At 56.5% G+C, this 122,915-nt stretch overlaps 3 protein-coding genes and 2 long non-coding RNA genes across 20 annotated transcripts; 2 read left to right on the top strand and 3 right to left on the bottom strand.

The window, feature by feature from the left end:
* Positions 1-20,380: 20,380 nt before the first annotated feature.
* Positions 20,381-26,854, bottom strand: LOC103795508 (uncharacterized). Its single transcript, XR_013519922.1, has 4 exons — positions 26,633-26,854; positions 25,612-25,719; positions 22,320-22,692; positions 20,381-21,935 (listed from the first exon to the last, which is right to left on the bottom strand). It is a non-coding gene; the product is annotated as an uncharacterized LOC103795508 (long non-coding RNA).
* An 83-nt stretch (positions 26,855-26,937) lies between these two features.
* FAM163B (family with sequence similarity 163 member B) lies at positions 26,938-59,169 on the top strand. Of its 2 annotated transcripts, XM_078331168.1 has the most exons (4): positions 26,938-27,225; positions 51,943-52,082; positions 55,714-55,829; positions 56,523-59,169. In XM_078331168.1, exons 3-4 carry the CDS (start codon positions 55,737-55,739, stop codon positions 56,928-56,930), a joined length of 501 nt encoding a protein of 166 aa, XP_078187294.1. In that variant the 5' UTR covers positions 26,938-27,225; positions 51,943-52,082; positions 55,714-55,736; the 3' UTR covers positions 56,931-59,169. The 2 variants fall into 2 exon arrangements, with proteins under 2 accessions (XP_078187294.1, XP_009003236.1); XM_009004988.6 differs by lacking the exon at positions 51,943-52,082.
* On the bottom strand, positions 51,344-60,357 carry LOC118145117 (uncharacterized). The gene is made up of 4 exons (XR_013519923.1): positions 60,253-60,357; positions 56,120-56,269; positions 53,859-54,203; positions 51,344-53,758 (listed from the first exon to the last, which is right to left on the bottom strand). It is a non-coding gene; the product is annotated as an uncharacterized LOC118145117 (long non-coding RNA).
* Positions 60,358-60,926: 569 nt separating this feature from the next.
* Positions 60,927-101,429, bottom strand: ADAMTSL2 (ADAMTS like 2). Of its 15 annotated transcripts, none has more exons than XM_035262160.3 (19): positions 101,218-101,429; positions 99,373-99,463; positions 98,628-98,770; positions 97,757-97,832; positions 96,352-96,454; positions 95,460-95,605; positions 95,203-95,326; positions 91,676-91,756; positions 88,949-89,124; positions 82,388-82,736; positions 81,185-81,557; positions 73,664-73,761; positions 69,103-69,229; positions 67,720-67,933; positions 67,448-67,603; positions 66,662-66,832; positions 65,750-65,926; positions 62,501-62,645; positions 60,927-61,714 (listed from the first exon to the last, which is right to left on the bottom strand). In XM_035262160.3, the coding sequence occupies exons 2-19, from the start codon at positions 99,460-99,462 to the stop codon at positions 61,596-61,598; spliced, it is 2,868 nt and encodes a 955-aa protein (XP_035118051.2). In that variant the 5' UTR covers position 99,463; positions 101,218-101,429; the 3' UTR covers positions 60,927-61,595. The 15 variants fall into 15 exon arrangements, with proteins under 15 accessions (XP_035118051.2, XP_078187273.1, XP_078187238.1 ...); XM_078331147.1 differs by having other exon boundaries at positions 95,465-95,605; XM_078331112.1 differs by lacking the exon at positions 96,352-96,454 and having other exon boundaries at positions 97,757-97,863.
* Positions 101,430-111,893: 10,464 nt separating this feature from the next.
* Positions 111,894-122,364, top strand: MYMK (myomaker, myoblast fusion factor). Its single transcript, XM_002743454.6, has 5 exons — positions 111,894-112,192; positions 116,537-116,651; positions 117,786-117,934; positions 120,842-120,958; positions 121,665-122,364. Exons 1-5 carry the CDS (start codon positions 112,058-112,060, stop codon positions 121,812-121,814), a joined length of 666 nt encoding a protein of 221 aa, XP_002743500.1. The 5' UTR covers positions 111,894-112,057; the 3' UTR covers positions 121,815-122,364.
* Positions 122,365-122,915: the final 551 nt, after the last annotated feature.

Below are 122,915 nucleotides of genomic sequence, written 5' to 3'. Positions count from 1 at the left end.
CGTAGCCACTGCAGGCCTGGCCCAGCGAGCAGAGCCGTTTGTACAATACTAGCGGGTGGGCCCATTTCAAACCAAAAATAAGACAATCTCCAAATAGTCCCTGTGTTTAGACACTCTCTCCACGGCCTGCTGTTCCCACTTTTGTCTCCTCTCAATTTTCCCACAGTCTCCAGCTGGCACCACGGCTGCTCCAGAAGGCATGAGAGCATTGCAGGGGGTGGGGGACATGGGTGTGGGGTGCATCGCTGGGGACAGATGGAACCGGAGGTGCACAGGGGATAGGCAGGCTGCTGGTTGCACTGCTGGGGGTGACAGCCTTGAAGGAAAAGGGTGAGTGACAGGCCTGCTCCCCTGTCTCTGAAGCTCCCAAACCCACAGCTTCCTCTTGTCCAGAGCAGATCTGGCCTGAATCTGAACCCTCTCAGGGAAGCCGGCCCCAGCACTGCTTCTCCCACACCTGCCGCAGGACCTTTGCCATTACCCACCCATGGGCCCGAGGGCCAGTCTCACTGCAGCGCCACGCCCTCCTGTCCTCTCCTGCAGCAGACTGGCTGCCTCTAGGACATTCTGCTTGATCCTCCCAGCTCCCCCCACCAGGCTGGACTGATAGACCTCTCCAGCTGAACCAGAAGCCTTCTCCCTTCCCTCCTCCCTCCCTTCCTTCCCTTTTTCTCCTCATGTTTCTCCCCTTTAGAGAAACCCAGAGTCTAGCCTTAGGGGCACATTAATGTTATAGGCTGACGTCGACATTTCAGCCCTCAAATATCCATGACGGCAGATCCGGAGGTCAGTTCAGCTCTGAGCTCTGTGCTGTGGAAAGGAATGACTGTGTCTTTGCATGAGCGTGAAATTTCGAGAAAGTGCCAACCTTCCCCTGGCCCTGGCAGGTGGTGCCTCTCTGCCCCACAGTGGCCAGGCCATCCTGCAAAGCAAGTGCAGGCCATGAGCCCTCCCCACTGACTGCACCCAGAGGGCACCATTCACCCCCATCCGCAGCCCAGGCAGGTGAGGACCAAGTGCCTGAGCACCTCTGAGATGGAGTGTGGCACTGGCTTGAAACTGACTCCCAGACCAGGGGAAAGACACTCTTGGGAGTTCTCTGCCGAGCCTCTCTGAAGGCCTGGCTTTCCCATCAGGTCGTGCCACTTCCCTTGCCTGAGAGCACCTCACCTCCATGACTCAGATTATTTCCAAAACCTCTTCGCCTGTGCCACATAAGCAGGTGTCTGGCATTGAGATAATAGCGCATCCTGGACATTGACTTCTGGGATCGGAGAGTGGCCACAGCCAGCCAGTGACATGAAGAGCCTCCAGGGTGGGCAGGCACTGTGTTTCTAGCACGGGATGACTAAAGCCAGCAGAGGCGGAGGTAGGGGCCGGGGGCTCGACGGCACACCCACCTCAGGGGTGAGTCCTCCCAAGTGGCCTGCTGGCCACCCAGGTGGCTCCAGCTAGACAGGCTAAGAGAGCACCAGCTGGGGCCTGAGCTGTGGGGAGGGGATACCTCTCTCCCCTCTGGAGTAGTGAGGCCCCCGGTGCTCCTCCTGCTCCTCCAGGGCTCTGGGGTCACATCCTGCTCTGCCCTCCTGAATACGAAGCTGGAGTTCTCAGAGAAGCACTTTCCAGCCCAGTGCCTCCTCCCCATCTGCAGACGGAGGAAGTTGGATGACAAGGACAATTGATCCCTCCATCTTCCTTCAACACAGCAGTTCTGGGGAGTGAGAGGCAGCTAGGCCTGGGAGCCAGAGCCCCCGAAGCTGCCAGCCCTCAAGCGGCTCACCACACCTCCCAGCCTCGCTCCTCTCCTGGATACGCGAGAGACTCACAGCCGCTGGGAGCTCCAGGGAGGGACAGCAGGTGCAGTCTTGTCCACAGCAGTGTTATGCACACATGTTTATTTTTAACAGGAATCAAAAGATATTTTCTTTATCCAACTCAAAACCAGCTTTCCTCTCGCATTTGATGGAAATGATTCAGCTGATTCTGAAATAATGATGACCAAGCCCGAGGGAGGAGCAGGAAACACAAGTCAGGCTGCCCCAGGGCTTGCCCTGCTTTGCCCCCTCCATCCTGGCCGGCCTTGGGTGGCTGGGTGTTCGATCATCCATCTCAGACACAGGAGAGGCAGCCTCAGAGAGGCCAGACAACAAACATGCCTGAGCTCATACAGCCCCCAGCGGCACAGGGCAGGCCAGTGCCCGGGTCAGGGACCCCAAAGAGTATGCCCTGAGCTGGAGGGGGCTGCACACCTTGGCAGCCAAGGTCAGAAAAATTCCACTGGAGTCAGGAAGAAGGGATGCTCTGATGAGAAATGCAACCACAGAGAAAATCTGCGGAGGCTGGGGCCGGGCGGGAGGGAGCAGATCCAATCGGATGGCCTGTGGCTGTGCCCTTCCTTGCATTAATGGATTTTAAAAGGGAGCAATCTGACCCCAGGGTAAGGAAGCAGCGGTCAGCTCTCCTCCTGCCCTCACATTCCTTGGAGGTGACACCTGCCTGCCAGGTGCTCTCTCGGGTGGGCACAGGCCTCCCTGTGGTGCCCTAAGGGGGCCTTCCTCCCTGCTCCCACCCGGCTGGCCCTGCTCTGGTGTCTGGGTGCAACTTGCCCTCCAGAGGCGTGGGTGGGGGTGGGGGAGGCTGGGGCGGCCCAGGGTGTCACGGCCACCATGTCAGGAAATAAGCCACATTCCTGCTACTCAGCGCCTGGCTTCCCTCCAAGGTGCATCGACGGCTGACCTCATTTAGAACCAATTTCAGCGTTTCAATAAGCCCTTTGGTTTCCTGCATCTCTGATGCCATCGGCTTTGCAGGCTGTAATTCCCCATCGCCTCTGCCACGCGAGGCTGGCTCCTGCTGACGTCCTAACCTGGGGCAGTGAGAGCCCTGAGTGAAGCGACTGGGGTGCAGACTGGAGCTGGGTGGGTGAACAGGCCAGGCCACTCCCCAGCGACAATGGGGCCTGGCCATGGGACAGTACTAACCTTCACCTGTGACTCAGGCTCTTAGGGATCTCCTGTTGGCAGGAAAAATTAAACTATCAAGCTGATGGCGGTGCCTAGACCTGGCATGTGATGGGACGGATTGGGAGCTGTGGGGAGATGGTGACTCTGTCCACCATAGAGGCCACTCTAGGGTGGCACTGTCCCCTTGGGGAACTTGGGGCTGCTGACCTACGTCCCTCCTCTTCCTGAGCATAGGGGCTGTGGTATGAAGGTTAAGAAGCGCATTCTGGGCTGGACACGGTGGTTTATACTTATAATCCCAGGACTTTGGGAGGCAGAGAGGGGAGGATGGCTTGAACCCAGGAGTTCGGGACCAACCTGGGCAACATAGCATGAACCAGTCTCTACCAAAATAAAAATAAAAACAAATTAGTCAGGCTTGGTGGGGCAAGGCTGTAGTCAAAGCTACTCAGGAGGCTGAGGCAGGATGATGTCTTGAGCCCGGGAGTTCGAGGCTGCAGTGAGCCATGATTGCACCACTGTACTCCAGTGATAGAGCTTGAATGACAGAGCGTGACCCTGTCTCTCAACAAACAAAAAGCATATCCTGCCTGAGGAGGCAGAGGTGACACCACACCCCTCATCTGCTCAGCAGTGTAGAGGGCTGTGAGAGTGTGAATGCATGGGGCACCCCACGGCTCCAGATGTCCAGGGCTGGGGGCACCCAGCAGGGTGGCTGCAGTGGGATCAGCATGAGGGCTGGGCTCGGGGCAGGTCGCAGAGGTGCCCAGAGCACCACGGAAAGACTTCCTGGCTACTGGACCAGAGGTACCCACTGGCCCTGAAGCTCTGTGCCGAAACCAAGGGGTCACTGATCCCAGAAGGGGTCCGTATTGTGGGCCCCAGTGATGTGCCCGTAGAAGCTCCCAGGGAAGTGGAATCCAGGAGTCCCTGGCTGGCTCCAGGGCCGGGGCTTCCAGGCCTGCCAGGCCACCCCTGTTTGCCCATAACAGCCCTTCTGGGAGCAAGGCCTCCACTCTGTCACTGGCGGGCAGCTGGCATGGGCAGGGCACAGCCTCCCTGGCCTCCATCTTTCCTGTGTACACAGGGGTCAGCGAGAGGGATGACGGGGAGGTCCTCACAACAGCATGGCCTGCACCCCCAGCTCTGGGCTCATGCTCACACACAATTTTACACACGCATGCATGCATGTGCGTGCGCACACACACACACACGCACCCCTCCAGTAAGTTGGTCTCAATCTTGGAGCTGAGGCATGCAGGGCCCTGAGGCATCTTGCAGGGAAGCCACTTCTGGGTCCTGCTTCTTTTCTCTGAGGATGCGTGACTGCTCCTCTCTCTGAGCAGCTCGGGGAGGTACAAGTGCCTGATTTTCACAACTGTAGCTTTTCTGAAGGCACCACACTGCCAGAACAGTCGGGGGTCCTCAGGCAGTAGCTACAGACCACTCCCAAGCCACAGGGTAGCTGTGGGCACCAGATGGACAGACAGGCCCTGAAACCTGCCAACCCTGTGACCCACCAGGACAGTCCCCAAGGCCCCAAGCCTTCTTTCCTCATCTGTTAATGGCCGTCTTGCCTGGGACCGGCCCTGGTGCCAACCTCTGGCTGCAGAGGCTGGGCCCTGCCCGGCTGGCACCAGCACTCGGGGCTGCTGGTCTTGCCCTCTTCTGGCTCCCACCAGTCATGCCACCTCTTCCTGAGGCTGCAGCTTATCTGTCGGTGAGCTCAGTCACCTCAGAGATCCACAGGTTGACCCAGAATGGACCGACGCAGTGAAGGATTGAGAGACAGCCCCGCTTGCCCTCACCCGCATCCATCTCAGGGGCTGCTGCACCCACTGACATCACAGGGGCTGACAGGCAGGGCTCTGGCCTGCGGGGCTCTGGGAGAGCATGAGAATCCACTTACCTCCCCGGAATCTCGCCAAGCCTCCGGCACATGGTGCGATAGACAGAGGGATGCCTCCCAATGGCCGTGTCCAAATCCCTGCGAATCGGGTAGGCTGCCTGGGGAAGAGACTTTCTGTGTCATTAGGTTAAGACCTGGAGGTGGGAGGTGGGAGGTGGCAGGTGGGCCTGGATGGACCGGGTGGACCCCATGTCATCACAAAAGTCCTATGTATGAAAGGGAGAAGGAGATGCAAGGGTGGGGTCCGAGGAGAGGAGGCTGCTTCTGAGATGGAGCAGAAACCCTGAGCCAAGGGATGTGGAGGCCTCTGGGAGCTAGAAACGGTGGAAACAGATTCCCCCCAGAGCCCCCAGAAGGAGCCAGCCCTGCGAACACCTTGATTTTAGAGCTTCTGACCTCCAGAACAATAAAATTAAAAATCATGTAACTTTAAGCTGCAGTTTTTGGTCATTTGTTACAGTGGCCACAGGACATGCGAGCACAGGGTGAGCAACCTCCTCTCCTGCCCTCTGCTGGCGCCATCACGCTCTGGCGGCACCCTCAATGCAGCAGCTCAGCTCCTTTAGGTCGGAGGCCGTGTTCCCTTCTTTTCGTCCTGTACCCTAAGTTATGGTTTCCGTTGCCCCAAAAACAGACGCTGAGGCAAGGGTCTGGATGTGAGCAGGTTGCGTGGAAGGAGAGCTCAGAGCGTGCAGAGAGGGGTGAGCAGGGGAGCAAGAACCCTCATGAACCATACCTTCACAATCAGTTTCCACCAAGGGCAGTGGGGACTCAGTCCCAAGCGGACTCTGGAGAGACCACAGAACACCCCAAAACTGTCACATCGAAGGGTGAAGAAGCCGGGCTCTCACCTCCCACTCCTGCCCCTCACTGAGAGAAGGACACTCCTGGGACATCAGAGCCCAGCATGGGAGCTGCCCACTGGTGGGCCAGGCCCACTCTCACAGCCAAGCCCACCCCAGGGAGTGGGGGGCAGAGACGCAGGAAATTGTGGGGTACCTGTTGCTTTGGGCGGGCCCAGGAGATGGGGTCTGTGGTGAGGATTGAGGGGCAATGCCCTTTGCATGGTGCCAGTGTGCAACGGGAGCCCCATGTGGGACAGCTGTCACCAGGCTGTGGTTTGGGCTCCCGAGTCCCGAGACGCCCTCTGTGTCCACAGTCTCATAGGAACCATGTCCACAGCCCACCTGCCTCTTCCCTAGACGAGGATGCTGGTACTGGGCGTTCTTGTGAGTGAGGGCACCCAGCCCTTCCAGGTCCCACGGAGACCCTGACTGTCACCATTTTACAACTGAGGATGCCAAGGCCTAGAGACAAGTACTGGCCGGGGCTCCATGGTCAATAGGTGGTGACTGCAGAGTGGCAAGCCTAGAAGGGCATGGCATTTGGCATCCATGGAGTCTGGAGAGGAGGGTTGGCCTGGGCAGCTCCATGCAGGCTCTGCCGACTCTCAAGATGGGGGCTGTGGCAGTCTTGGAGTGGGTGGGCAGGGGTCGAGTGAGCTGCCTGGCAAAGGCTGCAATGCCAGCGACCCACCCTCAGACCCCCCACTCAGGGCTCATGGGCACTTCACCACCAGCCCCTGGAGCATGGGGCTGCCACACCACATGGGACACGGACAGGCCCTATGCGGCTGAGGCCGGTGCCACCCAGACCAGGACCCTCAGACCTGCCCTGACTCCCTGGGCCTCAGCTGAGAATGGGACTTGGGCTTCAAGGTCTGAGCAGTCAGTCAGCCCTCATCCCACCCCCCATGCCTGTTTCGGGGCTAGGTGTTCTTGGAAACCTGATCCCAGAGACGCTGAAGGGCAGCGCCTTGCAGGCTCAGCAGGGCTTCTACCTGCCTCCATGCCCAGGGCCGAGGGGGGCATCCGAGGTCCCGCCCAGGGGCAGGTGATGTGGAGGCTTAGGCTCGGGAGCACTGTCCCTTGATGTTTAGGTGAGTGTCAGTGGGAGGGATGTGGTCCTTGCCCCAGAGAAGTAATCACGACAAAGACAGAGGCAGGTGCATATTCCTTCACCTCTGTACCTCATTTCCTGGGCTTATGGGGACAGTGACAGAACCACATATACATGTCCTGGGGCTGGGGGCTCCCCGAATCAGTGCAGGCCAGGGCTGGACCATCTGCGCTTAGTAAGGGCTCCCTCCATGGTGGTAAGCTCTATTAGCCAGGCATTGTGGGCCAAGACTGTAGTCCCAGCTACTCAGGAGGCTGAGGCAGGAGGATCACTTGAGCCTGGGAGTTCGAGGCTGCAGTGAGCCATGACTGCACCACTGCACTTCAGGCTGAATGACAGAGCGTGACCCTGTCTCTCAACAAACAAAAAGCATATCCTGCCTGAGGAGGCAGAGGTGGCACCACACCCCTCATCTGCTCAGAAGTGTAGGGGGCTGTGAGAGTGAATGCATGGGGCACCCCACGGCTCGAGATGTCCAGGGCTGGGGGCACCCAGCAGGGTGGCTTCAGTGGGATCAGCATGAGGGCTGGGCTTGGGACAGGTGGCAGAGGTGCCCAGAGCACCACAGAAAGCCTTCCTGGCTACTGGACCAGAGGCACCCACTGGCCCTGAAGCTCTGTGCCAAAACCAAGGGGTCACTGATCCCAGAAGGGGTTTTAAACATCCAGATGTGCCTGAAAAACGCAGCACAGAATCACTTCCTCAAATATGGCTACCGTTAACAGCTGATACATCATTTTTCAGAACAGCTTTTCGTTATCCGAAAATTTTTACTTGTTTATCATATATTTATCACATTGTGTAAAATGTCCCGTCTTGACCACTGTAAGCGTACAGTTCAGTGGTGTCAAGTGCATTCCTATTGCTGTGCAATCATCACCACCGTCTGTCTCCAGAACGCCTCATCTTGCCAAACTGAAGTTCTGTCCCCATGAAACCAACAGTTCCTTAATCCCCCTCCCCCAGCCCAGGCACCTGCCATTCTACTTTCTGTCTCTAGGATTTTGATGACTCTGAGACCACATACACATAGCATCATACAGGATTCGTCCTTTGTGTCTGGTCTGTTTCACTGAGCCTACTGCCCTCAAGGTTCATCCGGGTTGCAGCGTGTGTCAGTGCTTCCTTGCCTTTTAAGGCTAGAGAGGAGTCCGTTGTATGAATGATCACACTAGGTTTGTTCATCAGGAGATGGACGGTTGGGTTGCTTCCATCTTTCAGCTGTTGTGAATCATGCTGGTGGGTGTGCAAATGCCTCTTTGAATCGTGCTGTCAGTTCCTTTGGGAGTGTCCCCAGAAATGGCATGGATGCACCCTGTGAGAATTCTACTTTTAATTTTGAGGAGCCATCACCATTTGCACACACTGTCCTGTCCACACTGTCCTGCCCCTGGAGTTTTCCACATGCAGGTTGGACATGTCTCGAGTACACGTGCTCAGTGCTGCCCCCCACTTGACAGCTCTCAAGTGCCCTACTCTGTGCATGGTCTCTGACTGATTGATCCAGCTCCTTGTTGATAAATATGTGGGTTGTTAGCTTCTTAAACTATGAGTGACGGTGTGACTCTCGCTCTTGTCTGCCAACCCCCATGCACTTGCATCCACGGTTCTTTAGGATCAGTCCCTGGAGCTGGGGCTGTGCAGCCAGGAGCATCGGCCTCCCTAATTGAAATCAACCCCCAGGTTCAAAAGGCCTTGGTCAAGGGGGCTGCTCAGATGCTGGCTGTTATCCACCAACCAAAGGCACAACTGCTGTGTGGAACAAATAGTTTCTAACAGGTGAGTAGGTTCAAACCCTGTTGATGGGCCAAATTAGCTATTGGATGAGGCAGGCTCCCTCCAGCTACAATCAAATGCATCACATACATAAAAACAAATTCAATCAAACCTAAGCCTTGCCATCTGCTTTTCAAAGATGAGACTTTGGAAATGAGCAGGTCTCTGTGCCCGGGGGCCTCTGACATTCACAAAGTAAGAAGCGGGCAGCGATCTGCACACCCTGATCCAATTTTCCCTCTGCTGATCAAGTTATGCAGAGACTTGGCCCCATACGGCCCTGGGGAAAGGGCGAATTAAAATGACCAGGACAGAGATGGTCTGTGTCACGTAGGAGGTGAGGAGGTAGCATGAGCTACAGTGCTGATGAGGATATCTTTCTAGGTGGCACTGGTCAATATGTGGAGTGACAGGATGTCTTGGAAGGGCTGGCATTTCCAAAGGAGAATGCCAGCCTGTTTGGTCCCAGGAGAACAGGTCTGGGATTGAAGTGTCATCAGCAAGGTCACTGATGTGGTTTGGATCTGTGTCCCTACCCAAATCTCATGTTAAATTATAATTCCCAATATTGGGGAAGGGACCAGTGGGAGGTAATTGAATCATGGGGGCATGTCTTTCCTCTGCTGTTCTTGTGATATTGAATAAGTCTTGTGAGATTTGATGGTTTTATATAAAAGGGAGTTCCCGTTCACATGCTCTCTTGCCTGCAACCATGTAAGATGTGACTTTGCTCCCCCTTCGCCTTCTGCCATGATTCTGAGGCCTCCCCAGCTAAGTGGAACTGTGAGCCCATTAAACCTCTTTTTTTAAAATAAATTACCCAGTGTTGGGTATGTCTTTATTAGCAGCGTGAGAGCAGACTAATACACTGTCCTTGTGATAGTGAGTGAGTTCTCATAAGATCTGGTTGTTCAAAAGTGTGTAGCACTTCCCTCCTCTCTCTCTCTCCTGCCACCGTGTGAAGATATGCTTGCCTCCCTTTCACCTTCCACCATGATTGTAACTTTCCTGAGGCCTCCCCAACCATGCTTTCTGTACAGCCTACAGAACTGTGAGTCAATTAAACCTCTTTTCTTTATAAATGACCCAGTTTCAGGTAGTTCTTTATAGCAGTGTGAGAATGAACTAATATGAAAAATTGGTACCAGAGAAGTGGGGCATTGCCATAAAGAAAACTAAAAATGTGGAAGTGACTTTGGAACTGGGTAATGGGCAAGAAGTTGGAACAGCTTGGAGGGCTCAGAAGAAGGCAAGAAGATAAGGGAAAGTTTAGAATTTCCTAGAGACTTGTTGAATGGTTTTGACCGAAATATTGATGATATCGATATGGACAGAGATGGCCGGACTGATGAGGTCTCAAATGGAGATGAGGAACTTATTGGGAACTAAAGTAAAGGTCACTCCTGCTATGCTTTAGCAAAGAGACTGGTGGCACTGTGCCCCTGCTCTAGAATTCTGTTGAACTTTAAACTTGAAATAGATGATTGAGTGTATCTGGTGGAAGAAATTTCTAAGCAGCAAAGCATCCAAGACATAGCTTGGCTGCCTCTAACAGCATATGCTGATATGTATTCACAAAGAGATGGTCTGAAATTGGAACTTACATTTAAAAGGAAAGCAAAGCATAAAAGGTTGGGAAATTTGCAGCCTAACTATGTGGCAGAAAAGCAAAATCCATTTTCTGGGGAGGAATTCAAGGTTGGAGAAATTCACATAAGAGAAGCCAAATGTTAATAGCCAAGACTATGGGGGAAAATGCCTCCAGGGCATTTCAGAGACCTTTGAGGCAGCCCCTCCCATCACAGGCCTGGAGGCCTAGGAGAGAAACACAGTGGGTAACGCCCAGGGCTCTGCTGCTCTGTGCAGCCTCTGGACATGGTGCCCTGCAACCTAGCTACTCCAGCTCCAGGTGTGGCTAAAAGGGGTCAAGGTATAGCTTGGCCATTGCTTCTGAGGGTGCAAGCCCCAAGTCTTGGTGGCTTCCATGTGGTGTTAGGCCTGTGGGTGCACAGAAGGCAAGAATTGGGGCTTAGGAACCTTTGCCTAGATTTCAGAGGATGTAGGGAAATGTCTGGATGTCCAGGCAGAAGTCTGCTGCAAAAGTGGAGCCCTCATGGAGATGCTCTACTAGGGCAGCATGAAGGGGAAATGTGGGGTTGAAGGCCTCACACAGCGTTCCCACCAGGGTATTGCCTAGTGGAGCTGTGAGAGGAGGTCCACCATTCTCCAGACCCCAGAATGGTAGATTCACTGACAGCTTGCACCATACACCTGGAAAAGCTGCAGGTACTCAATGCCAGCCTGTGAAAGCAGCTGCAGGGACTTTGCCCTGCAGAACCACAGGGATGGAACTGTCCAAAGCCTTGAGAACCCACTCCTTGCATCAGGGTTGTATGGACATGAGACATGGAGCCAAAGGAGATTATTTTGGAGCCTTAAGATTTAATGACTGCCATGTTAGGTTTTGGACTTGAATGGGGCCTGTAGCCCCTTTGTTTTGGCCAATTTCTCCCCTTTGCAATGGGAGAACTTATCCAATGCCTGTACCCCCTTGTATCATGGATGTAACTAGCTTGTTTTTATTTTGCAGGCTCATAGGAAGAGGGACTTGCCTTGTCTCAGATGAGACTTTGGACTTGAACTTTTGAGTTAATGCTGAAATGAGTTAAGACTTTGGGGAGGCTGGGTGTGGTGGCTCAAGCCTGTAATCCCAGCACTTTGGGAGGCCAAGGTGGGTGGATCACGAGGTCAAGAGATCGAGACCATCCTGGTCAACATGGTGAAACCCCGTCTCTACTAAAAATACAAAAATTAGCTGGGCATGGTTGCACGTGCCTGTAATCCCAGCTACTCAGGAGGCTGAGGCAGGAGAATTGCTTGAACCTAAGAGGTGGAGGTTGCAGTGAGCCAAGATCGTGCCATTGCACTCTAGCCTGGGTAACAAGAGCGAAACTCTGTCTCAAAAAAAGAAAAAAAAAGACTTTGGGGGACTGTTAGGAAAGCATGATTGGCTTTGAAATGTGAGAAAGATATGAGACTTTGGATAGGGACCAGGGGTGGAATTATATGGGTTGGCTTTATGCTCCCATTCAAATCTCATGTTGAATTATAATCCTCAGTGTTGGTAGAGGGACCTGGTGGGAGGTGACTGAATCATGGGGGTGGATTTCCCCCTTGCTGTTCTCATGATAGTGAGTGCTTATGCGATCTGGTTGTTTCAAAGTGTGTATCACTAACCCCCTTCACTCTCTCTCTCCTGTTGCCATATGAATATGTGCCTGCTTCCCATTCACCTTCCACCGTAATTGTAAGTTTCCCAAGGCCTCCCCACCCCATGCCTCTTGTACAGCCTATGGAACTGTGAGTCAATTAAACCTCTATTATTTATAAACTGCTCAGTCCCAGGTAGTGAGAATAGACTAATACAGTCACTCTGTGGCATTGCTAAGGGTTCTTGTTCCATTCCAAGTTCTTGTAGATAGTCACCTTTTGCAGAATCCCTAGTGCCAATCTCTTTGTCTAGTCTGGTTGATGTTGTCACCCCTTTGGCATAAATTATCTGTTGCCATTAACACTACATTAATATGGAATAGGAGGGAGTCTGTTGACTAATTGATTGAAACAAAAACAAAGTATTTCTCCATTGTCCAGGCTGGAGTACAATGGTGCAATCATAGCTCACTGCAGCCTTGACCTCCTGGACTCAAGCAATTCTACTGCTTCTGCCTCCCAAGTAGCTGGGATGACAGATGTGAGCCACTGTGCCTGGCCAATTTTCCAAAATTTTTTGTAGAGATGGGGATCTCACTATGTTCCTCAGGCTGATCTCAAACTCCCAGCTCCTCCCACCTCAGCCTCCCAAAGCACTGGGATGTCAGGTGTGAGCCACCATGCCCAGCCTAACCAAAATATCAACCAGCCTTTCCCACATTTGTACAGATAGGAGCTACAGGGCCAGCATCTTGAGGAGCAAAAGGGGAGCTCTGGGCAAACTGTAGGCTCCAGTCAGAGAGAAAATGTCACATCCCAGCTCAGAGAAAGGCCCAGGAGTTGTCTGCTATGTTTGTGGCCTAAGCATTGTGTTAGTCCACTCTCACGCTGCTATAAAGACATACCTGAGACTGATAACTAATAAAAGAAAGAGGTTTACTTGACTCACAGTTTCACATGGCTGAAGAGACCTCAGGAAACTTACAATCACACTGGGAAGTGAGAGTGAGGCAAAGGCACATCTTACATGCTGGCAGATGAGAGACAGTGAACAAGTGAAGGGGAAAGAGCCCCTTATAAAACCATCAGATCTCATGAGAACTTGCTCACTATCACAAGAACAGCATGGAGGAACCGTCCCTATGATCCAGTCACCTCCCACCGAGTCCGGACCTCAACACATGGGGATTATGGGGGTTACAATTAGAGATGAGATTTGGGTGGGGCTGCAGAGCCAAACCATATCAAGCATCTTGAGTATCTTGTGTTGTGTGGTCTCAGAATGTCAAGCAGATCCAAGTTTTAGTCTCAACCCAAAAGCCTCATTCAAATGAAAGAATGCTGCATCTTGGTGGTGGCTGCTCCATCCAGAGGACCTGCCAGTGCCTCACCTGTCCTGAAGAAGTGTCCCTTGGGCATCCAGGTGAATGCCCTTCAGGGTGTGTTCAATGTTATTCTTGGGCTTCAGTCAAATGGCAAATGAAGCATATCCCCAACTCCCATCAAAATCTCAGTGTCAGAAAAAGATTGTTAAAAGAAAAAAATTATAAAAAGATTGATTGTAAAAAAACAAGATCCACTAAAAGACTTTTTAGTGGATCAGACTTATGTACAATCACAGAAAAATGCAAAGAAACAACGTTGGAGGAAACCACACCCCAGAAGGTGTTCTAAGATGGCGGCAGAGGCAGCCTGCGGCTCCAGAGTAATGGCCAGGGTGGGTGCACGACAGTCAGGGTGATAGGTTGAGTTGTTGCGTTGGGATCAGCAACTTGAACATCTGATCCTGCCTGCCATGATGGGCAGCAGGGAGCCTCTGAGCCCTTAGGCCGAGCAGAGTGGTCACCATAGCAGGGCAGTGACCAGAGGGCTACTGACCTCAATGAAAGACAGGACTCACAACCCAAGGAGAGTAACTTCCTGCTGCTCAGCTGGTTGCATATTCTGCCCCATCTTCCATCAGAGGCACAGGAGCAGATACAGCAGTGGCAGACAAACAGGGACTCGTAAGTACAGACAGACATAGGCATGCTGCCCACAGGTCCAGGCATGTAGGAAAAATAACCCCACAAAAGAGAGACATCATCTCAGAGACAGAAACTCTGATGCCCAGGGAAGCAGCATTGGTTGAGTCAACAGAAGACTTTTAAAAATAAGTATAATTACTATCCTCAGAGAGATAAGAGAGGTTATCTATTCATGAAGCAAGAATGGGCTTTTATTTAAAAGAACTAATTAGAGATCATGGAAATTTAAAATAGATGGGCTGAAAAGCAGAAAGAGACAGATGAGGAGCAGGAAGCAGGAAGATCAGGCTGGCGCTGCTCGAGGAATTCAGCTTAAAGGGCAAAGTGGAGGAAATGAGAGGGAAAAGGTGGGAGATCTGGGGAAGGTTTGGTTGCTCCTGACTGGAGAGTGGACATCTTCAAAGCATGGAGCAGCCAAGAGAAACAAAGAAACTGGCCAGACATTCCAGAGCCAGAGAAAGACATTGGTCTTCAGTCAATGAACTCACCAGGTGCTGCACAGAGCAAATGCAAACAGGCCCACAACAGACAGTGCGGCTGTTTCCTGTTAACTGAAAACAGAGGGAGGACTCTGATGCTTCCAGAGAGTGAGAGAGCAAGAGCCTCGATGGCTAAAGTGGGAGTGAGGTGAGCAGAGAGGGTTCCCATGGAAGAGGAGGAACTAGACCCATGTCAGCCTTCTTAGCAGCAACATCGGGTGACAGGAGACCACGGATCCCTCATGCAAAGTTGTGAGAGGAAATGCTGTGGAATGTTCCAAACCCAGCATTCTAGCTTGAGAGCAAAAGGAAACACTCAAACATGCAAGGGCTTCGCAATTTTATCACTATCTTCCTTTCTGAGAGAATTACTCAAGGGTATACTCTAGGAAAACAAAAATCTTGACCCAAGGAAGAGGAAGCCCAGGGACAGAGAAAATAAGGGAGAGAAAAAAAAAAAAAACAGAACAAAACCAAACAAAAAACCTTTAAAACGTAGAGTTAAGTCTAATTTTGTTACTCTCATGGTAGACTCTCTTATCCACAGTTTCACTTTCTGAGGTTTCAGTTACCGTATGTCAACGGGGGTCCAAAAACATTACATGGAAAATTCTAGAAATAAGCAATTCATAAGTTTTAGACTGTGTGTTGTTCTGTGTGGCATGATGAAATCTTGCACTGTCCTTCTCTGTTACATCCTGGACATGTCCAGCATCTCCACGCTTGTCTGTGCTGCTGGCCTGTTAGCTGCTTAATAGCTGTCTTTGTGATGAGAACGACCACCCGTGGTGCAGTGCTCATGTTCACATAACCCTTATTTTACTCAGTAATGATCCCAATGAACAAGAGCAGTGAGGCTGGCCATTTGCATGCCAAAAAGAAGCTGTAAATTTCCGTCATTAAGTGAAAAGGTGAAAGTTCTTAATAAGGAAAGAAAAGAATCATATGCTGAGGTTGCTAAAATGTACAGTAAGAACAAATCTGTCAGCTATGAAATAGTGAAGGAGGGCCAGGCGCAGTGGCTCATGCCTGTAATCCCAGCACTTTGGAAGGCTGAGGCAGTGGATCACTTGAGGCCAGGAGTTCAAGACCAGCCTGGCCATCATGGTGAAACCCCATCTCTACTAAAAATACAAAAAATTAGCCAGGTGTGGTGGCATGTGCCTGAAGCCTCAGCTACTAAGGAGGCTGAGGCAGGAGAATCACTTGAACCAAGGAGGTGGAGGTTGGAGTGAGCTGAGATCATACCACTGCATGTCAGCCTGGGTGACAGAGTGAGACTCCATCTTTTAAAATAAAAACAGTGAAGGAGGAAAAACCCTATAGATACTCCATGCTAAGTATCTATAGGGTTCAGCCCTATCTGAGGTTCTAGGCATCCAATGGGGTGAGAGGAATTACCCTATTGCCTTCTTTGTTTTATGAAATTTTTCAAACTCAAGAAAGATATAGAGAATGTTGAGCAATGTTCATCTGCTCACCTCCCGATCTGCAGTGTGTTTATTTGCCTAATTTTTTCTTAATCACAGATTCCATTAAGCCCCTTCTGTGCTTCTCAAACAGAACCATGTTTTCATCAGTTGTCTAATTGGGTTATGGTAATGGGAGCAAAAACTTTTATTTTAAAATAATGTTTATTGTGTATCTGGCCAACTTGCTAAACTTGTAATTGTGCTAATAAGTTTTCATTGGGTTTGCTTGAGTTTACCGAGTGGAATTTTCCAAGTGTCAGTGAGCAATCACAGAACTGCCTCCTCTGGTTCAATATTCGTGTCTTTAATTTCCACTTCGGTCTCATGGGTTCGTCTGCCCTCCTCCCTTGCTGTGGCTGATACACTGGCTGGGAGGCAGGGCTCAGCTGCTGCTGCTGCCTCCTGGAGTTTCCCACGTGCGGGATGCGGTAGGTGCTCTTCAATCCCCATCAGCCAGCTAGTGAGTTTCTCCTCATGTCTTTAAATCATCAATGGTGCTGACTTTAATTAGCTGTTTTCCCAGCATCTGTCAAGATGCTTCTCAGCCTTTCTGCTAATATAGACCTGTGGTTCTCAAATTTTGTGGCTTTAAGACTCTTTTGCCTTCCTAAAAATTATTAAAGACACTAAAAAGTTTATACAAACTCTACAAAGTTTGCATAAACTTTTGTTTATATAACAAACTTTTGTTTGTATAAACTTTTGTTTGATTATACAAACTCTACAAAGTTTTGTTGAGGGCTAACAAAAATAGAAATCCTAAATAAATAAAGATAAAAATCCCAGCCAGGCATGGTGGCTCATGCCTGTAATCCCAGCACTTTGGGAGGCTGAGGCAGGTGGATTGCCTGAGCTCAGAAGATCACGACCAGCCTGGGCAACATGGTGAAACCTCGTCTCTACTAAAAAAAAAAAATACAAAAAATTAGCCGGGTACGGCGGCATGCACCTGTAGTCCCAACTACTCGGGAGGCTAACACAAGAGAATTGCTTGAACCCAGGAGGCAGAGGTTGCAGTTAGCCAAGATCATGCCACTGCACTCCAGCCTGAGCAACAGAGTGAGACCTTGTGTCAAAAAAAAAAAAAAAAAAAATCCGAATCCTTAATGGGAAGACCCTGTAATGTGGTAAAAGTCAGATCCTGCTGCGTGGATTCTAAGGTCTACGCCTTCTGCATTGAAACATCCCTGAAACAGACACATTTGACAGTCAAGGGCATATCTCAGCTTCACTGGCAGCATGTTTTTCCTGCCCAGTAGTAAATATAATAATAATTTATATTAAAAGAAATGATGTCTGATTTAATATGCACTTTATACCCCTTAGCTTATTCATTCTGTACACCAACCCTGCAAGTCGTATCAGGTGTAATTATTGCTCCATGTTACAGGGAACGAAGCTGAGAGAGAAGTTAAGCAGCTATCGCACAGCGAGGGAGTGGCAGAGCCGGGATTCAAACCCAGGTGGTCTGGTCCCAGGGTTTGCTCCAACTCTGGTCCCAGGTGGTCTGCTCCACCTCTCAAAGGGTCGAATTTCTTCAAAGTCATCAGAATTCAATCCAATGTCAATTAAAGCCCCCAAAGGTGAAAGAACATGGACTGGGATCTCGACCTTCTAGATAACAAGCGCTGTAGTAGCTGCATCAGTCATGCGCCGTGAAGGGACAGATGAGTTGATGTATAGGGTGGCCTGGGCCAGACGCGGAGCCTGTGGGCAGGAATGAAGTGTGTGGTTGAATGCAGGTTGCACCTCAAATTAGGAAGGGGGTGATAATGAGTTATTCGTGTGTCAAAACAAAATAAAGACAAAAGAAGTTAAACCTCTAGTTCACATCATACCCGCAAAAATTCTAGATGGGTTAAAAACCAAACATAAAAATCAGAGTGTTTGGCTGGGTGAGGTGGCTCACGCCTGTAATCCCCAGCACTTTGGGAGGCCAAGGCAGGTGGATTGCCTGAGGTCAGGTGTTTGAGACCAGCCTGGCCAACATGATGAAATACTTTCTCTACTAAAAAAATACAAAAAATTAGCTGGGCATGGTGGCAGGTGCCTGTAATCCCAGCTATTCAGGAGGCTGAGGCAAAGAATCTCTTGAACCTGGGAGGTGGAGGTTGCAATGAGCTGAGACTGCACCATTGCACTCCAGCCTGAGTGACAAGAGCAAAACTCTGTCTAAAAAAATAAAAATCAGAGCATCTACAGATGACTCTGAAGATGCAGAGACACAGGAATGGGGAAAAGCAGGCAAACGGAGGTATGTGAAAGCACTCTCACTAGCAGGCAGCAAATGCCAAGTCTACCCACGAGAGGTCATTTTCTACCCAGTGGGTTGGAGGGAACTGTACAGATTGGGAGCATCTGGGATGGTGAGGATGCAGGGAGATGGTCCCTGTCCTGCGTGGCTGGGAGGAGGGTCTCATGAGGAAACTAATGGGTCATTCAAACTAAGACACCCAAGAGAATTTCATAAGTAGGTGGTTTACAAGGAGGGGACCGGGAAAGAAAGCCACAGGTAAAGGTTGATAACTGATGTTGTTATCACACTCCTGAGTCTGAAGGGACGAGGGAGGAGAAGTTTCTGACCCAGAAGGAGAGACCTGGATCAAGAGATCCAACCCTACTACACATGACCCCACAGAGAGGGAGCCAGGAGTGAGATGGCCCCATCCCCTCCCTCCCTCCCTCCCTCCCATTGGCCACACCTAGGAGTAGGCTGGAAGTCTCAGGAGCCAGTCAGTGACATCCTCATGGGACAGGTGCCTGGGCAAAAAACAGCCATTATTTGTTTATTACCTAAGTGGCTCAGGAACCCATTTCCACAGCTTTCCACCCACTCTTGTGAGCTACAAGCCACCACAGGGAAAGGAGGCAGGCCGTGTTTTGGGGGAGGGGAGGCTATTCAACACCAGGAATAGCCTCCATGCTGGCCCAAGCCCCTGAAACCCTTGCCCATGCTGGTCCAAGACCCTAAAACCCTTGACCACGCTGGCCCAAGCCCCTGAAACCCAGCCCTGCCCACCACACAGAGATACAAGGCTCTCTAGACAGAGGGCCTCCAATGGAGGGGCATGGGGCAGTGGGGAGCCCTCCCCAGCTACTCCAAGGGAAGAACTATAGCTCCAAAATGTGACAGAGCACACAGGACACGCACTGTTTGTTTGGTGGTGGTATACCGACCCCGACTTCTCACCTAAGCAAAACAAAGCAAATGCGAGCCGGGAGAGGCCAGCATTGGGAAGGGCAGGGTGCCTCATGTGTGACTGTGGCTTTCCTAACGAGAACAGTGCCCCAGGGCCATTTCCCCACACAAAGCCACCTCAGGCTTTCAGAAGGGGGCCCATGAGGGGTACCAGAAGCTCTACTAGAGAGTGTTCACCCACCTCTGTAACCTGCTGAGCTCTGACCCCATTTCGGGGCAACGGTGATCAATGATGAAACCAAGGAAGGCAGTGGAGGGAAGGGGCTGGGAGGCTCTGTGGTGAGGGCTGGGCGTTTCCTGGCTGGTTCTCCCGGTCCCTGCTACCCTGCCTGCTGTGACACTGGAAGTGGCAGGGATAGGCATCAGCTGGCTTGCTTTGGAGGCACTTGACCACCCTGCTTGGCAGCCTCCCTGTGACTTGCACTTGCTCATTTCCCTCCAGATGTTCTCCCCAAAGCCTCAGGCACCCACTGCTTTCGCCCTCAGCCCCCAAAGCCAAGGAAAAGACCAAGAAGGCAGAGGCCTTCCTAGCCAGGCAAGGAGGGATGTCCTGCAGGGTAGATCCTCAGAGGGGCTCCCCAGAGGGTCTACCGGGCCGTTGGGGGGCAGGCACCACAGCAGGGGCCGAGGCTGGAAGGCCAGCTTGCACCGCTGTGGACAGCTCAGCCTCCTGGCTCCATCAGGGCTATGGAGACTGTCTGGCCAAGGCCCCTCCCATGTCTCCCACCCACCCACCTAAGCTCTTCTGGATGAAGCTGGCAAGATGGGGACTCCTGAGACCAGTACCTGGTGGCAGGAGGTGGGAGCATCAGGAGGAAGAGGTGGGATTTGGGGTACAAAAACAGAGGGCAGCCCCTGCTGCTGGGACAGGCACAGGCTTTTCCTCCAGCTCCTGCCTGCAGAGCTTCATGCTGGGTCAAGATGCCAGAGAGTCACCCTAGCCACCACCCTGCATGGTTCCACACCACACATGGAGAAACTGAGGCTTGGGGAGGCTGAGAGAAGGGCCGTGTTCACCTACCCAGAAATCAGGGGGCCAGGATGGAGCCCCATTCTGCCGGACTCCAAGCCCATATGTTACCGCTGTGCTGCCATGGGGCAGAGGAGCTGTGCTGTGTGGGCACTCCCAGATCTACAATCCCAGGCCCCATATCTGGATGCCCCCAATTGTGGGCCTGACCCTGGGTGGGCCCAGAGGAGATGGTGGCAGCTCCACTAGGCTATCTACCCTGAGAGGGCAAGACAGTTACTGCCCTGTTCATTACTGCATCCCAGCACCCAATGCTCTGCCTGCGGACAGGAGGTGCTAAATAAATGTGTGAGTCAGTCTGACTTAGCCCTTCGGGTTAAGGGGTTTATGTTCAAATAGATTTAAATAAACAGTTGCAGAAAAAGCAGCGTTAGAACTTTAATCAACACATTATATGCTGCCTTTGACTCTCCCTGTCTCCCAGAGGCTGCAACATTCTAGCTGTGCCTTGCAGGGTGTGTAGGAGTTTGTGGGGTGGGGATGGGTAGGAAGGGCACCTCTGGCAGAGGGAGTAGTCTGCCACAGGCAGTGAGGAGTGAGCATTTGGAAATGGCTGGTCTGGGCATGGCTGGAGTAACAAGCCTGGGGGCGGCTGTGGGGACTCAAATGGTGGCCACCGGGCAGACACCGTCCTGGGAGTCAAGAGGAACAGCCAAAGGGCTCGTGCAGGGGAAGCTACCCTGGGTGAGGGCGCTTGAGACAAGGGTTGATGCCCTGGGGTGGGGTATGGGGAGGGTGCAGAGAGGGAGGCTGGGGGTTAGAGGCCGCCCTCTTCAGCCTAGGGCCTCGTGCCATGGTCCAAGCGTCCTCAGGGCAGATTTGCTGCGTCGGGCTCTGCCCCTTCTCTAGGGAGCCAGTGGTACAGGGAAGGAGGGTCTGGGCCAGTGCTCACCACTGAGCTGTTTATTATCTCTACACCCCAGACTCCCCCTCAGCCCAATCACCACAGCCAGTGGTCTCAGTGTGGGGTTTCCAGAGCAGGGGGTGGCCCTGCTGCCTGCCACGTCTTGTCTGGGTGGCTGCCAATCTCGGGCCAGCTGTGTTTGCAGGGGACCCTGCATCTGACTCCACAGAGCCTCAGGCAGACACTTTCTCACACCAGCATCTTTCATTCATTCAACGAACAGCTGCTGTGGTTGGTTCTGGGAGACAGCAGAGAGGCACGAAGACAACAAGAGGCACGAAGCCCCTGCCCTCGTGGATGTGCCATTCCAGGACAGAGAGGCAGAGAACGAGGGGCCAAACAGACGAGGCTGTGCCCCCTCCCCTTCCCGGATTGTACTGGGGCCAGGCCTCTCTGCTATTTCACAGCGTGAGGCTAGCCCGGCAGCAGGGCTCATCTGCTCGTGTACAGACCCGTAGCTGATGCTCTTTCTGATTCCTCAAGCCAGCCAGGCGGTGAGGGAGGCGGCATCCAGGCCAGGACAGAAGGGGCCTGGGCCTCCCATGGCTCCCACCATCCCTGGGTGTCACAGCACTGGCCTTATGTCCTCGCTCTGCCCCGACCACCTGCTTCCCCATAATTACCCCTGCCGTTCTTCTTTCTCTCCTCCCACGCCCTCCTCCTCCTCACCCCCATCCGAATCTGCCATTGTTAGGCAGGCTCTGGGGCTGGAGGCTTGGATAGATTCTGAAGGGAGAGCAATGGGCAAGTCCTTGGTTTCATTCTTTGTGCCCAAGGGGAGACTGTGTCTGTAAGGTGAGTCTTCGGTGGCAGAGCTGCCCCATGGGTGCTCTAGAGACTCTGTCCTGAGGGGAGGAACTGCGCTGCACAGCTGAAGTGAAAGTCTGGCATGTCAGTCCGGCATGACATTTCCTCGTTATGTCCTGACGCTGGCCTGTGTCAGTCACAGTGGGTGCTCTCTTTCATCTTTTTATTAAAGCGAACAGCATTCAGCAGCGTCTGCAATCCTGTGCTCATAGAAGCAGAAAGGTTATAGGAAGATTACTTCAATATTAGGTTCCCCTAGTCCAGACAGGCAATCTCAGACTTATTTCTTATTTTCTAGTGAAACAGACTGAGGGTCACACCCCAGGCATAGGACAGGTCAGGGTGGACTTTGGATTCAGATGGGTCCTGGCCTCAGGCAGCCTGGCGCAGGCCATTCACTCTCTCTAAGTCTCAGTTTCTTTACTGTAAATCTGGTAAAATGAATGAATCTTTCCTGTCCCCAGGGCCCCCAGGACAGTTCAATGGGAATAAGCACAAGACAAATGCTAGCTCTCAGCCCGGGCGGTCCCCATCCCTCTCCGCCCGCCTCAGGAGGCCGTCCCGTCAACCTTTAAAACACTCACCTCCCTCTGAGCTCGTGATGACGACGACTCTTGCCTCTGTCTCTGCGCCCACAGTATGTGAGGGAATGAATGAGCGAATGTAGGCATGGCCTGCATTTGCTCGAGCTGTGAAGAAGTGCTTTGGCTGAGAAAGTAAAACCCAGATTAGGAGTACTCTCTGTTAATGCTTCTCTGGAGTAAAAAAATCCCTGCAATGGAGGAAGGCTCTGAAACAATAAATCCTCCATCTCTCCCGTCTCACTTCTCCTCCGCTCTGCGGCAGGATTTGTCAGGATGATCTGTGACTCACAGACGAAGCTGGGAGAGACCCCTTGACGGGTCCCCGAGCGCCTCTCAGCACCATCTCCTCCTCATCCATCATCCGGGACGATTCCTAAAGAATGAACACATCAAGCTTGCTGTCACAACATTTTAAAATGTTGCAGTAATTAGCAACCACCAGTAACTTCTTTTCAAACAGATGAGGCTGTCTTTTCAAACCAGGGCAATGGAAACACCCCCCACGCCGCACACCTGAGCCCGCGCACGCCCTCCCACTCTGTCCGCCGGCGCACTCGCTTGCCTCATCCTCTCACTCTTGCACACTTTGGTACCTCATCATTCTCCTGGGCCCGGCTGAAGGACATCCAGCCTAACAGCCCCAGGATGCGGGGCGCACTCTGCCTATTCAACATCACAGAGTAATCACAGCGACTGGCAGCTGCCCAGCCCTCAATCGTTTCATCTCTTCTCCAAAAGGGCTTGACTTTGACCTGCACAGATCATCTGGAGTTGAGTGGAAACAGGTTCCGTGACACAAACGGATCAAAGGGGCTGTCGCTGGGTCCAATCAACTGCAGAACCTCCCACAGCTGCAGGCTAGGAAGACGAAAGAATTCAACCACCACCAAAGGTCAATCTGGTGCAACCACTTCAATAGTTTGGCCTGGCACTGATATGAGGAAGAGGACCCTCTTTCAGTGTGCTGAGATCCACCGAGCAGCTGAATGGAGGTCGGTGCTGGGGGCTGGGGGCACCCACACAGACCAGCGAGCAGCTGCCCTTCTGGAATCTCAGACTTCCAACGCCGAGGGGTCCTGGGTGCCAGCTGTGCTGCAAGTGGACAGCCAGCCTCTTCCCAGACGTGACTGGACATGGTGTGCTCACTCCTTCCAGAGGGTTCCCAGAAAGGGAACAGGAGGAGCTCCTGGCCATCGTTCTCATCACTCTCCACAGCCTGGCAGAAACCTTATTCCTCGAGCGCTTTCTTCTTTCTGCCTCTGCAGAATGAGACTCAGCCATCAACAGCAGCTGCTCACATCCTGTTCCCAAGAACCTCGTTCCCTCCATGCGAGTGTGCAGGGGACTGCACATGGGTGCAGTGTGATTGGAATGTCAGGGGTTCCCCACCACCGCCGGTTTTGTGTTTTCCTCTGCCTCCAGCCAGTGAGCACCTCTTGCCCACATACACATCCCCAGAGAGAAAGAAATGCTGATGCCTCTTCTTCAGGAGGCTGTAAGTCTTTGAGCAATAAGGCTATCCGCCGTCGACTCCAAGAAACCGATGGGCACAGAGGTCCTGCTTGTATAGCGTCAGGCTGATCTTACGAAAGCCCCGTTTGCCCCAAATGGAAAACGAACCTTTGTAAACTGCCACCCATAAACCAATGTGTTGGGGGTTGTTCAACCAGCGAGGCCATCTGTTGGATTTGACTTACATCCACAAAGCTCTGTGTTATGGGACGATGCGGCTGGTGGGGACAGAGTAGCTGCCGTTGGCTGAGATTGCCATATGACTAAACAGCATATTGTAGTGGAAGAAGCACCAGTCCGGTGGCGGAATGCCGCTCCTCCCACCTCCAGGCCTGTTTTTGGCCAACCTAAAAGAACTGTGTGTAACTAGGATCCTTTTTTTGAACGCACCAGGAGAACTTGCTGTTTAGGGAATCCTGATGATGAATTGTTTTTATAAAGTCAGGCCAGAGACTCTTCCTTATCTTCATCTCCCCCCAACCCATTTTTATTTTCTGAAATTGAGTTTTGCTTAAAATCAGGGCACACTTTTGCACATAAATAATGAGTTTGGTGGTGATCATCCGGCCACTCAATCCAAATGAAATCTGTTCGGTGTAGCCGCCTCTGCTGGCTGTGTGACCCTGGGTGAGTCACTTCACCCCTGTGTTACTGTCCGTAAAGTGAGGGCAATCCAGGCATCTATTGTACATGTCGTGGCTAGTATTCAGTACTCTTTTAAATAAAATGGGCTCAGTTTTAAATATGGCTTCGTCATCACAGGCATCAGGAACACATCTCTCCACACTGCACAGGAAAGAAACCAGCACATCAAGAGGCCAAGAGCTACAGAGTCTGAGCTGGTTCCGTAGAGGTTTCCAGCTGCTCAGATCCACAGCTGCAGGATTCTGCAGAGTTTGAGTGAAAAGTCAGCACGGAAAGATGTGGAAGGGCATTGAGGTAGTTGGTAAAGACAGGGTTTGTCAGTGATGTTGCTTTTAAAATTCTTGGCACACACTTGCAACTCTCAAATAAAAAACAAGTTGCTCAGTTGTCATAATAGGGATTTTGACTAAAAATGATGATTTAAAGGATTCCTATGTCAACTCCTAGAACATCGATTGGCTGGCTGCTTTGCCTCTTCCTCCTGGCTCTCTTTCTCTCTCTCTCTTTCTGTTTTTCTCTTTCTCTCCTTATATGGAATTTCTATCCGTGTTTACCATCCTTTTTTCTAGGTGGAGCTGGTTGGGAAGAATGTGGAAGTTCTAGAAGAAGGGGGTTAGGAGCAATGCCTTGCGAACAGGCAGATCCGCCTCAGGTCTGCTGCTGTTGAGCCTAAAGTGCTCACCTGCAAAGTCAGGGTAATGACAGTATCTGTATCTCATCAGATAGCTGAGAAGACTAAATGAGACAATGCTCGCAGGGCGTTTAGCCTTGTGTCTGGCACGAGTTAAGCACATAATGAGTGATGTTTATCATGAGACAAGTGCCTGGTGGGAGCAGGTACTGCTCGCAGTTAATTAATGAATCAAACACAGCCCCTGGTCCCTTGGGAAATGAAGCAGGTGATGTTTAATTAACCTGCTTAGAAGAGAACGAGAAACTCATGGGGGTGGGGACCAGCTTTTCCTATTAGTTAAGAGAAATGCAAGACTCGCCTGGTTTGTTATAAGAAAAGTCATTATGGTTAAAGTGACCTGACCAGCCCTGAGAAACTCAGCAGGGGCCCTTGCCAGGGGCCCCAGCCAGGGCGGCAGCGGGCTGGACATTGGGAGCCTGTGTGTTTGGCCTGAGTACTCACGCTCTTGCCTGTGGGAGAGTTGCTCACCCATCTGTGTTCAGCCCATCTGTAAAAGGGAAATGGACTCCCAGCACTTCATTCTTCTGTCTGTCATCAGAATTCTCGCCTCTAGAATAGGAGTGAAGAGAGGTTATGGTTACTACCAGGATGGAGCTTTTTACAGAAAACTTAATGGTAGATCATAATGAAAGCAGACATTTAAGGCCAGGTGTGGTGGCTCACACCTGTAATCCTAGCACTTTGGGAGGCTGAGGCAGGAAGATCACTTGATGTCAAGAGTTCAAGACCAGCTTGGCCAACATGGTGAAACCCTGACTTTGCTAAAAATACAAAAAGAATTAGCTGGGTGTCATGGCACATGCCTGTACTCAGGAGGCTGAGGCAGGAGAATCACTTAAACCCAGGAAGTGGAGGTTTTGTGAGCTGAAATTGTGCCACTGCACTACAGCCTGGGCAACAAAGTGATACGCCAAAAAAAAAAAAAAAAAAAAAAAAGCACACATTTATATGGTGCATTTCTACCAGGCACAGCTCTGAGTGCTGTACATGTTCTAACACAAACCCCTTCTTAGCACAGCTTTCTCTCCATTCAGGGTCCCTGCAGAAACCTCCTGGGGCACTCCTCTCAGGCGCAGGAACCTTAGGTCAGACAGGTCCCCTCCTACCCAGCCCAAATCTGCCTTGCTTTAAGTTGGTTCTAGCTCCGCGCTTTGGGGACAGGGAAAAGGGATCTGCTCCACTTCATCGTGGATGTGGGAGAGATCCAAAGGCAGCCGCCAGGCCCCAAACACCCTCCCACGGGGAGCAGAGTGAGCCCTGCCCCTCCTCTCAATTGCTCCGAGGTTGCTAACCCAGAGAAGGGAAACAAGCGATAACCAGGCGAGCATTTATTAAGCACTTATGGTGTGCAGGGCCTCCACACAGCATCGGATTTCATTATCAGACCAATCCTCAAGGTGCTGGTGTTAACTCCCCATTTTAAAGATAAGAACCAGCCGCTCAACCAGGGTAAGGGACTTGCCCCACTGTGGATAAGCAGCAGCTTCGACCTGACTCCAGATCCCAACGCTGTGGAAGCCGGAACGCCCCAAGAACAGGCGGAGAGCAGAGGGGCACCGCAGGGCGCGGGCCGGGGTGGGGGCGCCCCCAGGCTTCGCCCGAGGTCGCTTGGACCCGGCGACAGAGGACAAGCCGTCAGCACCAGGGACAGCTCCCCGGGCCGCTCCCGGCATCCCCGACGACTGCGCGCGCGAGCCGGCGACGCGCGCTCCCCGCCAGGCTCGGCCGCGCGCCCTCCCCACCAGCGCGCGCCCTGCGCTCGGGACTGGGCTGGAACCGCGCGTGCCGCTCGCAGGGAGCCAGCCCGGGCGTCCGGAGCCGCGGCCGCAGCGCGGAGCTGGCAGGGACGCTCGCCCGGGCACTCAGTCGCCTCCCCGGGGGCCTCCCGGGCCTCGGCGCCCGCCTCGTCCCCCCAAGTCCCACCAGGCGTCACCGCCGTGGCCTGGGCTTGAGCGGACGCCGCTAGCTGCGTCCTGCCCGGGACGGACGCCCGCCCGCCCCGTCACGTGCGCCCAAGTCCTCGCGGCCGGGGCAGCGCCGTTCCCATGGTTCAAGGTAAGGGCTGAGCGGGCCGCGGGTCACGGGATGTGGGGCAGAAGACGCAGGCTGGGAAGCTCCAGCTAGGTGTCCACTCGTCCGGAGTGCCCACGGCAGCCTGCCCCGGCTGCCTCGCACCGGCTCCCCTGACCCAGCTAGCGTCACCCATCCCAGGGCATCCACCCTGAAAGCGCACCCCTGTGGAGGAAGCTGAGACCCAGGTGGGCACAAGGGCCTAAGGGAGAGGTGGGGGACCCACTTTAGGAAGCAGCGCTTCTTTCCCTCGGAACAGTGGCCTGGGGGTGGGGGGCAGAGGGGAGGGAAAGTTTCCTGGAAGAACCCACTGGAAACCTGGCCCCACTCTCTCTCTGCCAGGAGCTAAGATTTTTCTTTTGCTGAGCTTTGCCTTCTGCTAGGGCTGGTGCCACATTGTCATCCCATCCCATTTACCCAACACCTGCGAGAAAGGGGCATTGGCCCCATTTCACAGATGTAGAAACTGAGTCTCAGAGAAGTTTGGTCTCTTGCCCAAGGTCACACAGTGGGGAAGTGGTGGAGCTGGCCTCAAACACCAGCCTCTGTCAGCACCACCTCACACCTATGTCTGCTGGAAATCTCTGCTTCAGTGACATGTTGGGGGGCACCTGATTGCACTGGGTTTCCCCAGCCAGAAAGGCTCAGATTCTAAACACCAAAACCCAAGAGATATTTGACATGGGTCCTCAGGGCTCCATTGTCTCACCCCACTCATGTCCTGTCCTTCCACTGCCAGGGGCTGCCTGGGCACAAGTGGTCCTGCCAGTGTGTGTCCTGCAGCAGCCCTGATGGCTCTGAGACAAGAAACTCGAGGCCCAAATTCATGGACCCTTCTGCAGGGTAAGGGGAGTATCCTTGAGGCCTGAGCCCCAGCATTCATCCTGGCACCTTCCCCAGAAAGTAGGAGCGCAGGCAAGCCAGCGGGCCACCCTGCCAGCCTTCTCCCTACATTTCCCTCAGCCCTGCCAGCCCCAGCTCTTCGTGGCTTCTGGGGAGAGCAGTAACTGCCAACCCCCAAAAAGTTCCAGGTTGCTGGAAAAGCACCCTTGCCCATCTTCCCACCTTCTCCCTCCTTATAGAATTGAGAGTGGAGTAGAGGTGACCAGGGCTCACCCACCTGAGCAGGTGAGAACCAGCACTTCCTGGGCTGGGCAAGGACTGCGTTTAACTCTTGGTGCACTGGCTGCAAGCTTCCTAAACAGCTTAGGTGCTGGCGGCTTTTGAAAAAAATCTCACCCTAAGGCTCGGGGGCCCAGGAAATGTGGGGTTTTGTTCATTCGGTCTTGCACTTGCTGGCAGTTTGTTGAGTATCTGCACGATGCTATGAAAAAGACCCACAGGGCAGACTTTGTACCCTGGATCCGGCTGGGTTTTGGTTTCCCTGTCAGCCGAGTTTCCAATGGGGCTGGCTGGTCTGGACTCGCTTGGAAAGCTTGGAAATGGCTCCTGAAGGATATGGGGGTCTGGGAAGGATCCACAGGCTCTCCCAGCCTCTGTGCCCCAGTGCATGGGAAGGGAGTGGGAGCTCTGGGGTGCATTGCTGGATTCTCAGGACGTGCCAGCACCGCTCAGAATGCTGGCACACAGAGGCAGTGTCTCCAGCCTCGCCTCTCCAGCAGGTAAGGGAAGGAACCCCACAGAGCTCCTCCTAGCCTTGAGGCTGGAGTCCCCAGCACACATCTGTCGTGCCAGTTCCGTCAGCAAACATGAACAAGGGTGCCTGGGGAAAGGTGGGCACAGATGGAGAAGTCAGGACTCATCTGCCAAGTTCTGTCCACCTTTCTGGGTGACCTTGGGCAAGTCACTTTCCTCTCTAATCCTCAGTTTCCCATGTACAAAATTATGGGGGGATCATTTAATGTCCCCTCTGAGCCATTGCAGCTCTGTTCATCGAAGTCCCGGATGGAGTACGGAGGCTGGCAGGAGTGCAGCCCCTTCCTTCCTGCCATGGTATTGAGGGAGCACAGAGTAGTTGTGAGATCTTCGGACTGACCTGAGTCCAAGCCCCCGATCCCTGCCAACACTATTCCCTACTCACACATGATCACCCCAGTTTTGTATATTTAGGGGCTGACTCTATATTCCTGACTCTTCTGGTGCTGGTTCTGGGTGAGGCTTCACAGCATGGGGACCCACCCCTGCAGTGAGACCTCTGGCTCCTGCCACGTGGTCCTGCCTCTGCAGCCTCATGGCAGCGAGCTCCAGGGAGAAATAATTACAGCACTCGGGAGGGGAGAGATTTATTACATCTCTGTCAATTATCTCTGACTCTAAAGTCTCAGGGCAGGAGGGGAGGCTGAGTAGCAGCCAGGCCCTTGTCCTGTCCTCCACTCAGCTCCTGGCCCCACTTCCCTCTCCAGAGTAGCAAGTCCTGATCTATGTGTCAGTAAAATGGCAATTTGTGTGGCAAGGAGAGTGGGTTCCAGGCCAGACCACAGGCACATCACTCGGCACCCCCATCTGCAAAACCGAGGGTGCTTCTGCCTTCCCTGCTGGCACATGTGGCACTGGGACAACTGTGAGCCTGGGTGAGAGGCTTTTCGACCCTGAGAGCATGTGGTCCCTGGGCCACCCTGCAGAGCTCACGGTGGGGCTGGGGGCTTCCCAGCCGCTGCTGCCACACTTGGTGCCAGTGTTCCTTGTAGTGTCTCTCCCTTTGGATTTGCTCCAGAGGGGATTTGAGAGTTCTGAGGCTTCAGTGTTTGCCAGCTCCTTCCCTCCACTGCAGAATCCTCCCGCAGCCCTTGGCCTCAGCCCCGTTTGCTGGGGGCTGCTCCGGAGGGGAAGGACTCCTGTGGCCCATAGGGTGAAGTGAGCTGGTGGAGGCAGAGTTCGAGGCCCGGCTTTGCTGCTTTCTGGTTATGGGACCCTGGGCCAGAAGGTCTTGGGCTGGGAAATGGAGACTGTGCCTCCTTCCCTGGGGCCTCATCAGTGAAGGAAGGGGCTGGAGAGGCAGGTGGGGTCCAATTTGGCCAGGCTTCTAAGCCCTGCTCAGTAGTCAGGCTTTATGCCACAGTCCACAGGAACCAGGCCTTGTGAGCCTGAGGGACATGGTCAGCTCTGGCCTTTAGGGGACACTCTCTGGCCACACCATGGGAAATGACTTGGAGAGGGGCACTGCAGACAGGAGGCTGGGGAGAAGGGAAACAGTGGGGGCCTGGACCAGGGTGGTAAGGAGAGGGCAGGTGACAGGCATGTGGGGGGCTGGATGTTTGTGTGGGGGTGGTGGGAGACAGCCTAGGACTGCGCCAATATCACACCTATACCACTCTCAGGCAGCGCTGGGCACTTGGGATGGGCCGCCCGCAGGCAGTGAGGATGCAGCCCCAGGGCCAGGGAGGACCGTTGTTTCAGCAGGAGCTCAGCATCAGTGTCAGAGCCGGCATCCCACTGGGCTGGGCGTTGCGCCTGTGCTCTGGGTGCTCCCGGCCCTCAGGTAGGCATGCCTGTGGGAGTGGGTCCCTGCCAGACCAAGCTATCACCTCCGCCCTTGTGCTCAGTGTTCCCAAGTGGCAGAGGTGGAAGAAGGTGGCAGCAGCTGGGAGGCTCAGGTGGAGGCCGGGCAAGGACAGGGACAGAGGACCCCAAACAATCCAGGCTCCCAGGGCCACCAGCTCATCCACCACGTTCCCTGGCTACTGAGGGTGGAGGTATGGCTGACTGGACAAGAGCACAGCTGCTGGAGCCGAGCAGAGCCGTGTTCTATCCAAGCTGTGTGTCCCTCGTGAGGTTTCTCAGCCACTCTGGGCCCCAGGTTCTTCATTCATAAAACAGCAATCATTACATCTGTCACGCAGGATGTGTCAGCTTACCTCCCAGCCAGCAGACCGGGAGAAGAGCCCATGCCCGGCTGAGCCCTAGCAAAAACCTCCTCCAGGCCAGGTCCCCCCCAGGCAGCCCAGGCCTGTGCTCACTTCCTGGCTCTGCCGTAAGGTGGCGTCAGGGCCAGCGGGCCTCAGACTGCACCTGGCAGGCAGGCAAACCCCACACCGTGGGGCGGCTTTAGCTCCTGACCTCAGTGTTCACAAACAGAACCATCGCCACCTCCACCTCTGTTCCTCATGAGCAGGTCCACAGTCTCTGTGTGCAACAGGCTGGCCCTGTCTGGGAGCCGGGCCTGCTGGCAGGTCCCAGATCCCTGGAGAATCATCCTCTCTTTTGTAATCATCCTCATTTGCATTTGCTGTATTTGGCTGCACTAACTTATAGACATGCATCTGAAATCACGCTACTCCAGATGGGGGTTGAGGACCAGCAGCAGCAGCAGCCCTGGGAACCCGTGAGAAACGCAGGTTCCCAGGCCCCCAGACCTGTTGTAACCTGCCCCCAGATGATTCCTGTGTTCGTGGAGTTTGAGACTCACCGTCTACCATGGCAGAAAAGAGATTCTACTCGCATAAAGCAAGGGGGACTGTCTCCCTCATGCTCCTTACATATTTAACTAACGTATATTAAGTTTGAACATCTATTAAAGGGTGTTTGAATAAAAGAAGCACATGCTTTCAGTAAGAAAAACCAGGCAACTCAGCTGTTGTTGGTTGGCTGTTTTTTTACCAAGTAGAAGTCCCCGGTTTCCTGGGTGTGGCCTGCCCCCCAGTGCTCTGCTGTGTCAGCCACACGGGCACCCCCAGGGGACCAGTCTGTGTGTGTCCCCCCGTCCTTTGACTTAACAGGTCTTGGTTATGTCTGTGTGTCGACACCCCGGTCTGTCATGGATTTAACTGGACTCATCAGTAAACAGGGATGTAGGTCACGGGCAGGTTTTGTTTTCTGTGTGTGTTCATTCTATATACTTGTTCACTGAAGTGATCACCCAGGGAAGGATTTCATAGTTGGGTGAGGGATGGGCAGTGGGAATAGAAATAAATAGGCTGGGCGTGGTGGCTCACATCTGTAATCCCAGCACTTTGGGAGGCCGAGGTGGGTGATCACTTGAGATCAGGAGTTCGAGACCAGCCTGGCCAACATAGCAAAACCCTGTCTCTAATAAAAACAAGCAACAAAAAAATTATCTGGGCATGGTGGTGTGTGCCTGTAATCCCAGCTACTCAGGAGGCTGAGGCATGAGAGCTGCTTGAACCTGGGAGGTGGAGGTTACAGTGAGCCGAGATCACACCACTGCACTCCTGCCTGGAAGACAGAGTGAGACTCCATCTCAAAAAGAAAGAAAGAAAGAAAGAAAGGAAAGGAAAGGAAAGGAAGGAAGGAAGGAAGGAAGGAAGGAAGGAAGGAAGGAAGGAAGGAAGGAAGGAAGGAAAGCAAGCAAAAGAGCAATATAAGAGCAGCTGTCCATGGTCTGGAAGATGGGTGCAAGGTAGCAGATGCCCCAGATTCAAAGGAATGTATGTACACTCTGGGCTGGAGCAGGCAGGGAAGACTTCCTGGAGGTGGGGCTTGAGCTAAGCTGGGAAAGATGAGTGTGGAGCAGGGAAGGAGCTGGTGTGGCATAGACAGGGGCTCCCATCATCACTGGGAGTGGGGAGGACTACTCCGTCAACTTTGGCTAATGATCAGTGGCCCTGCTAAAGATGCCCCTGGATTTCCTCTACTCCCTTTGAGGATAGGTGAGAACAGGCTGGGCCTCTTCCCCATCATCTCATTGCCTTTTAACTTTCCAAGCTGCATTATGGCTGGGGTGGGTTTTCCCACCTGCTGTCCCCCGACTCCCATCCCCTGGTCTCCATCCCGCTCACCAGCCATGCAGACCCTCTGCAGTTCCTGCCAATGCATCCCCCTAGCGTTAGCTCTGATTATTTTGCCAAGAGTGATCTGAGGCATGGGCGGAAAAGGCTGGCTTAAGTGGGACGTGCTGGGGACGTGCTGGACCCGCAGCAGTAGGAGAGGAGGCACCTGGGAGCATCAGAGGTTTCTCTGTAGCATTTGTCAAGGGCCTCACCTTTGTGTTTGAAATGTCATGTTTACATCCTGTTTTCCAGTCCTCCAGTTGGCGTTTGCAAATGCAGTCTCACTTGATACATTAAGGAGCTTTGCTAAAACAAAATAAAGATGTTCATTTTCCCAATCCGAAGGCGAGCACCTGCCCAGCCCAGGCGCCCTTTCTCCCTGGGCCCACCTCCCGGGCTGGCCCCTCCTCCGCCCCCGGATCCCAGCAATCTTGGCTGGAAGGAGGACCACATTTAGGGTCTGAAATCCCTAATACAAGTCTTGCCTCTGTGTGTTTCAAAACCAGCCACTGCTTTAAGAGGGCTGATTCTGGGATATAATGATTCGATTCTGGTTCAAAGGCAGACAGGAAAAAAGGTCCAATATTTTACCAGAAAAATATCAGCTTCTCTGCAACATTATCAACTGTGAGCTTCTGGTGTTTACCTGTGTTTAGAGTTTGTTTGGTTAAATACTCATTATGCAGAAGCCTCCTGCCTCCGTGTGAACCCATTTACAAAATTAAAATAGAGTCAACTTTAATTTTGCGTTCATGGAACTTCCCACATGAGAGTTCCCTCTAATTACTGAACAGATCTCTATTTCAAAAAAAACTGTTTTCCAGCCCAGAGTCTTCAGCGATCACTCGTGTGGTCTTTCTTGTCCTCTCTGGGCTGTGCTGTCCTGTTTACTGCTGGCCCTTCTCTTCCTTGGAACGCCCATCACTGCCCAGGCGCCCAAGGGGGAGGGAGGAGCATTGGGGGAGGGAAGCAGGAGGACAGAGGAGCAGGGAGGGCATGGGGGGACGGGGCGGGGGTGAGGGCAGGTCCGCAGAACCAGCCAGATGCTCTGAACAGTCACAGCGTGGGACCCCACAGCTCAACCCCACCTGGATTTGAACTCTTCCATCTGGTGAGCGTAGGCACAGTACTAACCCTTTCGGTGCCCTAGTTTCCTGGTCTATGGGAACAGGCCCAGCTCTTTCCCACTTGCAGGGTGATGAGGACTCTCTGTCATCACCCCTGGGACATGCTGGGCTCAGGTAGAAGTGTGGCAGATGGCACTTGATGTTATGCTGGGGGTCTCTGGGCATGGCTGGAGACAGGCCCTGCCAAGTGGCCCCTGTGGCAGTGCCAAAGCTCCCTGTGTGGCAGTGTTCAAACCCTGCTTAAAACCATTCCCAGATGAGGATAGAACCCAGCCCCGTGTGGCCTGTAGAGCCCCGCCCAGGAGAGACCTTGCCAGTCCCCAGCTTCTCTGCTGGTCCTCCCTGTGGCACTCCTGTGTGCCAGCTACTGCCTGTTTCTGGAAGCCTCAGAGCCCCTTCCTCCCTGAGGTTCCTCCCAGCTACTCCCCTCTCTGCCTGAAGGACCTCCTGGCCAGTGCCAGGTCCCAGCTTTCATCAGCCTGATGCCATGGTGGTCAGATGGCTGGGTGTTTTCTTTGGCTGTGGTTCCTCCAGACCAAGACACCCCATCATTAGAAACAGAGATGGCGTCTGTTTTCCCATCAGGGTCTTCCTTCACAGCATTCAAATCCAGCAAAACATCCTCAGGGAAGAAGGATGTTTCTTCTAAAAAACCCTCTCAAATGCAAGACAGATCCTTTCAACAGCATACCTCCACTCATTTAAAAATGGCTCAGCCCAATTTATTTAAAAAGGAAAATTAATCTTAAAAAATTGCTCCAGGCAGGGACTTTGCTGAAGCCTTGGTCAAAGACTGCCCAGGGCAGCGGAGTTACCTGCATAAGTTATCGTAGAATTGCTGAGTCGGCTCCAAAGGTGTGCCCTGCCCAGAGAGCTCAGAGGCTCAGGAAGGGAGCCCAGTGGGTCTTTGTAAGCCCTGTGCCCAGGATGGGGTGGTGGTCAGGGCTCCGGGAGGAGTGCATGAGTGAGGGATGGGTGACAGGTCATCAGCTCACACGCTCTGCTGCCCTCTGGGGCTCTGCTTCCAGACAGCCTGCAGGCAGGTAGTGCCCTCCCGGGGGTCCTCATAGCTGGCACTTGGGAGAGAACTTGGGGTGACCTCAGGAAGGAGCAAAATGTCTAAAGTTCAGCCAGGAGCTCAAGGCAATGAAGCGGCCCCCTACCCCTCACCAAGGGAGAGTTGAGTCAACGGCCTTGGATGAATTGTTATTTGCTAGGGGAAGAGGGATAGGGAGCATCCGTAGCTGTTCACTGAGCATGCGATCACACCAGGTGTCTTCCAAAGTCCCTTCCGAATCTAAGAGGAAAGGAGTCTCAGATTCTGAGCAGCCATTGGTTCCGTGTTCTGATTTTATAAGACTCTAAAATGTGGCTTTCAGACTCTGGGAGTCTGTGATTCCAGGAGCTTAGCCAGCCTCTCCTCAAATCCCATGAGTCCTTGGGCTTCCACCCATCCTTTTACCCTTTGGTTTCATTCACGCTCCCACCCCATCCTACTGCAGACCCCCTCTAAAGCTCCAGGGAACAAGCTGGGCCCAGCTTTAAATGAGCTGCAGGAATCTAGAGGCCCAGCTGCAGGGGCCATCTAGGGCTTCCCTCATAAGTGCCCGGTGCCCTGGGTGCCACTGAACTGAGAGTGGGTGGCATCACAGGGAAACAGGGGCACCGTGGCATATGCCCCTGCCCTGGCTGCCATGTGGGCCAGTCTCTTTGGGACTGGCCAGGCTGCTGGACTCTACCTTTGCCCCTGCATGCTGCTCTTCTTCCACTCTCAGCACTACACACACACACACATAAGCACATAGATACACACAAACTCGCACGCAGACATACCTGCACACGGACCACACCCACACATGCACATAGACACATACACATATGCACGCAGCCCATATTCACACACACATGCATACACAGATGCACACATGTACACACTCAACACTCGCATGCACACACGCCACACCCCTTACACATTGACACACAAAGGCACACATTCACAATCACACACAGATGCAAACACAGACACAGGCTTCACTCATGCACACAGACCACATGCATGCACACAATGCACATGCACACACATGCACACACAAACTCACACTTGCACATGCACACAGGCCATGCCCATGTACAGAAACACATTCACACACATGCACACAGACAACACACATGCACACATGCACACATATGTACACAAACACCACACACATGCAAACAGACATACACAGGCACACAGACCACACTCACACTTATGTATGCACATACACACTGACACACTAGCACACACATGCATACACACAGACCACACAAATGCACACACACTCATACTTGTACACAGACATGTATTCATGCACATACACACATATGCACACAGATGACATGCACACACGCACAGACAAAAACACACTTGTACATGCATACAGACCACACACAAGCACACAGACACATGCACATGCTCACACATGCACACACTTACATGAACACATGCACAGACACATGCACAGTAACACATGCACATAGACACATAGACACAACTTGCATACACACACATGCATGCAGGTACATGCGGACACACATTCACATACATGTACACAGACACATGCATACACAGATGCACACATGTACACACTCAACACTCGCATGCACACACGCCACACCCCTTACACATTGACACACATACATAGGCACACATTCACAATCACACACAGATGCAAACACAGACACAGGCTTCAGCTGCTGTCAGGCTTGCAGTGGGGTCCCATGGCCCAGGTTCCCTTTGTGGCCGATGCAGCACTGTGTGCTGGGATGGGGAGCCCAGTGGAGGCCTGGGCGGGCAGGAAAGCTTCCCAGACTAAGTCACGTCTGAGCTGAGAACTGAGCAGGAGCCTGAGGTGACCATGTGAGGGTTGGATGGCAGTTCCAGGTCAATGGAGCAGTGTGTGCAAAGGCCAGGAGGCAGAGGTGGGCTCTGTACAGGTGAAGCATTTAAAGGCCAGAGTGGCTGCAGCCCAATCGGGTCAGGAGGAGGGTGGGAGACTCAGCTGAAGGTGTTGGGCTCAGGCCAGGTAGACGGTGCCCCCAGGACAGGGATTTGAGGACCACTCACTGGGAGATGGCTGAAGGACCCTGGGGGGCCACTGCCTGCATCCAACAGTGGCAGGCTGGCACCCTTCCCCTCCATCTGCCCTAGGCTCTCCCTGACCGGCAGGGATCTCAGGGTACCTCTGTTCTGAGCAGCCTGGGAGGGGCCACTGAAAGGAGCCCTGGGAATCAGGCACATGAACCAGCAGCCCAGGTGTTCATTTGCCACCTGTTTGCTGGTGCCTTGAGTCCTTGTCCCCAGTGCCCCACCTGTGAAATAAGATGAGGACTTCTGTCTCTAGCTCTCAGGATGCTCTCTGGGGAGATACAGACCCAAAAACTCAGCTGAAACTGCAGTGTGCTGAGGAGCACGAGTGCGTGATTCTAATTCACCACGGACATGACAGTCCTGGGAGAGCAGTACCCCCGCTCCCTGCCTCCCTCCCTCCCTTGATCCCTCGCTCCCTCCTTTCTGCCAGCAGTGGGTGCCTGGCTCCTGGGCAGAAATTGTCCAAGTGCCCCAATTGTTGGGTTGAGAGCCCCACCTCCTCACCTCAGCACAAGCAGCACACAGCTGTAGCCATGGAAACTGCCTGTAACCTTGTGAACAGCTAAAATAGACATTATATATTTTTTGGTTTGTTGTTTTTTGTAATACACACACACACACACACACACACACACGTATGCACTCCTCTCATTTTCACACTCCCATGGTGATGGGTAAGGATGCATAAGGTCCAGGGTTGCCATGCAGAACGTGCCTTGCACCCCACCCTGTGCCTTGTTCCATCCCCTGCCTGCTCTGAAGGGACTGGGGTCTCCAGGGGGAGAGCCTCTTAGGAGATGCTGTCTCCTCCATCCCGCCTCTTACAAGATAAGCCTGGCTTCACCCAGTCCCCACCTGGCTTCTGGGGTGGCCTCAAAGCTGGATTTTGTGGGGTTGAAGGCCCAGCAGGGAGCCCCAGACTGGCCACTTAGATGTTGTCACTGTGGCTCAGGTTGGGACCCAAACCCAGTGAGAAAGTCAGAATCCACAGTGGCAGGTCCAGACCTGTGTGTCTCAGGAGCTGCACTGCGGGCCCTTCCCCTTGGACTAGTCAGGAAGAGGAGACGGTGGAAATGCTGCTCTTTATCTCCCTTTCATTTTGGAAGTTTGAAGATCGCACATTCCAGGTTGATGGCCTTTCTTTTTTTTAGCACTCGGAAGGCACCACTTCACCGTCTCCAGCAAGGAGTCTGCCGTCGTCCTCACCTTCGGCGGGTAGCGGGGCCTGTAGGTCATGCGGCCCTTTTCTCTGTGTTTGGATTTCTCTCTTCAGTGCTGGTTTTAAGCAATTTGACTGTAATGTTCCATGGCGTTATTTTCTTCCTGTTTCTTGTGTTTGTGTTTTGTTGAGCTTTATGGGCCTGTGGGTTTATAATATCATCCAATTTAGAAATCGTTTCAGCCAATATTTCTTCTGATTGTTTTTTGCACCAGCCCCAACTTCTTTGGAGACTCCAGTTACACCTCTATTAGACGGCTTAAAGATCGCCGCCCCATTGCCATTCTGCTTGTGCTTTTGTTTGTTGATGCTTTTCTCTCTGCTTCATTTTGGATGGTCGCGGTTGCCCTCTGCAAGTTCACTGATCTTTTCTTCTGCAGTATCTAGTCCGAGGTTAATTCCATCCACTGCGTTTTCACCTGAGGCATTGTTGTGTTTTCATCTCTAGAAGTTTAGCTGGTTCTTCTTCATATCTCCTGTGTCTCTGCCTGATGTACTCAAGCCTTCCTGTGGCATTTTGAATGTATGAGCTACAGTTAATAACTAGTTTAATGCTCCTGTCTCCTAATTCCATCACCTGTGCCACTTCCGGGTTAGTTCCAGTGAGTCGATTTTCCATTCATTATGGTTTGTATTTTTCTGCTTCTTCCCATGCTGGGTAACTTTTTACTGGATGCCAGACGTTGTGAGTTCCACCTCACTGTCATGTTGCAATACTTATCTGTGAGGCCTGTTCTGGGATGCAGCTCAGTTATTGGGAAACAGTTTGATCCTTACAGGCCTTGCTTTTAAGCTGTGTTAGGCAAGACTAGAGCAGCTGTTAGTCCAAACCCTCCTGAGTGCTTTTACTCAGCGCTTCATGAATGAGAAGCTTTTCCTGATAGGTGGGAAGAGAAACTATTTCTGGACCTGTAAGAGCTTCAGATATTATTCCCTGGAATCCTATCAACTGGTTCTTTCTCTGGCCTCAGGTAGTTTTGCTCACATTTGAGTCACTGTTTAGCCAGCTACTCATGGGGGACCATCTGCAGAGCCCCATGGCTATGTGGTCCCTGCAAGACAGCACACGCCTCCTCAGTCTGTGTCCTGTGACCTCTGTCCACTTTGGCCTCCTTGGGCTGTCAGCTCTTTCCACAACTCAGGGAGACCAGCAGGCTGCACCTGTGCTCCCTGCACATAGCTGGAGGGAGCTGGGGTCACCGCAGGGCCCTCCTTGTCTCTCCCCCATGGCTTGAGGGGTGCTTTCCTTTGTCACCTGATGTCACCTTCAGGCGAGAAGGCAAGCCTGTAACCCCATCTTGGCTGAAACTCTGGTTAATGCTGCTTTTCGTAAGAGTCACCCCACACACACCAACTATGGGGTGACTTCTACTGTCATCTCCATTTTATCAAACCTAAACATGGAGGGATCAAGAAACTTAGCCAAGGTGATATACATTCTGGATTCAAGTGGCCTCCACCACCTGCTCCTAGACAGGAGCGTGGCAAACTCAGCCTCTGGTTCCCCAGGACTTCTCCCTGTTCCCCATCAAACCACCACCGAGCGCTGTTAGTGCTCCCTCCCACTCATCCTCCCACCCCTTTCTCCCCAGCCCACCACCTCCTCTCGCCTGATGACCATGACAGCCTCTGAATGGTTTCCTCCCACTCTGCCTCCACGCCCACCCTGCCATGCCCGCCTTGCACTTGCAGCCACAGAGCCACTCTCGAAAGCAAAACTGGTCCAATTACTCTCCTGGCCAGCCCCCTTCTGAGCCTTACCCTGGACGCGTTCACCCCTCATTCAGCTGAGAGTCACCAGGTACCCACCATGGGCCCAGGACACCATTCCAGGCACCAGAATAAAGAGACCGAGCCCCCTTCCTCAGCAACTCAAATTCCAGAGGGAAGAAACAGACAGTAAATGAACGTATAATATGTCAAGTATGGGGTAAAGGCACAAACAAGCAGGTTAAGGGGACAGAGAACAACCATGGGGCGGGGGATATTTTTGATACATGGCCTGGAAGCTGTAAAGTAGGGGGAAGCCACTGTGGGAAGGGTGGATATGGGGAAGAAAGGTGAGCCTGAGGCCTGACCCTGGGCCCCTTCACACTTAGAGGTCAGGAGAGGAGGAGGAGCCAGCCAAGCGGGGAGGGGAAATCGGGGAGTGCACGATGCCCCAGAAGCCAAGGGCTGTGGCCCCTTGTCCTCAAAGCGTTGTCTGAGGTTGGGCACCAGCAGCACCAGGTGCTTGTTAGAAATGCACAGTCCTGGCCAGATGCGGTGGCTCATGCCTAGAATCCCAGCGCTTTGGAAGGCTGAGGTGGGAGCATCGCTTGGGGTCAGAAGTTCGACAGCCTGGCCAACACGGCAAAACCCTGTCCTCCTAAAACTACAAAACTTAGCCAGGCACGGTGGCACGCACCTGTAGTCACAACTATTCTGGAGGCTGAGGCAGGAGAATCACTTGAACCTGGGAGGTGGAGGTTGCAATGAGCCGAAATCGCACCACTGCACTCCAGCCTGGGCAACAGAAGGAGACTTTGTCTCAAAAACGAAAACAAAACAAACGCAGCCCCGCTCCCCAGGCAGCTCGGTGACATTCAGATGTGGGGAAGACTGGCCTGGAAAGAGTTTCAGAGAGGAAGGAGCACCGGGCTGTGGCAGGGGAGACAGGGACACGGCTCCAGGAAGGCTGGCTTAGGCACTGCCGCCCTGCTGCCCACCGGGTCTCTGCTGACCTTGCCCTTCTTGTTTCTTCCTGCGCTTACGCGCCAAGCAGGATGAGCTTCTCCAGGTCCTGCCTCGCTCCGCCTGCCTCTGGGCCTTTGCACGTGCCATTTCCTACATGGGGGGCACTTTCCCATCTTCTCACTACTCATCCTCAGGTCTCAGCATCTGAGCCACTCACTCAGAGCCACCTCTCCTGGCTGCTGCCCCTGTTAGCACTCCCCATTCTCCCTCCCTATACCCCTGCAATCACCAGTGCACATTCATGTCCCCCGGCAAGACTCAAAACTCCACAAAGTCAGGGACCCAGAGCTGGGCCCAGGATGCAGTAAGAGCTCAAGGAATATTTGTTGCTGAATGGTTGATATATACTATAAATGCCAACCATGTGGTGCAGGCAATGGATGCTACTAGAGCCCAGAAGAGAGAGCCATCTCCAGGGGTGGGAATCAGGAAGGGCTTGCTCAATGAGCATGGGGACAGATGGCCAGGAATCTCAGTACACAGAGCTGGAGGGGAGTTCGAGGTCCTGGGACTGGCACTAGCAAAGGCCCCGATGCAAGAAAATGCTACGGTGGTGGCTGGGAGGCCAGAGGAACAACATTTACCAGACAAGTCTAAAGGGCATTGGGGCAGTGTCAGAAGTCTAAATCAGGGGCAACCTTGGAGGACCCAGGACATCAGGTGTTTGGGGACTAGATCAGGGTCTGTGTTCCAGAGATTCCTTGGATGGACTAATGGGGACGTCATAGGGGATAGAAATGAACTGCAAAGATAACCTTGCCGCTGTTCAAGGGTGCAGCTCTGGATATGGCTGCTGGTGTGGGAATCCAAACCGCAGTTCGGTTTGTGGCTGCTGGGATGAGACGCCAAACCACAGAGCGGTCTGCACAAGCTGCTCTTGTTTTGTTCAAACATCGTTGAGGTCCTACCAGTTGGCACAGTCACAGAAATGTCCCTGCAGGCCCAGAGCCTGTCCCACATGGGCCACTTCTGTCATCTCCTCTCACTGGGAGCCTGTGCCGTCCCATGGATCTCGGGGTGGCAGAGGGGGAGTGGCTGTGGCTGAGATAGGCCTACACTGGAGCTCACAGCCCAGTCTTAGAAGGGAAATTCCAAGGAGAGGTCAGTGAGGCACCATCAAAGCCACCAGCACTGCCAGCCCATGGGTGGTGTCTGAGGTCCGGGGCTGGGGTGCACATCCAGCCTGCCAACAGCCCATCTCCCTAGGCCAGGATGAGGCAGGGACCCTGGTCCCAGCAGTGCACTGTGCTTGGCACACAGCTGGCTCTCAGCATCAGAGAGGAGGGAGGCAGGAGGGAGGAAGGCTGGAGATTGTCATAATTCTCCTGTTTTAGAGACAAGACTGAAGCCATGTTTGCTCTGATGCTCATCAGGAGAGTATGGATTCCTGCCCAAGTCTTTCTGCCTCCTGGGCACATGTGGACACAGTGTCAGAGGCGTTCGGGCCTGGGAGGGAGAGGGGGCACCAACAGGCATAAGCACAGGCTGGCTGGAGCAGGGGCACAAAGGCAAGAGCCTGGGAGCAGGGGCGTGACCGCAGCTGGCAGAGGAGGCAGTGACGGTGGCTAGGCAGGGGGTGGCAGAGGGCATGGATGGCAGTGGACAGATTCTGAACTCTGGAGCTACTCAGGAAACTAAATGGGCGGAATTGCTGGAGATGAGATACAGGAGGAAACAGCCGACTCCAGGCGTCACCTTGCTTGGTTGGCTGAGCGAGAAGAGATGCCGAGATGGGGGAGTCCGCCTCCTGCTGGCTGCGTTTCCTTGGCAAATCACTTCCCTGCTGTTCGCTCATCTGCAAAATGGGCACCTCAACATGGGGAAAACCTTCATCAGGTCCCAGCATGACCCAGGTCCCTGTAAAGACCCACGAGGGGCGGCTCTGCTTCCTGGTGACCTGCACCGCGCAGGCGCACAGCACTCACACTCCCTGTCCTAACTCAGAGGGCCTCGGCCTGGGCTGCACCCATAAAGCTAAGCAAGTATTGATTCCTGGGCCACCCCGGAGCTTGTCCTGTCAGTGCCTGGGATGCTGCCGGGTCTGGGGCAGACGTAACTGCCTGAGGTAATTTGAGTGTGCAGCCAGGGGTCACTCAATTCTCCTGCCTCAGCCTCCTGAGTAGCTGAGATTATAGGCATGAGCCACCACACCCAGCTAATTTTTTTTTTAGTAGAGATGGGGGTTTCACCATGTTGGCCAGGTTGGTCTTGAACTCCTGACCTCAGGTGATCTACCTGCCTCAGCCCCGCAAAGTGCCACGATTACAGCCCCATGCCCAGCCCCCTTCACCCTTCTTCTGTGAGGCCCTCAGCACAGCCATCGTGGGTGTCTTCATGGAAGAGGGAAGGCACTCGTCTATGCCTCCAGGCTGCCCATCCGCCTGACCAGTGGGGTGGACATTAGTGGCTGCTAGACACACCCTTGGTCTCCCTCTCAGACTGCCCAGGAGTGAGCTCAATTCCGAGTCCAGGTTGACTTTCCCAGGGCGTCCGAGACGGCAGAGGGGGGTACATCGCCGCTCCCTGGAGTGGCAGTCGTGACTCCCTTACATAAGAAGTCCTGCAGGGGCAAGCACCTTGCCCCTCTCAGGGTGCTTGGCTCCAAGGAGCTCCACCTCCGCCAGTGATTCAACTCACAGGCATTTATGAAGCACCTGTTGTTTACCAGGCCCATGCATCAAGGTGAGGCCAAGAGCCCACCCTCATGGAGCTGGACTTAAGGTCACAGTGTCCTGGCCAAGGGAGCAGCTCCAGAAAAACAAGGAAAATGAAGCAGGTGGGCCAGGCTGGGAGCAGTGGGCATCCATGCAGGCTTCCTGGAGGAGGCGAGGCCTGTCTTAAAGAGCCAGGAGTCAGTCACCTGGAAGGGAGAGGGCAATACCAGGGGTGCCAGGGGTATCCTGGGCCAAGGGATGGTCCCTGAGGACAGTGGGCTCATCCTCAGAGCGGTCCCTGTCCTCACACAGACAGGATGAGGTGAGGGTCAGGTTGGACCCACTCAGAGGAGCCAGACTTGCTTCGGGCCACCCTTCAGGACTGTGGTTCTCCCATGTGCTCCTGCGCCCGCAACATCGGCATTCCCCAGGCACTGGGGAGAAAGGCATCTTCTCCACACATCTGAGTCCGAAGCCGCAGGGTGGAGCCCGCAGTCAGGTTTCAGTGCATTCAGGGGATGCTAGTGCAAGTTTGAGGGACAGGCCCCTAGGGCGGCACGGGGAGGACTAGATGACCTCTGCTGTGGAGAGCTCACACCAGCTGTGGAAACAGCTTGGCAGGGTCCCCTGCAGGGAGACAAGCCAGGAGGAGGGGGCAGGACGAGCTGGTGTGTGCGTGGCCCCAACAGGAGCAATGTGGGTGTCATTTCAGCCGCAGTTACTGCCCCCTCCCCAGACACCCAGGCGGGCAGGGCCCTGAGGCTGGGCCTAGGTGTCTCCGGCATCCAGAACAGCACCTGGTTCCTGGCGTACATAAATACCAAGCCTGCTGTGGTGGTCCCAGGATGGAGAGAATTGGGAGGCAGGGGCCCAGTGCCAGGGGATGGCAGGCACCTGCCACCACAGAAGAGGCTGCCCCAGCCCTAGTAGGCCAGCCGCTTGGCAGAGGGTGGTCATGGCAGGGCAAGGTAGACCCAGAAGGGAGGCAGCCATTCATGAGTGGGGTGGGCTAGGCTTGGACCTTGGAAGATAGACCAGGATGTCCCAGTCGCTGGGCCCTACCCTGTCCAGAGCCTGCCTGCCTGCTGAGGAGCCCAAGGAGAAAGCCTTTCTGCCAACGCAGGGGACAGAGCCAGTGACTTCAGAGCTGGTGCCTTTCTCAGTATCCCAGGAAGCTTCCTTCACAAAAGGCAATGGGAGTATCCAGGTTTCTTTCTCAACCTGGCCCCTTGTGTTCCATGTCCTGACTGAGAATGCTGTTCTCTGGGCCTCTGGACACCCAGCAGCCCCTCAGGCAGAGGAGACCTTGGTAAGGGCTGGATTTCTTGGCTGGGGGCAGAGTTTACTGGCCGCACTGCTGGCTGGGGTCTGGGGTGCCTTCCATGTGTCTGCTAGTTCTCAGGCCTCTCTAGGGACTCCAGGCATGTTCCTGCTGAGCAGATTCTGTCTGCTCCTCTCTGTGAGGCTGAGTCAGAAAGGGCCTTACTGAGCATCTACGAGTTTTACTGAACATGAACTCGAGGTGCTGGGCCACTCTGGAGGGTAGAGGCCTGGAATCGCATCCAGGCCGTGCTTCCTCCTTCTTCATGCCTCAGTTTCCTCATCTTTGCATGAGGATGCTCATAGCGCCCGTGCTGGCCATGCCTATGGGGTTCGTTGAAGCACTGGGGAGCCCCCAGCCTGGCACAGGGCTTAGTTATGTGTTTAATAAAGAAGAGTTCTGGTGGTTCCAGCAAGTCCTGGCCTGGCCCTCCATCCTATCTGCCTTCCAGGCCCTGAACTGGGACCAGGAGCTACAGTCAGTTCTTGGAAGAGGAAGTTAAAAAAAAAGAAAAGCAGCAGAAAGGGTTTTAAGAACCCAGCTTCTGCACATTGTTATTTTTAAGAGAGAGAAAATGCCAGCTTTGTCGGCAGCTGAGCTGGGACTTGCCCAGGGTTCTCAAGCCCCACCCTCCCACCCCACATTTCCTGATTCATGGCTGGGGGATCAGGAAACCACAGCCCAGAAAGTTCTTGATGCATCTCATCTGCCTTCTCCTGGCGGTCCGGAGCCCTGGCCTGGCCTGCAGCAATGTGCTGCTATTCCCGCCTCCCCCAGGAAACAATGGGGACCAGGCAGGTGAGGGTGGAGGCCATGGGGACAAGACTCCAGCTCACTCAGGGCCTGCAGTGCAAGTGTGCCCAGTGGCCCCCACTGCATTGAAATCAGTGCCAATGCAGCCCTACTGTGTGCATGAACTGTGCCACCCCATGGTGGCCGGAGAACTGCAGTGGGAAGCCAGGCTCTTGCCTTCATGGAGCTTAGGTCTGATGCAGGGAAGATGGCGAGTTTACTCTGTCCCTACAGGCAAGCTGAGGTAGGGGACAGAGGGAAAAGGAGAGACATTCGATTTGAAGTGGCACACCATGTTCACCCTGGAGCCCTCACCCCTGACCATTTGACCCTGTGCTTTTCTCTCCCTGTGCCAGGCTCCTTGGCTCTCTGTTCTTGTCTGTAAAATAGGTGTAATAATAAACCTTGCCTGGGCTGTCCAAACAATGAAAGGAGACATTGGTGAAGGGTGCCATGCCCTCCTGGCACAGAGGTAATGGTGCTTGGCACAGGATCCTGTGCTTATTATTAGGAGACATGGGGAGCCATGCAGGGTGTTTGAGTGAGGCAGCAACCTGTTTAGACTTACAGTTCAGGAACTCCAGTGGGGCAATACAGGATGGCATGGGCAGAAGCCCCAGGTCATGGAATTTCCTAGGTCCTTGGGAGATTGCTGAGCATTCTACTTTTTGAGCAACTTTCTCTGCTGTGTTGAAATCACCAATGCCAACAGTTGCAGGGCCTGCCAGAGAGATCGGCCTGAACCATAGGCTTCTTTAGGGATGTGCATAAATATTTCAGACCATGTGGTATTTGGAGCAGGAGAGGTCTGGGGGTTTCTGGGAGAAGCTGCTGAGCTCAGTACCCAGAAACCCAGTCCTTTTCCCTTCTCCTATCCCCTCTACCAACAACTTGGTGCCCACAGCCATTCAGGGTACCTAGCCTGTGTCTCACTCTGCAGCAGATGTGTCAGTTGACCCTGGGCAAGTCCCCCTCTCTGGGGGGCACAGACACCCATCTGCACAATGAGTGGATCAGCAACATGCTAGATCTGTCAACACGCTAGATCCCTCAACATGCCAGATTCTCCAATAAGCTAGATCCCTCAACATGCCAGATCCCTCAACATGCCAGATCCTCCAACAAGTTAAATCCCTCAACATGCCAGATCCTCCAACATGCTAGATCCCTCAACATGCCAGATTCTCCAACACACTAGATCCCTCAACATGCCAGACCCTCCAACATGCTAGATCCCTCAATATGCCAGATTCTCCAACATGCTAGATCCCTCAATATGCCAGATTCTCCAACATGCTAGATCCCTCAACATGCCAGATTCACCAACATGCTGGATCCTCCCACATGCCTGATCCCTCAACATGCCAGATCCTCCAACATGTTAGATCCCTCAACATGCCAGATCCTCCAACATGCCAGATCCTTCAACATGCTAGATCCTCCAACACGCCAGATCCCTCAACATGCCAGATTCCCCAACATGCCAGATTCTCCAACATGCTAGATCCTCCAACATGCCAGATCCTTCAACAGGCTGGATCCTCCAACATGCTGGATCCTCCAACACGCCGCATCCCTCAACATGCTAGATCTTCCAACACACTAGATCCCTCAATATGCTAGATCCCTTAACATGCTAGATCATCCAACACACCAGATCCTCCAACACTCCAGATCCCCCAACACGCCAGATCCCCCAACATGCTGGATCCCCCAGCACACCGGATCCCCCAGCATGCCGGATCCTCCAGCATGCTGGATTCTCCAACATGCCAGATCCCTCAACATGCCAGATCCTCCAACATGCCAGATCCCTCAACATGCCAGATCCTCCAACATGCTAGATCCCTCAACACGCTAGATCCTCCAACACACTAGATCCCTCAGCATGCCAGATCCTCAAACACGCCTGATCCTCCAGCATGCTAGATCCTCCAACACGTTGGATCCCCCAACATGCTAGATTCCCTGACATGCTAGATCCCTCAACACTCTAGATCCTTCAGCGTGCTAGATCCCTCAACACATTAGATCCTTCAGCATGCTAGATCCTTCAGCACACTAGATCCCTCAACATGCTAGATCCTTAAGCATGCGAAACCCCTCACACGCTACGTTCCCTCAACACGCCAGATCCCTCACCCACTACATTCCCTCAACACAGTAAGTAGATCCCTCAGCACACTAGATCCCTCAACATGCTAAATCCTTTAGCATGCTAGATCCCTCACATGCTACATTCCTTCAACATGCCAGATCCCTCACATGCCACATTCCCTCAACACAGTAAGTAGATCCTTCAGCCTGCTAGATCCCTCAGCATGCTAGATCCTTTTGCAGCACTGAGCCCACCCCCCCCCAGAGTCTGGATTTCACCTCCTTGGATCACGCAGTCCAGGTATACCCTCCTCTGGGCAAGCAGGACTTGGAGCCAGAGGCAACAGCTACAGGCCTGACAGCAGCGGCCACAGTTCAAGCTATATTTTTCCAAGTTCTTCTCCAGATCTTTCTGTTCAAGGGCCTGGAGTAGCACAGCAGCCTGCCTGACAGAAGGGCCCTGCAGGCTGGGCCTTCCACCAGCATGATCTATTTGAGCGCCTCATGGCACTGCCTGCTGCTCTGCCCCTGACAGGGCCAGTGGTGCCCCCATCTCCTACCATCCTCGACTCGCTAGATCCTCCAACACACTAGATCTCAGCAGAAAGGGGCTGGTACCAGCTAGTGGTTCTCGAGCAGGGTCTGAGGTTCCCTGGCGCCAAAGCAGGGAGTACCACCATCTCCCCCATCACCTCACAGCTCAGGGTGTGGGGGCTTCTCACTTTCCTCCGTGGCCACTCCTGGCCTCCTGCCTCACTGAAGATGGCAGCAGTGAGGTCCTGGCAAGCACTGGGCTCCCACCCTTCCCTCCTTGCCCCTCATTCCTCCATCACCTTTTTTTCTTTTCTCTCTCCCTTTCTTCTCTCTGTTCCCAGGAAAGGGCCTCAGGGATGCCATTCTGAGAAAGTGGGGTTAGTTGGATTGGGCAGAAGCTGGGGTTTGAGGAAGGCCTGACTCTTAGGGTGATGGTCTGAATGCCCACCTCCCTCAGACCACCCAAAGCTCCAGCTGGGAGTCCCAGCCATGTACGTGGGAGACACAAGCTCCAGCTCCTCTCCTCTTGGTCCACAGCACCCCTCGACTCCCCTTCCCAGCTCCACACCATGCCTGTGGTGGGTCAGGCTGGGCTCCAGCCTTGGGTCGCCCTGGTCTCAGGCCAGCTGAAGCTGTCTTCAGTGTGGTCTCTATGGCTTGGACTCCAGACAGGCATGGGCTTTGAGCTCCAACCAGACTCCTTAAGGAGCAAGGACAGGTCTGTTGGGTTGGATTTTCTGTTGCTCAGTGGATCATCTCACTCTTTTGGCCTCAGTTTACTCCCTAGAAAATATGGGTCAGGCTATCTCCTTGCAGAGATATGTCGGAGCCCCTGCTTCCCCAACAGCCTGGGGAGTGGGCTCTTGCCGCAGTTCACACCACCCCCTGGGGAAAGCCGCCTACGCTGAGGGGTCCCGGGGTGAAATGAGATGAATGCTCAGAGTTCCATGAAGCCTGGCTGTGGTCACAGTGGTTCTTACAACCCCTGATATGGTTGAATGACAGCTCTGAGAAAGGCAAGGACCCGCTACTCCCAGTCACACCCCACCCCTGCCTCACTCCGACCCAACTGCCCAGTTCCGCCTAGCCCAACGTGGAAATGGCTTCCGTTCTTCAAGAGCACAGAGGCCCTGGGCATCACCATTCCCTCTTTTGTGCCATGCACACACTATGCACCCTGCTCCCACTGGGCCATGAACCACAGACTCTAAGAGCCTGTCCATGGTACTGACCCCAGGGTGCCCTTCAGCTGGGGTCTGGGGAGAGCTTCTAGAAATCTGTGGAACCCAAGAAATGACCAGCAAAAAGCCATTGTCCCTGTGCTCTTTCTGGGGACCCCTCAAGGAATCCAGGCAACCAAAGGGGCAAACCCTGGGCACGGAAGAGTTTCCCAAACACAGAGCTCCCCACTCTGTGCTAAGCCCGGCAGCATCAGTCCCCCTGCTGGGGGGGTGGGCAGGGGGGCCTGACTCACTGCCCTCTCCCCCCGCAGCTGAGCTGGGGCTAGAGCTGGGAAGGCAGACATTCCAGGTGCTGTTAGGAACTGCCTTCCAGGCCCCCCCAGGCCCCATCCTGCCAGCCCAGCCCCAGCTGGGCTCTGGATAACGTCTTGGAGACCAACCTCAGCAGTGCAGGGCAGCCGAGCACTTCCTCGTCTGTTTATTACTGAAGCCGGCATCTGGGAACCCGCGGAGCATGAAATTAGGAACAAATGTGCAGGAGGTCTAGACAGGAACTCTGCGGGCTGCGCTCCGATCGAGGACGCCGGGGCCCTTGGGCTTCCAGGTAGTGGGAGCGCCTCTGTAACCAGACAGATGTGTTTGTGGAGGAAAAGGCATTCTGAGTCTCCGTAAGCCCTCGACGAGACGCCAGTGTGGGGAGGAGTCTGACCGTGCAGCCACAAGCTTGGGTTCCAGGCCCAGCTCTGCCCTGGGCCCCCAGGGCGGCCCACTCTACCCTGGCCTTGGTTTCCCTATCTGGAAGTGATGGGCACCCGCCTCACCTGGTTGGAGGGGCTGCCTGTGAAGCCGTCAGATTGCAGGGCCCCTGCAGCCTCTCTGCAGTCAGGGACTCCGTGTGTTCTCCAGGCTCCCCGTCCTGCGGCCCAGTGGGTTTGGAAGGGACAGGGCTGGATGAGCCAGAGGGCACGGCCAGTGCCGAGGATGCCGGTCTTGGCTTCTCCCTGGCTTCTACGAGGAGCGCTGGGCATCTCAGGTGAACAAGGCAGACAGAAGCTTTCCTTAAGCATAGCACCGGCCCTGCACCATGCAAGGCAGTGGCGGGGGTGGGGCTGGGGCACAAACTCCACAGGCACTAGAGGCTCCATCCCCTCAGGCTTTACAGCAAGTGAGGGGGATGCGGCAAGAGGGACAGAAAACTAGCAGAATCTGAAATTCGGCACAGGACATGTGGCCCAGATGGCAGTGAGCAGGGGTCTCCTGCCAGGGAAAGGCGGGTGTGAGGAGGGGGCTCCTGGGGGAGGCAGGTGGAGGCCAGTGTCTGGCTCTGCTGCCAGGTGTTTCCTGCCCATCCCCTTCCCCTCAGTTCCACACCATTCGGTCCTCGATGCCGTAGGAGACAACTGAAACTTTTGAGTGCAGCTGGCTCTCCCTGCCGGCTGCTGAGATGAGACAGAGCCCTCAGAAGGGGACTGTTGCCTGCGGCCCTCAGAAGGGGACTGTTGCCTGCCCGGGCCCCTTCACCACAAACTCTGTGAATGGGGGCAGGGGACGCACGGGGAGGCCCCATCTCACAACCTGTCCCTGTAAAAACCCGGGGTGGGAACAAGGAGGCAAAGCCATTTATAAAGCTTTAAAACCATTTATGGTCCCAGGGGGCAGTTAAACAGTTCAGCACTATTCTTGCCAAATTGTCTCGGCTGGCAGTGTGGAGGCTTCAAGGGAGCTGGAGGAGGGGTGCTGCCCAAGTCACAAGCAGGGGCAGAGTGGCCTCCGCCAGGCAGTCACTGGGCCTGCCCGGCATGGCTCTGCCTCCGAGGCTTGGCCTCTGCTGTTCCCAGCACCCATAGGCCCTTTCCTTCTTCTCCCAGCCCATCCTTCAAGGCCTAGCTCAGAAGCTTCCTCCTCCAGGAAGTTCCCCTTGGTTCCTCCCCGATCCATTACCACCCTGAGCACCCAGGTCCTCCCCAGTTCTCTCAGGCGCTCAGCTTCCTCAGAGCTCAAGTGTCCTTGGGAGCCAAAGTGTCTGTAGCCCTTCCCTTCTCTGCCCACCCTTGGAGGGTGTCATCTGGCTTTATCACTTTATCACTTGATGCTTTTTTACCTTTGTGATCCTGACTTTGTTGTTGTCTGAATCATCTGGATTCCTGGCAGGGCTGATTAAAAATCCAAGTCCCCCAGAGTTGGGAGGAATCAGTGTCTAAGCCCTGCCACACCCATCTTACAGATAAGAAAACTGAACCCAGAGACAGGCCTCTGACCCAAGGTCACCAGCAAGAGTAGAGCTGGATGGAGGCCCCTCAGACGTGTGTCACCTGGGCCACAGCTAAGCAGAGTCCTCGGGTCCATGCAGGGAGGAGGCTGAAGGTGAGCACTCAACGGAGGGTAGCAGGCGGTCCGTATTCTTACCCCATTAAATGAAAACGTGGGACATGGTCCCTCTTAGCTCTGGAATTTGAAGTTTTGTAGTTCTGTGGTGTGCGTTAAAAGTTCAGGAAGTCTTCCTGGAGGAGTAGGGCACATGCTTGCCTTTGATGGTGGGGTAGGTCTAGGAGTATGGGCATTCTAGAGGGTAGGGTGCAGCAAGAGCAGAGGGGCAGCAGGACGGTGGGGGCCCGGGGAGGCCCCATTGCTCCTGGGAGCTGCTCAGAGTGAACTGGGGGCTGATGTAAGGCCGGGCGCCGGCGGAGCGTGTGTCTGTCGGCTGTGCCTGGCCCTGGGACCTGGCGCCGTCTCGGGCGTTGCTGCTCCTCGGCGGGCGTGTATCTGCAGAGCGAGGCTGAGAAGGTCCAGCTGGACCAGCCCGGGTGTCGGAGGGAGGCTGCTGACAGCCCTGGGCACCTGGCCTGAGCCGGCACCCTTCCCGTCACACTGCCAGGCCGCTCACTGCTGGAGGAGACCTGGGCCCGGAGGAGCTGCAGCCGGCAGAGCCAGGGACCAGCTGCATCTCAGACCTGAAAGAGAGCTTTACAGCAAGCGGTCTTTTTCTGAGACCTGAGGAAGGACTTAGACCCAGAGAGGGAAGAGGTCCTAATAACATCAGCACGGCCCTGAGCACGTGCACCTCCGTCCCACAGAACCCCTGGGTTCTCCCGCTTTGTAGAGGAGGGAACTAAGGCAGAGGAATGGAGGCATTGGTGGCGCATTCTTGCAGCTTACAAGAGGCAGAGCCAGGCTGGCGCTTGGGAGTCCAGCCTGGGTGTGTTGTATGGCTCCCCCCATCACTGAGCTCCTCAGCCCACCCACAGCTACCTGCAGTCTCCATCCTCCCTGCAGTCTCAGCCTGACAGCAGTGGGAGCTCTTGACCCAGGCACGTGCTTCCCTATGGGAACGCCGTGGCCCCCACTATCAGTCAGTGGGCCCCAGCCATGGGCCCTGGTGGAGGGTGGTGCCGAATTATAATCCCTGCATGACCACAGACAACACTACCTCCCAGAACCCCTCCCAAGCTGTGCGAGTGCCCTCATTGATGAAGTGGAGCCATAGTTACGGGGTGCAAATAGCTCAAATGCACTCCAGGTGACACACACTGCAGGAGTCACTGCAGGTGCCGGGAGGGACCCAGAGCAGAGCGGGGACCACTGCAGCAATCTCTCCTGCGGCTGTGGCCTTCCCCGCTCCCTCCGGGGACCGGCACCTTCTGTCTCTCCAACATGTGCACATCCACCCCAAACCAATAAGCTATGGCCCAAAGGTCAGGAGTAGATGGCTCAGATGTGGCCACCAGCCTCCTGGCTCAGGGCACAAAGAAGAGGGCCACAACTGGGCCAGCGCCCCAAAACCTGATATCAGCACAGTGTGTGCTCCCCCAAAGATGCTGTGGCATTCAGGCCATTCGTGTGGGGGAGACATGGGATTCAGCAGTCAGGGGAGGGTGGCAGGGGCCCCAGGGTGGATGGGAGCAGTGGATCCAGCCCTGACCCGACCCAGACCCTTCATCTTACTGGGGTGCTGGGCAGCTTACTTCTCTCCAGGCCTCAGTTTACTCATCTTCAAAAGTAAGCGCCACACCCCCTGGTGCCACACGGTCCCAGTGGGATCACTGGAACATCAAAAAGAATACCACTGAAGTGGATTGAAACACATTAAATCTATTTTCAAAAAGCAGTGAAATTGCATCGATACTGTAAACATCCACAAACCTCACAGGCACCAGCTCATTCTGATCCCAGATAAAGGCAGGAACAGAAGCTCCGAGCCTTCCCTCTGCGGGCTGCACGCTAGGGTAACCACACAGATGAGAAGGGAATGTGCTTTGGAGCTTTTTCAGGGGAACTGGAGCCCATCAGCGTGGAAGAAAGGATGACGTTGGGAAAGTCTCGCTGCTTTGTAACTCCCGGTGAAGCGGCGGAGCCAGGTGAACGCACAGCCCTGCTGCAGCAGTGCTTGGAGCCCACAGGACCTGACAGTGGAGGAACTGGCCAAGGGCAGCTGCGGCCATTAGCGAATGGTGACATCAAGATGAGGGGGCGGCAGACACCGGGCCCCTGGAAGAGATGCAGCAGGAAGCCAGTTGAGAGAACACCGATAAAGGAGCACGTTCAACGCCAGGCAAGGAATCCCGGCCAGCTCCGGGGTGTGGAAAATTCTGTCAGATAAACAACCCAGTTTCTCCAATAAACAGCGTGGGGGTGAGGGGCGTGAATGAGTTTCGAGCTGTTCTAGAGCAAAATGAGCCAATATCCTGATCTGAACTAACCACCTGTAAAAAAGGCATTTCAGAGATGACAGGAGATTGCTGAACGTAGGCTGGGTAATTTTTTTAAATCCTCATCCGTCAGATTCTGCACTGAAGTAGTTATGGGTAAACGGATATGCTCTGTGATTTCCTTTAAATACTCCAATCTCTTCCTCCACCCCATCCCCCAGCAAGGAAAAAAAAATGAGGCTTGGGACATTGAGGAAGGGATGTGATGGCGCCGGCTCCGACTGGTTTGTGAGAGGTGACAGTGAAACGTGCAGGAATTTTGTAAGCCGGCTGTCAAACCTTGCTTTAACTGAAACTGGCCATGGCAAGAAAATCTACAGCACAAAAATCAGCAAATGCTCCCAGCCGGGTGCTTTGAGAGCTGGCTTATCAGCTCACCGCAGGACAGGGAAGAGCCGAATGCCAGCAGCCACGGATAGACCACGTCACTGCAGGCTCTCTGCGCTGTGTTTGGCAGACGTTTTCCATAATAAGGAGTTTGCAAAGGGCACGTCCCTGGGCCTGGAAATCCCACGTCTAAGAATGTGTCCTGAAAGCCACCGAAGTAGGTTCAGGTGGTTCCCATGACTTAGCTACAAAGACGCTTATTAAAACATTGATAAAAATATTTCCTTAATGTGAGAAACCCACACATCTGAAAGGAATTGGTTTTCAGTTTTGCAAGATGAACAATTCTGGAGATGAGTCGCCCAACAGTGTGAAACATACTTCATGCTCCTGATCTGCACACTTAAAAATGGCTAAGATGGTGAATTTCATGTGTGTTTCACCACAATTAAACATTGTAAAGGAAAGGGGTTGGCTGCATTAAACAAGGGAATCTGCTTTGAGATTATGTTGCAGAAGAAGATGTGAGGATCTAGAAGAATAATGGTGACCCTGTCAGACACAAATGCAGGGAAGCAGGTTACAAAACCGGCTGTTGAGCGAGTGACTGCATTTGCGCACGAGCTTGTAGAGCCAGGCTGGAAGGGCGCCATCCATTGAGAGCGTGCTACACTGAGCATGGAGGGACATGCTCGTAAAAGTGTCATAAAACCCCGTGCTATTAGTGTCTACCTTCTACGGATGTGGAAACTGAGGCTGGGGCAGGGACAGAGGCCAGGAGAGGCAGAGCAGGGCCTCGGCCCCTCCTGTGGCCTGTCGCTGGCAGAGCTCCTGCCTCTCACAGGCACATCCTGGGGTGCTTTATTTCCCCCAAGGCTTGTCTTCTCAGTTGTCTAGAATAGCACGGGTGACTTTTGCGGTAGGGAAGCGTGATGCTGTAAAGCTGGCGGCGTGTGTTGCAGGCTGTTGATGGAGAAGGGGGCGGATGACAGCCGGGACCGTGGTCATCACTGGGGGCATCTTGGCGACTGTGATTCTGCTCTGCATCATTGCTGTTCTGTGCTACTGCCGGCTCCAGGTACTCCCGGAGGATGGGGAAAGGGACAGGGCAGGGCAGCCCAGAGGGTGCCCCTCCCTCGGGAGGGAGCCCTGCATGAAGGCCCCAAGGGTCAAGGCCCAAGAAGTAGGGAAGAGCCTTGTGGCAGAGGAGACGTTCAGCAGAGGGCAGCCAGGACCCCACTGTGGGGCTCAGTGAGATGTGCCTGACTCCCCTCACCTGGGGCTTTTAATGAGGCTCAGAGAGGGGAAGGGACTTAGCTGAGGGCACCGGCTGCCCAAGGGAGTGCCGCAGGGACCCTCCCTTCCCACCTGCACTCCAGGACAGTCCAGGGTCCCTGTGTCTCCCTGAGAGATGAGGGGGAGTCATCAATGTAGGGCGAGGCAACAGAGCTGCCCGTGCCGGTGACCCCAGCTCTGCTGATATGGGCTGCAGACCCTTCCATGCCTCAGCATCCCCACCTGCAAAATGGAAATAACAGTCACAACTGTGCATTGCTGGGTGGAAGAGATGAGTGGATCATTGCGAAGCACCCCGCACTGTGCCTGGCCTGAGTGAGGCCCACAGTGCCCGTTAAACAGCTGAGGTATCAGGCCTGGGCCACCCCATGCCCACTGTGCCTGTCTCCCCTACCCAGTTGGGGCTAGCCCTTCCTGCATGCAGGTTCCGGGGTGGGAGCAGGCTGCCACAGGGTTACCATCCCTCTGCCCGCAGTACTACTGCTGCAAGAAGGACGAGCCGGAGGAGGACGAGGAGGAGCCAGACTTCGCCGTCCACTCGCACCTGCCCCCGCTGCACTCCAACCGCAACCTGGTGCTAACCAACGGGCCGGCGCTCTACCCCACCGCTTCCACCTCCTTCAGCCAGAAGTCCCCGCAGGCCCGAGCCCTCTGCCGAAGCTGCTCCCACTGTGAGCCCCCGGCCTTCTTCCTGCAGGAGCCGCCAGAGGAGGAAGAGGATGTGCTGAACGGCGGGGAGCGCGTGCTCTACAAGAGTGTCAGCCAGGAGGACGTGGAGCTGTCCCCGGGGGGCTTCCAGGGGCTGCAGGCGCTCAACCCCAACCGCCTCTCTGCCATGCGGGAGGCCTTCGCCCGCAGCCGCAGCATCAGCACTGACGTGTGACCTGGGCCTGCCACCAAGTCCCTGGCCTGGAAGATCCTGAGACCATGGCAGGGTTCCCGTGGCACACCCACCTGGTCCCAGGTCCCAAGTGGGGCTTGGCTGAGCCCTCCTCGAATCTCTGTCCTCAGGGGAGGCCCAGGCTTGAGGAGCCCCCAGGCTCGAGGCAGGGATAAGGCTCATTGAACGCAAACGTGTCCAGGGGGAGGCACAGCTGGGATCTGGGCTGGAAGGACCAGGTGACCATACAGTGGGCCGGGCAGGATGGTTGCTCCTGACGCTTCTGTCTCAGCCCCAGCGACTTGGCCAACCCGAGGGGTCTCCATGGTCACCCCATCCCTGGCCCTCGGCCTTCTCACCTGCTCAAGGAAGGGGTGACCTCAGGGAGGCTCGGGGCCCCGCAGCAAGGCACCCCCACCCTGGCGATTGCAGACCAAGGATTCCGCGCCTCCACCCTGAACTTGGGCCTCTCTCTCTGCCTCTTTCCCCTCCCTCCCCCGACTCCTCCCTCCCTCTCTCTCACACACACTCCCGGTTTCAAGTGCCAAGCATCTGCCCAGGCTGAGACACAAGGTGCTGAGCTCCCTGCAGATGGACAGGTTGCCCGTAGATGGGAGACTGTCGGGGGCGGCAGGGCCCTTGGGATGCTCAGTCCAGACAGGTGTGTTGGTGGGAGGGAGAGAGGCCATGTCGCAGCCCACCTGCCTTGGGAGCAGTAGCGTGGAAATGCTCAGACGCAGTGCTCAGCCAGAAACAGGCTGGCAGGAGGCAGCCCGGGGCCAGTTAGGGTGGGCAGAGCCGAGGCCTAGGGTTTGACAACCCCCTAGTCCCTGTGAGACTTGGATGCCCCTTCCCACTCCTGGGCCTTGGTCTCCCCATCTTGTGTGATGAGGGGCTGGTCCCAGAGGGACCCTGAGGATGGAGGTCTTCAGGCTCTGGGTCTCAACAGGAACTGAGGTCCCCAAGGAGACAGAGCTGCAGGTCACCTCCCCCACCTGCTTCTCAGCAGGACCCAGGAGGCCCAGCCCAGCCCCACCCTGCTCCCGATGGACCCCAAGCAGCCGGAACCTCCTGCTGCTGTGTGAAGGCCTCCTCTGAGCCCACTCTCCACCAAGCACCCACCCAGGCTGAGGTTTCCTGGGAATTCCCACCCGCTGTCCTGCTGCTAAGGAAATGACGTCAATGGCTACCCCAGAGAAATCCCCCAAACCCTGGGTCACCAGCCATCAGGAAAGCAGCTCTTCCTCACCCAGGAAGAGGCACTCAGCAACCTGGCCCCAGGATCCCCCTTCCCTCTCTGGGGCTCTCCCTCTCCTTCTGGGCCCTGCCATGGAGCCCCAGGGCCAGGGCAGCCCATCTCTGCCCAGGGAAGGCACTCCCCTAAAGGACAAGGCTGGCCAGTCACGGTGGCTTATGCCTATAATCCCAGCACTTTGGAAGGGCAAGGCAAGTGGATCACAAGGTCAGGAGTTCAAGACCAGCCTGGCCAAGATGGTGAAACCCCATCTCTACTAAAAACTACAAAAATTAACTGGGCGTGGCGGCAGGCACCTGTAAACCCAGCTACTCAGGAGGCTGAGGTAGGGGAATCGCTTGAACCCAGGAGGCGGAGGTTGCAGTGAGCCGAGATCATGCCACTGCACTCTAGCCTGGGTGACAGAGTGAGACTCTGTCTCAAAAAAATAAAAATTAAAAAAAGACAAAGCTTTGCAGGCCAGTGGCCTTCCTGAGCTGCGGGGGTTGGGGGTGCAAGGGGTGGAGGTGGCCTGAGCAGGACACTTGCTCTTACTCAAAAACAAAGTCCCCCGTTTCCGGAGGCGCTAGAAGTGCTGGTGGAGACACAGTCGTTACTGTTCTGTTGTTCTCCTCCTACTACTTTCTCCCTGCCTGGTTGGGACAGTCCAGTGGCATTCACCCTTGAGGTCCCTCGAAGCCCCGGCCCCTGGCCCACCCACACCTCCGGCTTCCTCTGTGCATCTGTGAAGTCTGTTTCTGATGCGTTAGCGTGGGGGGTGGGCTGGGTGGGTCGGGGTGAGGGCCCAGAGCTGGCCCGTGCTGTGGCTGTTCTGATTCCATTTCCCACTTCCTTTCTGGTCTCTGTCCCCTCTGTAGATATGTAGATCTCTTTGAACTGAAGTAAGCACCCATCCCCCCGCCCAGCCTACTCAGCTCCCCTGTGGGGACCTGCTGGGGAGCTGCTGGCTCCCTGAGGAAAGTGAAAGCCAATAAAACATCTCCCACACTCCTGCGCAGCGTCTTCAGTCTACCCAGGCATCCAGGCCGTCCACACTCTCCAGCCTTCTGGGAGGGACTTTCTTCTACCCAGCAGGAGGCAGAGTCAGCTTCTCCCCGGGATGCAGCCAGCGGGGCCAGTACTCTGCAGGTGGGGCCGAGAGCTGTTCTCGGGCTTGGGGGCAAGGCAGTGGGCCACAGGTGAGTTTCCCAGGTGGCTCCCCACCTTCCAGCATTGAGGACCATGCTGTGGCGAGATTCCTATGGTGGGATTGCCATGGCAGGATTCCCGTGGCACACCCATGTGGCCCCAGGCCCCAAGGGGGACTTGGCTGAACCCTCCTCGAATCCCTGTCCTCAGGGGCGGCCCAGGCTGGGGGAGACTCAGGCTTGTGGCAGGGCTAAGGCTCATTGAACACAAATGTGTCCTGGGCAGAGGCATGGCTGGGGCCTGGGGCTGAAAGGACCAGGGTGGACTCTGAGCCCCTGGACGGAGGGTTGTGGGGGGACAGTGACTGAGCATCTCTGGGCCTCAGTTTTATCCTCCACACAATGTGGTGATCATGATACCTGTGTCGTGGGGACCTGTGGAAGATAAACCCAGGCAACGCCTGTGCCAGCCACAGAACCCGGCATACAGGAAGTGTACAATAAGTGTTGGTAGAAAGGAGGCACCGGGGAGGAAAAAAGTAAGACAGGAAGAAGATGTGGGTTGGGGGAGAGAGGAGAGAAGAGCAGCGAGGTGAGGGCGGGCACAGGGGGAGGTGGGCAGAGAAGCCTCAGACTCCCGATCTCAGCAACTCGATTCTGACTGGCCCAAGCTGGTGACTTTGAGCCGAAGTCCATCCCGGGGCCTCTAACTCCTGGGCTTCAGGGATTGAAAGGTCCATCCCGATTGCAGCCCCTCAACGCACATGCATGCGGTCACACTCAGAGGCAAGAACACACTTTGGGGTTGGGGGGGTACTGCCTCAGTTTTCCCAGAGCCCCAAGTCGTTCAGAAGCTGTCCTGAGGCTGCAATGGACCCTGCTCTGGCTCCCAGTCTGAGGACAAGCTGGCCTCACATCAAGGAAGCAGCTGGCACCCGCTTACCTCCCGGGTGCCTGTGTGCACCGAGACACCTCCTGGGGTCCTCTCCGGCGGTGCAGCCCGTCCTTCCTCCCATGCAGCATCCTCCGGCTGTGTCGCTTTTCCTCTGCTGGGTGCTCTTTCCCACCCTCTCGTCTGGGAAAAGCCACTCCCGCTGCTGGTCAGCTGACAGCCCCTCCCCAGAGGCCCCTGTGTCCCTGCACCCACACGTCCAGGTCAGGAAGCCCCCCTTGAGGTCCAGGAATGGCAGTGACGGTGCTGTTTCCTGAGGCTCAAAGTGGGCCCAGCCCCATGCCCCCAACACCTGCCTGGTCTCCTCTTCTTCCCAACGCGCTTGCCAGTGGGTGCCCCACACCTTAGCCAAGGTCCCCAGCCCCTGCCCCACAGCTCCTGTACCAGTTGCTGATGGACTCGAGATGTCAACTCCACTCCTACTCCAGCGCCTGTCCTGGTGCCCCCAAACGCCCTCCCCACATGCTCCCGGGCCTCTGGTCGCCTCGCTCTGCACCTGACTATCTTTCTCCTTGGAGTAGGTGCTGTGGCCTCCACCTGCACCCTCCTCGCCCCACACCTGAGACCTCAGTGAACTGGAGAGACCCCACATGGCCATGCCTGGGCCCTCCAAGCCCCGAGGCTGCCCACTCCTCCAGCCAGAAGCAACTGAGACCCCACGATGCTGCCATAAATAGGACCTTTTTATTAACATAGATGAGCACTGACCCAACTGCAGGGGCGGGGCCTGAGGTCCATCCCAAACGCCCCGTGGGCAAGCGCCTCTGCCCGGGGGTAGAAAGTGCAGCAGGAGGAGAGCTCCATGGGAGGGGCTCCATAGGAGGGGGTACACCTGGGCCTCCTTGCTGCCTGCACCCCTCCTCACCCCCCGGCCTCTGAGGGAGGGAGGCTCCCCATGTTGGCCTTGCCTGCTAGTCTCCTTCAGAAGGCCGTGTCACCCAGAGAGGGCATGGGCTTCAGGCCAGGGGTAAGATACGACCACCACTTGGCTGTGGGCCCTGGGCCGCTTGGCTGTGGGCCCTGGGCCCCTCGGCTAGGGGCTGCTGGGGGCCGGGGAGTGAGAGCCACGAACACAGGATCCACGCAGGAACATGGATGGGCTCCCACGGCAGGGTGGCTCTGTCTGGGTGGAGGCCAGTGAGTGCTGGAGGACAGTGCCCACTTTTCTGCCCCAGGAGCACAAAAGTCCATGGGCCATGGGAAGCCCCTCTCGACAGCCGAGGCTCAGTGCCACGTCCCTCAGGCCGGCATGCCCTGCGGGAGGGGTGTCTGTGGAGGGCCCCAGAAGCTGCAGCAGCTTGGTCTTTGTCTGGAAGGGGCTGCAGCTGCTGCACCTAGGAGTGGGGGGGCCTGCAGGAGCGGCAGCACGCCTTGCTGTAGTACCAGTGCCCACAGAGGTTCACCTTGATGGCCAGGGCACAGTTGGTGCCCGGCTGGTCCTGACAGCTGTCATCTAGAGAAGGAACACAGGGCGAAGCGGGGCAGTTTCAGGAGGTGGCCAAGGGGCGAAAACCCCAAGGACCCTCACATGTCTTTTTCCAGGGGTAGGGGCAGCGGGCCTCCTACCCCACACAGACCTCCCATCTCTAGCTCTCTGCCACCTCTTTCCTAGCCCCTATCTGTCCCCAAGTGGTCACCTTCCCCAGTCATGCCAGGTGATTTGATCTGTGTCCCAAGAGGGGTGAGGCCTGGGGCTGGGGTCTAGAAGAGCTACAGAAGTCGCACCCGAGGGCTAAGCATCCCCAAGGGGTCCCCAGGGACTGCCCCATCCACCACTCAGTGTATCCAAAGCAGAACTCATCACACACCCTGTACCTGGCACCTCTTGGAGCCTGTCCCCTGTCCCGCCTTCAGGTGCCCAGGCCCTGCTTCAGTTGCTCCCCTTCCTGCCCCATGTCCCAGCCCCTGGCCGTTCCAGCTGAATCATCCTGGATTCAGCTCGGCCCCACAGTGACCCTGCCATCTGAAGCTGACACTTTCCCCAAAGTATGAGTCTCCGCATGGCTCCTTGGAGCTGTGGAGCCCCAGTCCGGCCTCCCCCATCCCCCTTCCCACTCTCCCCTCTCAGTGGGGCTCAGCCATGCCGGGAGGAGCCTCCACTCCTAGCACACCTTGGTCTCTCAAGCTGGTTCCCAGGCTCACCATCCAGGTGAGCGATGGCTGCTCATCCTTCAGTCCCTGGCTCCGCCCTCACCTCCCTGAGAAGCCCCAGGCCCACCTCTGCCTCCCCGACCCTCACCTGGGGGCTCCGTGGGGCAGGGCTGCAGATCACAGGCCTGTCTGCCAACGGGCTTCACCAGCGGGTCGCAGCCACGGACAATGTCAGTCCCCTGGTAGCACTTGACGTCTCGCATCCTCACACCCACCCCGCAGGTCTTGGTGCACTGGTGTGGGAGACAGTGGGTGTGGGGAAAGCCCCCTGATGGGGCCGCGGCTTGGGCAGGAGGTGGGGAACCTGCACATTCACACTTCCCCATCCCACCCTTCCCAGGCAGCTGTGGGCCAAGCTGACACGGAACCCAGGGAAGCACATTGGAAACCAGACCTGCAGCCCCAGGCTGAGCTGAGGTGGAGACCAAAGGACACTGGCTGGTGGTCAGGGGGCTCTGATTCTCTCCCACCTAGGGCTGCCTCAGTCTCCCCAGGTGCACAGTGAGGGATGGTCCCTCCTCTCTCATCTCCCAGAGGGTCCTCTGGGCCCAGCTCTCCTGGGCCTGTGGTGTAGACCGTTTGTCATAAGCCGATAGAATGCATCTCGAGAAGCCACCCACCCCTCCAGTGGCTCTCCGTCCAGATGTTCCCCTTGGAAAACCCCGCTGAGCTCCCCAGAATACCAGAGACATCTGCTGGCTGCAGTCACCCTGCTGTCCTTCTGCCAAGATCCCACAGGCAGTGGCTCCCTCACACTCCCCCAACGTGGGTGACCCCACATCACCCAGGCACGTCTGGGACCCCAACCCTCGGTTCTCTGAGGTGGGCGGGGTGGAAGGCCCCAGCCCTGGAGCTCACTCTCCACTTCTGTTTGCAAAGGAGCGGGGAGGACTGATTAAGACTTGGCAGAAAGACGGCCGCCCGCCTGCCTGTTCCGAGCCAGGGGGTGGGGGCTGGCACGGTCTGCGGGCAAGGAGAGGCTGGCTTGGCACTGACGGCGTGAGGACAGTCAGCCTTTGGCAGTGTCCTGAGGAGCCTCTGGACGTGCCTCTGGAGAGCAGCACGTTCCCAGCCAGCCCTGGTGCCAGCTCCTCTACCCCTGGGGTGTGGATGGGACTGGGCAGCTAGGGGAACAAACACTGACTGAGCCACCACTATGCAGCAGCACTGGGGCAACCACCAGTAAGGAGGTGGTTGTGTGTGCTCACTGGCTGTCTCTGCCAGCCATACCTCGTCCGGCCTTGCCACCTCCTCATCGGGGCTGGGGGTTCCCCTCCCCAGCACTCCAGGGTGTTCTTCTGGGGTCTTCCTTGCATGGCTCCCCCATGCCATGCTCATCACCCAGCAAGGTACCTGCACCTAGAGAGTCCCTATTTCCTGGTTCCACAGTGGCCCCCATCTGAAGCCAGCCCTCTTCCTAAACTACAGGCCTCAGCTGGCTCCCTAGGGCCTTGGAACCCCACTCAGCCTCCCCGCCCCTTCCCACTCTCCCCTCCCACCAGGTTTGGCCTTTCCAGAAGGAGCCATCCTGCCCCAGCACACTGTGGTCTCTCCAGTTGACTCCTGACTAAAGCCTGCCCCGCCTTCTGGCCCTGGCTCAGCCCCTGTCTCCCCTGGGAAGCCCCAGGCCTGCCCTCAGCCTTTCCCCTCCTTGCCTGGGGGGTCCTTCAGCAGGCAACAGGGAATCAGCGAGTGTTTGTCCTTCCTCCTGCACAAGCGTATGTGCTGTAGGGCAGGCAGAGGCCCTGGGCAGGGGCAGGATAAAGGCCACACGCCACGCAGAGTACACGCAGAGCCCAGGGCCAGGGCCCCACTCTGAGCAGGGCTGCGCTGGGGTCCCCAGCTCAGTCCTCACAGACCCTCGGACTCTGTGCCTTGAACTCATAAGGTTTAGGATCTGGCACCCACCCATCACAGCAACCAAGATGTGGAGCCCTCGGGCACCAGGGCCTGAGACACAAGAACACTTCAGGCTCTGAGTCCCATCTGACACCCCTATTTTGTTGCCTGGGTATTCAGAGTTGGCCCATGAGGAAACAGAGGCCAGAGGTAGCTGGAGAGCCCAGGTACACAGCCTGGCTATGGCAGTCCCCACCCAGTCATTCCCAGAGACCCTGTGGATGCCCCAGGTGCCCCTCTCAGAAGCTGATGGCATCGCTAGGTGGGAGGGGGCTGGGGCCAAGGCTGGCGATGCTGTGAAAGGGGCACAGAGGCGGATGTGAGTTACTCAAGCTGGAGTCTCGACAGATCGGCCTCCAGGGGCCCAGAAGGTGGAGGGGCGCCCACTGGCTCAGGGCGGGGCCCTGGAGTCACCTGGAGGTCCCATGGGAAGTGGAGGGGAAGGAAAACACAGCAGGGAAGGTGAAAGCAATCTCTTTGCTCTTCGAGACAACTGGGGCAAGGGGATGCTCAGCCTGTCACCCGCTCTGTGAAACCAGGGCTGCCCACCCACCTCAGGGCTCCCTGCTCTGGGCCCCTCAGGATGAGCTGGTTCACGCCTCTCTTCCCTTACAGATGCCACACCCCACCTGAGGTTCACTCTAGGGCCGGACAGGCCTGAGCAACAGTGTCTGCTACAGCCCCCAGTAACTGTGGGACCCCAAGTGGGCCAGAGAGCTCTCTGAATGTCAGTTTCTTCCTCTGAGGAATGGGGAAAAGGGCCCCTCCTCATGGCACTATTGGGGGAGAGGAGACTCTTCAGGCCAAGAGCTGGGCCAGAGCTACCACACGAGCCTCAAGGTCCTGGGATGGGAAGGCTCTGCTCCCCTCCACAGAGAGCCGAGACCTCAGCTCTGTCCTGCCTGACATCCTGGAGCTGGGCATTCTGGAGGCTCAATCGTCTAGGAAACTCAAAGGGGTGGGACCCACGTAGGAGATTTGCTGCCTTTCTTCTGGCCTGCCCATGTCCTGACCTGGGGCACATGTCTGTTACCATCTCCCTAAATCCCAAGCTCCTGCCTTGGATCCTGAAGGGTCAGGCCCGTGTCTGACTCAGCCCAGTCTGCCCGCTGTGCCCACCTGGGGTCTGTCTATCCCATGGTGTCAGGCACATGGGCTGCCAAACACGCAACTCATAGGCCAGAGTTCCTGGGCCCAAAAAGGCCCAGGACCAGTGCTGTAGGGATCCCAGGGACAAGAGCAGAGAAGGCTTCCTGGAGGCGGTGGCTCTCACACCAGCTGATGTGGTGGAGTTGAGAAGCTTTCCTGGGATGGAAAGCTCCGACAGAGGCTGTTGGGGAGGAGGGTGGGAAGCACTTAAGGAAGTTGGAGGCAGGAGGGGCAGGATCAAAAATCAGGCCTGGCCTCAGGCAGCCTCAGAGGGGTGGCGGGAACAAACCTCGGACCAAGGGCTGGTGTACCACTTGAAGCAGGGCCTTTCGAAGCACGTGCTCTCCTCCGGAGGCTTCTTGGCGAGCCCACACTCGGGGCTGCTGCGTGTCTGCGGCTTCCCGTTGGCCAGCTCCATGCAAAGCACCAGCCGCTTCTTGACTCCGCGCCCGCAGGTGGTGTTGCACTGAGGCCAGGGCAGAGGGAGCTGGTGAGCGCCAGGGCCCAGCAGGACCCGACACGGGGCCCATGGCAACTCTGCTGATAAGGGTCTGGTCAACAGCAATTGGGTGACAATGATCCAGTGCGTAACAGACTGGCCGAGAACTCTTTGTTCGATAACCATTTGGCCCCAAATGGATTTGATAAAAAGCAATTTAGCACAAAACCATCTGTTTTGAAACAAATTGGCTAATGACAATTTGGCCAAAATCAATTTAGCAGAAAACAATTTGGCTGGAGATTATCTGGTTTAGGGATCTGCCTGAGGCTGCTGGTTGAAAGCAATTTGCAGAGAGCAAGGCGTCTGAAACGGCAAGTTGGTGACGATGCCGGGTGGGTGGGAAGACACAATGGTCACCATCAAAGGTTGTGCAGGCCGCTGTGCCAGCAGCAGGAAGCCCAAACAATCCCTGTCCCTAGCCTTCCACATTCCAGGGACTTGGGGGCCCAGGCTGGGGGTGATGCCAATTCTGCACGAATCACTGAGTACATGCAAAATTGGGATTTGGGAACCTATCAAGTGTTTTCCTACCCTTTAAGCCTTTTGTATTCTAGAATGATTTTTAGGAAATTGTGCCTTCATAATGTGCGGTGAATTCCTCTTTTTCACCCATCTGTTGTCCCAGCCACTTGGCTCTCCTCTCTAGCCAAATGCTCTCCGGGCACAGGGAGGCCCTCCAGTGGGCTCTGCGGTACTCACCCGCTCCCAGTCCTGGGCCAGCCAGTGGGCAGGACAGTTTTTGTCCCCACAGGGGTGGATGGCCAGAGGCTTGGTCTCCATCTGGCACTGAGATTCGGGTACCACCCGTCCGTCACTGGTCTTGCAGTACACGTGCCTGATGGTTCGGCCTTGCCCGCAGCTTCCACTGCACTGCAGGGGGGAAGGGCAGGCAGGGGACACCGGGTGAGAGGCAGCCATGCCAGGAGGGGCCCTGGATGTCAGTCCCAAAGGAGAGGAGTGGCTCCCAGGCAGTGTCGAAGCGGTTGCCATGGTAACCACTTTTTAAATAACATTTTCTGTTCTAATTACAGAAATAATGCATGCTTGATGAATAGCACATAGAGAAAAAAGCACACTTAAAAAGATCATCTGTGCACCCACCACCCAGAGGGGACCCCAGCTAGCATCTGAGCAGCTCTCTCTCAATGAGAGAGACAGAGACAGGGAAAGATAGAGACAGACAGAGAGACAGAGACAGACATACAGAGGAACAGAGACACAGACACAGTCAGGGAGATAAAGACAGACAGAGACACTGAGAGACAAACAGGTTACAGAGGGAGGGTGATGCTGGCCACTTGTTTGGGGAGAGGTTTTGATTCCTGTAATTACGGGGGAGAAGGCTGGTTGGGCATTCTTCACCTCATGCTTGCCTTGGAAAAAATGAAAACTGAGGCACATTGAGACAAGTCTCTGGGTCCCCTCTCACCAGCCGCACACCCCAGCCACCCCTGGGTGCAGGCCTCCCTGCAGCCCGGCCCTCACCGGTCCCCAGTCAGAGACGGTCCACTGCCGATCGCATGGGGGGCCCGTGCAGTTCTTCTCCCCAACAGGCCTGGTGTTGGGGTCACACAGCTTCTCATCCTCCGAGCAGCGGATGTCCCTGGTCACCACACTGCGCTCCCCACACTTGGCAGGGCACTGCAGCGGCAGGGGGCAGGGGGGTGGGGAGGCGTGACACAGGTGCGGCCATCTCCAGCTCCCAAGCCCAGCTCCCCGGCCCTTCCAGCCCCCAGCTTGCTCCCGCATATGCTCACCTCCGACCACTCTGACATCTCCCACTGGGGCCCGCAGGCGGGGTTGCGGCAGGTCTTGCGCTCCTCGGGCCGCACAGCCTCGGCTGCCTCGCACAGGTCGCTGTACACGGAGCTGTCGAAGCCGGGCGAGAGCATCTTCCAGCAGCGAACAACGCGGAACTGGTAGCCCTCTCCACATGTGCGCGAACACTCACTCCAGCTGCTCGTCTCCCATCTGCCCCGGGAGCAGATGGCCTTCAGCGACCCCGAAGTGACAGCAGGACCCCATGCAACCCACACTCCCAGAGACAATGCAGATCCTCCCTCCCTCCCCCATGTGGTCCAAAACCGCAACAAGCTGAGCCGGACAGGAGGCTGGCAAGGGTGCGGGCTGAGCCATGATGGCCCTGGTGGTCTTCAGGGAGCACCCTGGCAGGGTAGTCGGCAGGTGCCCTGAGCATGTGCTCAGCCTTCCTGCCGCTTCGTGCCCTGCTGTGTCACACAGGTGGCTGTGCCCCCATGGGACTCTGGCGAGGGTGGAAGTGAGCAGAAGGCACATTTCTGGATGTGTGTCCAGAAAGGGGGCCTGGCCAGCATGCTGGGGGAGAGACCTCTCGTTCTCCTCAGCCTAAGCTGGGTGGGTTACGATGAGACCCTGAAGCCTTCCAGGCAGACAGACTTGGAATAAGAGGTCCAAAGCTGATGGGCTCTGAGAGGAAGGACAGGTCCTGCTGGACCACCCGGGGCCGGCTTTAGCAGCATTCTAGGGACCCTAAGCATTCTGCCCATCCCAGAAGGGAGCGAAAGTGCAGGAAGTGGGAGGCCTGGGATGGAGCAGGCCAGAAAAGAGGCAGCGTGTCTGTGCTTAGGCAGCAGGAGGGCTCGGCCTCTGAGGAGCACATGAGCCTTGGTGGGGGAGGCCGGCACTCTTAGGCTCGTCTAGGGACCCCACTTGTCTCTAGGGGTGCTCAGTCTGACTGCCTCCACAAGGCAGGAGGCGAGGCCCAAAGGCCAAGAAAACAAGCCTTCACCCACATCCAAGGGACAGCCAGCAGGCATGGAATCTCAGCAATAATCCCTTCGGGCTTATAAAAAGCATGCGCCAAGTAGGCCTGGTGGGGCAAAGATAGCTAGAGTAATGTTGAGAATGGTTTCTAAATCTATGGTAAGCATTTATTGAGCACCTACTGTGTACAAGGCACAGTGACAGACTAAACTGCAACTCCTGGGAAGACTCAGAAGGTCTCTGAGGGGCGAGGTCTCTATGCCCCTCCTCGAGGGGCCCCCACGACCCTGCACACAAAGTACCTCTAAGGGGCAGGGGGGTAAGTCTGACTGCTCCTGTGGGCAGAGCCCGGCATGCCCCCTGCCAGTACCCCACCCAGGGCCAACCATGGCAGGTACCTGGGCTGGCACTCCCTCCCGGCGCAGAACTCGTGGACAGGCTCAGGGCGAGTGAGAGCATCACAGTAGCTGTCGTCCACCTCGACGCCATCGTAGCGGACACACATGGCGTACGTGGACATGACCCCTGGGTTCAGGACAGGGGAGGGTCTGTGAGCCATGCCGGCACCTTGGAGGCCAGCAGACAGGCCACAGGATTGGAGCAAGTCACCTGACCTCTCGGCCCAGCTTTCTGGCTTAGGGATCAGTCACAGCTTGTGGAACTGCCGCATGAGGGCAACATTGTGGGTCTGAGCTGTGTGGGTCTGAGCTCTTCCCTTTGCACCCCCGCCCCACCCAACCCAGGCTGGGCTCCCAGTTCCCATGTCACAGAGTCCGGGCTTTGAGTTGGCTCAACTGGCCCCCATGGAGGTGCAGAGGCAAACACAGCCAGGTGGCCCCCATCACCAGGCGTTCAACAACCACCCAGCAACGGGCAGGCGGGAGTGAAACCTGACCGCTCCCGCACCGCTAGCCTCCTCAGAGGTCATGGTGGGTGTCTGGGCCCTCCCTCCCCTCTGTGGTATGCCCCAGTACTCAGCAAGCATCATCTCGAACTTACTTTTTTTGAAACAGAGCCTCATTCTGTGGTCCTGGCTAGAATGCAATGGTGCAATCATCTCGGCTCACTGCAACCTCCCCCTCCCAGGTTCAAGCAATTCTCCTGCCTCAGCTTCCCAAGTTGCTGAGATTACAGACACCTGCCATTATGCCCCGCTAATTTTTGTATTTTTGTAGAGATTGGGTTTCACCACGTTGGCCAGGCTGGTCTAGAACTCCTGGCCTCAAGTCATCCGCCCTCCTCGGCCTCCCAAAATGCTGGTGTGACAGTGAGCGACCGTGCCCGGCCTGAACTGTCTTCAGTCATCGCTGTGTGGCTGTCCTTGTTGGTGCCCCGTTCTCTACAGTGGGTGACAGGCAGCCCTCACCTAGCAGTGCCACTTCCCTGACCACACCTCCCCCTTTCTGCTTCTATCCTCCCCTCTGCACCCCTCCCTGGCACCGAGCTGCCACACAGACCCAGCTCCCTGCCCAGAAGAAGGGTGATTCTGGGAGAGCCGGCAGCAGCGGGAACAGGCTTGGGGTGGGGTTAGGGTTTGCTGCTTACGCTGTGCGTGTGTGTGTGTGTGTGTGTGTGTGGCCTCGGGAGACAGACCCAGGCTTCTGGGATGATGGGCATCATGGAACGGTCTTGGCTGCGGCTGCCAGTTCCCCCAGAAGGAAATCGGTTTCCCCATCCCAGAGAGCCCAGCCACCCAGTGGCGCGTGTCTGTGGCCAACGGCTCCTGCCTCTCCAGGCCCCAGCCCTGGATGGAACGAGACAGCCTGGGAAGCAGCCGACAAGGGGATTTTTTCTTTTTTCCGTAAAGGACGAGCCAGGCTGCGATCATGGTTCCTCTCCCGCCAGAGCTGGGCCGTGCAGCCTTTGGCCTTCTCTGAGCGGGAGGCTGGCTTCCTGGCCAGGTCTGCTTGGAATGTTCCAGGCCTCAGAGACACGCGCTCTGGGGCCCAGGGAGGTGCGGGGCTGGGGACTCGCCATTGCCAAGAGCCTGGTTATTCATTTGCTCCCCATCACGGAGAGCAGGCCTTGGTCAAGAGAGACCGGAATTCAAGTCCCAGCTCAGTGCCTCCCTGGGGTGATATGACCATAACCAGACTCCAGCCTCAGCTTGCTCCTTCCTGAAATGGGAACCTTCCAGAGAGCCTGTGAGAATCAAATGCCAGGACATTTTTTCTGGGCACCCTCTTCATGACACCCATCTCGAAAACGGTGCTTTTCAAACCCCCTGAGCCACAGAGCCCCTCCTGGAAACAAAAGAAAGGGGAGAATGAAGCCGGGGGCGCTGCGAGATCACGGTCCTCACCCCAGCGCCCTGGAGCCCTGAAGGGCAGCAGAAACCTCCGCCTGTGACCCAACCCAAGGCTGAAATCATGCTCCTCTGTTGCTGTGGCTGCCAAAGATCGTCTTCAAAGAAAAATAGAAAAACAAGCTTTCCCACCATGGCTGGAGCTCGGGGCAGGCTGACCCGCCCCACCGATGGAAGTGTCCCTCGCCTGGATTCTTGCGAGGCACAGGATGGGGAGCAGAGACTCCACATGGGACATCTGCACAGACATAGCCTATGCAGACCCTGATTCTGTCACCATGGGAGGTGCTGAATGGCACTGGGCAGAAATAACAGAATCAGGGTCTGCATAGGCTGTGTCTGTGTAGATGTCCCATGCGGAGTCTCTGCTCCCCATCCTGTGCCTCGCAAGAATCCAGGCGAGGGACACTTCCAACGGTGGGGCGGGTCAGCCTGCCCCGAGCTCCAGCCATGGTGGGAAAGCTCCCTCTCCCTCCTGGCCTCCCTTTCTCTGTCTGTCTCTGTCTCTCTCACACACACTTACACAGGGTGTCTCATTTCCATTCCTGAACAGCCTCCTCTAAAGCAGAGCTTCCTTCTTCCCGAGCCAAACCCTGGCTTTTTGATTTCCTGTTGTCCTCTGCCCTGGGTCACCCTGCACAGACCCAGACCAACCCCCTTCCCACCAGTCTCTGTGTTCTCCCTGGGGACATCCTCCATACAGGGCTGCCCATCAGGCCCCTCGCCACTGAGGCTGCCTCAGCCTGCAGACGTCTTGCGCAGCGTCCCGTCCCCAGCCAGCGATGTGTCTGGGAGGAATCACAGATGCTTGCAGACACTTAGTGACAACGCCCACATGCTTGGAGTCCCCAGGCCAGGATGTGTGGAGGAACTCAGGCGAGGTCTGCCATGGACTTGGCAAAGCAGACCCCCCTGCAGACACCCCACCACCATACTCAGCTCCCCTTGGGGCCTGCCCGGAAGGCAGGCCACATAGCTCACATCTGAGGCCAGCTGCTCCTAGGTGCGCTGGAAGCCATAGCCTGCGTCAGGTGGTGGTAGCCACCTCCACCACGGCAGCACCCATCAAGCTCTGATCATGAGAGGCTATTTCTTTTTTTTTTCAGACAGAGTCTTGCTCTGTCACCCAGGAGGGAGTGCAGTGGTGTGATCTTGGCTCACTGCAGCCTCCACCTCCCGGGTTCAAGCAGTTCTCTGCCTCAGCCTCACGACTGGCTGGGATTATAGGTGCCTGCCACCACGCACAGCTAATTTTTGTATTTTTAGTAGAGACGGGGTTTCACCATCTTGGCCAGGTTGGTCTTGAACTCCTGATCTTGTGATCCACTTGCCTCAGCCTCCCAAAGTGCTAGGATTATAGGCATGAGCCCCTGAGCCCAGCCCAAGAGAATATTCCTTATTTTATGTTGATTCCCACAACCCACCTGTGAGATAAGTATACGTCCCAGTTCACCTGTGGAAACTGAGGTTTTGGGGGGGAAGATTCGATGATTTGCCTGTGGTGTGGTCAACCAGGTGGTGCAAGCCTGGCCAACCTGGGTGCCCACAGCACTTGCTTTTCCCTCCAGAATGCCAGGCACAGGGGCAAACACAGCGTGCCCCATGGCTATGCCCTGCTTGGGGGCCCTTATAACAGGAGACAGAGCCCTTTCTTCAGCCCCAGAGAGCCAAGGCCAGTGTCGGCAGCGCCTGCAGAGCCACTCCACCCTCCCTCTCTCGGGCCTACCTCCTGAGATGCCAGCAGGGCTGCACAGGGTGCAGCCAAGCTCAGACTACCCAGCTGCCTGGCATCCTCACTGGCCAGAGACTGCAAGGGCATCGAAAGCCCTGGCAAATGGGGGACACTGGGGTGGGGCCAGGAGCATCAAACCTCTTGAGGGGCCACTGGGTGTCATCTACATGCAAACATGAAGCCCAAGAATAGATAAGATGTAGCCTCCGAGCGGGCACAAGGGCTCTGCCTTCCACATCTTCTCCCAGCAACACCCCTGCAGCCTGGTCCTGGTTTGACATCTGACCTTGCAGCATCCCCCAGGGGAAGGAACCAGAGCGGGCAGAGGCAGCCCCAGCTCCCAGCAGCTATGGCCAGCATCTCAGGGCAACGTGGCTGTGCAACCAGACAGCTGTGGGTTCAAATCCCAGCTCGACACTTACTAACCACACGCATCTGTCTGTCCAGGCACCACCTAGGAGGGTCTTTTTTCCCCTCCTAACTCCTCCCCTGCTGGTGAGGTTCTAGAATTTGGCCACTTCCCTTTGTCATAGATCACAGGAGCCTATGACTCTCCTCCTATGTTTGCTGGAAACAAAAGTAAAATCCCCACTACCTGACATTTCTTACTTTTAACCCAAAGGATGTTTGCCCTAACAAAACATGGTATCACTGGCAACAGCAAGGGACCATTGGTGGTGGCCTGGATGACCCCCGGGGGCCTGGGCCTGACCGTGATCTAGCCCACTGTGAGAATGAGGATGGCTTCACCAGGAACCCAAACTCCTATCACGCCACACGGCCCCTAAGTCAGGAGGCCACCAGACAAGCACCCCGAGAGCAGTTTGGGGCTGCAAGCTAATGGGTGGGCCCCACAGCCCTGGCCCACATGGACTCAGAGCAGTCACTGCCCCTTGGCACCCGTGGCACCCGGGACCGGTACCTGTGGTGCAGGTGGCACTGCAGGGCTCGTGGGACGAGAGCTTCCACCGGTACATGTCCGCGGGACTCACGCCTTGCTTGCGCGCCTTGGGCCTGGTCCTGAAAGCAAGATCAAGCAGAGAGGGTGACGAGAAGCTCCAGGCCTCACTGGTGGGCACCGGTGTTTCAGGCCAGTGAGTTTTCACTGGAGGGTATGTTCGCCTGAAGCACACACCTGTCCACCTGCGATGGTCAGAGTCCCCACTGTCTGAAGTGGAATGGGTGACGCACCCACGGAGAGACAAGTTTTAGGATTGAACACACACTGGGATTTTTCCATGTCAGTAACTGCATGGGAGCTGCCCAAGCTCCTTCCGGCGGGCGGCCTGAGAATGTGGGGCCCCCAGCACTGTAGCTGCTCCCCACACACACACAGGCTTCTCGTTATCACCTTCTCACGTCGGCTAGTGGGTTCCTTCTTCCCACCTGGGACGGGACCTCAGAAGGTGTCTTATGTGCTAAGAATGTTCCAGAATTCTCTTCTACCCCCTCCTCCAGCTGGGACTCCGATGGAATGGGGGACACAAGGCATCCAGCCTCCAATTATCAAAATTTAAAACCTCAGCTGCTGGCAGGGGTGTGGCCACAGCCTACAGAGCAATTTGGGTTGGCGACGGCTGCACAGACCTGCTGGGGTTGGGGGAGGCCCGCTGGGTCCCAGCCAGCCACCAGCTATGATTCTTGGCTGGAGCCTACGCAGCCAAAGCCAACTATTGTTAGGACTGTTTGCTTCTTTGAACCAGTAGGTGTGCCTGGGCCCAACCTCCACATCCAACGTGCAGGCTCATTCTGGACTTGGCAGGGGAGGAGGGAAGCAGAGGCAGCTGCTCCATAGCTCAGCATCTGTTCCCGGACGCCGCCATGGAGTCCTGCTGCCCTGCAGCCAGAGAAGGGGCGATGGCAAGCTGGCCCTGTGGACAGCAGGTCCTTTGGGCCTTGACTTCCTTTTTAAACTGGACAGTGCAGCAGGTGGCACTGCCCCACTCCACTTTCCTGTGGGCCCAGAGGGGCTGACTAGAGATGATCCTGAGCCGCCACACGTCACTGGGCTGAAATGTGGGCCAGGTCACAGGTCCTTCTTCTGGACCTTCAGTCCCCTGGGGGTGGCCAGGTTTAGAGCATTATATTCGGAAAGGCTTTCTGATGACTCCATGATAGAACATGGGTTTGGATTGAACGGGGAGTTTACAGGTTGTTAGGCAAGTGGGTGAGGATCACTCTTCTGTTTTGCTTGGGCTGGAATGGGAGGATGCCAAGGCCAAGCAGAACTTTTAGGATGGACGTTGCCTTGACCGCACATCTGAGACTCCAGAAATCATCTACCCACAGGAGCTTCAGCAGTGAATTCACCAGTGTGGCTCCCTAAACTGAGGGAGGGAGCGGAGGAGTGACAGGAGAGGGATGGGGACCAAAGCCAGGGGGCCAAAGCCTCCCTCACCTGGGAGCTTCAAGCCAGGAGTCTGTTCCAACCCATCACAGGTTTCAAGGGGAAGGTTCTGGAAAAAGCTTTCTCCTCCCTCTTTAAAAATTAGAGGAAACGTTAAAATGGGGGTGGGTGGGGGGTTTCCCAAGACCCTGTCATCTCAGAACAAAAGTTCCCTGGAAACCTGGAAAGCTGCCCCAATGGGGGCCACTCACAGCACCCAGACGGGGATGAGTAAGTCCTTTTATGGAAGGGAGAACCCGGAAGACCGACCCCTAATGCTTGATTCAGAAAAACGCTGAACTGTGCTGACCAGGTCCCCAACAACTTTCAACAGCTTTAAATTCTCCCCAAGAACAAAAAGAGACAGAAAGATCCAGTCCATGCCCCTCCACCCCCACCCCGGGAGACACTCTGCCATCTTTATCTCATTACACGCTCTGAGCCAGCAGGCAGCATGACTCATGCCTGACTCAAGAAAGAGCGGGCCTGGTTCAAAATAACCCTTTGGATTTTAAGCACCAAAGGTATTTCTGGAGGAGCTGCCCACATACTTCGCAGCAGCACGTGTAGGGCAGAGCAGATGCAACTCTTGAACACAACCCTGCATATATTTGCACAACAATGCAACGCCTAGCGGGTTCCGTTCTTGGAAGTAGCACCAAGGAAGCGGAACACCCAGGAAATCGCTGAACCACCAACCCTTCACTTGCCTCCATCTGGAAGGAAGACACTGCCCCTCTCAACTGTGAAAGTCGGAGCTGCTAGACTGGGGCTGGTGACGGCTGTGGAGTTGCCGCCAGGGTGCTCCAGACCGCCTGTCGCTCCTCGGGGTCCTCGGCCCAGCTGCCTGGCCAGACACAGGCTCCTGGGCTCCCCAGGCAGAAGCTCTCAAGCCACTGTGTTTGTTTATAAATGAGCCAGAAAGTGCTCTGTTCTCTCCCCTACTAGGCTGCGGAGAGGGACTCCAGTCTCTGTGTCTCAGACGCCTGTTCCCAAAGTTGGAGTCTGGTGACAGGGGCCCCTCCCTTGATTGTTTGAAGCTTTTCTGGAAAGATGAAAATAGCCTTTCCTTTCTGGGCTGCCCCTTTGATTTTGCCTTCTCTGAGCAGACACAACTTCCTGTGTTTGGACAACTCAGCCGCGACGTGGCTATTCTGGCCTGGTGGCTTCCCCGCCGCCTCCCCCGGCCTTTATGTCTCCCGACCATCTCTAGTCCCGGGCGGCAGCATCCTTTGATAGTAGGCCCCGGGGAGCAGCGGTTTCTCAGCAGCCGGGGCCTTTCTCAGTGATGACAACCTAGCTGATCGATTCCTGAGGCCCCGACAGGCACTGAAATTCAATACATCCCAGCGTGGGGGACTGGGAGGGGAGGGTAAGAGTCAACCAAGGTGGGGCAGGGGAGATACTTCACAAAGCGACCTGATGATCTGAAAGCTTGTGCCATGACCCTGGCCTGAGGATCACTGACTATCTGAGCTGGTGGGCCCTGAGGATACCCCCTGACAAGCCCCTCAATGAGAGATGGGAAAACAGGCCCAGAGGAAGGCAGAGATGCTCAGCTCACACAGTGCGCATGCCGTAAGCCAAATCTCAGCCTCGGTGCCACTCAGATAAACTTATTCAGAGGGCTCTGACCATCAGAGAGCTGGCCTCCCCCACCCAGGCAAGGGGTCCTGAAAGGTGCCCCCCACTTGGAGCCTCAATTTTCTACGGAGAGCTTCTACTTACAGGAGGCCTTACCGTGTGCCTCACACACCGGACACCAGGTAATGCCCTGGACTGCCCTGGGAGGTGAGGAGGGCCCACACTGAAGATGCAGAAACAAGACAGCCAGTCTTGAGAAGCCCTGTTCCCATGGGAAGGCACTTTGCTCAGGACCCCCTCTTAGACTCAGACACTGCACCCAAAGCAAGGCCCAGCCCTCCCCACCCAAGTCCCAAGAACCAGCCAGAGGCCCACCCACCCAAGGCTTTGAGCATGCCAGGGTCAGGGTGAGCAGACAGCCCTGTGCCACCCCTGTGGGAAGAGGGGCAGCCGGAGGAGGCTCAAGGCCACGCTCTGTCCACATCTGCAAAGCAGGGTTTCCGCCCAGAGCCTGCTGGACATGCCCAGGACATCCTCCCTACACCCTGCAGCCCCCTGCATTTCAGGGGCCTCAGAGAACAGTTTGAACAAAGGGGCAGGCACCCCTGGGCACTCCTAGCTCACCAGGGAGGCTGGCTTTCTTGCTCTGGTCCCAGGAGCTGGATGGGTGGGAGGGTGGCCCCAAGCCATGTCACCTTCAGAGTGACCCCTGAATCTCCCATCAAACCCAGTCCCTAAGCCCCAAGGAGACGCACTCAGCACTCCTGGCCCAGGCTGGTTCAGTCCTGCTTGGGTCTGAAGTCAAGGGGCTTGGATTGCACCTCAGAATATAAAGCCCAACAAAGGCCAGTGGGCCCGTGCCTGCCTCCAGCCCCCATGACCACCTGTTTAAAATAGCCCCCAGGCACATGCGAGTTGCTGAAAGTATGGGGACCTGCAAGGGTGGCCACACTCTATCTGGGGGCGTTGGCACCAGGGACTGAGCTCCAGCAGGGACACGGCAGGTCTGGAGTCACCTTGCTCACAGCCAGTCCCTGACCTAGTGAAGCTCCCAACCTCAGTCTCCTCTAGGTCAAGCTACAACTGCTCAGGCATCCCCAGCTGTGACTATCCAGGTGTTCCTGGCTTAGACTATCTAGGTGTCCCCAGCTGTGACTGTCCAGGTATCCCCGGCTGTGACTGTCCAGGTGTTCCTGGCTATGACTATCTAGATTATCTAGGTGTCCCCGGCTGTGACTGTCCAGGTGTCCTGGCTGTGACTGTCCAGGTGTTCCTGGCTATGACTCTCTAGATTATCTAGGTGTCCCCGGCTGTGACTGTCCAGGTGTCCTGGCTGTGACTGTCCAGGTATTCCTGGCTATGACTGTCCAGGCGTCCCCGGCTCTGACTGTCCAGGTGTTCCTGGCTATGACTATCTAGACTATCTAGGTGTCCCCAGCTGTGACTGTCCAGGCGTCCCCAGCTGTGACTGTCCAGGTGTTCCTGGCTATGACTATCTAGACTATCTAGGTGTCCCCAGCTGTGACTGTCCAGGTATCCCCAGCTGTGACTGTCCAGGTGTTCCTGGCTATGACTATCTAGACTATCTAGGTGTCCCCAGCTGTGACTGTCCAGGTATCCCCGGCTGTGACTGTCCAGGTGTTCCTGGCTATGACTATCTAGACTATCTAGGTGTCCCCAGCTGTGACTGTCCAGGTATCCCCGGCTGTGACTGTCCAGGTGTTCCTGGCTATGACTATCTAGACTATCTAGGTGTCCCCAGCTGTGACTGTCCAGGTATCCCCGGCTGTGACTGTCCAGGTGTTCCTGGCTATGACTATCTAGACTATCTAGGTGTCCCCAGCTGTGACTGTCCAGGTATCCCCGGCTGTGACTGTCCAGGTGTTCCTGGCTATGACTATCTAGACTATCTAGGTGTCCCCAGCTGTGACTGTCCAGGTATCCCCGGCTGTGACTGTCCAGGTGTTCCTGGCTATGACTATCTAGACTATCTAGGTGTCCCCAGCTGTGACTGTCCAGGTATCCCCGGCTGTGACTGTCCAGGTGTTCCTGGCTATGACTATCTAGACTATCCAGGTGTCCCCGGCTGTGACTGTCCAGGTGTCCTGGCTGTGACTGTCCAGGTATTCCTGGCTATGACTGTCCAGGCGTCCCCGGCTCTGACTGTCCAGGTGTTCCTGGCTATGACTATCTAGACTATCTAGGTGTCCCCAGCTGTGACTGTCCAGGCGTCCCCAGCTGTGACTGTCCAGGTGTTCCTGGCTATGACTATCTAGACTATCTAGGTGTCCCCAGCTGTGACTGTCCAGGTATCCCCGGCTGTGACTGTCCAGGTGTTCCTGGCTATGACTATCTAGACTATCTAGGTGTCCCCAGCTGTGACTGTCCAGGTATCCCCGGCTGTGACTGTCCAGGTGTTCCTGGCTATGACTATCTAGACTATCCAGGTGTCCCCGGCTGTGACTGTCCAGGTATCCCCGGCTGTGACTGTCCAGGTGTTCCTGGCTATGACTATCTAGACTATCTAGGTGTCCCCAGCTGTGACTGTCCAGGTATCCCCGGCTGTGACTGTCCAGGTGTTCCTGGCTATGACTATCTAGACTATCCAGGTGTCCCCGGCTGTGACTGTCCAGGTGTCCTGGCTGTGACTGTCCAGGTATTCCTGGCTATGACTGTCCAGGCGTCCCCGGCTCTGACTGTCCAGGTGTTCCTGGCTATGACTATCTAGACTATCTAGGTGTCCCCAGCTGTGACTGTCCAGGCGTCCCCAGCTGTGACTGTCCAGGTGTTCCTGGCTATGACTATCTAGACTATCTAGGTGTCCCCAGCTGTGACTGTCCAGGTGTCCCCGGCTGTGACTGTCCAGGTGTTCCTGGCTATGACTATCTAGACTATCTAGGTGTCCCCGGCTGTGACTGTCCAGGTGTCCTGGCTATGACTATCTAGATTATCTAGGTGTCCCCGGCTGTGACTGTCCAGGTGTCCTGGCTGTGACTGTCCAGGTATTCCTGGCTATGACTGTCCAGGCGTCCCCAGCTCTGACTGTCCAGGTGTTCCTGGCTATGACTATCTAGACTATCTAGGTGTCCCCAGCTGTGACTGTCCAGGTGTCCCTGGCTGTGACTGTCCAGGCGTCCCCAGCTGTGACTGTCCAGGTGTCCCCGGCTGTGACTGTCCAGGTGTCCCCGGCTGTGACTGTCCAGGTGTCCCCGGCTGTGACTGTCCAGGTGTTCCTGGCTATGACTATCTAGACTATCTAGGTGTCCCCAGCTGTGACTGTCCAGGCGTCCCTGGCTGTGACTGTTCAGGTGTCCCTGGCTGTGACTGTCCAGGTGTCCCTGGCTGTGACTGTTCAGGTGTTCCTGGCTGTGACTATCTAGGCATCCCTGGCTGTGACTATCCAGGTGTCCCTGGCTGTGACTGTCCAGGTGTTCCTGGCTATGACTATCTAGACTATCTAGGTGTCCCCGGCTGTGACTGTCCAGGTGTCCTGGCTATGACTATCTAGATTATCTAGGTGTCCCCGGCTGTGACTGTCCAGGTGTCCTGGCTGTGACTGTCCAGGTATTCCTGGCTATGACTGTCCAGGCGTCCCCAGCTGTGACTGTCCAGGTGTTCCTGGCTATGACTGTCTAGGCATCCCTGGCTGTGACTGTCCAGTTGTCCCCGGCTGTGACTGTCCAGGTGTTCCTGGCTATGATTATCTAGACATCCCCGGCTGTGACTGAGCAGGCGTCCCCAGACATGGCTGCCCATGTAGCCCCAGCTGTGGCCTTGGCTCTGGAGGCCTGGCCCCGGGTGGACTCTCTCGTGGCCCTTGCCAGCTGCAATGCCAGCCTTGCTCTTCATCCCTGGTTTCAGGGTCTTTCCGCTCATGGAGGAACCCACTAGATCCTCTCCAGCCTCTGCTGAAGCCTGGGGCTGAGCGCGCCGCACTTGGGGAGCTGTCTAGAGGCCTGCCTCCTCCTAAAGGTGTGTGTGCCATGACTGTCCAGGCTTAGGACTCAGGGTCCCCAGGTCCTCGGGCTCTGTAACCTTGACCTCAAGTACACCACACCGCTCACCCTGTCCAAGCCCACAGTGGCAACCCCACCACTACTGGTGGATGTGGTGATGACGTTTCCATGCATAAAAAATGCCAAGCTCTGTCCCTGGCTTACAAGGCATGCTCAGAGCTGTTAGCTTCCTGCCTCCCTTCCCCACATCAGTTGCACACACAGGGCTCAGCCCTGACCCTAATCCACCAACATAACCTTTGGGGAAAGCTCACTCCAGCCCAGGCCTCTGACTTTGTGCTCAGATCCATAGGGCGGTGAGTGGAGGATCCCAGAAAGATGGGACCCTCTCTCCTCTACCTCTAGGTCCCCAGCTCTTCTGGCCAGAACCCCTGTAGTAGGGCCTCACCTTCTACCTGGCCTTGGCCCCATCCTGTCCCCGAGGGCCCTGGACAGGGCTCAAGGAAGTACCTCCTACCTGGCCTTGTGAGTCCTGTTCCCGGCCGAGGTGGGCAGACTGCTGCTGACGTTGGGGAACGGGGCTTCGGAGGAGCTGTTAGCAATCCTGTCACTGCTCAGCTCCAGGTAGGACCCGTTGAGCAGGTAAGTGCCAGCCCCCTCATTCTCCTCATAATCCACGAAGAAGCTCTCAGCCAGGGAACTCCTCGAGGCACCCTGAGCAAAGATGCTGTTCACGGTCTCGTTGAGGGTGAAGTCCTTCGAGTCAGCGCTTGCGCCCAGCAGCTGGTCAGAGATGGCGTTCGCCGAGAAGAACTCCTGGGAGACGAAGTGGGTGTCGACCTCTTGTTCATCCTTGTCCCCGGTGAGAGTCATCCCCGTGGTGTTGCGGTCTAGAGAGGAGACAGGTGGTCCAACCATGAGTGCCCCAGCCCTGGGGGCAAGGCCTGGGGAGGGGACCTGGATGAGGGGGCTGGAGACACCAGGATGAACCAAGAAGCTCCCAGAAGAGAGCTTCTGCCCAGTTAGAGGACACAGTTTGGCCAAGATAGAGGCATGAGGCCCGCTTTGACCATCTCTTGCCAACGGGAGTTCAACCATCTTCTGCAGTGGACTGAACAGCATCCCCCCGAAACTCATACACCCCCTGGAACCTCGGAGCGTGGGCTTATCTGGAAATGAGGTCACCATAGATGTGATTAGTTAAGACTCTCGAGATGACATCATCGTGGACTAGAAATATCCCTATTGGAAGAGTACACAGAGACACGGTCACAGAGGAGGAGGCCTGTGAGGACAGAGGCAGAGGCTAAAGTGACATGGCCACAACTAAGGGCTGTCTGGGGCCCCCGAAGCTTTTGCTCCCTGTGTTTTCCAAGCCAAGGTGAGACCAGGTGCTGGCTGAGTGAGTGACGGGGTGGGCGAGAGGTCAGACCATCCCAGGGTTGACTCCCAGCTCCTCCACAGTGGACTGTGTGACCTGGCCAAGCCACTCCCTCTCTCTAAGCCTCAGTTTCCCCATCCATCAAATGGGAGTAACCACATCTACCTCAAAGAATGCATGGACTCAAGATCCTATCCCAAGTCCTTAACTCTGCGCCTACCCAGAGGACATCTGCCGGCAGCTGGCAGCTGTTAGGAACCTCCTCTTGCAAAGGGCCTGAGACCCCTTCCCCAAGACCCCTTCCCCGGGCAGCCTCCCAGGCCCCCTCCTCCTGGTTACCTCGGAAGCTCTTGCCCCTGGGGGGCTCCTCGCAGGTCCTGCCGCCGGCCTGCTGGCACACCTCGTTGGTCTCCTGGCCCTGGCTCGGGCCCAGCTCCATCTCCAGGCCGGGGTGGCCGAACAGCCGGTTGTCCAGGCCCAGCTGCTCTGAGGAGGCTAGGCCGTACAGGGAGCCGTTGTGTGGCACGAAGCCCATGAGCCTGGCCCTGTCCAGGCCCTGGCTCTCAGCACTCTCGGAGGCAGGCTCGGAGAAGCCGTAGTAGATAGGCTGAGGGCGGTGCTCGTGCGGAGGCTGCAGCAGCGTGTACTCAAAGGTGATGGAGGGGCTTTTGCCGTTCTGGTTCCACACCTAGGGACAGAGATGTGGGACCCCAGCCCCTCCTTACTGTGTCCAGCCCCTTCCCCACAATCCCCTTCCACCAGAGCTATAGAGAGTATCCCGTCTGGGACTCAGTTGAGCCCCCCAGGGAACCACACTGCCTCTCCCAGCCCAGTGCAGTGTCCCTGCCCCAGAAGCATCCAAGTCAAAGCTTGGGAACAGGGCGGGGGCTGGGCGAGTGTGGTGTGGGGAATGGCCCACCCTGGGTACAGGCAGCAAGGGGCACGCTATATGCGGAGAATGTAAGTAATGAAGCCAACTAAAGCCCTCACCACGTGCCAGAATCCTGAGTAATCACAGCAACCCTCTCCCACCACCCTCCAACCCAGAGCCCCTCCGTGCAGGTCGATGTGGGAATACAAAGACCCAGGCTCTGCCTCAGTTCAAGACAGCACTGAAGGCTCATCCACGCTGCAGAGCTCCCTGAGGGATGGGCTGAGGCCGATGTCAAGACCTCGGGGCAGCCTGGCTTCTCCCTCCGCAGACCCCTACTGCCCCTCTAGGAGTTGCTGTTTCCAGAGATTTCAACCAAAACCAGCTGGTGTCAGGAGCAGGCAGGCCTAGGAAGCTGACTCTAGAATGGGATGTTGGAGCAGGATCACCTGCTGGCAGAGGTGATGAGGGCCCACCCGGGCGTGCCTGGAGCATAGAGACCCCCAGAAGACGGTAATGCCGTTGTGAAAAGGTTCACCGCCAGGGAACCGGGAGGAGATGCCAGGGGAAGGAAAGGCACTGTTGGTGCAATAGCTCAAGTGTCTGAGAGCTGGCTGGGGCAGGGGTAGGAGTTAAAAAGTTACAAAGGATTGTGGAAGTAAAGGACCCCAAGAATGGAAGAATGGCACGGAAAGGCTGAGGCTGAGGGTCCATGCAGCAGCAGAGAAAGACACCCCTGTGTCCTGCAATCGGAAGGCAGGATAGGGAGAGGCACCTGCAAGGAGCAGGGAGCACGCTTCTCCCAACTCTGCTGGGCCTGCTATGCTCAGGACAGAGTCCAGCCAGAAGCAGGGAACCTTGAGACTTGGGGTGTGAGGAAATCTTCAAATCTCAGACGTCCCAAGCCTTCAGGGCCTGAAAAATGGGCCTGTCCCATTCCTCCCTGTTAAAGCCAGCACTACCCCAGCCTGAAGATGACACAGAAACCTCTGCCTTCACAGCCAGGCGGGCCTCCCACAGGACCTGGCCTGGCCTCCTCTCCTGGCCACCAGATCGGTAGCTTGGCCCAAGTCACATTCTCACCCAGTCAGGGGAGTCCTGGGAGAAGGGCTGGACACCAATGGACGGCAGGACCAGCCTTCAGGAACTGCAGGCCCATCCTCTCACAACAAAGAATTTAGCACAGTGGTGAGAACTTTGGAAGGTACTGCCACGCTACTAGGTGGCACTTGGAAGCATAGAGAAGGCGCGGGCTGGCCTAAAGGATGCAAGCAGAGCCATCCCACCACACCCACACTTAACTATCATTTAGTCCCTGCAATAACCAGAGAGACCCTGGAGGACCTGCCACCCAAGCCTGGATGAGCGCTGCACCCTCCGCCAAGCGGCGGCCTCCACTGCCGGGGCGTGACCACTGAATGGTCTCTCCTAGAGCAGTTCAACTTGGCCTCAGACTGATCCTAAGCAGCCACCGACCTGGAAAATATGTTCTTTTCTATCCCTGTCAAGAAGGTGGACCAGATACTGTTTCATTCACCTGGGCCGGACAACCGTATACATTTACAGTCTTGACCTGGGCTGCACTTACGCTCCCGCTCCCAATTACAATACACAAGAAAAGCATCTGGACTACTCCAAGCACTGGACATTGGTCCTCCGCACTGCTGGCACCATGCGTATCAGATCAGATGAGGTCTTGGTAAAGTGCCTGTCTTCCAGAGGAGCAGAGATTCAACCCTGTGAAGATTCAGCAGCCCCTGACATTAGCAGAAATTTCAGGGTTCAGTGGCCAGACATCTCTTTGAGAGGAAAGGAGAAATGATGGTGTCTCATACCCTCCCCATGGAGAATAATTCTGGAGCCAGCAGACTCCATCTCCAAGAATATCTGTTTAATTCCTGTGCTGGGTTTCATTAAAAGCTGATGCTCTGGGTAGAATCCTGCATGAAGGGGGCCCTGTGGCAGGTCCAGACTGTGAGATAAGCAGCCTGCCACGTGGGTGGTATGACGTGGCAGATACTATAGGAATAGAGATATCTGTGGTGGGGAAAGACGTCAGATGGAATTTCTGGAAAGCTCGTAGGGAAAGCATAACATAGAACCCTTTGGTTCTGGAGCAAGGCCATCTGCAGCAAATAAATATACATCATTTGCAAAAACTTCTGGCATGCTGTGAGGCCCTGCTAGAGATGGAACACTTGAGCTACGGGACATCAGGCGACCCACGCAGCCAGAGCTGCCTCCGATCTGAGTTCCCTCAGCTCTGCCAGCAGCAATCCATCGTAAGATGGAAGTGTTACACCAGGACAAGGCACAGCCAGGACCAGAGGGCACGAGACAGCTGTCAGCAAGGGGCCCAAACTCCCCATCCAAGACTCTGGCTCCCACATCCCCTTTTTAGCTCACAGCTATGGCTGTGTGGGGCTGCTCTTACACGGCGAAGTGAGATCAGAGAAAAATGGCCAAACTTGATTCAGAGCTGGGCCGGCTTGGTATGAGGGTGCAAGCCAGAAGTGGGAATGACTTAACTAAAGCTCCATCCAGGGCAGGCCTGGAAAAAGTGCAGTGAAGGAAATCCCCCGATGGGCTTCAGGCAGTGCATGTGATGTCAGCATCCATGCAATGGAGGCAGAGCAGCCCAAAATGACAATATTAACTGAATCATGGGTGGTGGCAAATTGCTTGGCTGGCTGGTCAAGAGCCTGGATGGGACAGATCAAAGACGGGACCAGGAGGTCTGGAGGAGGTACCTGTGGCTGAATCTGAGGACTGGGCATGAAGGACGGAGGCCTTCATTTGTTAATTTGTGCCGGGAAGTATCACCATGCGAGAGGTGCTCAACACCCCAGTGGAAGACAGAATGGCCTTGCCTCCAGGCACAGCTAGTCTCTGGCATCAGTCACCCTGCTGCAGGCACAATGGGCGAATGAATCAGTGTGGTGGAAGGGAGGGAAACTACGTGTGGCCCCAGCGCACTGCTTCTCCCTCGCCACAGCCACCATAGCTCCTTCCACTCTGGAGCGTCCAATCTCTGGCACCCACACTAAGCCTGTAAACAGCATCACCTCTCAAGGAGGCCACTCAGCTACTGGGTGACAAGCTAATCACATCAGACCCCATCCATCCCAGAAGGGGAAGTGCTGAATCTGGTCCTACACACAAGTTGCCTGTCCTGCCCAGAGAACCTCAGCCAGCCCCGATGCCCTCACCGAGCATTTGATTGACCCAGACAGGGTACCGACAACATGGCATTGGACAGGGACCTACTTGATAGCAGATGGGGTGCCACAGTGGGTACATGACTGTGAGAGCCTCGGGGCCTGCCGTATACTGCAACACCCTGAAACACTGGGCCTGATGGAGCCATGGAGGGGAGGAGACCACAGTGCGTGCTGAGAGGCAACACACCTGTGAGGATGGGGCATCCCCTCTGAGGCACTACCCACATAAATCAAAGGATTTTCCTTTACTGTGGTTTTTCCGGGCCAGCCCTGGATGGAGCTTTAGTCAAATAGATCCCACTTCCAGTTTGCACCCTCATACCAAGCCGGCTCAGCTCTGGATCAAGTTGTGAGCTAGAAAGGGATGTGGGCACCAGAGTCTTGGATGGGGAGTTTGGGCCCCTTGCTGACAGCTGTCTCATACCCTCTGGCCCTGACCATGCCTAGTCCTGGTGCTGTGTGCCCAGTACGTGGACGACATGGGTCTGGGAAGCAGGAGGGGAAGTACGGTAGCTATCATCCCTAGCCACCACTTGGGGCTCTTGTGTTCCCCATCCCTGCGGCTCTGGGATCTGTGGTCTAGAGGCCTCAGTTTGCATAGCAGGGATGTTTCCAACAAAAGACACAGCAACAGTTTCATGATGCCTTAGGCTGCGGCTACACGTGGTAGCCAGGGCTGGCCCAGATGGAGCTTTAACTCAAGCACTTTGAGAGGCCAAGGTAGGAGGGTCACTTGAGGCTGGGAGTTCAAGACCAGCCTGAGCAACATAGCAAGACCCTGTCACTATCTAAAAAAAAAAAAAAAAAAAAAACAGAGTCGGAAAGGTGTTGTCTGACCCTGGGGCCAAAGAATCTGTGTGGCACCTACTGATGCCCTGGGCATCTCTTGGTATCTCTTGGGCAGAGGCCCCTTGTGAAGATAACCGGATGAAGGCAGCAGCCTCAGATTGAGAAGGCCATGGAGACCAGGGTCCCCTCACTGGATAGCCACCCGGCCCCGAGGAAGTGCTAACCCAGGCTAAGGGGAAACAGAGTGCGTTGTGAAAGAAGGAAACTAAGTATCGGTTGTAGCCCCTACACCAGCTGCAGCTCATCCCACTGAGCTTCCTCCTGTAAGGCTCCCTCAGAAAGAAACCAACGCAAATCTAGAGGAGCTGTTCCCTGCCAAGGCAGACTTGAGCAAAGCACGTGGGTCCAAGCCATGCAGGGGGTGGACCCTGTACCCCACCCTTCTGTGATCTGGGGTGGGCATGAGACAGTTCACAGCTGTGCCCCACCCCGGGCATTTCCCTCAGCCAGAGGGAGCTGTCTCTCCCCAGGTTATGCTCCCCACAAGGGGCAAATACACCTGGTAATATGAGATGCCCTCCTGCCCCAACTTGAGATGATGCTGACCCCCTTGGGATGGGCTGAGGCCCTGATGAGACTATGTCACAGCTCATCGGCTCCTTCTGTCTAGTCCCATCCCCTCCCGCCCACACCAGTGTTCCCAAGACCGCTCCTGACACTGCTCCCCCAAGCCCTCTTGCACAAAAACCCCCATCTCAGAGTCTATTTCCTGGGGCCCTGACCTAAAAAAAACAGTCATTCCAGCCAGGAGGCGAAAGCAGGTGGTCAGTCCACCTCCACACACAGCTCCAGGGCAGGGCCAGGTAAGCACGAACGATGGGTGGGCCCATTTGATTCCCTGCTCTCTAGGAAAGCTCTTCCACCAAAAGGCAGTGCAGGGAGATGGAAGTCCATCCTCTGTTAGAGACCCCTCCAGCACATCAGCTAAACAAAGAGCAAGCTCTGTCACCAGAAGGACCTGGGTTCAAAGCCCACTCGTGCCACTTACAGTTCCATGACTGTGCAAGTCACTCACCTGTCTGTGCCCACATTTCCTTACCTACAATGTGAGGCAATGAAACCCACCACAGTGAGATCTGGAAACTCAAACAGCTCAGGTGGGGGCGGCATGGAGGGGCTCCATCCCTGCTGTATTCCTTTGGCCTCCGAAGGCCGGCAAGCCTTGATGGGCACCAGAGCTGCCCATCTTGATGTCACCTGACTTCCGCAATATGACAAGTCCTTTACATGTTCTCGGCGCTGAGGCACCAAGCCACCAGGGGCTCCATTTCCAGATGCTAGCCATAGAATTCATGGCAAGCCGGGCATGACAGGCCCACACTCTCTCCTACCCACTGATCAAGCCCTGAGCTCCACTCCAGAAGTCCTGAGTGTCCTGGAGAGGCCATGTCAGGGGAGGGGGAGAGGCCGTGAGCACTACCTTGAGCCCTGGCACTGAGGACCTGGCACAAATACCACAGTGCCCATGGAGGGTGGAGCATGAAGCTAGGTAGGGGCAAAACCCCTCCACCATGGGCTGGGGAGGGGTCCAGCCTCATCCTTAGTGCCCCGAGCTCCCTGTGGACTTCCCAAAGAGCAGGAAACGAGATAGCACAGAACCCCTGCTGGTCCACCAGGGAAGCCAGCTGCAGTGAATGGATGGATGAATGAATGATTTCAAGAAGTGGGTGAGAGAGTGGGTGGCTGAGCAAGAAGTGAATGAGTAAATGAATTAATGAATTGATGAGTGAATGGGAGCCTGTGAATGAACCAACATCTGACTGAATGAATGAATGAGGGAGTTAGTGAAAGAACAAGTGAATGAGTAACAGTGATTGAACATGAGGCCCAAGCAGAGTGGTGAGGCTGCCGGGCGCACGCTCACAGTGGCCCTGGAGGTATCACTGGCCGGAAGCCCCACCTGTGGCCGGATTCTGGGGAAGCCGTGCCCGTGGCCCCCAAGGCCTGCGGCACACGCACCATGACATTCAGGCCCTGGTTGGTGGGCCCCTGTGCCACGATGTACTCGATTCCCGTCTCGTAGACATCCATGGGCCGCCGGTACTTGACCACTGTGCCAGCGATGTTGAAGTTCTTAGGGCTGTCCACCTTGTAGTTGCCATTGAAGAAGTAATAGCCAGCTTCGTCTGCAAGAGCTGGAAGGACAAAGCTGCCGGTCACATGGGCCCAGGGCTAGAATGGCTGGGGGAGGAGCCAGTGTCACCGGCTCAGGGAACCATCACCAGCCCTGCCCTCCATAACCCCGGCCCTAATGCCCCAGAGACAGGAAACTCCCATCATGGGCAGCCCGGCCAGAGAATGAGGAGGAGGTGCAATGAGGAGGAGGTTCCTCTCAGCCCAAAATCAACAATGAAGGACCCATCTAGACACTGAATGTGACTGGTTGGGGACCCTTTTGGTCCTGTTTTTCTGGCTGTCTTTGAAGAAGCTGAGGGGCTGTAAAGTGATGAGCTCGCACCATGACCAAGGGGCCTGGTGTGGAGCAGGACAGCCTGCAGCCTGTGGAAGGCCCACATGAGGCAGCAGGGGTCCGGCTCCGAAGCAGACCCACTGTGTGGCCCCGGGCAAGGCACTGCTTCCAGCTTCCCCACCTGGATGATGTGGAAGGGACCTCGGTGCCCCTCCCATCATCCACACAGAGTGGCACTGCTGCCCTGACCTGGCTGGCATGGGGAGTGCTGACCACCAGGCCCTTCCTGAGGACCGCCCTGAGCTGGTCAGCTTCGTCCTCTCCACGGGAGCAGAGACTTCCTGCTGCCCTTGCAGGCAGGGCTATGCTACGCTGACCCTTCACCCAGTCAGTCTGTGCGCCCAGGCCTGACTGAGGTGCTCAATCAGACCAGGACTGCCTGCTTCGGTCTCCATCTCCCTCTTCCTGAGGCCGGGTGGGTGGGCACTCCCAGGGCCTGACTCCAGCCTGATGGAAGCTCAAGATGGAAAGAAATGGCACAGGAAGCCCCACAGCCCCAGCTCCCCACCACCCCTGCAGGCCAGAAAAACCACCCGGAGTTGGTGGGGTTTCTGGGGGAGCTGCTCCTCTCTGGGGACAAGGAGGGTGAGAAGAGTCAGGGGGACTCCAGGGCTGGGGACGGAAGGAGGAGGCCAACTAGGCACTCGGGACACTCTATCTTCCAAAGGGTGTCCTTAAAGCCAGTTCCAGGAACTGGCCTGTGGGAGAATAGGAGATCAGCTTCCAAATTCCGGATGCAACATGAACAGAGGAGCCAGGGCAATTAATTTATTATCAGGCAGACGAAACAAGCAGGACGTGTCTGCTTCAAAAAACCCCTTCACATAGAAAAGCCAGAAGATAACGCAAATTCGAGTCCAAGTCCTGCGGATGGGAGCGTGCCGGGGCCTGGCTGTCTCGGCCCGGTTCCCAGGTATATGCCCAGGGTTCCATCTGCGGCTCTCATCCAAAACCTGTTTCCTGACAGTAATGACCCTCCTTCCTGCGGCTTTCCCAACACTCTGAGGCCACCCTTGGTATTCCCACGCATCTGCTTCAAGAGTGAGAGCTTTGCAGCCAGCTCAGAGAACGCAGAGTTTCCTGGCCTCTCCACTCTCCCAGCAAGCAAGCGACAAAGCACGCGGCCTGGCGAGAGGTCCAGCTCCCCGCTCGGGTCAGGGAGGAGACCCCAGGGCCCTGGGTGCTGTCTGCAGCACAGACCTACTGGGGCAGGGGCACTCAGACCCCAGGGCACATATGAAGGGCTGGCCCTGAGGCTCTGGACAGGCGACAGGAGAACCCAAGGTGGGTCCTGGCCTGAAGACCTTCAGCAAAGCCTCCTCTTCTGGTACCCCCTTAGGAGGTGGGCTTCACCCCACCAGTCCTGGCTCTCAGGAGGAGTGGAAGGCAGTGGGGGGAGTAAGCCCAGTTAGTGTCAGGTTTGGGACTGCCCCTGTGTCCAAGAACAGTGTCCCCATATAGCCTGGGTCCCCAGCCTGCCCCATGAAGGGCAGGGCAGAGCAGAGAGCAGCTCACAGGTGTCAGCACCTGCCCACTGTGGCCCAAGGGGTGCAGACACAGCACATTGTTCGGCCAATGCTCCAGCTTCACAGAGGGCCCTTCCACAATTTTCCACCAAGGGTCACTACACTCAAAATTTGCCACCAAGATAGGGCCTAACCACCCCGTCCATCATAGAAATAACTCCGGAATCCTCGGGTTAGCAGACTCCCCTCCCACGGCCCAGATTCCCAGTGGAGACTGTCTAACGGCAAGAGGATCAGCATGGGGCACCCCAAGTCGGAACCCTACCTCTGCTTCTCTGCTGTTCGTGACCTTGGACTGGCCACCTACCTCCTCCCAGTGCTAACTTGACCTTGTCACCTCCTGAGGCTCATTCCTGGAACCCCACAGGGATCTCATCTGCAGCAGCCCCCAGCTTCTGCTGGTGCTAGGCTCTCAAGTGACAGGGAGCTCACTACCCAACATCACCGCCCTCCCATGGTCCAGCAGCTCTGAGTTCAAGGTCTTCCATGAACAGAGGTAAAGCTGGCTCCTCTCTGAGCACCCCAGCCATACCCACAGAGGTAGCTCAATTCTGGCTCCTGCAGCCACGCCCACAGCACTGGCCCGTCCCTGTCCTAGAGGGAGGGATGGTTAAGTGCTCCTTCTCTGCCACGCACAATGCCACACAAGCAAAAGCTCAGTGAGTCAGCCACCAGGCATTGCACACCCACCTAGTACATCCGCAGACTTCTTCCTCTCTACAATCTGGATGTCTCGGGCACCAGCTGGGATGTGGGTCACCAGAGAGTAACCTGGAAGCAAATGGATCACAGTGAGCCCCTCCTGATTGGAAGGCACCCTTGGAGGCCCCACGCCTGCTCCAAGTTCCTGGTAGGTGAGCAGTGGCTAAGGATTGGCCCACCCCCCATACCCACTTGGGTGGCTCAGCTGAGCCCTGTCCTGTCGCAGAGGCTGACTCACCAAGCTGGGCACCTTCCCAGGCTCACCCCATCCTACAAGGCCATGGGAGGGCTCATCCGTGCCTGCCCCAGCCCCTCCTGAGGTACAGCGAAGGTCACAGGGACCTAGAACACACTGGGGGTAGTGGAGCTCAGTCCCACTCTGGCATGTGTCACCCAGGAGACCCCAGGCAACCGAGGGAGCCCCAGCCAGCATCCTGCGTGCATTGGCACTGCCATTTTAAAATCCTGTCTTCTCAACACCACGGTGATGTTCAAGGCTCACCACGCTCAAAGACGTGGGTGAGAAAGGACAAGAAGAGCCGCAGATGGAATCTCCAACTCTGCCTATGCCCTTCCTAAATGCCAGGCCCCAGGCTGGGGTCCAGATCAGGCAATGGCAGCTGGCTCAGAACCTGTCTTCAAGGCCCCCAGGCCCGTGGGAAGGCAGTCATAGAGTCCTCCCAAGGGTCTGGAGGGAAGGTGCTCAGAGAAGGAGAGCATTGCCAGCAGGTGGCTGTGGGAGGAGCCCCAGGAGAAGGAGATTTTAGTACTCCCTGGGACAGGAAAGGAGGGGCTCTCCAGGTCGGAGGTTCCTGGTGCCTGATGCCTGTTTCACTGGATCCCTCCGGGAGCGGAGGACTCTGCATCTCCCGGCCCGGGTGAGTGTCTCCTGCAGGCCAGCACCTGCCTGCCATCCCTCCCCCAACCCCACCACACCTACAGGTCCCTGGAGGCACCCTTGGATGACCTGTCCCTCACTGCCAGCAGTGCTCTGGAAAACAGCCTCTTTGGAGACATGGGGTAACAGGAGCTGTGACTTGTAGCACTGGTTAATTTCCGTGCGTAAACACCCCTACTGTGGCCAATTTCAAGCTACTGTAACTGGGCAGCTTAACTTCAAAATGTGCTTTAAAACTATTTTTTCCTTTCTCTTGGGTTTCAAGACAAGTTTGAAGCAAGCGGCCAACACTGTGTTTGTTTACATTACAACGTGATGTCACTGGGCGTGCCACTGGGAAGAGAGGCTACAGAACACCCGTATATGGTGTTTTTGCCACATAGATAAAATAGTTACACACTCTGAGAGATCGAGGCAGGAGGATCACCTGAGGTCAGGAGTTCAAGACCAGCCTGGACAACATGGTAAAACCCCATCTCTACTAAAAATACAAAAAAAAAAGAATTAGCCAGGCATGGTGGCAGGCGCCTGTAATCCCTGCTACTTGGGAGGCTGAGGCAGGAGAATTGCTGGAACCCAGGAGGCCAAGGTTGCAGAAAGCCAAGATTACACCATTGCACTCCAGCCTGGGCAACAACAACAAAACTCTGTCTCAAAAAAAAAAAAGTTATAGACGTCAAAGGATTAGGAAATGGTGACTTTGCTTTAAACATAATGTATTTAAATATAGGCTGTTGTACTTTAATTTTCAAATTAGCAAGTAGCTCACAGGATTCCTGAGAATTTGATGCCCCATCCCATCCCACGGCCCCCAGATGGGTACCAGGCATGGCTGGTTGGGGGAAGGAGTGTGGCTCAGCTGAGAGGACTGCAGGCCAGAAGCAGGCTCCCAGGTTCACCCCCAGTTCTACCTCTCATGGCTGTGTGACCTGAGACGAGTTATTTAACCTCTCTTTGCCTGTCTCTGCACATTTCAGCAACAGGAATAGTGCCAGCCACGTAAAGCTGTTGCCAGGCACGAATGCGTTACCTTGTGAGCACACAGAATTAGGGGGATCGTCGGCACATCAGCCCCAGGGCCCAGGCTGAGTCCCATGAGGATGGGGCCCCATCTCTCAGGCTCACTGTGTACATGGTGCCTGACACACAGCAGGTGCCCTACGAGACATGTGCTACCTGAATACCTGCTCTCCATCTGCGTGCCCTGGGTCCAGCAGGAGGCTGTGGGAGCAGGTTTGTGGAAGGAAGGGAGGAAAATCAGAAGCCTTCGCTTCACGCCTCCTGTAGCAAGGCCTCCAAAGGAAAGGCCTCTGCCCACCTCGCCCTGTTGGACACCCAGCACGCATTATTCATGCCCCTGCCTGGCAGCTCTGCCCCAACCCTACCCCTTGTTAGTCCGGCATGCTGGTCCCTAGGTGGCATGTCCAAGCCCCACCCTCTCCAGTGCACTCCCACTGGCACCTCCTGGAGCCGACACACACATGCCACAGTTACCCCTCACGTGGCAGGTTGAGGCCGTTCCCTCCACCTTCAGGCCACAGCCGGGTCCTCCATGGCCCTAACAGGCCTGGTTCTCCTCCAGACTCAGCTGGCCTCACTGAGACCTTGGCAGATTATTCCCACTCTGGGCCTTGTTCCCCATCTGCTAAGTGGGTCTGAAGCTGCCCTGCCTTCCTCGGTCTGGAAGTTGCAATAACCCGGTTCCATTCCTTCAGCATTTCTTCAGAACCAGAAGTGTGTTCAGTTGAACACCAAGCATTTTGAGTGACATCCCTCCAAAAGTAGAAAGTGCTGTCCCATGCCAGATACCCACCCCCATGAGGGCTGGGCAAGAGCTGGACACGAATGTCAGACCAAATGCCCGCAGCTTAGGAAAGGGACAGGTGCTGTCCAAGGGAAGGAAGGGATCTGGGCTGGGTCAGTGTGGAGCTGACAGGGAGCCTCTGAAACTCAGGCCCCAGAATCCAACAACCCAGAGTCAAATCTCATATCCAAGTGGAGAATGGGTCTCGGGCATCAGTTTCGCCCTTTTTAAAGTGTGGTATTAGCCGGGCATGGTGGCTCATGCATATAGTCCCAACACTTTGGGAGATGGAGGTGGGTGGGTTGCTTGAGGTCAGGAGTTCGAGACCAGCCTGGCCAACATGGAGACCCTCCATCTCCACTGAAAATACAAAAATTAGCTGAGCATGGTGGCACATGCCTGTAGTTCCAGCTATTCAGGAGGCTGAGGAACAAGAATCTCTTGAACCTGGGAGGCAGAGGTTGCAAAGAGCCCAGATCGAGCCACTGCACTCTAGTCTGGGCAACAGAGCAAGACTCTGTCTCAAAAAAAAAAAAAGTGTGGTGTTAACACCTCCCTGCAGGTGGTCTCAAAGGGCAAATGTAACCCTAAGCCAAGTGCCTACCTGCACCCAGAAGGTCCTCTACAAAAAGCTGCCCATTCTTGCAAGCCAGTGGAGGCCCACAATCACCAGGCCAGCTTGCCTGGGCCTGGATGCAGTATCAGGTGGCCCTAGAGGGGAAGGATTTGCCCAGTGGTACCCAGGAGGATGCAGGCAGGACCCCCGATTCCCAGGTTCCTCTGCCTGGACTCCAGGGCGCGCTGCGGCCTTACCGAGGTGGGCATTCCCCTTGCGATAGTTGCCTGTCACGTGGGTGCAGCTGCTACCGTCCCCCTGGCAGACGCCGCACTTGTCCAGCGTGTGGGTGGAGAAAAGCACCCCGTCACAGCCGATGGGCTGCAGGAAAGGAGAAGGAGAGGGCTGCTGGGAGGGCGCTGTGGCCAGGCCCGGGGCCGCCACTGCCTCCCACGGGCGGGCGGGCAGGCGGCGCAGTGAGACCGGTGGTACTTTTGCTACAACGTTTAACAACCTCACATTTTCCAGACACGCAAACCCCTCGCAGGTCGGTGAGCTTGCAGGAGGTGCCGTCGCGGGCGGGGACCATGAGCTGCCGCTGGCCATCCACGGTGGTGCAGTGCAGGTCACACGGCTTGCTGGAGATGTGGACATAGTCATCTGGTGGGGAGACAAGGCAGAAGGTCTCAAGTGGGCTGCAAGCTGGGATTCAGGGGACTTCCTTTTCCTCCCTCTGAGACAGCTCCCATTGCACAGATGGGACAACTCAGGCCTGGAGAACAGAAGGGACCTGCCCCCATCTCAGTGGCAGAAATTGATGGGTTGTTGGGCTCAGCCCAGACACTGTGAGCTCCAGTTTCTGCCTCCTTGTGAGTGGGGAGCAGGGCTTGAAACCCAAGCTGGGGTTCTCCCTCTGCAGGTCTGAGCCAACTCAACACCCCGTGCTGCTGGCCCTGGGCACCCCAGCCTTAGCCCTTGCTGGGTGAGCAGGAGAAGGATGATCCCAGCATCTACACCGTTGCCTGAACTACTTGCTTCCCGTGGGACTATGTGGGCAGTCCCCACGTGGGACCGTCTAGGCTGGTTCCTGTCAGTGCCCAGGAGGCAGTAAATGGGAGAGTCACCATTGCCCTCAGAGGTCAGGCCTGCAGGGAACTCAGCCCCATGACCTGTCCTGAACCCTGGCCTAGGGGTCTATCCCCTCCCCCGTTGATGTCATGGGTCACGGGGGAGGGGATAGACCCCTAGGCCAGGGTTCAGGAGACCCAGGTTCATTCCTGGCTCTTTGTCTGACCACCTCCATTTCCCCACCTGCCCACCCGCCAAGTTTGGTCCCAGGTACTGAAAGGGCTACCCCCAAAGCTCAGTCAGCTCCCTGCAAGGTGGGTCCCCAGGGCGGCAGGTACCCGGGTACAAAGGCTTCCACTGGTGCGTCCGCCCGTTGTACACGTGGGAGTTGAAGGAGACGCACTGCTCCTCACGGAAGCTCCTCCCGTCCGGCGGACACTCCTGGGAATCGAGGGGACAGGGAGGCTCCAGGAGGAACTCGGCCCGACAAAGGCATTTTTGTCCAGGCTAAGCAGGAAGTAGCTGCAGCCAGGACAGCCGTGCAGGGCCCAGGGCCTATGGAGTGGCCTCTCATGCGCCTGCCTGGTGCTCCCACACACTCCGGAGGGAGCAAGGACTCAGGCAAGGGCAGCTCCGCCCCCGACGCCAGCCCTCCTCCGGCCCTAGACACAGCTCTCCCGTTCCCCACCATGCCTTCTCCCAGCGTTGCAGTGGAGGGGACATGATCCCACTATGGCTGGCATGGGTGCTCCCCTCCACCCCATCCTCAGCAGGCCCTGACCATGTATCCACCATGCCAGAACAGGGCCTGGCACATGGCCTGTGGCCATGCACACCGCCTGAATCAGGAAGATCGTGGCTTCATAAAGAGGAACCCAGTGTGCAGACAACAGACAGTTCCTGGGGGACCCAGCTTAGTCGTACTGGGGCCAGAGCTCAAACCTGGGTCCCTCTCATGCCAGAGCTCATAAGTGCCCCTCCCCCAACCCTTGGCTGCACCGCTCTAGGAGGGCACCTGACCAGGTGATGCCAACACAGAAGCTGTGGTCACCTGCCTCCCTCGAGCCCCTCACTCCCGGCACGTGCGCACACGCCCCCAGAGACCCCCAGCCTCTCTGCCTTCCCTGCCCAGGCAAGCCACACGAACCAGCCTGGCAGCTCCAGATCCCAGCTTGGCATGCTCCAGCCTCATGCCCTGCGGTCCTTGGAAAGGTGTTCAGGTTCCAACTGCCCAGGACCCCACTGAGAGATGCCCCCGAGGCCTGATCAGAGTCAGCACCTCCTCCCCAGTCTCAGCCAGCCACCCACGGAAGCTGATGGGGGCTGGAGCAGAAGTGCTCCAAGAGCAGCCCAGGGGACTGTTTCACGGGACTGGGAGGCCTGGCAACTGCTCAGCCTCCCTGTGGGTGCCAGGCACACAGATGTTGTGAGTAAAGTGGGACTGCCAGCAGAGGCCCCAAACCTGGAGGCTGCGCTTGAAGCTCCCGGAGCAGAGCAAGGCATCTACCCCAACACTGCTGAGCAGGCGTGCGCACGGGGACAGTGGTCTGGACCGAGGATGGCTCTGTCCTAGCCCAGGTTCCCCTCAGCCTTCTCTTCAACCCTGCCCCTGGGCTCTCCTGGAAGGGCAGACCCAGAACAGAACGCCCAGGAGGCCCAGGGGCCACCGGAAGAACCCCTAAAACCTGCATGATGACGGGGAGGAGAGCCAGCCATGGTGCCCCTGCCCGTGCCAGGCCTCACCTGCACTCTGCAGAGCTGGTACCGCTTGGACGTGCCCATGCAGGTCCTGTTCCCGGGGCCCGGGATGGACTTCCTCCTGGCAGGAAGATGCAGGCTCAGAGTGAGGGCTGCAGAAGAGTTTCAGGAATGCCATCTGGGCTGGCCGCACAGCCACTGGGGTCCAGAATCTCCCAATTCCCGTGACCCAGAGGGCTCCTTCCTCCCTATGCAACTCCAACCCCGGACACACACCAGCGCCTAGGGGGAGTGAGATGCAATTCACTTCCACAACAGCACCACACAGCACAGGGGCTCAGTACACAGAATTGAAACAACTGCAATGCTGTGTGCCAGTCTGGGCCTGGGTGCACAAACATGTTCTGTGTTTTCAGAAGTATGAGGTGGGCCCAGCATACTCTCTATGCCATGGATAAGAAAATTGATGCTCAGAGAGGTTAAGTGACTTGCCCAAGGTCACACAGCAAGGGAGTCACATAGGCCAGATTGGAACTGGGTCTGTCTGGCAGCGGAGGCTTTCACTGCAGGGCCTGTGCTTCTCCAGGGACTCCCTGGCGTTCTCTGAAGACCTCACTCAGGTCTTCAGAAGAGAAGGCAAGGTGGGTCTCCTCTCTAGGACAGACCAGTAGAAACAGCTCCCGCCCTCTCATGAAGGGGCTTCCCGCATGCCCTGAAGCGTGAAGGACCCCAGGGCCAGTGCCAGGATCCATCCATACCCACGCCCAGCAGAGGCTGATGCGGAGACCCAGCTTGCTGTTCCCAACCCGAGAGCACTCCCAGGTGAGATGCCACCAGGCTGAAGGGTGGCTACCCTCTCCTGCCCACTGCCCCACCCTCATGCCAGCCCCTGGGGGCCACATGCCCGACCTCGCACCTCTGCTGCAGGCAGTGCCGCTCCTGGGATGTCACCCCGCCCCCGCAGCTGCGGGAGCACGCCGTCCACTTTGTCCACTCCCCCCACCAGAAGGCCATGGCGTCGGCGCCCCCCTCCAGGCTATTGAATGTCGGGCTGTTGTCCTGGGTGAGAGGCCCCCCAAGACAGTAGAAGGCTCGAGTGCCCAGCAGGGCCAGCCTGCCCCCCACCCCATGCCCCAAGGTATCACCAGCGGGACCAGAGGACACAGCCCCTTGGCTGGGGCCCCCGCAGAGTCACTCTGCAGCCTGGGTTCAGATCTCCTGGGTGGCATTGGAGGGAACTCCCAAGGAACCATGGGCCACAGGTCCTCCCGGACCTTAAGGCCCAGGATGGCCTGGGGACTTGGCCAGCTCCTGGGGCCACACCTAACTGCCCTTACTTTCTCTGGGCCCACTGAGTTCTGCAGGACACAGCCCACCAGCCATGCTGGGGCCTTTGCTTGGAAGGGAAGCACTCAGCCCCCTCTGCCCTCTCCTGCCAAATTGCCAGGGGCTCCAGAGTAGCCAGGGCCCCCAGAGTAGCCAGGGCCCAGTTCAGAGCTGGTCTGACTGGCTCTGGGAACAAGGTCCTGGGAGCCAAGAGGGGCTCTGGGACCCAGGGCACGAGCCCACACAGCCCCCTCCAAGCCAGCCCATCTGGGAGTGACCACAGCACCTGGGAAGGGGATTGGCATGGGGCCCTCAGACCACAACGCCGCACTCACCGTGGCCCCGCTTGACTTTGCATCCCTAGCCACAACCACCAGAACCAGCAGGGACCAGGCCCAGCAGGGACATTGCCGTCTGCCATCCATCCTAGGAAGCAAGGCCACTGTCACTACCAGGCCAGCTCTGTTTCTCTTCCAGATGACCAGGGTATGCTTTGGGGAGAGCCCTCAGGGCCCAGTCAGTGCCCAGGCCTCAGAGGTATCTGGGACTAGTTGGTTGTGGCTGCCTGGCAGACCCTGGGGGAAGGATGAACCCCCCCCCCCGCCCCAGTCTAGGCTTAACAAAGAGCTTGATGAATGATTAGCAATGCCTGCTGCAGGCAAGACACCCAGCGGTGCTGTGCGTGCTAAGCCTGTGCCACCCCTGATCCAAGGGGGTGCAGGGAAGCATGCCATGCGTTGCCTCGAGTCCTCCAACCCCTGGAGAAAGGCTGTGGAGACAGCCAGCCTCTGCTGAGAGGCTGGGGGCCCACGTGTGGGGAAAGGCTGCAGTTCGAAGGGACGGGCCTGGGTTCAGTCCAGCACCGTGGCTGGAGCACCTTGGGATTTTGACCTGCTCAGCCCGTGCTGGCCTTGTAGGAGGATGCCACTGGCTGCTGAGGGTGAGTACATGGGGATAAGCTTGGCCAGGTCCCAGGGGAACCTGCAGCCTCCACAGTCAGCATCCAGCAACAGCCAGCACTCAGGTGAGGTAGAACCCAGGTACTTATGCCACCTCCCCACCCCCTGGAGAGAAGATGGAATTGGGGGAGGGGTGGGGTGGGAGGAGGTGCAGTTTGTGCCTGAATGTCAGCAGTCCAGGGCCACATGGCTGACCTCCCTCCCAACAGCCAGCACCCCTGGCTCAAAACACCTGCCAGGTGTTTTGTCCAAATCAAGTCCAATGGAAAGACTGTCCAGCTTCTGGGCCCTCAGCCCTCACCACCCCCTCCTCAGTGCCGACCCTGCCCTGAGGGTCGGGAAGGGAAGAAGGAAGAACAGATCCGCCATGGCCTCTGTCCAGGGCTTGCTCAGGTGCTGAGTGTCACTTGACAGCAAGTTAAAGAAGGGATTTCAGAAACCATGCAGCCTGCACCCATAACCTGGAGCCCAGAGAGGGGACCCAATGTGCTCAAAGCCTCACAGTAGTGTAGCACACTAGCAAACTTGGGGACTCCACTCCATGCCCAGCTAATTCCAGGAGAAGAAGGCAGAGGTCACCCCTCACCCCTGCCAGCCCAGAGGCCGGCTCCAGCTCTGCCCCTCCCTCCTCAGCAGCCTCGAGCTTCCTTGCAGGCCCGGCACCTGCAGATTTCCAGCGGTTACTCCTAGGATACCATTGCAACTCAGACAACATGGCCGTGCACCCTGGAGTTTGACACCCTGCCCCTGCTGCCTGCCCCCACCTACCTCCCCTGCAGACCTCCAGCTGCACCCCCAGACTCACACCCGCAGGAGCCCCCTCCACGGTGCCATTGGCTAAAGGGTGCCCCAGCCTCTGCCTGCCGGCTGAAGACAGGTGCCAGCCGGCCTCACACTTGCTTTTCATTAAGGCTTCCAGACACTGCTGGCTTCAGGCCAGACCTCGCTTACGGGGATCCATCCCCTCCCTGGGCTCCAAAAGCAGTGGCTGGCGGCAGCAGAGAGGTCTGTGGTGCACACAGAGCTTCAGGCGCACAAGGCTAGGTGCTGAGAGGCCACCCTGCCCATGCCCTGCGGGCCGGACCCCTCCCCACAAGCCTCCCCACATTATGTAACCACTCCAGAGGGCACGGGGTGCTCCCACCCCCCAGCCCCAGTCTGAGCAGTGGGCTGGCCTGGTGGGGGCTACAACGTGAAGGGGACAGGGACAAGGTGGCCTACCTGGTCTGGGGTCAGCAGGTTGTCCTCCCAGAGAAAGAGGCAAGAGCTTCGGAGGGCAGGCGGCACCAGGTGCGCTGTACGCGTGGGGGCGGCCTGAGTGCAGAGGCTGCGGCCGGCCTCCTCTCCCCTTCCCCTCCTCCCCTGCACCGCCTCCCTCTCCCACTTCAAAGAGCATCCAAGAGAGGGGGTTCCCGGGAGGGGCGCAGCCCAGTGGCGGCTCTGCGCTGGCGGCCGCCTTTATAGCTGTCAGGCAGACGGGGAGGAACTCACACTTCCCACCAGGCCGCTCCCCCGCCCGCGCCGGCCGGCCTGGCGCACACTTTAACCCGCTCTGCGCCTCTGGAGCCCGGCCAGGCCAGCCCAGCTGCCTGTTGGCTGCTGCCGGAGGCGGCGGCCCAGGAGCAGCGAGCAGGGAGGCCGCCTTCCCCAGTCCAGAACCGGGGACTACATGTTGGGTGTCCAGACGGACCAGCCGCTGGCCTGAGGTTACCGGGGAGGCTGGTGGTGGCACAGCCCCAGCCCCGCCTTTCCAACTTCTGCCTGGGGCTCCTGAGAATGGGGTCAGGGATGTATGAGGCGTCCAGTCTGACGGCTCCATTGTACCGAGGGAAAGGCTAAACTTCTAGGACAACAGTGTCCCAGGTCACCAGCCTCAGAAAGTCCCTAAGACCCAGGGGCCTAAGCAAGTGAAGATACCAAGGGAGACCCAGCAAGAATGAGCCAAGGGCTCCAGGGAGGAGACAGAGGTGAGACGTGCCCATGGCCTGCTGACCAGATGGCTAGAGAGCCAGGGCCAGTGCAGAGAGGCGCAGGGACTCTGCAGATGTCCAGCACCAGCTTGGCAGCCGCAGACAAACCATGCCTGGAGCTCAAGCCTCTGTTCCCGCTGAGTCAGGGCACAGAGTGGAGTGAGAGTGGGCAGAGCATGGAGTCCCCCTGGGAAACCCCTGAGGGCCCCATACTTTCTGAGACTGTCCTAAAGCAAGGCTGAGCGCCCAGCCTCTGCAAACAGCCTCTCCGGAGCCCATCGTCTGCAAACAGAAGCACCTCTAAAACGGGGAGGAGGAGGAAGCCAGGGCAACGCTCCGTCAGGTCATCTGTACTTTTCATCCAAGCCCCTGCCACCATGCAGCCGATGTCCTGGGTCCACAGTGGTGCCTGGAAGACCCTTCTCCTTCCCTCTGTCCTCCCCACTGGAAGAAACTGTTGGGAGTTCGTTCGGCTGCCTTCTTGAGAAAGTTCTGCCCTGAGTCTGACCGCCCACCAGAAAGGCTGGGAAGGAAAGCCACCAGTAATAGTAGTGAAAACACTAACACCCTCTGCCCTCTGTCCAGCTTGTCCTGCAGGCCCAGAGCTGTGAGGCCAGCATCCATCTTTGTTATCTGCATTTCACAGGTAGCAGAACTGAGGTTCGGGGGCTGAGTCACCCCTCCAACAGGCAAAGCTAGGATGCCAGCGCCCCTGTGTGTTGGGTCCTCTCCATCTCCCGGGTTCTTTACATTCCTCTCCCCAGGACCCGAAAGCAGGCAGGTCTTACTCATCTTGTTTTCCCGCTGGGGCTGCTGAGATGTGTGGTGGCTGCTGGTGGTGACAGGGCCACCTTTGGTGTGGAACCAGGACCAGCCCTAACCCTAACCCAGGCCCACACTGCCCCCTGAGGTCGCTGTGCTGAAGCACAGATGTGGTGGCACCTGTTACCCAGCACGCACACACAGGTACATACACACACAGTTCCTCTCACATGACCGGATCACACTCACTCTGGAGCCTCTGCCATCCCACTTCTCTCTCCTCTGGTGACCACCAGGCCTTGCACCCCTTGGCACAGTTCCCATGCTCTCCTGGTATTGGTGGCCTCACATCCGGCCAGCGCCAGGGTGACTAACGGTTTCCCTTGGGAGGGACCCCACAGCCAACCAACACAAACACCCCCAGTGTCTTCTCTTGGCTCAGCAGGACAGCACAGGCTGCAGGCTGGGCACCTGGGAGACGGGCCTGTGGGGCCAGCCACTCCCTTGCTCTGTGACCTCCTGCAGGCGTGTGTTCTTCTAGGCCCCGGCTCCCCTGGCCGGCCACACCTCCACACCGTCCCTACCCCCATCCCCAGAACCCCCAGACTCCAGGCCCAAGGGAGCCGTGGCTGCTGCCTGCGCCACGGTGGCGGGGCGGTTCAGAGGGAGACACCAGCAGCCAGGAAAGGCATTTGGGGGTCCTGAAGACCCGTAGGCATTTGGAAGGGGGGGGAAATGGAGAATAAGCACAGGAGGGAGCCTCTCCCTGAGGCCTCTGTGCTGAATGCATGGGCCCCACAGGCAAGGCAGTCAGGGTGGAACCCTGGGCAGGAGAGGGCACCTCCTGTCAGGAGCCCTTAGTGGCCTCTGAGCCTCTGTGTCCTCATGAAATCATGCAGGATCCTGGCCAGGGTTAGGGAGCAGAAACTCGAGGTACCTGAGGAGCCACTGGGCCAGCTGTACAGATTCGCTGCCAGGACAATGGCACGGGGCCTCATGCTCAGGAGGGGGCCTGCACCCGGGGCTCAGTTCACCTGCTCAGTCACAGAGAAGCGACGGCTCCAGGACCTCTCCAACTCCTGCCCGGCCCCCTCTCGGAAGCCCTTCCTTTGCACACATCCCAACATTCCCAGCTCCCCCAGGTGCTCCTGTGAGGCCACCTCTCCCGGGAAGCCCCCTGGTGCCCCAGCACTTTATTTCAATTCTCAAGTTAGGCTGGAACTGTCTCCCTCAAGCGGCACCCGGGACCCACAGAGCAGGGGCTGTGTCCTCTGCATCTCCTGACACCTGGCATATGGCAGGTGATCTGGCAGCTCCTGATGCCAGGGGCTCCTCGCCCCTTCCGGAGTGCCTTGAGGTGAGTCCTCCACTCTCCAGGGTCCCTCTTTGGCCTGCAAATTCCTGGCCTCCCAGGGTGTCCCCCATGTAGGATGGTCTCAGCCCACACCCACCAGCACTTGTGGGGGTGTTGTGGCCGTGTGGCCCTGGTGCTGGGGAGACCACCTGCCTTTAGAAGGGGATTGTGGGCTGGATGCAGTGGCTCATGCCTGTAATCCCAGCACTATGGGAGGCCAAGGCGGGTGGATCACCTGAGGTCAGGAGTTCAAGACCAGCCTGGCCAACATGGTGAAACCCCCATCTTTACTAAAAATACAAAGATTAGCCAGGAGTGGTGGCGTGTGCCTGTAATCCCAGCTACTCGGGAGGCTGAGACAGGAGAATTGCTGAACCCCAGAGGCAGAGGTAGCAGTGAGCTGAGATAGCACCACTGCACTCCAGCCTGGGCAATACAGTGAGACTCCGTCTCAAAAAGAAAACTAAAAAGAAGAAGGGGATTGTCTCCACCAGTGCTTTCTGGATATGTGAGGAGCTTAGAAACAGGACAGCAGGAAAATGTGTGTGGGAAGCCTGGGAGGGTGGGGTTCAAGGGAAACACATCAGGGATGGAGAAGTAGGCTTGGGGCAGAGGGGGCTTTGGAGGTGCCCTGGGGAGGGTGTTAGACAGCTGCTTTGGGAGCAGGGCCTGTCCTCACAGCGAGTGGCCGCAGCAGGCTCAGGAGTTTAAGGACATGGTCCGAGCTGTGGGAAGTGGGTCATCTCTCTGGCACCCAGGGGCCTAGCAGGCCCGGCCTCAAGTGTGGCCCCCAATCCCACCTTCCCCGGCATCCTGCAGTCCTTCTCTGCTGGCAGCCCAGGACCCAGAACATCCTAGGAGCCTCCTGGGCAGACCCAGCCAGAGTTCTCACACCTGACTAGGATGGGGCCACCAAGGGACCGTGCAGCCAGCCAGGAGGTGGCTGGCAGGCCAGGAAGAGGACCAGGACTCAGAAGGCAGCCCCAGGGAAAGAGTGAGGGGGCCTCAGCAATCCCAAGGGCCATCTGTCTCCCAGAGCTTCCTTCCTGGCCCAGGACAGAAGCCAGATGTCCCTGAGGACACCCCCCCGGCCCCTGGACATACGGGAAGAGCCTCCCCGGCCTTCCCTGGCCAGTCCCAGGTCCATGCATGACCCCTGGCTGGCCAGGTCACCTCAGGCCACTTGTTCCTTACAGGCCACATTTCCTGGTCTGTTCCACAAGGTCAAGATCCTTTATTTAGCCCCAGACATCTCACAGGGACACTAGAGAGACAACCCAGACAAAAGCAGAGCTGGGGGCTCCTGCCTCCCCTCTTCTCCCCAGCAGCCCTGAGGCCCCTTCTGGGCACCACGACTCCTGGAAGCGTCATCTGAAAGCTGGTGGACTGGAAGAACCCTGGCTCCTGGCAGCGCCTCAGGGGGCTCTGTTCACCCGCGGCCGTGACCTCCAGAGATGCCCCCATGTCAGACACATCTGCTGGGGACAGGAGGATGTCACCCAGCCAGTGAGCTCTTTCTCCCATGCCACCCACAGTAACCAGGGGTGGGCACCCACTGGTGTCACGGCCAAGGGAAGCAGGAAACATAGGATCTTGGATCCCAGCACTCAGAAGGCCCCTGTCTTAGAGGCTCAGAGTGCAGGTTCAGCATAGGAAGCAGCATCTCGTCAGATAGCACAGCAGCAGCAGCCCGCATGTGAGTGCCTGGAGTCAGACTCCTTGGGTTCAGATCCTGACTCTGGCTTGCTCCAGCTGGGTGACTTTAGGCGAGGGTGGAAACTTCTCTGGGCTTCAGCTTCCTTACCTGTGAGGTGGGGGTGATAAGGCACTCCCCATGCTGGACTCTTGTGAGGCTGAAAAGAGTCAATATGGGAGAAGGGACTGGAATGGGGGTGGAGAGGGGAAGGGCTGCACGTGCTTTGCTCTGAGCCCAACAGGTAGCCCGGGGGATAGTGTCTAGTCTGCTGTTGCCCATCTCCGTCCTGACAATGCCACATTAGGTGACACCGCCATGTCCAGACAGAGAAGGAAGCTGAGACCAAGGCTTGGACCCGGCCTATCTGAGACCAGAGCAGACTTTTTCAGTCCGATCCATCAGTCTTTGATGCAGGATGGGGCGCACCTGGGTCCCAGGAGAACTCAGAGCAATGAGATGTGCTCAGCAGTGGGACCCTCCCTGATGGCCTCCCTTGACATTCCTGGAACCCAAGGCCTTAAGTGCCCTAACTTAGCTTCTCCTTTCCCTGTGAGGGGCCAGAGAGCCAAACCCAGGGATGTGGTGCACAGGAGGGACAAGCTTCCATGTAGAGAGGCAAGCCGGGGCAGACACCAGACTGGGGCCAACAGGTACACGGGGCCTGCAAAGGAGGCAGGGGCAGCCTTTGGTTCACTGAGAGGTGTGGGTCTGGGCTGGCCTGCTCTCTATCCTCCCGGCACACACAGGACTCCGATGCCCCTCTGGGATGCTGCCTGCCAACATCAACCCTGCTGTGGCTCACCTCACGGGTGGAGAATGGGTATCCGTGGGTGGCACCCCTACAGCCCCCATCAGAGCCTGCCCCCAAGAGGGGACTGCCCCCTGGAATGACCAGCTGCTGCTGGACCACAGAACTTTGCTGCTCCTCCTTCTCTTCCTCCTTCTCTCTCAGCCGGGAGCACTAGCATTTTCCGTTAGGCCAACGCTAGAAGCTGGAGTTGGGGGAGCTCAGGCCTGTGGCTAGCAGACTGCTTAGGCCACTGCTGGTCTGAGACTCTAGGAGAAAGAGGCTCTTCTGTCTCCAGATCTGGAGCATGGAGAGGGAGCTGAGGAGCCCTGGCATGGCTGTGAAGTGAGCTTGCCACGGGCCCCCTGGAAAGGAAAGCTGAGCGGGGCAGGACAGACAGGCCCTCAAGGGTGAGGGGCAACAGAGCTGGATGCTGCTGCTCTGCTGGGTCCTGGGTTTTGCAGCCTTGCCAGGCTCGGACAGGGCCCTGCGGTCTGGGAATCAGCTCCAGGAGGACCTGCAGCAAAGGTGAAGGACTTCCAGCAAGACTGCAAAGGGTCTCCTGCCCAGAGGGCCCCCTGACAGCAACCCCACCAGCCTGCGACCCAGCCACAGGTCTCGTCCCCGAGGGCAGGCTGGGTCCCAGGAGCTGAATTCTCAGGTCCCCGGGAGAAGCTGTGGGCTGGGGCTGCTGCTGACCCAGGTGTGGCTGTCCCCTCCCAGCCACACTCAGTGAGTAACTTGCCAGGCACTGTCCCACAGTGTTGCAGAGGGGAGCAGATAACAGATGTGCAGTTTGGGCAAGCCCGGATTCAAGCCCTGACCCCTCTCCAGCACCTGTGTCTCTGTAAATGGGAGACGGGTCTCCCCGTTTCAGAGGGTGAGGTGTCCCTGGTTCCCAGAAGAGACATTAGAGAGCCCATGCCAGAGGCCAGGCTGGCAGCTGAGCTGTTCACTTCTGTGCATTCTTCAGGCCCTGCAACTACCCTGAGAGGTAGGCGCCCCCCAAGCTCCACTCTGCAGAGGCCCCCAGGACCAAGGGCAGGCAGAGGTCCCAGAGCTGGGACGGGCCGAGCCCTCTGTCTGGTTCACCTGAGGCGGTGTTCAGAAGCTGAGCCTGCTCATCTTCGCCTGCAGCTGAGGACAGTGGCGGACTGCTCATCCCAGCGCTGGCTGCAGAGATGCACGTGGAGCCACACGCTGGTCAGGGGAGGACCCTGATGGCAGTCCAGGCAGCATGGCGACCCCAGGGAGCAGGCAGAAAGCAGTGAAGCCCATGCCCCTCCCAGCAAGTGTAGAGGAGCCTCAGTGGGCCCCTTGGAGAGCCCAGGTGCAAGGGACAGCTGTGCTCTGGGCTGACCCAGGGATGTAGGTCAGGTGTTCAAACTTTAGAGGACACAAAGGCAGCAGCCAGCCAGCTCTCCTGGGCTGGGCAGACAGGCAGCTGTCGGGAGGCAGGAGCTGCCTGCATTCCAGGCATTTCAGTGCCTCTATAAAGCAGGGGCGCTCCTGGGGCTGTGGGGCGAGGGAAAGGGAGTGTAGGGCGGCCCTGCTCCCCAGCATGGCCAGGACCGGCTCTCTGGAGCCCACCGGGGCCCATGCCATCTGCTGGGCAGAGGAGGGCTGCAGCTGCTCCCTGGGCCTCAGTTTCCTCCTCTGCAAAATGGGGAGAACCGAGGCCTCTACCCCACTTCCCACCACTGGAAGGGCCCAAAGAGACAGGTATGAAGAGTTCTTGGTACACGGCCAGTCTGTCTGTCTGCCCGTGGACATGAGTGGGGGTCCTGAGCAGGGAAAGCCACACCCCGCTGGGGGATCAGGAGAAGGTGAGGCTGCACAGGGAACCATGGGAGGACCTCCTGGCAGAAGGCCTTGCAGAGGCCCAGAGCCTGGGGTGTATGACTGTGGGGGTCTGAAGCCCGGAGCAGGTGAGAGTGGGGTAGATGCTGGGGACTTCTGAATGGTGGGCTGGCAGGCAGGGGCCATGAGAGGCTTCAGGGCGGGAAGGACCAGGGGTGCCAGCTCACGTCTATGCTGGCTCAGAGCCTGCCCAGGTTGAGCTGGCTCCTGGCCTAGCCCAGTCCTGCGCCCCCCACCCTGTGTCTCCCGGGACAACAACACCCCTCACAGCAGCCGGTCTGGCTTTTCCACTCTGCCTCCCCCTCTCCCCGCTCTCCAGGCCAATCACTTCCCCTGCTCCAGGGAGAACGAGGGTCATTTCAGTCCTGTTCAGAGCTGGACGCCTTCCCCAGAGCCAGCTGGTCTGTGTCCAGGCGGCCAGGGCTCGGACAGGAGCCACACACAGGCCGCCCCCCCACCTCTGTTCTGCACTCCACTGCCCCCCTCAGTGGGCGGCTTACGTTCCAGCCTTTCTGCAGGGGCTCCCCAGGCTGCCCCAAGCCCAGCCACCTGTCTCCCCGCTTTGGGACCGTCCCTCCTGGCCCCCATCCTCCTTAATCACTGCAACACATGTGCAGTCTGCTCCCCTCCCCACCTCCTCCCCCTTCACTTTTTCCCTTCCCCAAGCTTAAGGCCCTGGCTCTGGAGTTTACAGCTGCAAAACACAGACACACACACACACACACACACACACACACATACACAGACACACACACAGACACATACAGACAGACATACACAGACACACCACACACACAGACACACACACATACACAGACACAGACAGACACACAGACACACACACAGACACATACAGACAGACATACACAGACACACCACACACACACAGACACACACACAGACACACACAGACATACACACACACAGATACACACACACAGACACACGCACACGCGCACGCATGCACAAAACCAACTGTGGAATGCTTTCCTGCTTTCAATCGGGGTTTATGGCTCCAGAGAGCTCTCTCCTCCTCTGCCCCTCACAGCACCTGACATCCAACTGTAGTTCCTCAGCACTCTTTTCCACTGCTCCTGAAAGCCGGGCTGGGGGCTGGGGCCTGGTCTGAGTGGGAGCCAAGGGGCCGGGAGGTGAGGATCAAGGGGGACCGGGCCCCCAGCCATGACTGACCCACAGGGGATCGTGCGCCTCCCACCAGAGCCGCACGCACACACAAACGGCGGGTCTGGTTTTCCCATTTGGAGTGGGCTGGGCTTCGCAGAGGCCAGACTGAAGTGTGCAGCAGCCCTGCCTCCTTGGACTTTCATTCATTCTTTTAACAAAGTCATTCATTCAGCCAGTGTGTGCTGAGCCCCACCATGTGCCAGGCTTGGGCGTGGGGGCGGGACAGGGAGCCAGCCAGCCAGAGCCCCAGGCCCTGGATCCTGCAGTCCAGCGGGGGCACAGCCCAGACAACCCAACACCAACATCTCGGCCAAGGTGGCGGGTGCTAGGTCAGGAGCAACGTGGCGTTCAGGGCACCGTGCGGAGCCCCTCGGCTTTCCTTGGCAGGGGTAGGAACAGGGTAGGGGGGTTCTGTTCTTCACAGGAGCCTTCCCCACAGACAGGCTGCCTAGGCTGCAGGCAGAGGGAGTGAGGCATTCACCAGGACAGGCAGGGCAGGAAGCACTCCCCTGCAGGGGATGTGGGAGGCTGGGAGGAGGGGAGGCAGCATCTAAGAGTGTGCATGGGGGGCCCCAGGGATGGGTTTGGCCATTGATGGCTTGATGGTCTCTGTGAGCACTTGGACTTCACCCTTCGGGCTATTGGTGCCTCAGAAGAGTCTTAAGCAGAAGAATGAGATGCATCTAGTCAGACGTTTCATTGCAAACAGCAGAAATGGGCTCCAGCCAACTGAAGACAAGAGAGGTTTCTGGAAAGCGCTGTGAGAGCTCCCACATGGAAGGAGAGGGGCAGCAGCCGGGCCTCACAGGCGGGACTGGCCAGCAGCCTCTCTTGGAGGGGTCAGTGCTGGGACAGTCCCCAGATTCTAATTTCCAGGAGAACAAAGGTGCAGGATACTACATTGGACACCAGCAACCAGCATCCAACCGGACTGGCCACCAGTATGACAGGGACAAATCGCACAGACGTTACATTGTGAGCAAAAGAAGCCAGATCCAAAAGAGCCCACGGTCCACTTGTAGGAGTCCTAGGACAGGCCGTCAGGTTCGGGGGCAGAAGTCACACCTGTAGCTGCCCCGGCAGGGGCTCAGCGGAAAGGGCTCAAGAGAACATCCCGGGTGGTGAGGATGGACGCTGCGGTGGTTACAAAGGTGCATGTTCATCTGACTCTACATGTAAAATCTGTGCATTTTGTCCCATGTGAATTACCTCACAATGAAAAAAAGAGAATGGAAGTGAAAGCTGTTCTTTTGCTAATGATAAATCAGTCAATCAATCCAGGGAAACAGAGTTTGCCTGAGTAGCTCAGACCACACACAGCCATCATTCCTCGGCCAGGGGAGGGGGGCCCCCTGCCAGACAGCTCCCCCAAGGCCTCTTACACCAAGGGAAGGTAGTTTCTGGAAAGCCAGCCAAAGAGCGGCTGTCAACAGGACAGGGAAGAAACATTGAGAGGACAAGCCTCAGCCTGGTACTTGGAACGCCAGAAGAGATGGTCCCAGGTTGTTTACTTACAGTGTGAAACAGTGTAACCAGGTAGAAAAGAACGTTAGTTTAATTAGTCTAGCCACCAAGGAAACCTGTGTGGGGCAAGAACTGGCGAGTGAGAAGTATATGTGGCTGGTAAGGTGGGACGCTTATCTACAAGGTCCTCTTAATTATTAGAATTGGCAAAATCTTGGGTCCTCTCACCTCAGGCTACTCCTACAAATGACCCAGCTGCATCCACCAGGCTTCCTATTCTCAGGGGAGGACCAGGATGGAAAACATCTGGAAAGCGGGATTGTCCTGTTGGGGACGTTATCCCAAGGTCATTGCGTAAGAGAAAAGAAATATGGTCTCCTTGAATCTTTGAATCAACTCCTCTGGCCTCTCAAAATTAATAAATAAATGAATAAACAACAACAACGAAAAAAACGCCTGTAATCCCAGCACTTTGGGAGGCCGAGGCGAGCAGAACACCTGAGGTCAGGAGTTCGAGACCAGCCTGGCCAACATGGTGAAACCCTGTTTCTACTAAAAATACAAAAATTAGCCAGGCATGGTGGCATGCACCTGTAGCCCCAGCTACTCCAGAGGCTGAGGCAGGAGAATCTCTTGAACCTGGGAGGCAGAGGTTGCAGTGAGCAAAGATTGTGCCACTGCACTCTAGCCTGGTGACAGAACGAGGCTCTATCTCAAAAAAAAAAAAAAAAAGAAAGAAAAGAAAAATCAGAGGCAAGTGCTGGTCACGTGACATGTCAGCTGTTGGCCCTCTCCCTCTGTTACTCGACATGTGTGCCCACATCCCTGCCTCCTTCCAGGGCATTTAAATCCTCTCGTGGGCGCTCCCTGCAGCTGCCATCAGAGCCCTGCCCAAAGGGAGCTGTCCTCCCTTCGTGCTCCTGTGCTGGGGACCCAGGACCCCAGCACCCACCCCGCCCCAGCCAGTGCTTTCTTCCCAGCCCATGGGGACGCTGGTGGCCAAGCTGCTTCTGCCCACTCTCAGCAGCCTGGCCTTCCTCCCCACTGTCAGCATCGCGGCCAAGAGGCGGTTCCACATGGAGGCCATGGTCTACCTCTTCACCCTGTTCTTCGTGGCGGTGAGTCTGGGGGCCAGGATAAGACCCACACAGGCCCCATTCTGGAGCCAGAGGAGAGACTGTCTGTCCACAGCGCTCTCCTATTGGGTGACGGGCAGAAGGGATTTGAAAATGAAAGAGTGAGCCCAGGTGGGGTCTGGAGACCAGAGAGAGAGGACTAGGGGAGCCCCTTCCCTTCTCTGGACCTCAGTTTCCCCATCTGTGCCAGGAAGTTGCTCTGGGATCACTGCCTGTGTGAGACCAAGCCCAGGGTGGAGCAGTGCCACTGAGTTGAGGACTAGCCCTTCCAGGGTGGCCCTTTTCTCACCTGCTAATCAATGCCACAGGGCTGCCCATGGGCCACCTCCCCTCCCCAAGTCTCTTCCAGCTCTACTCATAGGCCACGATGGAGCAGAGATGAATGGGGCAAGCCAGGCCTGGAAAGGGGTCTGTGGGGTTTAGGGAGTATGAACACCAGGGTGAGTCTGATTCCAGTATCCTGGAGCTGCCCTGATTCAGCAGGGCCTGCTGAACTCTCCCTCTTCTGGGGCCTACCTCTCTCCCTGTGGGTCTTTCTCTTTCTATTGATGTGTCTGGCTGGCTGACTCCCACCGCTCTCTCTCTGGCTCTTTCCCACTCTGTTTCCTGGTACCTGTCATTGGGTGGTTTGATCCTCCGTGTTTCGGGAGTGCCTAGAACCACGTCTGCCTTTGTTTCTGAGGTGCCTGTTTCTGGGACCTGCTCTCTCTCTGTGGGTCTCTTTCACTCTGTTTCTCTTACTGGTTTTGTGCATCTGGTTTTCTCTGTTTCCCTTTTCTGCCTTTCTCTCTGTGTCTGGTTCTCTTTTGACTTCTGGAACTCGATCCCCATGGAATTCACTGTCTCTGAAGCTCTTGATCCCCCCTCACTGGTTTAGTCCTGGACTCTCCATGTCTCTGGCTTTAGCGATCTACCTCTCTAGCTCGCTGCTCTCTCTCTCTGCCTCTCTCTCTCCAGCTATCTATCTACCCAGCCATCTACCTGCGATCTATTTTTCTATTACCGTCTCTCCATTCAGCTGTCATTTATCTGGCTGGGTACCTCCTGCCTTCCTGCCTCTGTGTCTCTCAGACTCTCTGCTGACACGCCCTCACTGCTGGCTCCCACACTTGCTGTCCCATCTCCTGCTTTCCGGAAGCCTTCCTCACTCTCCTCCATCAGACCCACTGGCAGCACAATCCCCAGCACCACACCCGCTCTGGGGAGGCAAATGTCTGACCAGTCTCCTTCTCAGGGCAGTGCTGGGCCAACCTGTGAAAACCCCATCTCCTCTCCACAGACAGCCTCCTTCTCCAGCAGCAGGGCCTCCGTGGGCAAGAATGCCAAGTGCATGTGTGCATGCCCAGGCAGTCCTGAGCAGGGGAGGCCCTTAGAACACACATGTGTTTGCAAGCATGTATTCACATGTTACATTTGCATCCTGAATGGGTTAAGTCCAATTTTGCCTGCCGTGGGAGAAGCTGAGTGTGCTTGCGTGGCTGTGAGCAAAGCATGCACACACCCCCTCCGGTGTGTTCCACTCCCACAGGGGACAGTGGCCAGGGACAGGCTGGGTCCTTTGTGGAACCAGATGCCCTGGAGCTTCTGAGTCCATCTCGAGCATCCAGGGTGGGGGACTGGGCTGGGTGCTCTACTCACAGCATCTGATTCAGCCTTTCACCTTCCCCGAAAGACCTGGATTTTGATTCCCATTTGACAGATGAAGAAACCGAATTCCAGAGAGGCAGAGTCATTTGTGCCACTGTGAGCCTCAAACTCTCCAGAGCTCCCGACTCACCCAAATGCCACTGCATTCCCTCCTCGGGCGAGGACTAGGAAGCCTCTTGGACAGATAAGATACCGAAGCCTAGAGCATAGCCAGGATTTCTCTGCAGATCCCAGGGCCTTAGAACAGGGAGAGATGCTGGGGTCTTGTTCTCAAGGTCCCTGTTAGACCCAGCCCAGCAAACCGCAAGCACCCACCAGGCCACCCCTCCCTGCCTGGGCCTGGGCTGGCCCCACAGCTGCCTCTGCACTGGTCTCAGAGGCCCCACCCTTCCCCACCCAGAGTGGCAGAGGCAGCTGCCTCTCGTGACAAATGTCTTCCGTCCTCAAAGTCACACTCAGTCCCTCCCAAAGTTTTGCTGACTGCGTGGCGTCCCTTCCCTTCCAATCAGGCCCCTCCCATGACAGTCTCCATCTCTGTGCTGGACCCCTTGCTGCGTTTGCAGACCCCACAGAGATGGGGCGTGCTCGTCCCCACACAACAGAGAAGGCTCCCTTGCCAGCCACTTACCCAAGCTCCCACTGGGAGCATCTGCCAAGTCAGACCCCCGAGCCGGAGCTCTGACCCCCAGGTCCCCAGCCACACCCACCCCTCCAGCGCCCTGGCCGGGCCAGCTCTGCCCCCTGCACTGCTGGATACAGAGAGGTGGTGGGTTCCAAAGTGCGGCACTCTCACCAATTTGGGCAGGTGGTGCCGCTCTGAAGTTCACCTTCCCCACCTGTGGGACAGAGATAAGTTCCCACCATCGAGAGGAGCCAACGGCCCAGTGGCAGAGGCTTCGGGTCCCCAGGCTGGGCAGGCTCTCCTTCAGACTGCTCAGAACCTAGCCTCCCCCTCCCGGGACACACGCAGCATGCACTCTATCCTAGGGGCCGTCCATGCAGCTGGGACCAGACACAGCCATTCCTGCTCCTGAAGGGCAAAGGGCACAGGCCTTATCAGAATCTCATGGTGAATGGCTTAATCATACACAACGATCAGTGCTACAGCAAGGCGCAGAGAGAGCAGGCGATGAGGCCGGCGTGGGGGTGGAAAGGAGCCCAGGGAACAGGAGAACAGCACAGGGCCTGAGTCCTCCTCGATCCTGTCTCCCACAGAGGCATGAACACCTTGAGCCGGTCCCTTCTGAAGCTTCCCTGTCCCCAAGGGAAACAGTCATGTCCACCACTGGTCACCCTCCTCTAGCCGCTTCTTTGCCAGTCTCACTTCAAAAAAGGTGCAGCCTACAGAGCTCAGCACGGTCTTCTGGATGAGCCTGGCAAGAACAGAGAGAAGCAGGGCCGCCTCCTCCCTTGTTTTATTTGCTAGATCTCTGTTAATGCCTCCTAGGTGCACCTTCACTTTAGGCCGCCTGCAATTGTAACCGAGGATGCTCGACTCCGACTTGCCTGCTTCCCAGGTCACCCAGGGCCCGGCTCCCTCTGTGGTGTCCCTGTCGCTTCCAGACACGGGGCTGCTTTCCAGCCCGTCTGCTCCTCCCGCTGAGCTGGGCTGACCAAGTCCACCGTGCTGGTTCCCAAGCTTGTTTGTGCCAGTTGAACCTGTCAAAATAATTATGTCATGTAATTAAATATTACTTAAAATGATGAAATGCGAATCCAAGAGGAGAGAGTTGTTTTCTGTAGAAAAGCAGTTGGCTGCTTTGAAAACACTCCCTGGCAGCGTTTTGCTTTAAAAATTGCCATGGAAGTGGGTATCAGGGAGGCAGGGATGAGACCGAAGGGCAGAGCGGGATAAGCGGGCAGGGGGCGGGGGCTGCACTCAGCTCCTGCGAGGGGGTCTCCGAGATCTTTGTCCACATTAAAGCCACAGAACCCGGGAGCTGCAGCTCAGCTGTCACAGTGTAGCCTCCCCTTCCAGTCGCTGCTGCGCTGCGGGGAATCTGCTCAAAATGCACGTTTCCTACCCAAACCAGCCCTCCTGAATCAGCAACTCTCAGGAAGGGATCAGCAACTTGTGTCTAAACAAGACCCCAGGCATTCCGACACCCACTCAAGCCTGAGAACGCTGCTGCAGTGTAGACCAGTCATCAGTGGGGTAATTTGTGCAAGAAAGGGCCCCAGGAGCCCTGAAGAGCAAAGGAGCCCCAAAGAGGCTCTGGACCCACATCCAAAGATTAGAGAATGAACTCACAGCTGTGTGCTTCCTGAAAGCACCACGCTGAAGGTTCAGGGAGAGCCGTGTGGGCTTCTGCCCCTGGGACCACCCTACCTGAATGGGCTTCACTGAGTGACCACACGGTCTCCATTGAGTGACCACGCGCTCTCCGCCCTGTCCTGCCCGTGACATGAGCGCATTCTGCCAAAGTGGCCTTCAGTGAACCCTTGGCACACCCCAGTCCCTACACACCTTGCCTGTGCCACTTTATCCCCACAGGATTCTCTGTGGGAGTACTCGGCAAAGACCCCATTTTTCAGATGGGGAGACTGAGGCACACAGTCACTAAGTGACTCACGGAAGTGACTTCTTGCAGCCAGCAAGTGGCCTGGCGCTCCGGGGGCCATGGCTCAGGGACCGTCCCTGTCCTCTTTGCCTGTGACCACCTGTGCGTTTTCCGGCAGCTCCACCATGCCTGCAGCGGGCCCGGCCTGTCCGTGCTGTGCTTCATGCGCCGTGACATCCTGGAGTACTTCAGCATCTACGGGACGGCCTTGAGCATGTGGGTCTCGCTGATGGGTGAGTGGTTACCCCCTGTAGCCAAGCCCTGCAAACGAGGGCCGGCCCCCCAGTGTCCACACGCCCACCCTCAAACCAGCCCCGCCCTCCGTCCCCACTCACTCCCATCTCCAGGGACCTCAGGTCTCAGGGCCGTGCTTAATCTATGAAAAGGAACACACACCCTCTTAAATGCCTTGATGCCTGTTTTTCAGATGCTTTTAAAACAATTTATTTGGTAAAAACTTGTTGTGACACATTTCAACGGCAGAGGCATGGGAAGGAAAAAATGAAAGCACTCCCTCCCGTCTCTCCCTCCTGGGAACACCCCGTCCACAACTCAGGGGTTTCACCTCCCAGACTTTCATACAAACATAAACACACACAAGTGATCGCCAGCCGGGAAGACAGGCCCGTTCCTAAGCCTCCTGCCCCACGGTGTTTTTCTCCCACTGACTTGTCTGTGGCAGGGTCCCCATCAGCTGAAGGCTCCCTGCCATCAAGCTGGGCCTGGGAGGGGCTTCAGCTCTCCTCTTGAGTCTTAGTGTCATTGTCCTGTGATCCTGTGGGACAGGTTCGAGCCTATTCAGTTCGCATAGCGATGATTGATTTTTAGCCACAGGATCTCACTCTGTCACTCAGGCCAGAGTTGGGTGGCATGAACACGGCTTGCTGCAGCCTCCAACTCACAGGCCCAAGCCATCCTCCCGCCTCAGCCTCCTGAGTAGCTGGGACTACAGGCATGCACCACAATACCCAGTTAACTTTTTGTGGAGATCGGGGGGGTTCCACTGTGTTGCCCATGCTGGTCTCAAACTCCTGGCCTCAGACGATCCTCCCACCTCGGTCTCCCAAAGCACTGGGATTACAGACGTGAGCCACCACAACCAGCTGTGGTCTATTTATTAAAATGAGGTGCTGGAAGCACCACCCAAGCTGCTGTGTCCATGGGAAGCAGCAGGCTGCCTGTCTTCTCACACTGGCTGAAATTCAATGACCCCATCAATGACCAGGCTGGGCCTCAGGGTCTCGCTGGCTGAGGGGACGCCATGAGGGGGCACCTACAGGATGCCTCCTGGGGGCTGGGGAGTGGGGGTTAGCCAGGAGGAGCAAGAGAGTCCACTCACCCTCCCCCATGTCTCCCTGGCCCTCCAGCACTGGCCGACTTCGACGAGCCCAAGAGGTCCACGTTTGTGATGTTCGGCGTCCTGACCATCGCCGTGCGGGTCTACCATGACCGCCGGGGCTACGGGGTGTACTCGGGCCCCATCGGCACTGCCGTCCTCATCATTGCAACGAAGTGGGTGCGTGCCACGCGAGCCTCGATGGATGGGGACCCAGGGGCCCGTCACCCCTCCCTGTCCGACTCCTCCTGCCTCAGGTCTTCATTTACCTCCTGGCCTCATAGGCAAGTAGGTGGAGGCAGGAATTCCATGAAAACACTTAGAAAATGGCCGTCAGGTGCTCCAGCTGTGCAGACCGCATGTGAATCCTGTCTGTGCTCACCAGCTCCAGACTGAGCCCTGGTTACCCAACCTCTCAGCCTCCATGCCCGTATGTGGAAAGCAGGTGTTGTGATAACAGCCCCCACCTGGCTCATGGGGTGATTCAAAGACTCATTGAGAGGAGGCACCTAAAGTCCTGGCATGGAGCCTGGCTTCCCATGTGCTCCACAAATGGGAGCTATTTCTTATCACTCTCATCATCACTCTTACTACCAGCTGCTTTAGAGATGCAACATCAACTTGGAAAATGGCCTGGAGCAATCTGGGAAGACTTCCTGGAGGGAGTGAGCCTTGAGCCTGGCTCTAGCCATGAGGGAGAATGTGGTGTGAGAGTGACGCTACCTGAGCCAGAGCTTCTAGCACAGACAGCCCCTTGAGAGCACTGAGGCGCTGGCCCCCACGAGGCTCCCACGAGGTCCTCAGTGCTCCCTGCCCCCTCCATCCCACCAATGCCCTCCTGGCTCAGGGACCAAACCTCACTCAAACTAGCCCAAGCTAAAGAGGGACCTTAGGGCAGAGCAGACCCAGGGTGTCTCCTGGGACCCCAGAGCAGGAGGGAGCTCACCCTTGCAGGGGTCTCGCAGACCTGGGGGCCAACAGGCTTCAGCCTGAGCCCGCTCTCCAGGCCCGAGGCAGCCCAGGCACCACTTGAACATCCCTCTGGCATGTTTCACCTCTTTGGAGTGCCAGCTGGAGTCTCGGAGTCCCAGATCCAATGCCAGGAGAGGACCTGGCCTGGTCCAGCCCAGCCACACTGCCAGCCTCGACCAGGGCTGCAGGGTGCCCAGCATGCTGGAGGGCAGCTCTCGGTGCAGGAGGGCCCTCAGCTGTGGGGAGGGGAATCGAGTCCAGATGGGTAGCTTGCAAAGCCCGTCCCAATCCTCCCCGAAGCCAGGGAGTACAGGACTGGTTTGCCATTTGGCCTATGAAGACACCAAGGCATGGAGGCCTCAGCAATTTAACAGGACGTCAGGGCAGGGCGGTGGCGGGACCAGGACCTGACTTTTTGAGCAGGAGACAGAGGAGCCGCTTTCTGGCTGCAACTTAGGGAAGCAGAGCTAACCCTGGGCCGAGGAGGCCCCTGGGAGTAACCTGGCAGGGAGAGAGGGAGGGCTGGGCATGAGTGGTGGTGGGAAGGAGTGTGCTGGGGCCCTGGGTCCTGGCCACCCGCCTCTCGCCTCCTTCTGCCCCGGAAGGTTGCCCCTCCCTCTAGTCTTGGCCAGGTCTGAACTGGGCTGAACTGTAATTGGCCGGAAGAGAATTCACTGGTGGGTGTCCCAGCAAGAGTCATGAGACTGCCAAGGCCCTCAGTCTGCAGATCCGGCCACCGGAGCCCGGGAGGGGCCGCCTGCCTCCCCGAATCTGGGCTCAAATTGTTGTTTTCTAGACCATTTAGTGTGGAGTTTATTTTGGATTTTCAAGGGCAATTGTTTCCTGGAATGAAGGTGGATTTTTCTCCCTGAGCCTCGTTCCCCTCTTGAGAGGGTTTGAGGAAGGACAGTGCGGGAGGAAGGAGGGAGGACTGGGTGATGGCGCCCTTGGGGTGGGGCCAGCCCCTCCCTTCTCCCTAGTGTTGCCACTGCAGGACTGGCCAGAAGAGGGCTGGCAGCCTCGGTCACCGCACCCAGCCAAGGTCACACGATCCAGCTGTCTTCATGCTACCTGCAGGTGCTCAATTCCTTGTTGGCAATGAAATTCCAGAAAAAAGCCGGGCATGGATTCATAATTCGCTGGGTGGCAAAACCTGACCTGACCCAACATACGGCTCTTTGTGGCCTTTGCATAGGCCACTGAGCACTGGGTGCAGGTGGGGGGCGCTGCCCCACCCCCAGGGGCTTCTGCCACACACTGTGTTTGACAGTTTACACACTGAAATATAAAACCTCCTGAGTATACCCCATGTGCCCGGCCCTGAAGGCGCCATCACCCAGCCCTCCTCACTTCCTCCCCACAGGGCTGTCACTCCCCAGCTCCCCCAAGAGGGGACCAGGCTCAGGGAGAAAAATCCACCCTCATTCCAGGAAACAACTGTCCTTGAAAATCCAAAATAGAGTCCACTTGAAGTGGCCTGGAAAATACCTGGCGGGTCCCCAGAATGTGGCCCCGAACTTCCTGCATCTTCCTCAGGTGCACACCCCTCTCTAAGTGGAAACTCCCTGGGAGCCTTCCTAAGCCCTGGGACCGGGGAAGCAGGCCGTGCTGGCCAGCTTTGTCTACTGAGGATGAGATAGGTCCTTTAACTAGGAAAGCAAATGATGCTTGTCTGCGGCTCAGGGACCACCACAAGTGCCACCCTCATGGACCACCCTGGGATGGGAGGTCCCAGGTACTCCAGTACCTTCCTCAATAACCAATCACGGAGTCTAGTCCCCCGCCCCGGGCTCCCTTCTGGCTGGGAGGAGAGGTGCAAGAGTGGCCTTTCACATCCCAAAGAGGCGGGAGGGAAGCGAGGTCTTTGTTGGGCATGTGGCCCAGAGGCCCCTTCCCAGCTATCCAGGCTGGGGTCCCTGCTGGGTCCCACCATGAAGGGTCCTGTCCAGCAGAAGCCATCTGAGGCTGGGGGCAGCAGGAGGCTCCTAAGCCTCCTGTCGGGCCGGGAGAGGGCTGGGGTGAGCCTGGGCAGGGCCAGCTCTTGGGCTGGCTCAGGGAGGGGTGTTCCCCAGTGCTGTGACCTAAATGCTTTGCTGTGGCCTCCTGTCCCCACAGCTGCAGAAGATGAGGGAGAAGAAGGGTCTGTACCCAGACAAGAGCGTCTACACCCAGCAGATAGGCCCCGGCCTCTGCTTCGGGGCACTGGCCCTGATGCTGCGCTTCTTCTTCGAGGTACCCAGCCCAGTGGGGAGGTGTTCTGTGCCCGGGAGCCCATTCAGCGTGGCTCTGCTCAGCTGGGGATACCAGGGCTGTGCTCATGCTGGGGGGACTCTGACAGCCCCAGGCCGAAGTCAGGCATCACTCCCTGCTCACTAGCCCCACCCAGGGCGGTGTCAGGGGCACTGCCCATGCCCAGCACCACCTGCACCATGGCCTGTGTGGACCTGGAAGTCACAGAGAGACCAAAGCTGGCCACCTGCAGACAGCTGGCATCTTAGATGGCAGCACAGCCTGGGAGAGGCCTGGAGCCAGTGCCCAACACCTGGAGGAGGGAGGGAGGGAGGGAGGGGGGAGGGGAGGAGGGAGGGAGGGACGGAAGGGAGGAGGGAGAAAGTGGAGGAGGGAGGGAGGGAGGGAGGGGAGGAGGGAGAGAGAGATGGAGGAGAGAAGGACAGCAGGGAGAAGTGATGGGGAGGAAGGAAGAAGTACAGCCTTATCATTAGAGGCCTGGAGAATGGCCCAGGCCCTTGTTGCCCAGGGGTTAGGTGGAGGGAAAGGCCACCGTGAGTGAGACAGCTGGGGAGGCTTCCTGCAGGTGTCACAGGGCACACCAGGCCATGGCAGAGGTGGGGGCCTTGAGGGGCTTGGCTGGGCCTTGGAAAGGGAGGAGTCTCGGGGAGGGGGCTGAGGCACCAGCCTGACTGCCTGCCCCCCACAGGACTGGGACTACACCTATGTCCACAGCTTCTACCACTGTGCGCTGGCCATGTCCTTTGTTCTGCTGCTGCCCAAGGTCAACAAGAAGGCTGGCGCCCCGGGGACCCCGGCCAAGCTGGACTGCTCCACCCTCTGCTGCACTTGTGTCTGACGCTACACCTGGCCGGCTCTGAGCTCCTGTCCTCCCCAGCTCACACTTGGCCAGAGTCCCAGACCGTTTCTCCTCCTGCAGCTCCCACTGTCCTTCCCTGCCCCAGAGAAACATCTCTTCCATACTCTGAGAGGTCCCCGGGGGTCTGTGACGCGCCCACCTTGCTGCACCAAATGTTTCTCAAGAAACGCTTATTCCGTTATGACTGGGTGTGAAGACCAAGCTGGAAAGATAAGAATGTTCTCCTCCCGGGCCTTGTCACGACCCATTGGCGTATCTGGTGAAGCCCTAGGTCTGGCGTCTGCCCACCCCACTGCTGCCCAGGGGCCCAGGAGTCCCAGCCAGGGGCCAGCCATGATGGGGACTCCCGTGTCATCAGTTTTCTCTTGGAAACTACAGTCACCACCTCTGTCCTGTGCCCTCAGGCTCTGAATGACCCCATTTAGGAAGCCTGAGCCAGCGGGGCCAGCTGTGTCCCTGGCCCAGGCCACTCGGACGCCACCCCTCCCGCCAGGCCCCTGAATCAAGCCATTTTCATAATTATAACCAATAAGAAGCACCTCGATGTGTCTACCTGACTGCATGCCAGACACTTTATACACGTCCTAATCCTTAAAACAAGACTCGGCCAAGCATCAGCTCTCCCACCCCAGCCACTTGCTCAGGGCCTGGAGTGGGGCTGCTCCTCTAGAGTGGGCAGTGTGGGAGGCGGGAGCACCACTTCTGGCCCTCAGCGCCCAGTACTGGCTTTTAGCCCTGCACGCCATCCCCTGCATGTAAAGGGGGTGGGTTTGGGTGCAGTGCCCTTGAGCAGAGGCCTCAGGGCCCAAATGCTGGGCTCCCTCGGCCGGGCCTCCCTGCATGCCATGGGCGGTCCTGTCCGTGCAGGATGGCGGGGGTGGTGGCAGCAGGTCCCAGACATCACCTCACAACCTTCATCCCCCGGCCCCCGCAACTCCAGTCCCGTCTGTCGGGCAGGAAGTTACCTGCACCTGTCTGGGCACGTTTGTGTTTACAGACGATGCCACCGGCTTGGGAGTGGTTGCCCAGGTCACTGCCCATGGAAAGAGGAGTTATTTGTCCCAGAGTCACCCCCTGCAT

This window comes from Callithrix jacchus, chromosome 1 (genome assembly GCF_049354715.1).
Source record: "Callithrix jacchus isolate 240 chromosome 1, calJac240_pri, whole genome shotgun sequence".
NCBI lineage: Eukaryota > Metazoa > Chordata > Mammalia > Primates > Cebidae > Callithrix > Callithrix jacchus.
The sequence above is the reverse complement of the archived record's forward strand: the minus strand, read 5'-3'. Positions and strand labels throughout refer to the sequence as shown.

Excerpts from the sequence above, each read along its gene's own strand:
- ADAMTSL2 (XM_078331104.1), bottom strand. The coding sequence starts at position 101,392 with ATGCTCTTTGAAGTGGGAGAGGGAGGCGGTGCAGGGGAGGAGGGGAAG. Across the intron at positions 65,927-66,661 it reads TGGCCCAGGACTGGGAGCGG|TGCAACACCACCTGCGGGCG; the intron begins GTGAGTACCGCA and ends CCCTGGCCTCAG. Across the intron at positions 61,715-62,500 it reads CTGCCCCACGGAGCCCCCAG|ATGACAGCTGTCAGGACCAG; the intron begins GTGAGGGTCGGG and ends TTCCTTCTCTAG.
- FAM163B (XM_009004988.6), top strand. The coding sequence starts at position 55,737 with ATGACAGCCGGGACCGTGGTCATCACTGGGGGCATCTTGGCGACTGTG. Across the intron at positions 55,830-56,522 it reads TGTGCTACTGCCGGCTCCAG|TACTACTGCTGCAAGAAGGA; the intron begins GTACTCCCGGAG and ends CTCTGCCCGCAG.
- MYMK (XM_002743454.6), top strand. The coding sequence starts at position 112,058 with ATGGGGACGCTGGTGGCCAAGCTGCTTCTGCCCACTCTCAGCAGCCTG. Across the intron at positions 112,193-116,536 it reads TCACCCTGTTCTTCGTGGCG|CTCCACCATGCCTGCAGCGG; the intron begins GTGAGTCTGGGG and ends GTTTTCCGGCAG. Across the intron at positions 117,935-120,841 it reads TCATCATTGCAACGAAGTGG|CTGCAGAAGATGAGGGAGAA; the intron begins GTGCGTGCCACG and ends CTGTCCCCACAG.